Source organism: Syngnathoides biaculeatus, chromosome 17 (assembly GCF_019802595.1).
Source record: "Syngnathoides biaculeatus isolate LvHL_M chromosome 17, ASM1980259v1, whole genome shotgun sequence".
Taxonomy (NCBI): domain Eukaryota; kingdom Metazoa; phylum Chordata; class Actinopteri; order Syngnathiformes; family Syngnathidae; genus Syngnathoides; species Syngnathoides biaculeatus.
This window is the reverse complement of record NC_084656.1, coordinates 2,070,116-2,181,092: the sequence shown is the minus strand read 5'-3', so window position 1 is coordinate 2,181,092 and position 110,977 is coordinate 2,070,116. Positions and strand designations below refer to the sequence as shown.

The 110,977-nt window shown below is 41.5% G+C and overlaps 2 protein-coding genes and 1 long non-coding RNA gene across 6 annotated transcripts; 1 reads left to right on the top strand and 2 right to left on the bottom strand.

The window, feature by feature from the left end:
• Positions 1–5,002: 5,002 nt before the first annotated feature.
• On the bottom strand, positions 5,003–87,892 carry auh (AU RNA binding protein/enoyl-CoA hydratase). 2 transcript variants are annotated; one of them, XM_061800780.1, is made up of 11 exons: positions 87,634–87,892; positions 85,041–85,108; positions 74,357–74,422; positions 60,847–60,934; positions 48,763–48,849; positions 37,710–37,802; positions 35,396–35,452; positions 31,032–31,219; positions 30,886–30,936; positions 13,032–13,079; positions 5,003–5,994 (listed from the first exon to the last, which is right to left on the bottom strand). In XM_061800780.1, the coding sequence occupies exons 1-11, from the start codon at positions 87,848–87,850 to the stop codon at positions 5,917–5,919; spliced, it is 1,041 nt and encodes a 346-aa protein (XP_061656764.1). In that variant the 5' UTR covers positions 87,851–87,892; the 3' UTR covers positions 5,003–5,916. The 2 variants fall into 2 exon arrangements, with proteins under 2 accessions (XP_061656764.1, XP_061656765.1); XM_061800781.1 differs by lacking the exon at positions 74,357–74,422.
• Positions 37,920–47,152, top strand: LOC133491059 (uncharacterized). 2 transcript variants are annotated; one of them, XR_009792342.1, is made up of 2 exons: positions 37,920–39,366; positions 41,331–47,152. It is a non-coding gene; the product is annotated as an uncharacterized LOC133491059 (long non-coding RNA). The 2 variants fall into 2 exon arrangements; XR_009792341.1 differs by having other exon boundaries at positions 40,844–47,152.
• Positions 87,893–97,324: 9,432 nt separating the features above from the next.
• nfil3 (nuclear factor, interleukin 3 regulated) lies at positions 97,325–102,632 on the bottom strand. Of its 2 annotated transcripts, none has more exons than XM_061801821.1 (2): positions 102,291–102,632; positions 97,325–98,885 (listed from the first exon to the last, which is right to left on the bottom strand). In XM_061801821.1, the coding sequence occupies exon 2, from the start codon at positions 98,783–98,785 to the stop codon at positions 97,586–97,588; it is 1,200 nt and encodes a 399-aa protein (XP_061657805.1). In that variant the 5' UTR covers positions 98,786–98,885; positions 102,291–102,632; the 3' UTR covers positions 97,325–97,585. The 2 variants fall into 2 exon arrangements, with proteins under 2 accessions (XP_061657805.1, XP_061657804.1); XM_061801820.1 differs by having other exon boundaries at positions 102,278–102,631.
• Positions 102,633–110,977: the final 8,345 nt, after the last annotated feature.

The window sequence follows — 110,977 nt, the reverse complement described above, 5'->3', positions numbered from 1 at the left end:
TAGCAACCCTGATTTATGGATTAGGCCCCCCCCCCCACCAACTATTATTATTATTATTATTTTTAGTAGCTGTATACACACCTACCTGTTATTTGAAACCCACGAAGCTTGTCATGATCCTGCCGCTTCAGCACGAGCTGCGCGGGTGCCCGTGCGGCTGCGCTAATTGGGAGGCACACACCTGTGCCTCATGCGGGCTGATCATCCCCCGTATATATCGGACCCGGTGACGACTGGTCCTCGGCCAGTTCGTTGAGCTTTATGTCCCGTTCCAGCACTCTCGTATTCCTGACTGAACCTGTGTGTACCGACCTCCGTCCGTTCTCTGACCAACGCCGTAAGCCTGACTCCTTGTACTTCTGCCCTGCGTTGATTGTTTTCCCGTGTACTGACTTCTGCCTGCCCACGCATCTGCTCTCTTCGCCCGACGCCCCAACAACCGCTGCTGCACCGGACTGCCTGCTCGATCCCCGACCTCGGCATACAATAAACGAGTCTCTTCTTGAACTACCTTGCGTCTTCCGAGTTCCTGCATTTGGGTCCTACCTCTCTTTCCGATGGGACGTGACAAAGCTCTCGTCTTTTGCAACCGTGCAATCCATTTTTCATGACGAACCAGGTCTCTGACAAACTTATAAAGGGTAAAATCCATCCTCCCGAGTGTTCAAGCAATGTCCAGCAATGCAACGAGCCGGCATTTTGGCTAACACGAAGGAACGGCGAGCTAGCTTCCCGGAAGTACAACTAATAGAAAGAAACGAATCCACTTGAGGGCGGTCCTGGCATATATGTCACTTCCTGCTTCTTCTCAAAAACAAATCCCTCGAGAGGATTTTCATGGCGGGAGTTACAAAAAGATATATATGTCAAAATCATGTTTTGTGGTGAAAAAATTCATGGGTCCATGTCGGCTTTTGTTTTTTCATTAATAACATATTAAAAATCATTCATCCATTTCATGACAGTGGCACTTTAGGCACATTCTGGAAAAGAACTGCGTAAAATAATTGTTTTACATCGTTATTCATTATCAGTAATCTCATATTATTAAAACCAGGAAGTGGCAACAGTATCATTTTCTGTCAACCTACTTGAAATAACTTACCTGAAGAAGGGTAACGGATGGTGAAAGGCGTGCTGTTGCTTTGATTAACACAGCTGTGAACAATTCATATAGCTTCTGTGCTAAGACTGGTTCTGAATTCACAGATGATTAAATTCTTTGTGACTGTACTTTGAGAGGCAGCACAGTTGAACAGCTGCTAAAGCATTCGCCTCACAGTTTTAAGCACCCAGGTTCAATCCCAGCCCCGCCTGTGTGGAGTTTGCATATTCTCCCCGTGCCTGTGTGGGTTTTCTCCGGGCACTCCCGATTTCCTCCCACATCCCAAAATCATGCTACATTAATTGGACACTCTAAATTGCCCCTAGGTGTGATTGTAAGTTTGGCTGTTTGTCTCTATGTGCCATGCAATTGGCTTGCAACTAGTTCAGGGTGGACCACGCCTCAGGCCCAATGATAGCTGAGATAGGCTCCAGGACGACGAGCTAACGCCAGCGAGACCGACATTGGACCACAAAGAAGAAGACTACAACTAGGACTGTGAGGATTGAGAGGACCCTGGACAAGTGGACACAACCCTCAACTTTAACTTGCTTCACTCCTTCCGGGCGAAACACTGCAGGGACATTGTGCTTTGAAACTCTTTTATCTCTCTTTGTCTTCTATTTTCATATGGGTTAGGACCCTGACTTTAACTTAGCCTAGGTAGTGTGTGAATTGTGTACTTGTGTGTTGACTTTGTTTATTTGATTGTCTTTATTTGATTACCTGCAGCCCTATGGGGAGCACAAGCTAGTGCAATTTGTAGGCTGGTCCCAAGCCCAGATAAATGCAGAGAGTTGCATCAGGATGGGCATCCGGCGTAAAAGTGTGCCAAACACATATGAGCGTTCATCAAACGAATCCCATACCGGCTCGGTCGTGGCCCGGGTTAACAACGCCCGCCCCTGGTACCGTTAACCTGCAAGACAACGGTGGGAATTCAGCTACTGTAGGTCAAAGACAAAGAATAGGAGGAAAGGGGCTTGAACGGCATAAGAAGAAGATGAAGGCACAGAACCTACAACTGAATGTAGGGACGATGACAGGAAAAGGTCAGGACTTGGTTTACAAGATGATTAGAAGAAAGATTGATATACTGTGCGTCCAAGAGACCAGGTGGAAAGGTAGAAAGGCTAGAAATCTAGGGGAAAGGTTTAAATTCTTTTACCATGGAGTAGATGGGAAGAGAAATGGAGTAGTAGTCATTTTAAAAGGAAGAGCTGGCTAAGAACATGTTGGCGGCGAAGAGTATCAGATAGAGTAATGAGGCTGAAACTTGAAATTGAGGGTGTTATGTATCATGTGATTAGTGGCTATGCCCCACAGGTAGGATGTGACCAAGAGTTGAAAGACAAATTCTGGAAGGAACCTAGATGAAGTAGTTCTGAGCATCCTAGACAGAGAGAGAGTTGTTATTGGTGCAGATTGTAATGGACATGTTGGTGAAGGAAACAGGGGTGATGAAGAAGTGATGGGTAAGTACGTGATCCAGGAAATGAACTTTGAGGGATAGATGGTGGTGGACTTTGCAAATTGGAAATGGCAGTAGTGAACACTTTTTTTCCCCCCAGAAGAGGCAGGAACATAGTAACCTACAAGAGCGGCGGTAGAAGCACACAGGTGGATTATATTCTGTGTAGATGATGTAATCTGAAGGAGGTTACTGACTGTGAAGAAGTGGTTGGAGAGAGTATAGCTCAACAACACACAATAGTGGTGTGTAGGACGACTCTGGTGGTGGGTAGGAAAATCAAGAAGACAAAGGTAGAGCAGAGAACCAGATGGTGGAAGTTGAGAAACGAAGAATGTCGTGTGACCTTTCGGAAAGAAGTGAGACAGGCTCTATATGAACAGGAGGAGCTCACTGAAGACTGGACTACTTCAGCCAACGTGATCAGAGAGACAGGCAGGAAACTACTTGGTGTGTTGTCTGGTAGGAAAGGGGAGAAGGAGACCTGGTGGTGGAACCGCAAAATACAGGAACTCATACAAGGAAAGACAGAAGAATTTAAGGTGGAGGTGGGACTGCATCAGGTATCAGCTCTGAATCCCTTCCTGTTTGCTGTGGTAATGGATAGGCTGACAGATGAGGTTAGACTGGAATCCCCTTGGACCATGATATTTGCAGATGATATTGTGATATGCAGTGTAAGGAGGGAGCAGGTGGAGGAACAATTAGAAAGATGGAGGCATGCACTGGAAAGGAGAGGAATGAAGATTAGCCAAAGTGAATGAATGTGTGAATGAGAGGGGTGGAAGGAGAAGTGTGAGACTTAAACTGTTGGACCAATGTACTTGCTCATCCAATTTACAAAGTGGCGGACCTTGCCCCATCCTTGTTTGCAAACAACGGAGTCTTTTGGGGATGGTCCTTTTGTACCCAATCATCACATGACCTGTTTCCAACTAACCTGCCTGTGGAATTTTATTTAAGTGTTTTTTGAGCATTCTTCAACTCAACATTTTACCCTTTTGGGGCCCCTGTCTAGGGTTTTTTGGAATGTGCTGCAATCATCAAATTCAAAACAAGCGTTAGCTTGGATAGACTCCAGCACTCCCGTGACCTTTGTGAGGATAAGCGACTTGAAAATTGTCCACACATTTCTGAGTTCCTGGAATGTGTGGGATGGAATGATCCAGGAATGTATTGTTTTTTGCAAAGAAGCCTAATTATCAGGTCATTTCAATTTCTTGAGCTTATCTAAATCACTAGCGGAGATTTCTGTCTACCTCTAAGAGGTGTTCACTCAGAGCAAAAATATGGACAAAGTGGATACAAAGCTGGGTTAAACAGAACTAAATGGCCTTATTGAGATAAAAGTCTTCTAACAGGCCATAATCAAGGAAATAACATCTCTTTTTCATTTAACGCATAAAACAAAGGGCAAAAAAGATGAACCCTCCCGCGGGCAGTGTCCCAAAACTGGGACAGGTATGTTATCAGTTCTGTGAAGTGGTACATACCAGAGATGTTTATTAATCAATTCTTATTCTAGAACGATATTTACGCATTAATAATACTGATTGATTAGCATTTTGAAGACAAACTTGGTTGCTTACTGACCTTTCTCCCTTTCTTCTCTTGGAAAACGCTCCATGAGTACTTGAGGCAGTCATGATGGATCAGGAAAGAAAGGGAAATAACTCCGTGCGATGAGATGAGATCGGTCAAAGTTACAACTGAGTTATTTCCCTTTTTCTCCTGATATCAAATTATGGCTACAGATTAAAACACTTAAATATTTTGATATACTGAAGGATATAATGCATGAAAATCATGATGTCCCAAATATGGGACGGCGCCCACGAATGGGTTAATTACACTTTGATTATACTTAACTTTTTAAGTCCATGTTGGAGTCACTGAGGTCTAAAAAGCCTAAATATGGGACATTTAAATGTCTTGTCTTTGTAGTGTTTTCAAATATGAAGATAAGCAAATTATTGATATCCATTTTCTCATTTTATACAAAATCCCAACTTCATTGGAATTGTGGTTTGTGACTTAACATTTTATTATTTTTTTTGGAGGGGGGTGAGGGGGCATTTTAGAAGAGCCTTACCCTAAACAATTTGGTGCTGTAATTTTTGTATTATATAGAAATGAATACATTCAGTTAGAAAATTAAGAGCCATGTGTTATGACCCAAATTAACGCACTCAAATATTTAAGACTACCTAAATATTACTATATTTAAAATTGATTTTCTTTAACAGTTTGAGAAAAAACACTTTCATAATCAATGACATCCTGGGGATTTAGCATCATTTGTCCAGAAAAGTTATCAACAACCCTTATTCTTCAACAAGCTTGCTGCAGACTGGTTAGCTGCTAGCAACGATCAAGAGGTGAAATGTGTCGTGTTTCTTGTCATGAGTGGATGAATTCATCACAAATGCAAGCACAAGACCTTTTATTTTGACAACTGTGTCAAACAAATATGAATGTTCATCTGAGATGACACGGACAAACCGAAAGAAAGTGTGTGGGCTGTGTCACACTATGGGAGGATTACAAGATTTACTATGACTAATACAATCAAGAGTTCAGATGAGTTTGAGACTTTGTATGAGTTATGAACAAAAAACATCTACCTACATACAGTAATCATGATACAGATGGTAAAATCATCATACATGGTACAGAATAAAAGCCAGGGAAAATGTATGTGTTGTGTTTTAAACCAAGACTGTGTGAGGGTCAGTAGAACAGAAAAGGTTTTCTTTCACTTGCACAAACTGAACCTAAACTGTGCCTGGTATGAGTTTCATGAGGGTTAAATGCATCCCGGACTACTCATTTCACTCCAATGCTCTCTGTAATGTGTTTGAGAAGGAATAAAGAGGGAGTTAAATGGTCAAACAAAAAAAATGACTGACACCATAGCCCTTTAGCAATTATCGTGAATACAGTACTTAAGGCTGGTTTGCAAAATGGCGATGGCTACTCAAGTCACAGTGTGTCGTAGTTGACAGAAATGAAAGTCAAAACAAACTGTTAACGTATAATTCAAGAAGCAATATCATACAAATGTATGGCTTTTTGGATTGGGAAGTGTGGTAGTTGCAAATCGTGATTAGAATGCTTAAAACATGAAATCATTGGAGATTGCTTGGTCAGTAAAGTGCATGGTAGCCTATATGATGAAATACTTCTCCAACCAGTATCAAACATTATGCTGTCACCTTCAGGTATTGTACCATGCAGGCTTATCCACTGAACTATGCAAAATCACCTCTAAAGATGTTGGAAGCAGTTGTACAAGAGAACTAGAGGCAAAATTTATGAAGGTTTTTCAGAGAAGTGATGATCACTCCCCCTTGTAGTGAGGCCGCCTCTTTTCCTTGAATGCAGCCAAACCCTCCAGTCGATCTGCAGTTGGTATCACCTTTGAAATGAAAGGGATGTCAGTATTTAGCACAACATAGGGTTATTATTGGCAGCGTCAAAATTTGTCTGAAAACTCCTACATACTGAAAGATAATATAGCGAACGTGAAACATGAAGATGAAACTCCGCAGTTTGAAGCACTCACCCCATGTTCCCACGGGAAAGGGAGGACAAGGAAACGGCACATTTGTTGTAGCACTCAAGACGTTAAGTGAATTGCTAATAAGGACATTGGAGAAAAGAGTGGAGAGCCATTGCTAGCATGGTGGTGCTAAACTAATTTGGTGCCGCCCCATCCAGACCTCACAACCCGGGGGGTCTCTTTCCCACTTGAAAGGGACACCAATTGACCCCTCCGTAAAAATTGCGTCATCCGCGTCGCTGACCAATCAGAGGCCAGGGATCTGCATAAACCACGCCCCTTTTTGGACCCGCAGGTTTCTCAGACAACGTTGTATGGTCCAGTATAGCTTTTGTTAGCGTTTTATTGCGTATTTGGGTTCTTTAACAATAGATATGGTTAAGAGGTGTAGTCACGGACTTTATAATAGTGACGACAGGTATCCTGAATGGCTAGTTGGTGGAGTTCAATTCGTACCCTTTCCAAAACCGAAGACCCAGTACGAAAAATGTCTTTGATGGATCAAACTTTGTGGAAGAACGCATCATCAACTGAATCCATCTAAAATCAACCGGAACAGAAGACCGAGTATGAAAAATGTCTTTGATGGATAAAACTTTGTGGAAGATCGCATGATCAACTGAATCCATCAACCGGAACAGATATGTTTGCATGAAGGTAAGCCCTATATTTGATTTTCAATACATGTCTCATATAAATGAATTAGCAGTTCTTCGCTTGCACAACATAGCTAAGTGTGAATGATTGACACACTTGATCTGTGTTGAGCGATATTTTGCGATGATCTGACTGCACAAACGTGTCCCTTTGTTTGCGGCTACGGTAAACCGGACTGTGTTTACACGAAGGTATGCCCTATATTTGATTTTCAATACATGTTTCATATAAATGAATTAGCAGTTCTTCGCTTGCATAACATAGCTAAGTGTGAATGATTGACACACTTGATCTGTGTTGAGCGATATTTTGCGATGATCTGACTGCACAAACGTGTCCCTTTGTTCGCGGCTAATGAGCTAAGCTAAACCGGACTAGCAGTCCTAAAAGCCTTCGACGTGCACCGAGACACCAAGACTGAAGGAAGGATGTTTGAGAACACTAAAGTAGTGATTGTCGTACTCGGTCGGGACTTACGTAGGTTCGGCACTAATTATTATTATAATTATTATAATTATTGAGGGGAGCGCGTGACGTTACACAAAGAAAACGAGAGAAACAACTCGTAAATCAAGCCTCACCTTCTTTTTTTCCTTCATACGGCGGTTCACAAACGGCTATACAGATACATATACAGATTATGCACACAAGTGTGATATGTAACACGAAAATAGGAAACTGTCAATGACGAATTCGTCTTTGGGTTATAATATATTATATTATGTGGCTTCTCGGTCTTCCTCTGACTCTGGAAAGATCTCGCGCTAATATCAATGGTTTCTCCGTCGATATGCATGTAAATACCATTGAAATACCCCTCGCTGATATACTTGAAGCCCTGCTGTCTGCTTTTCAACGATATTTCACTGTTAGCTAAGAATGCGAGTGAGAAATCAGCCGGTAAATCGGACAGTTTCGCTCTATTCTTTTCTTGCTGCGCCGCCCTTTTTGCTAATTGTTTCTCTGACGTAGGCGCATGTGGCGTGACGTCACTTCAGGAGGCGTGGTTAAGTGCCCTGTACGGAGGGGTCAATTGGGCTGCCAGATCGAAAAAATAAATGGATCAAAGCAACGCCTACAGGCGAAGGAGCGTCCGGCAGAGGCAGTTTTTTTTCACTCACACAGGTAGAACATGACTAAATTATATTTTGAACAATAGAATGAACACCAATAGTAAATGGTGACTGCAAACTTGAAAGTCTATTGTTGAATCTGTGTTAATTGTGGCAACAAAGGAAAGCAAAGAAACAAATGTTACTGCAAACAGTGTGATAATTGCGACAACCCATAGCCACATAATATGTCTGAGTCTTTCAAACCTCGTCTCCAAAACATCCAACTTTGGCTGTCCCTCTAATGAGCTCATTTCTCATCCTATCCCACCTGTTGACTCCAAGCGAGAACCTCAACATCTTCATTTCTGCTACCTCAAATTCTGCTTCTTGTTGTTTCTTCAGAGCGACTGTCTCTAATCCGTACATCATGGCCGGCCTCACCATTGTTTTATAAACTTTGCCCTTTATCCTAGCGGAGACTCTTCTGTCATATAGAACACCAGAAACCTTCCGCCAACTGTTCCATTCCGCTTGTACCCGTTTCCTCACTTCCTTACCACACCTACCATGGCTCTGTATTGTTGACCCCAAGTATTTGAAGTCATCAACCCTCGGTATCTCTTCTCCTTGGAACTTCACTCTTCCTCCTCCGCCCCGCTCATTCACGCACATATATTCCGTTTTACTACAGCAAATTTTAATTCCTCTCCTTTCCAGTGCATGCCTCCATCTTTCTAATTGTTCCTCTGCCTGCTCCCTGCTTTTACCGCAGATCACAATATCATCTGCGAACATTATGGTCCAAGGGGATTCCAGTCTAACCTCGTCTGTGAGCCTATCCATTACTACGGCACATCTCACCGCTGTTCTGCTGCCCTCATACATGTCCTGTACTATTGTAATATATTTCTCCGCCACACCAGACTTGCGCATGCAGTACCACAGTTCCTCTCTTGGTACTCTGCCATAGGCTTTCTCTACGTCTTCAAAAACAAACAAAAAAAATGTAGCTCCTTCTGACCTTCTCTGTACTTTTCTACGAGCATCCTCAAGGAAAATAATGCATCTGTGGTACTCTTTCTAGGCATGAAACCATACTGTTGCTTGCAGATACTTAGTTCTGTCCTGAGTCTAGCCTCTACTGCTCTTTCCCATAACTTTGTGTGGCTCATCATCTTTATTCCTCTGTAGTTTCCACAGTTCTGAATATAACCTTTGCTCTTAAAATAGGGGACGAGCACACTTTTCCACCATTCTTCTGGCATCTTCTCTCCCGCCAGTATTCTATTGAATAAGTTGGTCAAAAACTCCACAGCCACCACACCAAATTGCTTCCATATCTCCTCTGGTGTCATCAGGACCAACAGCCTTTCCATTTTTCATTGTGTTCAGTGCCTTTCTAACTTCCCCCTTACTAATCATTGCCACTTCCCGGTCATTAACGCTTGCCTCTTCTACTCTACCTTCTCTCCCATTTTCTTCATTCATTAACTTCTCAATGTACTCTGTCCATCTACTTAGCACACTACTGGTACCAATCAACATATTTCCATCGCTATCCTGAATCACCTTTACTTGTTGCACATCCTTCCCAACTCTATCCCTCTGTCTGGCTTACCTGTAGAGATCCTTTTCTCCTTCTTTCGTATCTAACCTGGTGTACATGTCGTCATATGCTTCTTGTTTAGCCTTCGCCACCTCTACCTTTGCCCTACGACATATCAATGTATTCCTTTCGCCTCTCCTCAGTTCTCTCCGTGTCCCACTTCTTCTCTAATTTCTTTCCTTGGATGACTTCCTGTGATTTGGGGCTCCACAACCAATAATGGGTGCTAATTTACTGTAATTAAATTACTTCACCCACACCTAAACTATAGAGCATGATTAGACGGAACACACCATTGGTAGTGCTGGCACTATCTTGCAAGGCTATATTACATTTTGTTGCCTGATTACAAGGCCTATTAAAAGTTCGTGAACGTGAATTATGATATTATAATTATACTTTTGATAAATCCACCCAGTGTGACTTGTCACCCACATTAATCTTGACAAGGCCGGTGAGGGAGGCTGCCTTTTCTTTAAGGACTTCAGGCTTGATGAACTTTTCCATCAGAGTCTTGATGAAGGTGCCCATGTCCTTTGCGATGAAGGGAAGCGCATAGGCTTGTCATTCTGGTACAATTTCAGGAATGGTTCCACCAGCCTGGTGGACATAAGAAAGAAGTGAAGCTTGGCAACAAAGATGGGGTCCTGTGCTGCTTTTTGAACAACAGTGAAGGACCTGTTGGTTGGGCAGGTAACCTTCTTCGTCCTTGCTGTCTCGCAATAATCTTGTATGTGTGGCATCAGGGTGATGGCTCTCTCTGCCACATTAATGTTTTCAAGCCATCTGTGCTTGCAGAACATGAGAGGGAGAGTGTTGGATCCAGTGACTTGTTTAAAGTCCTTGCGCCTGGCAGGTGCATCGTGAAACAAGTTGTAGAGGCTGGACATAAAATCTACCCCCCCCCCCCCCAATCTAGCTGCCTCACAACCGATTCCAATTCAATATGTAGGATTTGCAGACCGCAGCTTCCAGTCTGCAGCATGGGGCGGGTGATTATCTTTTCTATTTTTTCTTGAATTGATTTGTACAGCTTCCAATTAACATTGGGGCCATCCATCGAGAGCTGCAGCAGCTTTTGGTGACCGAAGTCACAAACGATAGGGTCCAGACGCTCCTGAAGATCAGTTGCTGCTGGATGTCCCAGGAATTCAGAGGTGAGGTAGCAAGTGCGGACCCGGTCATCCATCCACAATCGCACATGAATGTCTAGCTGAGGAATCCATGCATGTTAAGAGTTGGATTTTACAAATCTATTAACATTTTCAGTTCAATGTAAACATGAGTTGCCATAAATTCAAACCTCTGTGCAGGTACCTTTTTTTCGCTGTCCTGCACTATGCATCTGGCTTGTGTGTGTGTGTGCGTGTGTGTGTGTGTTGGGGTGATGTAACGCAATAGTTACTTTTGCTGGTAACTAGTTACTTTTACAGTGGAGTAACTCAATTTGTAACAGTTGCTTTTTGGGAGAAGTAACTAGTAACTATAATTACTTTTGGAAAGTAACGTGCCCAACACTGGTTAATGAAGTGGCTCAGCGTAACAGGGCTTTTCGGACTCCATAAATTTTCAGTTTTGTCACAGCCAAAACACGGCTCACGACACTGCACGCTGTTGTTGGAACGGCTTTAACTCCATAGACGCAAATAAATGGTACATTTGGGGGAAAGCTTATGTTCATACACCCACAAGCTAAATAGATAGTGTGCAAAGGCTCACTATGGCGACATCATTTAAAACAGAGTTTACTAACTTGTGGTCATTGTGCAGACCCAGAAGTAGTCCCAAACAGACCCACACTACAGCCAAAAATGGTTATGATTTAAGACATATGTGGAGCTTCTATATTAAGTGGTGGAAGATATTAAAGGCTGCATGGTAGTGATGAACTTTACCGACCAATTACACGAGACTTCTGCCACCCTTTAAGCCAATCAAATTTGAATCGCAGGCGGTAATCACTGATTGTACACAGACTAGATCAGTGCTTCTCAAAGTGGGGGCGCGGTGCTTTTTTTGCCGTACTAGAATAAAGTGTAATTGCACATCCACTTCAGTGGCAGTGGCGCTCTCAATGTCAGAGCGTGCGCAGGGAGTATTTGGTCTATGGTGTAGGGATTCTTTACTGCACCGAGTAGGTGATCTGAAGTACAGTAAACAAACCCATAAGAGACGACATCACTTTTTTTTTTTAACAGGGATGAAAAGAAACGCAGAGAGAGAAAGAGAATGAGACAAAAGAAGGTCAGTTGAAAGCTATGATGAGGAAATATGACGAAGTGTATGTAGCGCTTGGCTTCATTGTGACAACAGTGGGAAACAAGAAAAGACCGGTATGATTTATTGTGTTTAAAAATGTTTGTAGCGGACAGCACAAAGCCAAATAAATTAATGCGCGATAGACATTACACCCCAGTCATAATGATCAGACGCTCAATCTTTTTTTTTTTTTTTTTTTTTTTTTTTTTTTTGCAAAAACATGCCTAATATTGCCAGCAATCATCCCGTTTTATGAAAGCTACTTCAGTAGCTCAATGAGCACTGTTTGCATTATAAAAGGTTGGGTACCAAATTGCTCAATGCAACCCCCCCAGCACCATATTAGATTTATTCATTTTTATTTATTCAAGTTTGTTTTGTATATTGTGCTCCTGAGTTAATGTTGCTAAACTGCATTTTTCACTATCAAATGGTGCAATAAGTCGATCAAAAATGTTTACAGTTCAAACAAGGATTTTTTTCTATTTCAGGCAAATTGATACGCCTAAAATCTTTTCAGTTGCAGACTAAAAAACAACGTTAGTAAAGTTATTCTTTGTTGTAAGTTGAACTATATTTCCAATTATTTTTTTATGTTTTCTTAAACATTAATAAGGATACAATGTGAAGCGGAGCTGTACTTATAACAATTTTATAGACAAGACCAAAGAAAAGGTTGATAGATGTTGTGAGGGAAGACATGAGCCTCTCAGGGGAGTGGGTGTTAGAGAGGAAAAATGTAGGAGATAGTGTTAAGACGGAAAAAGACGACACGCTGTGGTGACCCTTAACGGGACAAGCCAAAAGGAAAAGAAGAAGATAGACAAATGATAATATTCATAGTTGCAGCGGAGAGTGTGTGGGGCGGGGGCGCAAATTGTATTCTTCTTTCTAGGGGGGCGTAACAGAAAATAATTGAGAAGCACCGGACGAGACAGTGAGAAAGAGTGAGAGGGAAAGAGATTTGTTACACACATTATTAATGTTGACTTGCGATGAAATGCAGCTCTACTTGTATTTAGTAAACGAGAAAATGTGACAAATTTGTGCTCATATGTTTGATAACCAGGGGTGAATTTGTAAAAGTGTACAATTCTTTATTTTTATATTGTAGGACTGAAAACGTAACCTTGAAAGTTTTGGGTAGACTATATGCCTCCAAAATATTTGCTATTCTGGCAGGCCTTAATTTATTGAGCGAGAGCAAGAGCACTGAGTATAAAAATATAGTACAAACTATATAAAGACTTTAACAACTTAAAAAAAAGCTGCAATATAGCAGGACAATGAAGCAAATAAAATATGCTTGTACTCACTTGTCCATAGCATGCCTCTTCAATAGCCAAGCCTGTAGAAAGATCCACCTGAAAGATATTTAGAAAGATTTATTTGTTTTTATGAATCTGTTTTATTTCACACACTTTCAGGGACCTAAGGGCTTTTTATACTCTTTTATACTCTTTATACTAAGGAAATCAACACCCTTGGAGTGGACTCAATTTCTGTCTTTGAGAATTATGAATACTGTTATTATTACTACAGACTTATATCCTATTCTGCAGTGCTCTTTCCCCCGACAGCGACAGCTATAAATAAAATCAAAAGAAAGCAGACTCAATGAGTCTGATTTCAAACAGTGAATTTGTGAGTTTGAAACTGATTTCATTTTGGAGATGTGTGTATGAGATTGACTACCTATTTTTTTTCTGCTGGTATCCCTCGCAACCCATATTAACCTTGGTAGACTGGTTTGAAGCAGTTTACTTTCTTAATGATCTCACATCAACTTATAAACAAAATTAATCAACTGAGTGACACAATGCCTGCAGATGTCGGATTGTAGAATCGCATACAGATACACAAAATTACAATGATGTAAACTCAGCCTTTCCAAGACCTCATACTGAACAAACAAACAGTTTCTAAATAACTGAAAAACACCTTTTTAAAAGAAATTCCCATTTTTTCATCTCCTTTTTCAACATCTGACATTAGTGAGCTAATTGTGAAAATTGTGACTGGTGACTGACCCTTATTTCTGATACCTAACTCTCTAAATGTGGTGGTCATGGTCTTAAATATTATTTTAAAATGCTTGAAATATTGAAAGGCAAATAGTTTTCATGATTGCCTATCAAAAGCAACTGATTTTTTTTAAAAAAATCCAGCTGCTCCTGAAGGTTTAAGTCGAAATTTGGATATGTCTCACTTTGCCAAGAATAGAATGTTTGGATATGTCTCATTTTGGAGAAAAAATGAAATTTGTCATCAAAAAAACTCAGTGAATATTAAAGCCAATATTTTTTTGTAGTATGGTGTTTACTTTTTAGCATCTCTTTCCATCCCCCAATAGTTAAAAACATAAATTGAGTTTGTTTTCACTTCAATACCAAGCCCTTTCTCAAAATGAAAAAAATGGATACGTCTCATTTTGAAAACAAACTCTTCATATGTGCCCTGTGATTCACTGACTACCAGATCAGCGTGTAGTCCGCGTTTCACCAAACTCAGCTGGGATAGACGCCAGCTCTTCTGTGACCCTTGTGAAGATAAGTGGCTTGAAAAATAGATGAATGGATTTTTAAAACTAAGATACGGCTGTTTCACCAGATAATTTTTTTCAATTTGTGACATTCGTGAACGTACAGTGGTGTTAAAAATAATAGCAGTCCAATCCAACCAGATATAATCCATGTTTTCTCAGAAAACCAACAAGACCCAGCATTCATGATATACACATTCATAATGCTGTGCTTTTGGCCAATTTGTTGAAAAGGGGTGTGTGAAAGGGTGGCATTCATTAAGAGAGGCCATAGGTTTTGTGAAAAATAGGTTTCAATCAGGTGGCTCCGTTTTAATGATGAAGCAAGCACGTGTTGAACATGCATATCTCCTTGAAAACCTGAGGAAAATGGGTCATTCAACAATATTCAAAACAGGATACTTTGATTAAAGAGGGGAAACCTTATAAAGAGGTGAAAAAAACTACAGGCCGTCCAGCTAAAATGATCCGTCATGCTTTAAAATGGAGAGTAAAACCAGAGACATGGCAAAAAACAGAAGACAACCATCAAAACGGATCGCAAAATAACCAGAATGGCAAAGGTTGAGCCAATGATCAGCAAGATAGTCTAGTTTTACCTGTAAGTACTGTGACAGCGAGAAGACGTCTGTGTGAAGCTAATCTATGAACAAGAATCCCCCACAAAGTCTGCCTAAAATTTAAAAAAAAAAAAACATCTGCAGAAGAGGCTACAATTTGCCAAAGAACCCATCAACTCGCCTAAAGAGAAATATAGGAACATTTTGTCCTGTTGGGACATAAGGTCACGTTGCGTTATGCCGGGGGTCGGCACCCCGCGGCTCTAGAGCCGCATGCGGTGCTTTAGCGCCCCCCTAGTGGCTCCCTGGAGCTTTTTCAAAAATGTTTGAAAATGGAAAAAAATTGGGGAAGATAAATATTTTTTGTTTCTAATATAGTTTCTGTGGAAGGACAAACATGACGAAAATTCTCAATGTTTTCCACTGCTGTAAGAATGTGTAGAATAAATATTAAATTTCAACATTTGTATCAACGAAGATTCGCGTCATAGCCTACGACACACGTTTCTATCAGCAGGGCGGGATGCTAAGGTGGCTGTTTTAAACAAACTGGCAGCTGTGTGATGGGCTATTGATCCCAAGGGGGAAAAGAGAAAAATAACTGAGGAGAACAGAGGATTCAACGTTTCTTGGACAAAATCATTTGCATTCATTGCCTATGTGGAAGGACTGCCTGAATGTTTGCTTTGTAGCGAGACGTTGTCAAATAAAGAGCAATGTAGAAAGACATTTCCAGGGAAGCCATGCTACATTTGCAGCCAAGTACCCAGTTGGGAAAGAAAAAAAATGTACGATTGAATTACTTCTAGAGAAATTAGAGAGCGCAAAAATAAATTTAAGTGGATTGCATCTCCAAACTCCACTACTGTTGCATGTTTTGTTGCAACCTGAGAGTTAATAAAGCATGGAAAACCGTTCACAGATGGAAGGAGCTGATTAGTGATGTCAGAAAACATAAGTCACATTTAAATGGGTAAGAACACAATCCTGTCAGGGGCATATATTCAGTCACAAAGTAGCTGTTTTCAAAAGGCTGGTGTTTTATTTTTATAAACGCCTGCTCTGTTTAGTGCCCAGATAAGAGGCACGTTTTTTTGTTTTTCGAATCCTCAAAATAAAAATGACATCAAAAATCTGACTTTTTTACTGTTTTCTTTAATTTCATCAAAGCAATTAGACATAATTCATTAATATTGTAATGAAGTTAAACTTGAGGTGGCATCGTACAACAGCGCAGTCATGTGGTGTGTTGTTCTCTACAGAATGCACTGCAGGGAAAATAAACATTTAATCATGAATGTTTGTGTATTTGTAGCCAACTTAGTCATTTTGTTAGTAGGTTAATATAGCTAATATAGATACACCATGTATTTCCTTCATTACAAGGCTTATATAGTATAAGGCTTTTACATTTTTTGCAGCTCCAGACATTTGTTTTTTTTGGTCCAATACGGCTCTTTCAACATTTTGGGTGACCATATGCTGAAGAGGACATTCTCTTCAAATGGGTGTTTCAACAAGACAATGACCCCAAACAGACTAGTAAACTTGCAAAGTTAATGTCATGGAGTGGCCAGACCAATCCCCGGACCTTAATCCAATTGAGAATTTGTGGGGTGACATTAAAAAAAATGCTGTTTCTGAAGCAAAACAAAGAAATGTAAATGACCTGTGGAACGTCGTTAAGGAATCTTGGAGTGGAATAACAGCTGAAAGGCTCCACAAGTTAGTTGACTTCATGCCACACAGACACAGATGTGAATCAGTTATAAAAAACTGTGGTCATAAAACTAAGTATTTAACTTACTGACTCGAAGAATTGGTAAATCCTAGAAACAACAAAAGTTTGTACAAAATAGTTTTGAGTTTGTTGAGTTAATGAGAGACTGCTATCTTTTTTAACACAACCCTTTCAGAAATTACATCATGAATGCTGAGTCTTGTTGGTTTTCTGAGAATCTATTGCACCTACTGGTAACTTGTTTGACATCTGGCAATTCAAAATATACTGTAAATGTGGATTAATCTGGTTAGTCGCATTGGACTGCTATTATTTTGAACACTACTGTACAATGCATACAAAACACACACACACACACACACACACACACACACACACACACAACACACACACACCACACACACACACACACACACACCACACACACACACCACACACACACACACCACACGCACACGCACACACACACAAATACCACTTGCTATACAAGCATACAGGAGTTGTCATGCTGTAAAAATTACTGTTCACGAAGGAACAATGTTACTAACGGCAGGTTTGTTTAACCATTTTGGGTCATGAGTGGTGGAAAGGAGAATTGCAATACTGGAAGGCTAAAATGTAGCATGAAGTGCCTTGAAAATGTCTTTCCCGCCTCCCCGATTTACATTTTTTATGCATAAATATCACACAAAGGTTTCAAATCATCAAACCAAATTTAAGATCATTCAGACAACTTAAGGAAATACTAAATGGGGTTTTTAAATGAAAAATATATTTATTAAGGTCAAAGAAAAATTCAAACCTTTCTGACGCTTTGTCAAAAAGTGTACCCTGAACCTAATATCGGATTGTGCCACCCTTGGCAGCAATAACTGAAATCAAGCATTTATGATAATTGAGTGATGAGTCTTGAAATTGAAAAAAATTGAAAGAAATTGAAGAAATTAAATTAGTTAGTAAATACTAGAAATTGAAAATGAGTCTTTCACATCGGTCTGGAGGAATTTTGTCCTACTCTTCTTTAAAGAATTGTTTCAATTCCATCATATTGGAGGGTTTTCTAGCATGAAATGCCCATTTAAAGTGTATGGCAGGTCCTCAATGAACCTTTTTGCTGATATTATAGTTTTTTATGCATTTATTTGAATCTGAAATCCGTTACGAAGTAAACGTTTTTTTGTTGTTTTTTTAAAGACGAAAACAGAGTGGAAAACGCCAAGAAGGGATGTGACGTCAGAACTGAAATTCAACATCATGGTGCCCTTTCGACTCCAATGCGAAAACGATGATGAAATTCTCAGTAATTCGAGCAACGAACGTGATTCTGAAGGATCCCACAAAGATGGTGAAGAATATGAGCTTTATAAAGGCGTTAAAAGTTATCAATTTGAGGCAGTTAGACAGCACACATGTTCGGAATATCTGGCGATGAAGGTGGAGACCCATCTAGGAGGACATGCTCGTTTTGGAAACACGGGACTGGTAAGTATTTGTGAAGTTGTTGTTTTGTTTATTTAGCCATAAACTGATAAATAGTAATGTCTTCAATATCCTGAAATGTATACAAGAGGTTTTAGGTCTTGTTTTGAAATTATGCAACCGGCGAGTATTTAGTGAATTGGTAAGGGACAACCCAACAACTGCGACAACTATTTTGTGTGTACAAGGCTTGTTTATTATTGCGCCAAAACACACAGAAGCTGATAACGTAGTCCACAGTCTAAGTTGGTATATTTTCACAAATAAGGATTTTAATGAACGAAATCCGTTTAAAATGTTCCATGTTAATTTGAGAGCAATAGCTGGTGATATCTTGCTTCACCATAAATATAATTTCATGTTCCATAACCAGACAGTACCCAGACCCGTCAAGCAGAAGGAACTGGAGATCCCGGAGAAAATGCACGCATGCACAGGGAAAACATGCAAACTCCACACAGGTGGGGCCGGGATTGAACCCGAGCCTTCATAATTCTGAGGCCAACGCTTTACAGCTGTGCCTCCGTGCTGCCCCATTTACATTAAGATTTTTCAAAATAAAGATATATATTATTATTGTTCCTGCAAAAAGCAGCTTTTGTCCAAATCAATGCTTGTTCAAACAAAGTCCCATTCTGGGAAATTGTCATATTTTCAGGTTAATGCGACATACTGCTGATAGGCAGCTTTGAGATGATGGGGAATTTTTGGCAGAAATAACTGCATGCCACTTCCATCCTGCTTGTGTCAATGATTCGTGACACCTTTCCTAATCCAGAGGGCTAGGGATAGTAATGGTGATGATAGTGTGATGATGATGGTAATGCTCTACATACCAATTTTTTTTTTTTGTGTAAATGTTGACGTATATGTTTGGATCTGAAGTAAACATCCATCACAGAACTAGAACCATAGCATTTTTATTGGACTGTATGCTTATATTTTGTATAAATATGTTACGTAACATTTGCACAGAATTAATTTTTGGTCTCTCAATAAGAGTTTTTGAGAACACCTGAGGTTGAAATACATGTTGCAGTATTCTCTCTACTGTCGGAAAGATATGTGTTCCTATCTTATAAATAGGCACTTCCCCAGTCTGGCAACTTTTGGAATGGACCAGAGATGGAGATTCGGCATCTGCTGGTTCGATGTCAACCTCTTGCGGAGAAGATGCTTCCTGCAACATCTATAATTACTATAGAAAAATAAGGTTAAAAGTTTCTAAAAAAAAGAAAAAAAACCTGTACCAAAAGCACAGGTTCATTTCAATCTATTTCATGGTGCACAAATTACAGTGAAGAAAATATGAGTAAGTATTTGAACACCCTGCTATATTGCAAGTTCTCCCACTTAGAAATTATGGAGGTGTCGGAAATTTTGATCGTAGGTGCATGTCCACTGTGAGAGAGGTAATCTAATAAGAAAAATCCAGAAATCACAATGTATGATGCTTTTAAAGATTGATTTGTGTGATACAACTGCAAATAAGTATTTGAACAACTGTCTATCAGCTAGAATTCTGACCCTCAAAGACCAGTTAGTCCGTCTTTAAAAGTCCACCTCCACTCCATGTATTATCATGAATCAGATGCACCTGTGTGAGGTCGTTAACTGCATAAAGACACCTGTCCAACCCATACAATCAGTAAGACTCAAACTTATAACATGGCCAAAGAGCTGTCCAAAGACACCAGAGACAAATGAAAAAAAATCATTGAAATAAGATGATGTACTTACAGTGAAGAAAATAAGTCTTTGAACACCCTGCTAGATTCCAAATTCTCCCACTTAGAAATCAGGGAGGGGTCTGAAATTGTCATTGTAGGTGCATGGCCACTGTGAGAGAGATAATCTAAAAAGAAAAATCTAGAAATTACAAAGTATGATTTTTTTAACAATTAATTTGTGTGATACAGCTGCAAATAAATATTTCGACACCTGTCTATCAGCTAGAATTCTGACCCTCAAAGACCTGTTAGTCCGTCTTTAAAAGTCCACCTCCACTCCATGTATTATCCTGAATCAGATGCACCTGTGTGAGGTCGTTAACTGCATAAAGACACCTGTCCAACCCATACAATCGGTAAGACTCAAACTTATAACATGGCCAAAGAGCTGTCCAAAGACACCAGAGACAAATTAAAAAAATCATTGAAATAAGATGAACTTACAGTGAAGAAAATAGGTCTTTGAACACCCTGCTAGATTCCAAATTCTCCCACTTAGAAATCAGGGAGGGGTCTGAAATTGTTATCGTAGGTGCATGGCCACTGTGAGAGAGATAATCTAAAAAGAAAAATCTAGAAATTACAAAGTATGATTTTTTTAACAATTAATTTGTGTGACACAGCTGCAAATAAATATTTCGACACCTGTCTATCAGCTAGAATTCTGACCCTCAAAGACCTGTTTGTCCACCCTTAGAAGTCCACCTCCACTGCATGTATTATCCTGAATCAGATGCACCTGTATGAGGTCGTTAACTGCAAAAAGACACCTGTCCACACCATACAATCAGTAAGACTCAAACTTATAATATGGCCAAGACCAAAGAGCTGTCCAAAGACACCAGAGACAAAATTGTACAACTCCACATAGCTGGAAAGGGCTACGGAGAAATTGCCAAGCAGCTTGGTGAAAAAAGGTCCACTGTTGGAGCAATCTATAGAAAATGGGAGAAGCTAAACGTGACTGTCAATTTCAATAGGAGTGGAGCCCATTGCAAGATATCAACTCATGGGGTAACAATGATCCTTAGAAAAGTGAGGAATCAGCCCAGGACTACATGACTTGAAAAGAGCTGGGACCACCGTTTTCAAGGTGACTATTGGTAATACACTAAGATGTCACGGTTTGAAGTCATGCATGGCACAGTAGGTTCCCCTGCTTAAATCAGCACGTCAAGGTCCGTCTTAAGTTTGCCAATCACCATTTAGATGATACAGACGAGTCATGGGAGAAAGTTTTGTGGTCAGATGAGACCAAAATGGAACTTTTTGGTGTTAATTCCACTAACCATGTTTGGAGGAAGATGAATGATAAGTTCCATCCCAAGAACACCATCCGACTGTGAAGCGTGGGGGTGGGAGCATCATGCTTTGGGGGTGTTTTTCTGCACATGGGACGTGACGGCTGCACTGTATTAAGGAGTGGATAACCGCGGCCATGTATTGTCAGATTTGGGGGAACAACCTTGTAGGAATAATTGTGATCATAATTATCATACATCTGCTTCCAATAAAGAAATGCTTTGCTCTGCTCTAACGTGGAAGCCTCCTAGCAGGAGATAGCAAGAACAAAAATGTCTAATCATCAGAACTGCTGCCTGTTAAAGAAATGATGACCACACATGTATTCAGCAATCTTTCACACATGCACACGCACATGAACAAACATGTACACCGTTTCCAACTGTTTTGCTTGCTGTCTCCTTTTTGTAACATCCATGTGAATAAGAGGTGTCTTAAAACTAAATAAATAGAGGTGCTGAGGAGAGGATAATCAGAGAGTGCAGTGGTGAATTGTACGAGACAGTTCCTCTCCTCTCTCCTCGCGAGACTTGAACTGGTGTCGTTGCTTCCTTTTTTGTCCTGTTTAATGAATGTCTGATTGGTAAACCTGACATTTACTTGGTCCTTCGAGCCAGATCTCAAGATACCTGAGGTTTCCAGGGGCTGAGTTGACGTCCAGGCAAAGACCGTGGCCACGGCACTTAAGACCCTTTCCAGGACTGGGCCTCGACTTTGCATCTGGAGGCTGAGGGTTGACGAGAAGCCGAAGGAAGTAAAGGCATCTCTGGTGAGTAGGAAACTCCCACACTCATTAGGAATGAGTGAATGCGCGTCTGGGTGACTGCGGCAGAACCAAACCTCGAGAATGCTAGTCCCTATCGAGGAGACTAATTAGTCTATAAAACTGAGAAAAGGTCAAGGTGTGTCCTGTACGTGAGCTCCGTGAAACGTGTGCATGTGTAAAAGTGTGAGTGGAGGTTCGCTACCTCATTTGAACAGGAAATTGAGTGACAACTGTTTGAGGATGCAGAGGTAAGAATTCGCCGCTACTTGTGGTAGAAGCTTGAGAATTACCTCAAACAGTACGTAATTGTCACCCTGTTCAGGGGGACGTCAATATAGTCACCCTAGGTGAACCACTGACTCCAACAGGGGAAAAACAAATAGCAAAATAGTTGATAAATAGCAAAATAGTTGAAACAGAACATCTGAAAAAAAAATAATTATGTGTAAGGACTAGAAGTTTGTAGAAAGCCAATGTCCAACTAATATAAAACATCTAAATTTGTGGATAACACAATATGACTTTGCTGGCCAGCTCAACATACACATAAAAAATATATATAGTTAACCTGCAGGATAAAATCAGAAACACACACACAAAAAAACAAAAACAAAACAACAACAAAAGCTGGACTCTAGATGATGTGAAAATGGCCATAAAAGGTATCACATCTCATAAAATTGATGTGATATAATTCGTCCAGGGAACGGAAGACTTGAGAAAATCTTACCACTTAAAATGGTGTGGAAGTACAACAAATTTGGCTGACAGCAAAGTACTTTCTCACAGCAGCAGGGAGTTCAAGGGTTAATATCGCGCATTTCTGCTAGATTTAGACAAAAACGAAAATTTTCTGCCGTTGGAAGAGCAAAATAAAACAACAATGAACCATTTGAAGAATATAGAATTGCAATGACTGCATGTTTTAAAGGAGGATTTAGAAATAAAGCAACTTTTTCTGCCATTGAAAGAGCAAAATAAAACAACAATGAAGCATTTGAAGAATATAGAATTGGAATTGTTTTAAAGCAAACAGTGGCATTCCTGCTGATCACACTCCAGGGAGTGTGTATCAAGGGCAATTAAAAAATTCTCTTCATGTGAATTCAAATAATCCTATCAAACAATGGATTGAAAAACATTGGGTTGACAAACCGACTGGCAGCCTGTAACAATACGTTAACCAAGCACGACACGCAGAAAGAGTGCTACAAAATAAGAAAGAAAATTGACACTTTTCTGACAGAGAAAGGAGAAATTTATGTAGCTTTATGCGAAACATCTAATAATTGTGGCCGCAGATGAGGAAAAGAGCAGCCATCTCCCCATCAAAAATGTCACAATTAATGCTCCCAAAATGTAACTTTTTAATTTGTCCCATACATTTGTTGGGAAGAGATGGCTTGCTGAAAACTAGGACTGGGCTTAATTCCCTCTCTGACAGGAAATATCGAAGTAAAAATAAATAAAGGAGTTACTGGGAGGACAGTTAAATATTTTACAAAATAGGAATCGAGCACTCTAATATTATACCTTAGATATTCCAAACAAACCTCCCACAAGAACAGATTTCTTGCTGCAAACGGCTCGAGACATGATTGCACAACCACAAAATGACGTAGGAAGTGACTCATTGCATGTGACTATGTAGTGTATGATACTGTAAACTTATAACAGCCCACACCAGACAAAATCATGATTGATAATCTGTACTCAGATGGTACATCAGTCGTGGTGGCAGGAACAAGACTGACTGACAAACTAAATGCACTACATAAGGAATGGACACCACCACACACGTCATTACAACGGGAGTGGAAGAGTTTGGGACAATTTGTTTTGGTAGTATGAAATGTTCCTGATTGGACAGAAAAACAACCAGATTTGGATTGGGACGACTGAACTGTACAGACAATATATTATTGGACAGTCTTAAACAATCTGAGACCAGATACTGCTGTATTCACGGTGGTATCACAATCTACACAGACAATACTGGAAAAATAGAGGAACAGCGACAACTACAGGGAACACAGTGACACATGCAGAGCGACTACAAAATTTGCTCATAGCAGTTCAATTACCAAAAGAAATAGCCATATGTAAATGTGCAGTACACACATCAAATACAGACAAGAATCATTAGGAAATGGATTTACAGATAAAACAGCAAAAGAAGCAGCAGCCAAAACCTTTATGGGATTAGCTGACCATGTAACAAATGAAGACATACTTTGAGAAGTGTTAAACAAAATGCAACAACAAAGCTTACCAGCAGAACTAAAAATGTGGAAAAAATAAGGTACGACATTACAAAATGGGAATTATGTCAGCACAGATACAAAAAAAAAAAAAAATTCTACCAAAAACATTTTTTAAGTGGGCGGCAATCTTGAGCCATGGGAAGTCTCAGGTCTCAACATGGAGAATGGTAGCCATGGTACAAAGGCATTACATGATTCATGGATTTAACTTGTATGCAAAAAACTTTTTTTGTAGGGCTTGTTTGATCTGTGTGCAACATGATCCACAAGGGAATATGCATCCAAAACGTGGTCAGTTTCCTCAAGCTACACATCCATTCATCCCTCCATCCATTTTCTTAGCTGCTTATCCTCACAAGGGTCGCGGGGAGGGCTGGAGCCTATCCGAGCTGTCAACGAGCAGGAGGCAAGGTACACCCTGACCTGGTTGCCAGCCAATTGCAGGTCACATGGAGACAAACAGCCGCACTCACAATCACACGTAGGGCAATTTGGACACAATGATAGATTTAGTCTAACTATACATATATTACAAGCACGTAATGGTCTCATTCCATTCAAAACACTGTTTGGGAGACCATACAAATTACCAATATTTTCCACACAATGAGAGATAGACGAATGATGAAGGAAAAAAACAAAACAAAACAAAAAAACACACAAGTGGGTCCCTTTCAGGAGTTATTAACAACCCCAAACAGCTTAAAAATTGCAAAAAGGGTTACCTGAGTTCATTTGTTGATTGTAGGAAAGTTATTGCTTTTGAAGCCATTGTTAACACAAACAAAACTAATTTGTTTTTATTGGCCACTTGTAAGATAGCTGTTCTCATTCCCACTGCCAAGGTCGCTGTAGTCCGGTTACACATGGGAGTGAGACTGCTGTCATAATGGTGACGAAACAGTTAAATTTTGCTGTCGGGTGTTGGATGAAAACGCGACCCGTGATTTTCATTTTTCTGTTCGAATGGTACCTGTGGGAACCACTCAAGGTCCCACCCTCAAAAAATAAATAAAATAAAATAAAAACAAAACAAATTGGATAACTACATACAAAAAACCTGTCCAAAAGATTGTGTTGTTTGCACAGATCCAGATATAATACCAATGCAATTAATTGATAATGAATGCAAAAAAAAAAAAAAAAAAGTTGGGGGATTCTGTGTATCCATTCACTTCTTTTGAAAAACAAAAAAACATTGTTTTCTCATGGCATGTCACCTGGATATTTCACATGCATCAATTTGATAGGACTAGAAACTAATTGGGAATTTTATCAGCATTGATATGTAAAGCCATTTTTGTGCCATTGTCATAGTGGTGCGGCAGTAACTGTCTTTTTGATTTTTTTACGCCGGATGCCTTTCCTGACGCAACCCTTCTGCATTTATTCAGAGAGAGAGCTGGAGCCAATCCCAGCTAACTTCAGGCAGCGGCAGACTACACCCCGAACTGGTCGCCAGCCAGTTGCAGTGCAGATGTCGACACCATCACAGAGCGGGAGTCGATCCCACGCTGCCTTCACTCGAAATGTCCCTCTGAGGGAAACCCGAACTACAACGTGGCCTGCGAGAGAAATGAGTTTGACATCCCTGCACTACACCATCAGAAAAAAAAGTAACAAGTTACTGTGCTTTAATAACCTTATTACTGCCATTTGTCTATTCATCCTATGTTCGTTTATGAATTAACATCTACAGTACATGCAGTTTTACCCGAAAACTGGCATAGACTGAGCAAGAGCTGAATGACATGGACAAAATAGCAGAAAGAAACACGTGGATACACCTTACACACTGTAAAAGGTCATCTCAGCTGAGTCACCCAAGGGGAAATGTGAGCAAATTCCAGCATACGGTGGGTGCAGATTTATAGTATCTGAAAATACCCGAAGGCTGGTGAAGATTTAAAAGACACTTGACTCATTTAGGGGTGACTTGGTCGACATGACTTCAAAATGGCTAAATAATATGATAGCATGTTGGGCTGTAACATTGACAGCCGTAATGATATTTTTGTTCATATGCTACTTTTGGACACCTGTAAAGCTGACAAAAATACACAACAACAGAACCAATAATTATACTCAGTCAACTATGCCTACCACACATAAGATAAAGAGGCACAACCTCATTTCAAATAACATTGGTAAACAACTATGCGGGAGTCACCGAGGCATGAGAGGAGGACTCCATGTGTGCCTCCCAGTGAATCAGTTCACTCCTTTTTCAATTCCTTGGCAGAGTCTAATTGGTGGGTATTCCATCTTTGGGCTTATGCTAAAGGAAACCTCCACTTTCTTCTCACCATTTGCCAATTTAATGCTACCTTAAACCCGAATGCCATACAAAAGAGTACGTATACTGTGGAGGGAGTATTTTAACCGAAAAAGCCAGAGGAACATTTTTTCATTATTATGAATTATTATTACTGGTTGTTATTAATGTAGAATGCAGCTAATAAGGTAAACTATAGTTACATCACATGCATGGGCCCTGGGGCACTAATGAGTGTCATTCCAACAGAAATCCCAACACAATGTACCTTGGAGGTAATGACTAAAACAACTAACACCACTTGTCAGAAATGGAAAAGTGTTTATCCAACAACTAAGGCAGTAAATGATAAACTGATATTTTCTACTAATGTTGCATTGAATAATTTCTCTTGTGTTAGCTTTACAGGGACAGATTTTAAGGTGGGAAGTCTCAACAAAACATGGTGTCATGATATCCATCTGCAAACTGCCCCACTGCTCCCATGCAGCGATTTGTTGTGGTGGTGTGTTGGTCAAAAGTTGTATGACACACTGGTAAATGCAGCAGGAACGTGTACACTGGTATCACTGCTCTTATCTGTGACTGTGTTTCCATCCAAAGCAGAGGATATACAATTGGCCGCATCCATCTTTGGACCTCCCCTTGGGTTCTCCCAAAAGCGAAGGTCCTCTTGGAAAGATGGAGATCTGACATACATTGATGCAAATGGCATCCCAACTGGATACCAGATGAGTATAAGTCGGTTCACGAGATTGCTGCAGGATGGGAATCCATCTTGTTATGGATAACTCTGAATAAAAACGTTGACAGAATCAACTACATACATTACAATGTACAGAAACTAGGTAATTATACGGAAGCAGGCTTTATTGCCATAAGGGAAAAACCACCTGCAAACTCTCTCATGACATTCCAGAACCGCATAGCGGTCGACATGCTCCTGGCCGAGAAGGGTGGCGACTGCTCAATGTTCGGTGACCAGTGTTGTTTATTCCAAATATCACAGGACCTGATGGGTCGCGCACAAGGGCCATTCAAGGCCTCCGCACCCTGAACCGCAAGATGAAGGAGCACTCTGGTGTCAACACATCAGCCAGGTCTGAGTGGTGGGGAAAAAAAAAAAAGTTTGGCAAATCTAAAAATTTGGTGTTCTGTCCAGGTTTCTATAGCTGTTTGCAGCTATTTTTGCATTGTGTGGATGTTGTTGTATTCCCTGCATAAAGGCATCACTTAACCTACTTATAACCACTGCTATTGCCCCGACAAATTCAAAATTGGCAGAAATATATCCACTATTGGCACAACAGAGTAATGACAGTGATATTATTGACCACTATGATGGCGTTATGACTTCTCTTCCAGACCTGTTCTTTGATCCAGAAGATTACAAGTAATTAGTGCTATATTTTCCTCTGAGTGTAAGCCGAAAGGGTGATCTATTAGATAATTTAAGGATTTGAGCAAATGTAGGATAAATAGGAGGATAATGTAGAAATAATTGTAAATAGAATTAAGTAACTGCTTCTGACTGCAATGAAGAAATGCTTTGCTCTGCTCTAGAAAACGTGGTCGCAAATGTAGGATAAACGGGGGAAATGTAAGAATAATTGTGATCATAATTATCATACATCTGCTTCCAATAAAGAAATGCTTTGCTCTGCTCTAGATAACGTGGCAGCCTCCTAGCAGGAGATAGCAAGAATAAAAACGTCTAATCATCAGAACTGTTAGAACTGCTGCTTGTTAAAGAAATGATGACCACACGTGTATTCAGCAATCTTCCACACATGCACACGCACATGAACAAACATGTACACTTTGTTTCCAACTCTTTTGCTTGCCGTCTCCTTTTTGTAACATCCATGTAAATAAGAGGCGTCTTAAAACTAAATAAATAGAGGTGCTGAGGAGAGAATAATCAGAGAGCACAGTGGTGAATTGTACGAGACAGTTCCTTTCCTCTCTCCTCGCAAGACTTGAACTGGTGTCTTTGCTTCCTTTTTTGTCCTGTTTAATAAATGTCTGATTGGTGAACCTCACAAACCTCTTTCCTTCAGTCAGAGCATTAAGATGGGTCGTGGCTAGGTCTTTCAACATGACAATGACCCGAAGCACACAGCCAGGAAAACCAAGGAGTGGCTCCGTTAGAAGCATATTAAGGTTCTGGCATGGCCTAGCCAGTCTTCAGACCTAAATCCAATAGAAAATCTTTGGAGGGAGCTGAAACTCCGTGTTTCTCAGTGACTGCCCAGAAACCTGTCTGATCTAGAGAAGATCTGTGTGGAGGAGTGGGCCAAAATCCCTCCTGCAGTGTGTGCAAACCTGGTGAAAAACTACTGGAAACCTTTGACCGTTGTAATAGCAAACAAAGGCTACTGTAGCAAATATTAACATTAGTTTTCTCAGGTGTTGAAATAGTTATTTGCAGCTGTATCCCACCAATAAATTGTAAAAAAAAAAAAAAAAAAAAAAAAAAAAAAAAAAATCATACATTGTGATTTTTGGATTTTTGTTTTTAGATTATCTCTCTCACAGTGGACACGCACCTACGATGAAAATTTCAGAACCCTCCATGATTTCTAAGTGGGAGAACTTGCAATATACCAGGGTGTTCAAATACTTATTTTCTTCACCGTATTTTTGATAAATTGCAACCAGGGATCCTATTCTGTGAGTGACTAGTATGTAATACTGGTTGTATACTATGCAGTATTTTATTAAAATTAAAAACCCTGCACAAATAAAAGGTTTGTGTACATCCAGCCATTTTCTTTGCCGCTTATCCTCACAGTGTCGCGGGAGTGCTGGAGCCTATCCCAGCTGTCAACGGGAACTGGTTGCCAGCCAATTGCAGGGCACAGAGAGACAAAGACCTGCACTCACAATCACACCTTGGGGCAATTTAGAGTGTCCACACAATGAAGTTATGGGAAAGAGTAGTGGAGGCTAGACTCAGGACAGAAGTAATATCGTACCACAGATGCATTATTTGCCTTGAGGATGCTAATGGAAAAGTACAGAGAAGGTCAGAAGGAGCTACATTGTGTCTTTGTGGATCTAGAGAAAGCCTATGACAGAGTACCAAGAGAGGAACTGTGGTACTGCATGCGTAAGTCTGGTGTGGCAGAGAAGTATGTTAAAATAGTACAGGACATGTATGATGGCAGCAGAACAATGGTGAGGTGTGCCTTAGGTGTGACAGAAGAATTTAAAGTGGAGGTCGGACTGCATCAGGGATCAGCTCTGAGCCCCTTCCTGTTTGCGGTGGTAATGGATAGGCTGACAGATGAAGTTAGACTGGAATCCCCTTGGACCATGATGTCTGCAGATGATATTGTCATATGCAGTGAAAGCAGGGAGCACGCAGAGGAACAATTGGAAAGATGGAGACATGCACTGGAAAGGAGAGGAATGAAGATTAGCCAAAGTAAAACAGGGTATATGTGCATGAATGAGAGGGGCTTAGGAGGAAGTGTGAAGCTCCAGGGAGAAGCGATAGCAATGGTGGATGACTTCAAATACTTGGGGTCAACAATCCAGAGCAATGGTGAGTGTGGTAAGGAAGTGAAGAAACGGGTCCAAGCAGGTTGGAACAGCTGGCGAAAGGTGTCTGGTGTGTTATGTGACAGAAGAGTCTCTGCTAGGATGAAGGGCAAAGTTTACAAAACAGTGGTGAGGCCGGCCATGATGTACGGACTAGAGACGGTGGCACTGAAGAAACAACAAGAAGCAGAACTGGAGGTGGCAGAAATGAAGATGTTGAGGTTCTTGCTCGCTCACTTGGTGCTGAGCTTGTCGAAGCATGTCCATGTTCACCGGCTATTTTTCCTGTCAGCAGGGTTTTTTTTTTTTTTTGCCTGTGGACTCTCCCATGGATGGCATTTTTCGCCAGTGTCTTTCTTATGGAAGAGTCATGAGGCTAGCGAGCCCTACCAGTCTTTAGATTTTGTTTGAGGTTTTGTGGCCTCCTGGCTGAGTTATGGTCGTACTCTTGGAGTAATTTTAATTGGTCGTCCACTCCTGGGAAGTTTTGCCACTGTTCCCAGTTTTCCCCATTTGTGGATAATGGCTCTGACAGTGGTTTGCTGAAGTCCCAAAGCTTTCTAAATTGCTTTTCAACCTTTTCCAGATTGATTCATTTTACTCACTTTTTTCCCCCCACTTTTCTCATTTCTTCTTGAATTTCTTTGGATCGTGGCATAATGCATTGGTTCTTCAGATCTTGTAGCCTACTTCATGTTCTCTGACAAATTCTGCTTAAGTGATTTTTTTGATTCAAAAAGTATGGTGGTAATCAGGTTTGTGGCTTGTGAAATTCAACTCACCTTTCCCAAATTTGTGGTTAGTCACAGGAGTTTTACTTTTTCACAGAAGGTCAGAAAGAAGTACCAGAATTCCATACATAATTATGGTCCTTTTTTTGCACACGTACTGGAAAACTAACCATATTGTGCATGTTAAGGTTAGGGTTAAAATAAAAATAAACCACTCCCACATTGCAGACTTACCTCTATACCCTGATTCATGGCAAGTTTTGCCATCCTGACTGCAATTGGACCCTGCAGGAACAAAAATGTAAGAATTAAAAGGTCCATAAACCACATGACAAAATTGACTGAAAAAGGCATAAGGCTTTCCTCGAATGCTTTCTCACCTGAGGGTTAATCTCACGTGCAAGCTCCAAAGCACGCAGGTAGGCAGCATCTCCCCTCTGATTCTGCTCCACAGAATGACTGACCAGACCCAGGCGACAGGCTTCTGCACCATCTACTATGCGGGCAGTATAGATCAACTCTTTAGCACGAGACACACCAATCACCCTGGGGAGACGCTGAGTACCACCTGCACAGAAATAGGGCAACATGACCTCATTGACATTAATATGTGCTGTATCAATCTTTGTGGCTTAGGCTACTTCAATTTTTTTTTTTGTCGCTAAAAAATATTTGATGACTTTAAAAATAAGAAAAAGGTGGGCTGAAAGGAAAATTTAAAAATTGCAGTGAGCATATACATGTACACTATGAAGAAAACATACTGTACAAGTATATAAAACACACTGGGAACCATACCTGAGCCACCTTTCTACTAGTACAAAATAGCTGTTGTGGATTTGGACTCTAAATTGCCCCTAGGTGTGATTGTTGAGTGCAGCTGTTTGTCTCAGTGTGCCCTGCAATTGGCTGGTAACAAATTCAGGGTGTACCCTGCCTCCTGCCCAATGACAGCTGGGATTGGCTCCAGCACTCCCGCGAGCCTCGTGAAGATAAGTGGCTCAGAAAATGGATGGAAGATCATTCAATACTTGAAAGCTTTATTTTTTGTGACAGTTTATCATAAAAAGTAAAATAACTGTTGTAAAAACTTTTTCATTGAGGCTAAGGGTGTTAAACAGCTAGCTTTTCACAATGGTGTTGAATAGCTAACCAAAGGGTCAAAGATTGAGGAAGGGTCAAGACTCGGTTTTTATAGTCGGTTGAACATTTAGCCCAGGAGTTGGCAACCTTTAACACTCAAAGAACCATTTCAACCCGGTTTCCACGGAAAACACACCACTGGGAGCCGCAAACCCTTTCTGATATTTAAAATCAAGATGTTAGCCTAAAATACCCTTAGGATTCAGCGCGGTTACTTTCCTCCTGTGAATCTGGAAAATACACAAATTATTGACAGTTTTAAAACCTCTTTGTATGGTATCATATATGCCGTATACTTAATATATTTGCTGGAGAAGAATATTGCCTGTAGTTTTAAAGGATGGAGGATGCAGCATGACACAAACGCAAAATGTAATTAATTTAAAAATCTTTGACAAAAAGTAGCCGCATGCGAAGCTCTTCCAGTCCATTTTAAACGTGTGGAATATGTAGAGTGAAAAAAATAAAAATGCTGTTGCTTATGAAATCCATACATTCCATTCATGTTTCAGAAAATTGCAGTACATTTTATTTACTAGATGAACACATTTTGAACTCTTGAACTCAAAAAAAAAAAAAAAAAAAAAAAAAAAAAAAAAAAAAAAAGAGTTGGTCTCTTTCAAATGTATTGAAAAGCTGAACTTATCCATCTCGCAAACAAAAATGTCGTGAGCCATCATCCTTTGGGCTTCTGGAGCGTGTAACAGAGCCAAGATATGAATTTAAAAATATAATGGAAAAAAAAGCATTATTTCAGTGAACAATGGAAATAAATAACTGTCAAGAATATATATTTTACCTGGTTAATGGGATTTCTGCTACTGAACCTCCACACAGTGTCTGGAAATCGGAGCTGTAAGAAGTCACTTTCATTTTTTCGCAGGACTGTAAGATGCAGTCTGTGAGCGTGAGCAATGTTTTTTTTTTTTTAACATAGTTCATGGTGGAGAATAGCTGCTCACATGCATATGTGGATCCGAAAATATCTCAGTATCACTCCATTTGTGATTATGAGTAAGAGCGCCCTTCTGTCAAGAAACATCTTCAAGATCATTTCTCAGACTTTTAGACTTAAGACACTCATATAGCTGTGTTGGCTACAGTATGTTAGCCAGGTCCAGCTTAAGATCAGGTTGACTTATACCTGCAAATGCAGTCTCATTTAACAGGGAGGGGCCAATGGTTATGGGAAGGTACAGGTAACAGGGAAGGACAATGTGGCTTTTTTCTCTCTGAACGTCATCCTCCAAGCATTCTCCCAGCATGCTTTTCGCCACTAAGGAGGTCGTTAATTAAATTTTGCTGGTGTTACATCATTTAAAATGCGACTACAGCTACATTCAGTTAACCACATTTCATTTAATGAAAAAAAGTCCAGATCATAGGTTGTAATGATGTCATTAATCAACATCGATCTTTTACCAAGTGACCTGAAATTAAAAAGAGCTAGTCTTGCAGACATAACAAGAGACAATGGTTTGATATACAGCAGGGGTGCCCAGACTTCATGACCTCAAGGTCTACTTTTCAAGCAGCCAGCCTCTCACGAGCTGCTGATGGAGGGCGGGGGGATGATGATGCTTTCAAACTGTTTTAAGGTTGTTACATTGCCTCCTATATTTAAAATAGTATACTTATACTACTTTTATACTTATACTATACTATACTATACTATACTTATAATATAGTTTTTACCCAGTGACCTGAAATTAAAAAGAGCTAGTCTTGCAGACATAACAAGAGTCAATGGTTTGATATACAGCAGGGGTACCCAGACTTTATTACCTCAAGATCTACTTTTCAAGCAGCCAGCCTCTTGCGAGCTGCAGATGGGGGGTGGGGGTGGATGATGATGTTTTCAAACCGATTAAAGGTTGCTACATTACAAATACAGAATTTGCTTTTTGTGCACTGTATTGTCTGTGCTTTCATCCTGGATCAGGCTGTGCCAAGGTGGAATTTAAAAATTACACACCATCTCATCCTGCACTTTTTATGTTGGCTTCAGACAAGACCTTTCCCACTTGGACAAGAGAAAATCTCGTCTAGTTTAACCAGTTTTTCTTCGATTATTCACATACTTCGACAGTCATTGCATCTTAAAACAACAGCATTTATTTTTTAACTTTCCCCATTAATATCGAAAGTAACCAAAGCAGCATGTCTAGCACATCTTTGCTCAACGTGGTGCTAAATAAAGCAGCGGTGGGAGATGCTGTCATTATAAAACACATTGATGGGCTGCTTAAGTACTTCTCATGATCCTGCCGCTCCAGCCCAGGCTCTGCGGGTGCCCGCGCAAATTGGGAGGCACATACCTGCGCCTCATGCGGGCTGATTATCCCCTGTATATATAGGACCTGGTGACGACTGGTCCCTCGCCAGATCGTTGAGGTTCATGCCCCGTTCGAGCATTCCCGTATCCCTGATCGTCAACCCGCGTGTACCGGCCTTCGCCTGTTCTCCGACCGACCCCGTAAGCCTGACTCCTTTGACACTTCTGCCTGCTTTGATCGTTCTCCCGTGTACCGACTCCTGCCTGCCCGTTGACCTACTCTCTACGCCCGACGTCCCAACTACCGCTGCTGCACCTGACTGCCTGCCTGATCCCCGACCATTGAATAATAAATGTTTTTCCTGAATTACCTCTGCGTCTCCCGAGTCCTGCATATGGGTCCTACCTCCGTTCCGATGGGTCGTGACAGAACGATCTGGCCAAAACAAGACCCAGCAGGAAAGACCTGGCGGCGCCGGGAACAACGCAAGGTGGACCGACTGCCGGAGGACCAAGCCTGTCCGATCCGGGTAGGCTCCATGGCGTCCTCCGCTTCCGTGTCATACGATCCGGCGGCGAGCTATGAATACGTCCCGACCACGACCCGTCCAGCACCGCATATTCTTTTGGACTTGGATTTTTCGGACTATGAGGAAGACCTCGATTTATATGACCAGCTGCCTGACGACGACTCAGATTACTTCAACTATCAGTCTCTTTTCTGCGAGAATACGTGAATTTCATTTGGGGTTAATCAGAGGAACTTGAAACAGTGGCATGTGTGTTTGAATGTAATTGGTTACCTCACAGCCATATCCTCAGTTTTCAGAGGGTGAGCTAACCTGTGCCACCACACAAATGCTTATCTTTACTTCAGCACTTCTCCTAATGAGGTTTGATAGGTTATTGGTCACATTAAAAGGTGGAAAATGTTCAGATATTTATCCCAGTTACATTTTTTCTTTTTAATATCTAGCTTCTGAACAGTGGTGTGTAGATTTTTATAGGCATTGCACTTTGCTTTTTTGCTTTTCTGAGGCTACAAACCTGAACCAATCACAAATTCCTGAAAAAAAATGTGTTCGCTGTTATTTCCTCAGTTGTAAACAATGCAGATCGGAGGGTAGGTGCTTGTAACTTAAGAAGGTGGCGCTCAGAATAAATTGGAAAAAAAAAAAAAAAAAAAAAAAAAAAAAAAAAAATCGGCCCAAATGTATTTAATCTCCTAGCCTTAATCATGTTTTTTTTTTGGGGGGGGGGAGGGAGGGGGGATAAATTATCAATAAGTATATTTCCTTAAAAGTTTGAGTTGAAAGAGAGTCTTACCTGCCCCAGGAATAATAGCAAGTTTGGTCTCAACAAGTCCCATTTTTGCAGCATTCGCTAGAGGGACAAATAGTATCACAATCAATGAATCTTTTGAAGGTACTGCATTAAAACAGAACAAAGAAGAAAAATAAATGTGCATCAGCATACATGTAATGGATAAAAGCATTTGCGTACATTATTTTTTAAAAAGGAGACTGATTTTCGCATCTAACCAAAACGACTGACAGTATTTTAGTTATTTAAATAATTTCAATGAAATTTGTTTTTCTATCCATCCGTTTTCCAGATACACAAATTAAATGTTTCGACCAGTCTCTCTCATGCTTTCCAACAATTTGCTTTGCATTAGTATGTAACCCGGGGGTGCCAACCCCCCATCCACAAGAAAGACCAGAAACCTGCATAGAGTGTGTCAGCATCTGACCCAGAGACCGTCTCACCATACCTGGTGCCAGTCCAGGCACCCCCACCGAAAACCAACTGTAGGCCAGTGGCTACAGCAAGGCCAAACATCTAAAATTTTCGAGAACAATACATTGGTATTGTTTTTAATAGTAGAGAGTGCCCTTCGACATTAGCAGTTCACTGTTCACGCTCCCACATATTCTTAACTGTAATTTCACAATCGTTAAGGTCTTATGTGCACACTGAGTTCCAACATTTGCAAATGTTGTGTGACTTGTCTCACAAAGTACACTTAAACACAGTTACCCTATCAGCATGTATGCCAAGCAACGTGTTTAAGAGTGTATAAGCTACAATATGATGGCAGTCACAATGTAGTGAGCAAAGCAAAGCAAATTTATTTGTATAGTGCATTTGAAACACAAGGTATGCACAATGTGCTTTACATGATTAAGAGGATTTGGAAAAAAAAGATGAAACATTTAAAACGGGAAAAAAAACAAAAATAAAAGCATGAGAATAAAAGAGTTTTCAAGCTTTAACTTAAACAAAATTAAAAGCATGAGAATAAAAGTTTTCAAGCTTTAACTTTAGAATTTGAGCTATATGCTCTGACGTCTTCGGTCTGGTCAGAACTTGAGCTGCTGAATTCTAAATGTGTTGCAACTGTTTGATGCTCTTTTGGGGGAGTCTCGCCAGAAGACCATTACAGTAGTTAAGTCTACTTTAGATAAAAGCATGGATGAGATTTTCCTGGTCTGCTTGACACATTCAAAGCCTTGATTCTAGCTATGTTCTACAGATGGTAAATAGCAGTTTTTGTGAGTTATTTGTTGTGACTGTTGAAAGGTCAGAATCAATCAAAACGCCAAGATTTTGGACTCAGGAACAATTGCAAGCATAAGAAGCTTACATTCCCTCACACCCTGCCTGTGTAGGCAGGTCATTACTGATGATGTTGTACACACTCATGGTGTCACATAGAAATTAAAATCACACCACAGCAAAAAGAATAGCAAAACTAGCAAATAATAAATCTGATAAAAGACTCAATTATTTTGTGAGTAATTATCTTATTAGTTGCTAGTGTGATCATATTAGTTTCGATGTGACACCGTATGTACAACATCAGTAATGATCTGCCTACATAGGCAGTGTGTACGGTAATGTAAGGGTCTTCTGGTTACAGATGTCAAATCCAGTTCTTCCTCACTGCCTCGTGACTGCCATCATATGTTGTCTTACATACACACTAAAATGTGCTGGCATGCACACTGATAGTGTATTAATACTGGGTCCATTATTTGCAGATTTTCATTATTCGCCAGTTAAAGGAATGTAACCCCTGCATGAATAACGGGGGAACACTGGAGTTTTTAAAATGTTATTTTCGAAAAAATAATGTACATTTTAAGTGAATCACATTTTTCTTCTTGTATTCAACTACTGTACAATGTTAATCTTCAAACTGCATGTTACAGTAGCTTACAATAGTAAATGTACTCTTTGGAAAACGTTTTGGGGAATACCAATTCAGAATACATACAACATACATAAATACAGAACCAATGCCTTACTGCACTACAAGTATTTTAACAAAAGGTAGCACTTGGTGAGCTAACTATTTCTTAAATGGTACTTGGTCTAAAAAGTTTAAGAACCACTGCTGTAGACAAAGAAAATATAATTGATATAGAATATATAAGTAGCCCTACGATTTACTGGTGAACACTCCAGGATGAAGTGGTATGTAAATGGAAACATGAAGACACAGTCGCTATAACAGATCTAAAAAATAATTAAAAAAAATCCAGATGTAAGATGTGCTGAAAGATGTAGGGTTAACAGCAATAAAAATACAAAACAACATCTTTTGTCATTTCAAAATCATACTAAAGAACCTTACAGGCAACTCTGATGTCACACGCAAGGGCCATTTCCAAGCCTCCACCCAAGGCAGCTCCATCGAGTGCAGCTATTGTTGGCATTGGTAGTTTACCTATTGTGAAAGATGAAAAATTCATCAATTCCTACATATGAAACAGAATTGATTTACAAGATACTGTACAAAAAAGACAACAAAAGCATTTAATGACCATTTCAACTTAGTGCTGCAACAGAAACCTCATTCAATTTGTCCACATAAATCATCAGGACAATTTCATCTCCTCCTTTGTGATGGTGGGGTTTGTGTGTCCAAGAAACTTGTCAGGGGCTTTATACTTCGGGTAGGGCCAACTAGGGCAAGCACATCCAAAATAAAAGACAACACAAAGTACAACTTTCAAACCCTTATGATAAAGAACTTTTGAACACTATTTCCCTCACACGAACATAAGACTTTTGACTTATGCATGTGTTACATGTCAATTTCGACTAACGTCCGCTTTGCTCACACCAGTAAAATGCGACAAGGCAGTTGTATTGAGTTTAATACAATTTAATCACACACAAAAATAGAACACAAACACGAAAAATACCGAACACAAAATAGTTCAAAAATAGATTTGTCGAGCTAAAACGGTGAATAGTCAACAATGTTGAACGAATGTTCCCAAACAGACAAATGTTCTTTCCAGTGAATATTCCAATTTAGCGAATGTTCCAGAAATGTCCAAAGACGAAAGGCAGCAGGCGTCCGTGTAGTTCGTCACAAACAGTATACTTTGTCCCAAAGCAGTGGTGCAGTGTGCAGAAGCCTCGTTAATGTTCTCTCTCGTCCAGATATAGGCACTCCTCAGAACATTCCAGAATTCGGCATCACAAAGGATCCGCATCATAAAGACACAAGAGCATGAAAGGAAACTGCATCACAAAGTTATAATGACTTAAAAGAATGAAAGGAAAGAGCGTCACAAAGACCCGCGTCATAACAACCTAAAAGCATCAAAGGAAAATAAAGAGGATAAAGAATGAAAATACACACACACACACACACACACACACATAACATATTGAAGACTATTTTACTTTTATTGCACTTTCATTATTTGCTTAAATATGACGTTATACATTTAATCAACAGATAAAGTGTTGCCCATTTGCTAATCAGACAAGGATGTGTTGTGGAGTCGGTGGTTGTACTTGATCTTTGTATGCAGAAAACCGGCTGGTGTCATCCTCCTATCCCAGGCGTTGCCATGGAGACAAAAGACACCAGATAAGGAGCGGAAAGTTACCATCCCAGTCCAGGACCAGACTGGGGCAGCCACTTCTACCATGGACCCATACATATAAAAACCTCGTGTTACTGGGCAGCTCTTGTCTCCTTCTTTGGCTATCCTGCCAGAAGACACACGTCTCGTGTGCGGCAGATACCTACATAAGACCTGGACGTTTGGACTGCACATTTCTTTGTAATAAATCCATTTGGTGTAACTTTTTCTAATCATTGGTCATATCTTCCTCGATTCTTGAACACGCGTTGGGTCCAAACTCGCAAATCCCTACAATTTGGTGACCCCGACCGTAAGTCGTAAGTTTAACACAGGAGTGTTATACGGACAAGTCAAGGGTGGTCGTCTGTGCTTCTGACTTCTCCAGGTTGCGGCCAAAACCAAAAGGTAAGCAGGAGCCTGTTTACTTTCGAATTCTGCATGTTGAACTGCCTAAATTTGAGAAGTCATTGGTATCAGATTGTTCATGCCTCATATGAGTTATTGAGAATAAGAGATAAAGAGAATAAGAGAAGTTGTATATCCTGTCGTAGCTGACGTATATTATTGTAGACGTAAAATTGCACTGTGAGGTTTACCTGTTACACCTAAGGGGGATGGGATCCCTTAAAAACAGAGGGTTTGCCATCGGTTTGAGCCTGGGACGTCACAAGGTGGCCTACAAAAAAACCGAATAGTATAGGCTAATTTGTTGCGCGATAGGAATTCGGCTGGGTTTAGTCGAAGAAGAGTGACCACTAAATTAAATAATCATGGATGTTGAATTTGATCATGAATGTGCTGAATATAATCCAACTAAAGATTAAATGTACATTGAAATTGAGCAGCAAATGATGCTTAATGTTGACAAAAAGAAACAAGATGAAGAAAGGAAGTGCGCATTAAAATAATGGCAAAAGCACAACTTGGGTAAAATTCGCGATTCAGACAAACTGACGATGACGGTATAGGACATTGACAGAGACTATGTAAATATAATATAAATATAATTGTAAAAGACTATGAAAGATGTAAGCGAGATATTAGATAAGGACTCATGGAACTTAAAGAGGCGAACAGAGAAAGGTGCACTGCGCATTTAATGATGGTGACGGTGACGGATGTTGGAAAGGGACCAGGAAACTACCCGGTGCTGGTAAGGTGGCATGTGACGTTGAGGGCATCAAGGAGCCCATGAGGAAAAGAAGATGGAGCTGAGAAAAATTGTATTTGATATGTAGACGCGAGTGAAGGACTGCAAAAATGAGAAAGGATGCACGTCGAATACGCACACACGGACGTGCCCTGAATCACACTTAAGTACACCACACACACACACGCATACTTGCCGATGTGCACTATAAGGACATTCAGCTCATGACCTGCAATATGGTGTATTAGAGGGACACCCCTTTCCGCTAGTCGTACAAAGACGTCGTATAGATCAAAAATTTGTTTTGAATTCTTCTTTAAGAATCTGGCTTCAGAAGTTCAATACATGCAACACAAACAAAGATATAAACACCTGCACACACACAGGGGAAGCAAGAGGCGCTGAAGGGGGGTTGGTGAAAACGGTCTTGCTGATTTGATGTGAAGCATCCTCTCACATGGGAAATAACACGATGACTATTACATTATTATTATTATATTATGGCAGCATGGTGGCGCAGCTGGGAAAGCTTTGGCCTTACAGTTCTGATGTCCCGGGTTCAATCCTGGACCGCCTGTGTGGAGTTTGCATGTTCTCCCCGTGCCTGCGTGGGTTTTCTCCCACATCCCAAAAACACGCAACATTAGTTGGACACTCAAGGTTGCCCGTAGGTGTGATTGTGAGTGCGACTGTTGTCTGTCTCTATGTGCCCTGCGATTGGCTGGCAACCAGTTCAGGGTGTACCCCGTCTCCTGCCCGTTGACAGCTGGGATTGGCTCAAAGCACTCTCCACAACCCTTGTGAGGATAAGTAGGAAAGAAAATGGATGGATATTACATTCTTATATTATATAACAAGCAAACAAAACACTACAACGTTGAAAACTTCTTTTTTCTCAGGCTTTTTAGAATATATCCACTTTTTGATCATATTACTTGCACTGTATGCAGGTTTAATTGTCTTTTTTAAATTGTTTTTGTCATTTTTATTGTTTTTATCCGATTTTAAATGTTTTCTTTGTTTTCAAATGCCTTTAATCATGTAAAGTTACCTCGTGTATGAAATGCGCTATACAAATAAATTTGCTTTGCTTTACAACGATGCCCATGACAGAAGCTCTAGCAGGTCGAATATACAAGCAGTTTGATCTTAAAGATGTTGATTGTCTTACTGCTAACTTGTCTCGTCTCTCTTCTGGTGGTAATGCATGGCTGTCTAGTTTTGTGGAAACTTTACAGGGGTATACAGTGCATGGGAGACTGGAGACAAGCAGCATCAAGATCATACACTAGTATTGAACACCGAGAAATCGAGACAATTGCAGGTATGCTTAACGTACCCAATGGAACCATATTGAGAGCAAACTTCGAGCGTCTGGCCGCAGCTATCAGAGAGAGGTTCCCCACTCCTGTTACAGACGCACCCGCTTCTTTCCCCAATTTTGAACGACCCACTTGAGCACTTGACTAACTGTACTAAACTTTGGACTGAATCGACTGGACAGTCTGGTTAGGAAGAGGATATGTTCAGGACTGGGATCCTGGCAGGTCTCCCTGAACCAGTACATACCACTCTTAAAGCTGACCCTGACCTCCTGTCCGGAGATGAGTCTCGATTTAGACAATACTTAGTGCATCACCTCAAAATTTATTCAAGCCAACAACAGGGTGAGGATAATGAAATTACTAAACTCCAAAAACAACTTCTTAACTTGAAAGTAGCACAGCCAAGATGTAAAGGTCCAAAACCACACCAGATGTAATTTTTTGGCAGACACAACCACCGAGGTTCTAGGGTAATAGCCCGGGGGGGTGGATACGCAGGAAGGCGTGGAGGGGGAGAGTGCAACATCAACGTGATCAAGGGTGTTTTGGTTGTGGTTCTCTCGATCACTGGATTAAAGACTGTCTTCCAGCTCCTCCACCTCAAGCTCCAATGCAAGGGCGTGGTGGCAAACAAATGAGGGGGCCAAGGCTGAGACAGAAATGACAGCTTTGGCAGCCCACCCTGACAGCAGAATGGACAGCAGCAGGTTAGACAGTACCACTAGCGGTGCCCAGGAAGCCAGGGGTCCGGCGATGGAGGCTTCATGATCCCCATCTCTGTTGCAGGGCGAAATGTGAACACTCTCGTTGACACAGGGGCAACGCACTCCTCACTCAACATTTCGCTCCTGGACACTTTATTGTCACAACACACTGTGCAATTGATGGGCTTCTCAGGGACTCAACAGGCCTTGCAATGGACTCAACACTTACCGACAATCTTGGCTGGACAGACCTTCCACCGTTTGTTTATAATGCCAGCAGCTGACACCGTCTGCCAGTCTGGACAATGGCTTATGACACATGCGAGTGAACCAACTCCAACTGTGGACATTTATTGGGCCCGACTTGAACCAGAAACACCGCTCAAACCTGGTCTCACACATCAATTTCTGTTGTGGAAGCTCTGGTTAAACACTCTTAGGGCTTACCTGCCTCCACTTGTTCCATATCGTTGCACACTATATTGCGACCTCAACCATGATCTAGTACACATGGAAAACTTTGCATGCATACAAGGTGATTCTTGGGACATTACATCCGCACATACATACATAGCAAGAGAGAGTGTAGCAGCATCCTGCTCTCTTACACCAGATCAAATGACATGGTTCAAAATGCAAGAAGAGTCAGTACCCCACATTTCACTCGCTCTGTCTCCAGGACATGAGGCCCGGCAGCAGGGACCTATGGCGAAACGACAGACAACTGACTGACTGGGAGGACACACCACTCCCTAACGTACAGATCTCCAAATCTACAGATGCATACTGCATAATTTTACCTGACGCACCTCCGACAACTAATATCACCATATTAGAACACGAGACCATAACTAGAAAACACGGACGTGACTACGCTGACCATTACGACGCCAAGTCAATGTTAAACAAACTGCCTAAATTAGTTTGGTCCTCTGGACTCTTTGATGTTGGACATTGTACAAAGACACCAGACATTAAAACTCTATTTTTCTAGGATCTTATTTTTACAGACCTCAATATCCTTGACCCGCACCTGCTAACCAGGCGATAGAGGACACTCTCACTGGCCTGTGGAATTCTGGAGTCTTGGAAACATCCACCTCTTCGTGGTGTACACCACTCAGGCCAGTTTTAAAAGCAGATGGTAACACTTAGCATATTAGCTAATCGGTGACCTTCTTGGGCAGAGTGGTGTCCTCTGAAGGATCCACTATGTCCTCGGAGCATCGTTCTTTTATTCCACAGATTCTCCTCATCCACGTGCTGATCTCTCTGTCCAACCTCTAACTAAAGGCAGGATTCTGTTCACTGATGGTTGCTGTTACCGTACGCCAAATGGCTCTTTGGCTGCGGCGGCCGCCGTAGTGGAGCAGCAGCCCTAAGGTGAATTTGGAACTTCCTCTTCCGTACTAACATCTGCTCCCTCAGCCTAGGCAGCGGAAGTGCTTGAACTCTGTCTTGCACTGGAACTGGTGGTCGGACAATCTGTCACTGTCTATACTGACTCAGCTTACGCTGTCTCTGCTGCTGTGTTGGACCTGTCTCCCTGGAAACTGAATTATTTTAAAACAGCTAAAGGTACTCCTATTGCACATTTGACAGTGATCCAACGATTAGATAAAGCCCTGGCCAAACCTTCGGCGGTGGCTATTGTCAAGGTCCCTGGCCACTCAAAATCCACTTCAACCACAGCCCTCGGCAATAATGCTGCCGACTTTGCTGCCAACAGGCTGCGGGCTATGTCCCACAGATGCTTGTCCAATTATTTGACAAAGCCTCTCCTGACCTGCCTGAACCTCTGTCTCATAGTGAATTGGTTAAAATACAGCACAACACCTCTCCTGAACAAAAGATATTTTGACTGAAACTCACTCTTTGGCTCATATTGGCCCCAGAGCCATGCTAACCAAACTTTGCATGTGGTGGCATCCTAAAATATCTGACTTGTGTCATGCCCACTGTCGTGACTGTAATATTTGCCAGCTACACAATGTTCGCCCCACACTTAGACCGTTGCCAGGTTCATTTGACCCACCTACCTGGCCTGGCGCGGAACTGTTCATGGATTTCCCAGACATGATTACTCCTGTTCAAGGTAAGCGCGACCTTGTTGTCTTTGTTGACACCTCTTCAGGATGGCCTGAAGCCTATCCCTGCGCTCGCAAAGATGCCATGTTGGTAATGAAAGCTTTGGTGAACCACTGGATTCCAACGTACGGTTTCCCTGCTCTCATCCGCTTAGACAACGGTGCACATTTTACATCCACACACCTAGCTACTGTAGACAAGTGTTTAGGGTTAACTCACAAGTTTGGTTGTGTTTATCACCCCACCAGTCAAGGCTCAGTTGAACATATGAAATCGCACGTGGAAGGAAAAACTGGCTAAAATATGTAACTCTTCCAGCATGAATTGGGTTCAGGCTCTTCCCCTTGCTCTAATGTCTGTGAGACAAACTGTGTCTCGCCTTACTGGTTTCTCTCCTTATGAACTTCTTACAGGTCGTCTGATGCCTGGCCCTTCCTCCTCACTCCAACCGCTGGAGGAGGGTGTTGTGTCTCCCAAGTTTTCTCATAAAATGTTTTGGACACAACTGCATTCTTTTGCTTCTAATTTCTCTTTACAGATCCAGGACTCTCTTCCATCACCACCTCCTACACTTGATCTTCCTGAATGGTCATCTGTCTCCCTTAAACGACTCTCTCGTAAGTGGTCAGAACCTGTTGGTCTGGCCCCCACAAGGTGACTGCTCGGACCTCCAAAGCCGTCCGCTTGGAGGGAAAAGGAACTAAGTGGTTTCATTATTTTATACTTCGCCCCGCTACAGACACTTAATTGCACTTATTTTATTGTTTGTTGTTTTTTTTTTTTTTATTGCTAACCATGGTTCCGAGAGATGGTCCAATTGCTTTTCGGACCAAGAGAGGGAGAGCAGGAATCTATTATTATTGGCGTTATTGTTTTTCTTGGTATTTTGATCTGGGAAATTGCTCAAAAATACCCCATACCCACACCTACATCAGTGCCAGCTGTGAGCATAACCCACCCGGAAAATATTTATCACGGAGAAGAGTTGTATTATAAACAAAGCCCTATCTGTTGATGAGTGGTTTACGGTTTTGACAGGTGTTAGCGCAGTAAACAATAATTGGTTACGATTAGCAGAACATGCGGCGAATAAAACCCCGAGTGACTGTGTTGTATGCATGGGACCTAGACCTTTGTTCCGTGTTTTCTTCTTCTGTCAACTCCACCTGTGTTCTAGATCTTACGAAAAATCATATGCCAACTAAAAATGAATGCAAAATTTGGGATACTGCTCACCCGGTAACACGAGCCCATAACAACAAACCTGTTTAATCGTGGTGTGGCGCGCCAAAACTTCAACTGTATTTTCCTTAAAGATAATGGTGCCCCAATTGACAATATCGCTGCTGATCAGTGATCAGTCACCCAGGAAACACCTTTCTTCCAACCTGTGAGCTGTACTGATGTGTGGTGGTGGTGCGGAGGGAACCGTCTCTTTGACCACCTCCCGCGCAACAGTACGGGCAGATGTGCATTAGTAACTTTACTTAAGCCCTATTTTCGTTGTTCCTATCACCCTAGATGATCTGGCGGTTGCTCCTGAACACTTCAAAGAAGCTCTTAGCCTATTACACCATTCACGTAGGTCCAAGTCTACCTGGCATGGTGCTGACGACCCCACCTAAATTGACGCTTTTGGCGTCCCCCGTGGTGTCCCAGCTAAATAAACTGGCTGATCAGGTAGTTGCTGGTTTTGAAAATACACCTGTAATTTCCGCTCTTTTCCCCGTTACTCCTAACGAAAATGTTGACCGTATCAATTACATACATTGTAATGTGCATGGGCAATTCCACCCTTGAAGCACTTGAAGCTGTACATTAGCAACTTAAGGCCACATCTATTATGACTTTCCAAAATAGAATCGCATTAGATGCACTGTTGTCCGAGAAAGGAGGTGTTTGCCGAATAACACCCAGCCGACGGATGCCGCACTAAGGCCGCAGATGGACTTAGAACCCTTACTAAGAATATGAAGGAACACTCTGGTGTTGACACGTCTATGTGGAATAACTGGATGAATGTGTTTGGTAAATGGAAGGGTGTCATTTCATCAATCTTCATCTCTCTGGCTGTTTTCACCTCTATTTTCACTCTCTGTGGATGCTGTTGCATTCCTTGTATTTGTTCTCTTTTAACCCGTCTCATTGAGAAGACGACTGGTGCCACAGCTGATGGCCACGATAATTATGTCCTCATTAGACCCTCGCCCCAACACACTCAAGATGATTTTATTGTTGCTATCCCTCCCCCTGAAAATACTAAACTTCCACCGCTTCCTGATTGTCATAATGTCACCATGCCCCGTGATTGCATTGTCCTTCTGTTCTACTGATACTTTTTACGTGATATTACTTTTTTAGAAATGTTTTGCTGTTTTTGAGTTGTCTAGTTCTGTCCTGCAGGTTTAAAGCAAGTGTTCTGAATCTTGTTAAAAGGTATGCTTGGACGATTAGAGAGGGTTTTATGTTTTCCATATCTCTTGAAGTGTTAGTTTTGGGATTTTTGTATTTGTTTTTGTGATCTATTTCATAGATCAAGAGAGGGAATTAAGATTTTACTTTTATTGCACTTTCATTATTTGCTTAAATATGGCGTTATACATTTAATCAACAGATAAAGTGTTGCCCATTTGCTAATCAGACAAGGATGCGTTGTGGAGCCGGTAGTTGTCCTTGATCTTTGTATGCAGAAAACCGACTGGTGTCATCCTCCTATCCCAGGTGTTGCCGTGGAGACGAACAACACCAGATAAGGAGCGGAAAGTTACCATCCCAGCCCAGGACCAGACTGGGGCAGCCACTTCTACCATGGACCCAAACATATAGAAACTTCGTGTTACTGGGCAGCTCTTGTCTCCTTCTTTGGCTATCCTGCCAGAAGACATTCCTTTGTAATAAATCCATTTGGTGTTAACTTTTTCTAATCATTGGTCATATCTTCCTCGATTCGTGAACACGCGTAAGGTCCAAACTCGCAAATCCCTACAATATGAAATACCCTTTTCCTGGAGATGGGGCTCGAAGGCCAGTTCCCAGGTCTGCAACCTTGGGCACGGGCCTTTTACAACCCAGAGACAAAACGCACACACGCACACACATTTATACATATGTATATAAATAAAACAGTTGAAGCCAGAGGTTTACATACACTGCGCAAAAACATTTTTTTTGTCTCACTGTCTGAAGTCAAATCAGACTAAATCTCTCATGACTTTTACATTAGTTAGGATCAAAATTATTTGTTAAATGCCACAATAATGGGAGAGAATTTCTTAGAGAATTCCATATTTTCTTTGAGGTCAAAAGTTTACATACAATTTCCCCGAGTATTGAGTAGCATTTACTTTGAACTCCATGTCATGGTTCAAACATTTTGGATAACCTTCACCAGCTTCTGAGAGTACTCTGCTGGAATCCTGGCCCATTCCTCCTCACAGAACTGGTATAACAGTCAGGTTTGTTGGTTGCCTTGCTTGCATAGAACTTTTCAGATCTCCCCACAAATTTTCACTGTGGTTCAGATCAAGGTTTTGTGATGGCCACTTCAAGATATTGACTTTGTTACCAGAAGTATAGTGCCAAAATAGTCATAAAGTAGCATTGTAACTAAAACTACTTAAGTTATAGTCCATTTGGAATAATCAAGTTTAAGCTTCCTGGCTAATGTCTTAATATCTCCAAGTAATTTTCTTTCATCATGACTCCATCTATTTTATGAAGAGCTCCAGTTCCTACTGCAGCAAAACAGTCCCACAACATGATGCTGGTCCCCATTGACCGTGAAAAACGGATTACTGTATACACTCTTAAGGCTGTGCAATTGGGTAATTTGTTCAAATGGGTGTGGGATTGAATCAGTTTTGTGAAAAGCAGGTGTGAATCAGGTTGCCCCTATTTAAGGATGAAGCCAGCACTTCACGGACATGCATTACTCCTTGAAAGCCAAAGTAAAATGAGTTGCTCAACACATTGTTCAGAAGAACAGCGTACATTGATTAAACGTTTGATTAGAGAGGGGAACCCTTATACAGAGGTGCAAAATTTATAGGCTGTTCAGCGAAAATGGATCATTAATGCCTTAAAATGGAGAGTAAAACCAGAGACATGTGGCAAAAAAATGGAAGACAACCATTAAAATGGATCGTGAAATAACCAGAATGGCGAAGGCTCAATGATCAGCTTCATGATAATCAAAGACAGACTGTAAGAACTGTGACAATGAGGTCTGTGTGAAGCTAATCTATTTACAAGAATTCCCTGCAAAGTTCCTCTGTTGAAAAAAAAAAAGGCATGTGCAGAAAATGCTACAATTTGCCAAAGAACACATCAACTGGCCTAAAGAGAAATCTTAGAGATTTTTTTCAAGCATGAATGCATCCATCATCAAAAAGAGTCTTTTTAAACACGACATTGGTCAATAATTAGTTAAAAAAAAAAAAAAAAGACCTGTACCAATACCAAATTTGGACATACGTTTTTACTTGACAGTGACAAAATATCCATTCAAAAATAAATAAATTGTACAAATGTTTACCAAGTTCTGTTATTAGTGCTCTTGCTTTGGACACAAATGGTCCCACTTCACTTTGATGCATCTTGGCCCGCTCTTTAAGGTCTGCTCCTGCAAAAAGGACGACACATTATCATCAAGCTAGATTTTTTTTAAATTCACAAAATGTGGTGTACTGTATCAAAAGTGGGACTGTTAACCAAAAGGCTTGTGAATACACTTAGAAAAGTAGAGGAATGAGTTTTGAAAATTTTGAACTTAATATGCGTTACCTGTTCAGGATGTTTTATTTATTTTTTATGGTTTTAGTGTGTCCCCCTTAAGTGCACTGCTTGCACCAATAACACAGTATACCAGTCATTCACATTTGAAAAATGTACGAGTGTGGTCAGTCATGCTCGCAGATAAAGTTGCAGGTGTGAGTAGGGATGGCATCTCAAGACCTTAAAGTAACTTACTGCATTAATATAACATAACTGTAAATTAAAAATAAAATAAACAAATACATAACTAAAACAGAATACAAAAATTTAAAACTCAGAAATGATCATTTCCACTTTCAACTGATATTAGTAGAACATGATATAAAACGGTATTTAAAATTTTTCATCAATAAAAATTCTTGATCTGACAAAAGAAGAAGAAAAAAATGCACTGGCCTGTCAATGAATAAACATGAACGGTCAACACCCGCAATGTTTTGAAAATGCTGAAAGTTTAGTTCAACATAATTGGCGTGAGAGGCAACAAGCTAGCGATATATTGTAACAAACATTCCTGTCGGCAATTGTGATGTACAATTCTGGGGAGGGGGGGTGCACACATCGCTGCAACTGCCGTAAATAGGAGGCCAGCTTTATGCGCCTTTATGTGTGTGCGTTTGACAATGCAGCCCTATGGGGGCACAAACCAGTGCAATCTGTAGGCCGGTCCCAAGCCCGGATAAATGCAGAGGGTTGCGTCAGGAAGGGCATCCGGCGTAAAAACTGTGCCAAACAAATATGAGCGTTCATCTAAAGAATCCCATACCGGATCGGTCGTGGCCGGGGTTAACAACGCCCGCCCCCGGCACTGCTAACCTGCAGGGCGTCGGTGGAAATTCAGCTACTGTGGGTCGAAGACAAAGAAGAGGAGGAAACCGGATCCAGCGTCAGAAGAATAAGAGGAATGCACAGAGCCTACAACTGAGTGTAGGGACTTTGAATGTTGGGACTATGACAGGAAAAGCACAGGAGTTGGTTGACATGATGATTAGGAGAAAGGTTGATATTCTGTGCATCCAAGAGAGCAGGTGGAAAGGTAGTAAGGCTAGAAGTTTGGGAGCAGGGTTTAAATTATTCTACCACGGAGTAGATGGGAAGAGAAATGGAGTAGGGGTTATTTTAAAGGAAGAGCTGGCTAAGAATGTCTTGGAGGTGAAAAGAGTATCAGATCGAGTGATGAGACTAAAATTTGAAATTGAGGGTGTTATGTATAATGTGGTTAGCGGCTATGCACCACAGGTAGGATGTGACCTAGAGTTGAAAGAGAAATTGTGGAAGGAACTAGATGAAGTAGTTCTGAGCATCCCAGACAGCGAGAGAGTTGTGATTGGTGCAGATTGTAATGGACATATTGGTAAAGGAAAGAGGGGCGATGAAGAAGTGATGGGTAAGTACGGCATCCAGGAAAGGAACCTTGAAGGGCAGATGGTGGTGGACTTTGCAAAAAGGATGGAGATGGCTGTAGTGAACACTTATTTCCAGAAGAGGGAGGAACATATAGTGACCTACAAGAGCGGAGGTAGAACCACGCAGGTAGATTATATTTTGTGCAGACGATGTAATCTGAAGGAGGTTACTGACTGTAAAGTAGTGGTAGGGGAGAGTGTAGCTCGACAGCATAGGATGGTAGTATGTAGAATGATTCTGGTGGTGGGTAGGAAGATTAAGAAGACAAAGGTAGAGCAGAGAACCATGTGGTGGAAGCTGAAAAAGGAAGAATGTTGTGCGGCCTTCCGGAAAGAGGTGAGACAGGCTCTCGATGGACAACCGAAACTCCCGGAAGACTGGACGACGACAGCCAAGGTGATCAGAGAGACAGGCAGGAGAGTACTTGGTGTGTCATCTGGTAGGAAAGGGGAGAAGGAGACTTGGTGGTGGAACCCCAAAATACAGGGAGTCATACAAGGAAAGAGATTAGCGAAGAAGAAGTGGGATACTGAGAGGACTGAGGAGAGGCGAAAGGAGTACATCGAGATGCGACGTAGGGAAAAGGTAGAGGTGGCAAAGGCTAAACAAGAGGCATATGAAGACATGTACACCAGGTTGGGCATGAAAGAAGGAGAAAAGGATCTCTACAGGTTGGCCAGACAGAGGGATAGAGATGGGAAGGATGTGCAGCAGGTCAGGGTGATTAAGGATAGAGATGGAAATGTGTTGACTGGTGCCGGTAGTGTACTAAATAGATGGAAAGAATACTTTGAGAAGTTGATGAATGAAGAAAATGAGAGAGAAGGAAGAGTTGAAGAGGCAAGAGTGAAGGACCAGGAAGTAGAAATGATTACTAAGGGGGAAGTCAGAAAGGCACTACAAAGGAGGAAAAATGGAAAGGCAGTTGGTCCTGATGACATACCGGTAGAGGTATGGAAGCAATTTGGAGAGATGGCTGTGGAGTTTTTGACCAACTTATTCAACAGAATACTAGCGGGCGAAAAGATGCCTGAAGAATGGAGGAAAAGTGTTCTAGTTCCCATTTTTAAGAACAAAGGGGATGTTCAGAGCTGTGGGAACTATAGAGGAATAAAGTTGATGAGCCACACAATGAAGTTATGGGAAAGAGTAGTGGAGGCTAGACTCAGGACAGAAGTAAGTATCTGCGAGCAACAGTATGGTTTCATGCCTAGAAAGAGTACCACAGATGCATTATTTGCCTTGAGGATGCTCGTGGAAAAGTACAGAGAAGGTCAGAAGGAGCTACATTGTGTCTTTGTGGATCTAGAGAAAGCCTATGACAGAGTGCCAAGAGAGGAACTGTGGTACTGTATGCGTAAGTCTGGTGTGGCAGAGAAGTATGTTAAAATAGTACAGGACATGTATGATGGTAGCAGAACAATGGTGAGGTGTGCCTTAGGTGTGACAGAGGAATTTAAGGTGGAGGTGGGACTGCATCAGGGATCAGCTCTGAGCCCCTTCCTGTTTGCAGTGGTAATGGATAGGCTGACAGATGAGGTTAGACTGGAATCCCCTTGGACCATGATGTTCGCAGATGATATTGTCATATGCAGTGAAAGCAGGGAGCATGCAGAGGAACAATTGGAAAGATGGAGACATGCACTGGAAAGGAGAGGAATGAAGATTAGCAGAAGTAAAACAGAATATATGTGCGTGAATGAGAAAAGTAGAGGGGGAAGAGTGAGGCTACAGGGAGAAGAGAAAGCGAGGGTGGACGACTTCAAATACTTGGGGTCAACAATACAGAGCAATGGAGAGTGTGGTCAGGAAGTGAAGAAACGGGTCCAAGCAGGTTGGAACAGCTGGCGAAAGGTGTCTGGTGTGTTATGTGACAGAAGAGTGTCTGCTAGGATGAAGGGCAAAGTTTACAAAACAGTGGTGAGGCCGGCCATGATGTACGGATTAGAGACGGTGGCACTGAAGAAACAACAGGAAGCTGAACTGGAGGTGGCAGAAATGAAGATGTTGAGGTTCTCGCTCGGAGTGACCAGGTTGGATAGGATTAGAAATGAGCTCATTAGAGGGACAGCCAAAGCTGGATGTTTTGGAGACAAGATTCGAGAGAGCAGACTTCGATGGTTTGGACATGTTCAGAGGCGAGAGAGTGAGTATATTGGTAGAAGGATGCTGAGGATGGAGCTCCCAGGCAAAAGAGCGAGAGGAAGACCAAAGAGAAGGTTTATGGATGTGGTGAGGGAAGACATGAGGGCAGTTGGGGTGTTAAGAGAGGAAGATGCAGGAGATAGGCTAAGATGGCAAAAGATGACACGCTGTGGCGACCCCTAACGGGACAAGCCGAAAGGAAAAGAAGAAGAAGAAGATGTGTGTGCGTTTGACGTATTGGCCACACCTGAATCAAGCGAAAAAGTGGATGATAGTCTAACATCTTTTTTTTTTTTGGCCACGCCGTCACACTGCCTCGTGATCGACGCATTGAGCAACTGAACTGAACTGTAACTGAATATTCTTTGACATGGATCATTATAATGATGACTTTCGACGTAAATACGCTCGCAGTACGTGAAGCAGGTCAGAACATGTGCTTTTGGCATCACTCCCGTACATGCTCAGTACAGTTAACTTGCATTTCCTGTTTCCGGGTGAATACTGATTGTTTAGGAGCAGTCTTGTTTAGTTTACGTTTATGAAACAAACACGTAAATTAATGTCAAGACTACACGAAATAAGCGACGTCTTCCAATATCTATTTTTTTCTACTCGTAACAAATTTTACACGTTTTTCGTGCTCGCAAATCTGTACAGTCTAGCACGAAAAAGGAGCGGGGTCGCGCTCGTCAAATGTGAGTGACTGGTATACAGTGAAAAAAATGAGTATTTGAACTCCCTGCTATATTGCAAGTTCTCGCACTTAGAAATCATGGAGGGGTCTGAAATTTTCATCGTAGGTGCATGTCCACTGTGAGAGAGATAATCTAAAAAGAAAATCCTGAAATCACAATGTATGATTTTTTTAATGATTTATTTGTGTGATACAGCTGCAAATAAGTATTTGAACACCTGAGAAAACCAATGTTATATTTGGTACAGTAGCCTTTTTTTGCAATTACAGAGGTCAAAGGTTTCCCGTAATTGTTCACCAGATTTGCACACACTACAGGAGGGATTTTGGCCCACTACTCCACACAGATCTTCTCTAGATCAGACAGGTTTCCGGGGTGTCGCCGAGAAACACAGAGTTTCAGCTCCCTCTAAAGATTTTCTATTGGGTTTCGGTCAGGAGACTGGCTCGGCCACGCCAGAACCTTGATATGCTTCTTATGGAGCCACTCCTTGGTTTTCCTGGCTGTGTGCTTCGGGTCATTGTCATGTTGGAAGACCCAGCCACGACCCATCTTCAACTCTGACTGAGGGAAAGAGGTTGTTCCCAAAATCTCACAATACATGGCCGCAGTAATCCTCTCCTTAATACAGTGCAGCCGTTCTGTCCCATGTGCAGAAAAACACCACCAAAGCATAATGCTCCCACCACCATGCTTGGTGTTTTTGGGATGGAACTCATCATTCATCTTCTTCCAAACACTGTTAGGAATTATGACCAAAAAGTTCCATTCTGGTCTCATCTGACCACAAAACATTCTCCCATGACTCCTCTGTATCACCCAAATGGTCATTGACAAACGTAAGTCTTGGCTCAGTGCTTTGTTAATCTTTTGCTGTTTGAAGATGCATCCGACGTCCTGTTCGTGGAAAGTCAAAACAGAAGTCAGAGATGTTGAAGTGGTCGTTAATGCTGGTAGGTGGGTGTGGGGTGTGAAAGTGTCCTTTTCAAATCTGTAGAAAGAGCTTTTCAGGTTGTCAGCTAGCCTACTATTGTTCTCCACTTGAGGGAATGTCCCTTGTACAGTTATCCCTCTTTACTTTGGGCTTTACTTATTGCAGCTTCAGTGCATGGCAGCCCTCCGGGGTAGCACATGAACAGGTACATATTTGACATGTTTCAAACATTAGCAGGGATGTTGTGTGAGACATTCTCCCAGCTGGTGCATGATCACCTGTCTTTCCAATTAAAAGAGTTTGTGCGCTACTTCCCGATCAAAAAGGACCCACGAACTGCCTGGCGATAGATCCGCAACTCATTAAATCAACAAACCAGGTGAATCCAGCATGTCTGTTCAAGATCATCAACTGCTGGAGATCGCAAACAAAGTATTTTCGAGACGACTCTGCTGATGTTCTGGTGTAAAGTCATGGCAGAATATCTGGAGATCACCACCAAAGCACTGAAAACCTTGTTGTCACTTCCAACATCCTATCTGTGTGAAGGAGGTTTTATTCTGTAGTGACAGCAACAAAAACAAAACAACGTAATAAGACTGGACAAAAGCAACACACTTCGAGTGTCATTGTCTCCCATTACCTGTAGATGGGACCATCTCGTTGCAGAGAAACAAGGTCAGGGCTCCCATTGATTTAGTGTTATAGTGAGTTGAAATTTTCATGCACTTTAAATAAATTTTCGTGGCATATCTTATTTAGGAGCCATGTTTAAACTTTACTATAGCGACCAGTCAGAGAGCTTTAGGGCTGTGGTCGCCAACAGAGGGACGTGAGGCAGAGGGGAGAGATGATTCAAACTTAATGAAATTTTTCAGCCGTTGAAAAATAACATTCATGGAGTGTTTAATCATAAAAATAAATTGAAGTGTTGTCTGGGTATATTTAGATAAAAGAGAAGGAAATACAGAATTGCTGGTTCTTGGTCTTTGTTTTTCCACATGTATTTTTTTTAATTTTATTTATTTCATTATTATATTATTCAGGGGCTAAGAACATGGATGGATGGACTATGTTATTTATTAAAGTGCCACTGACACAAAAATCTAATTTTAAAATAGGTATTGTTATCGAAACTACAAATAATATCACTTTGATGACAACACCAGTCGGAAAAAGTGAGCTGCGAGCATTTTATAAAACCGCACTCAACAATGCGCATCGCAGTGGCAGCCATATTTGTCTGTGACGTCATTTGGAGGCATCACACTGGAGCCCTGGCATTGAAAACATTCTCTGTCGAATGCAATTGCAGATGAGCAAGACCAATTTTCAGATTTTTTTTAAAGCCCCTTTTGACATTGAAGCTCCTTTTGAGGAAGAAAACATCTCAGAAACGAGTGAAGCGACCAGGTTTCGAGCCATATTTAGAGGATATGAGGATCACTTCACCACGAACAACAGACTCCACGACACAGACAACGAAGACGAGGGACCCGATGAAATATTCAAAATGACTGTCTCATAATTGTTCGATTTCCTTACCCTTTTACACGTCTTGTGTATGTAGCGTACTCAGGAGGACCCACGCCACGTTATCGAAATTAATCTAGAGCTATGTGTTATGCGTGTCTATATTGTTATTGTAGTTAATTTTTATTCTTCTTTATTTTCCTCTCTCCCGGGGGCTCCTTTCTCCTACAATGTGCCTCCTCGCCCGACTCACTTTTGCATCGGGGGAAACGGAGGCCCACGCCGCCGCTTACGGCAGCCCGACACATTGAGCACCTCTGACTTACATATTTTATCAAGTTATTATGATGCACATCCTTTGTTACGTTTTGAGAGAAGGACTCCATCAAGTCATTGGACACTGATGTCTGGAATGTTTGGGAGGAGGGCTGTTGATGGAGCTTATTTGAGTACCACTCCTGCTTTTGGACAAGTACACAAGTACACAGACGCCACACTGTTTTCTGACTTTCGTCTTTTGGACATATTCAGAACAGTGGAAATAACATTCGCTTATTTGTAACATTTGTTCAAATTTGGTCACTATCGGTTGTTTGGCTAGTTAGGTCGTGTTACACGCTACTAAACTGTCTTTGTACTTCTAGTTTGTGTTAGGTATTGTTTTGTGTGTGATTGAATGATCTTAAACGCAACACAACTGCTTTGTTATATTTTGCTGGTTTGACCGAAGGGATTCTAAATTCACATGTAACATGCTATAAACTGAGACAAATTAGTCCCCCCCACCCTAAATATATATTTTTTTTACTAGCTCTGTACTCAAAGCTCGTGTCCTTTGTACTTGTGCAATCTATTTTTCACGACGAATTGGGCCTTTTGGAAACGTAAAGTGTGAATCCATCCTCCAGAGTATTAGAGCAAAATCCAGCAACACCAGCATTTTGGCAAAAACGCAGAAGAAAACAGCTAATTTCTCGGCTGTACAAGCAGTAAATACACTCGATCCTGCAGCAGAAGTCTGGAAAAATACGTCACTTCCAGCTTTTTCTTCAACCCCACACAGTCGACAGTTTTGTCATGGCATGAGAGTTAAAAAAAAAAAAAATATATATATATATATATATATATATATATATATATATAGTAGTAATATAGTATAATAATAGGTTCACTAATAAAGAATAGTAAGTACATTTATTTCAGGCTGTCCGGTTAGGGGTCACCACAGCGTGTCATCTCAGATGAACGGACATATTTGTTTGGCACAATTTTTATGCCCGATGCCCTTCCTGACGCAACCCTTCTCAGGGAGTGGAGGCCCCAGTGGGAGACGAATCCACAACCCCTGGTTTACCAAACCAATATTCTAACCACTGACCTCCGGGGTCTCTGTTCACTGATCAAGACTATAATTACTTAATTGCCAGAGGGAATAAACTTTTCGAATGCCTGCTACTTTTTACTTTAATTGATTGGTAGCGCCTAACCGACGGGAGAAGCTAGGGTGTGGAGGATCCGAAAGACTCCTGCCTGCTCTGGACAGAGTTCGAGCGGCGTGCAAGCAAGTCTTCAATAGTAGGTAGAGTGGTGCCGACAATCCGTTCAGCGGTTTTGAATGTCCATTGCATTCGGAGTTTGTTCTTTTTTGTGGCAGCCCCAAACCAGACTGTGATGAAGGTATACAATACTGATTGGATGACTGCTGTGTGGAACTGTCTCAGCAGCTGTTGTGACAGGCCGCGCTTCCTCAGAAGCTGCAAGAAGTACATCCTTTGCTGGGGATTTTTGAGGATAGAGTTGATATTCGACTCCCACTTTAGGTCCTGTGAGAGTGGAATTCCCAAGAACTTGAAGGTCTCGATAGCTGACAAGACAGTTGGATTGACAATATGATGAAACAGAGACACATTTCAATGACTCCTGTTTGCTTTGTTTGCCATGGTTGCTTTGTTTGTCACGTTTGCTGTGTTTGTTACGTTTTGGACCACTGTAAGTAAATAAAAAAGAGGATTCGTGGAGATGTGGTCAGAACGGGCTGGAGATGGAGAGAGACACATCCTATCTTCTCCTGCGGGAAAAAGTTCTTCTTGCGAGAGGTTGGGATGCCGCAATGTGAAATGACGATGTAATAGAAAGCGTCGTCACAAGGGTATGTTGGGAACATTATGCATTCTACAGGAGAATACATCATGCATTTGCTTTGGTTGTCACTTTCTATACTGCAATAAAAATGTTACTTTATTCTTAACTAGACACTTGTACTGTTTTGATTTTTGTCTCAAGTGTGGAAAGTCTAAATGCTGTTTAGTTGATTAAACATCCTAGTACCCACACAGCACCTTCAGCAGAAGTCTCCGAGTGATGAATGGTAACTATACAGTAATATAATACGGTGTGTGTAACAATTTACACGAGAAAGTTTTAATACATATATTGTAAGGTTTAACAATTAAATATTCAACTAAATACCTCTTTTCTCTCAAATACGCAAATACAAATATTGTTTACGTACAGAGAACCTAAGACGTTTCATCTTTACATTGCCCGACCCTCGTTCGCCATTTTGTCTGGCTAATGCTTGTCTGTGTTTGTATGCTGGGAGTATCTTCGCATTTTTTACCCTCCTTTTTAGACATTATCGCCCCAAAGAAGAAAGCTGTATCTTTTAGCAATGCTTCTGCAGCCAAAACAAAAACAATTACCATGGAATCAAAGATCAAGATCATAAAAAGATACGAGAAAGGAGAGACACCAACACCACTGAGGCTTCAGTCCGTCGACCGTGGTGACAGTTATGAAATACAAAGCCTGTATTTTAGTGCAGGTGAATGGTTCCGTTCCTATGTAGAATACAATGATCACAAAACAAGTTTCTTTGATACTTGTCGAGATAGAGAGAATTGAGGACCAAGTTCCTTCGCAATAGCCAAGCACAGCCTCCCCTTTTACTTCTCCATCCACCTCCCAGCAGTAATGCTATAGTGAAGAAAATAAGTATTTGAACACCCTGCTATAATGCAAGTTCTCCCACTTAGGAATCATGGAGGGGTCTGAAATTTTCATCATAAGTGCATGTCCGCTGTGAGAGAGATAATCTAAAAAGAAAAATCTAGAAATCACAATATATGACTTTTTAATGATTTATTTCTGTGATACAGCTGGAAATAAGTATTTGAACACCTGAGAAAACCAATGTTAATATTTGGTACAGTAGCCTTTGTTTGCAATTACAGAGGTCAAATGTTTCCTTTAGTTGTTCACCAGGTTTGAAGACACTGCAGGAGCGATTTTGGCCCACTTCTCAACACAGATCTTCACAGGTTTCTGGGCTGTCGCTGAAAAACACAATAGTTTAGCCTCCCCCCAAAAAATTTTCTTCTTATAGGTCTGGAGACTGGCTAGCCCACGCCGGAACCTTGATATGCTTCTTACGGAGCCACTCCTTGGTTTTCCTGGCTGTGTGCTTTGGGTTATTGTCATGTTGAAAGATCCAGCCACGACCAATCTTCAATGCTCTGACCGAGGGAAAGAGGTTGGTTCCCCAAAATCTCACAATACATGGCCGCGGTCATCCTCTCCTAACTACAGTGGAGTCGTCCTGTCCCAGGTGCAGAAAAACACCCCCAAAGCATCACGCTCCCACCCCCGTACTTCACAGTGGGGATGGTGTTCTTGGGATGGAACTCATCATTCGTCTTCCTCCAAATACGGTTTGTGGAATTATGACCAAAAAGTTCCACTTTGGTCTCATCTGACCACAAAACTTTCTCCCATTGACTTCTCTGTATCATCCAAATGGTCATTGACAAACTTAAGACGGGCCTTGACACATACTGGCATAAGCAGGGGAACCTTCAGTGCCATTCATAATTTCAAAGCATGGCGTCTTAGTGTATTACCAACAGTCACCTTAGAAACGGTGGTCCCAGCTCTTTTCAGGTCATTGACCAAGTCCTGTCGTGTAGTCCTGGGCTGATTCCTCACCTTTCTAAGGATCATTGAGACCCAGCAAGGTGATATCTTGCAATGGGCTCCCCTCCGATTGAGGTTGACCGTCATGTTTAGCTTCTTCCATTTTCTAATGATTGCTCCAACAGTGGACCTTTTTTCACCAAGGTGCTTGCCAATTTCTACGTAGCACTTTCCAGCCATGTGGAGTTGTACAATTTTGTCTCTGGTGTCTTTGGACAGCTCTTTGGTCTTGGCCATGTTACAAGTTCGAGTCTTACTGATTGTATGGGGTGGGCAGGTATCTTTATGCAGCTAACGACCTCACACAGGTGCATCTGATTCAGGATAATACATGGAGTGGAGGTGGACTTTTAAAGGTGGGCTAACAGGTCTTTGAGGGTCACAATTCTGGCTGAGAGACAGATGTTGAAATACTTATTTGCAGCTGTGTTACAAATAAATCGTTAAAAAAAAATCAAAGTGTCATTTCTAAATTTTTCTAGATTAGATCTCTCTCAGTGGACATCCACATACGATGACAATTTCAGAACCCTCCCTGATTTCTAAGTCGGAGAACTTGGAATCTAGCAGGGTGTTCAAAGACTTATTGTCTTCACTGTAAGTACATCTTGTTTATTTCAATGTATTTGTTTTTTTATACAAAGTATTTAGATGTAAATCCAACTTTAATGGTGGAATCCGACATGAATCAAAATTCAAGTTAAGTCGCTATTGTAGGGTTAGGATCTAAGTTGTGGACCGAGGAATTCCTGTATTTTATTTATTCATTTTATTTTCCTGTATTTCTGGGACCCACATAATTACTTGTGCCGCTACATTGGCGTTTTTCAATTTTCGCGGGTGGTTCTGGTCCCAATTGACAGCAAAAAACGAGGGATTACCATTAATGGTTCACAATTGTAATGCATGCCAGACTGATTTGGAGTCATTTCCAGCTTTGCTACATAATTATACCAACACTGTTATGAACTTCAATGCTGCACGTGTGCTTCCCAATTGTACTGCTGCTTCATTTGTGTATCCGTAAGCTTCTACATAAAAGAAATACAAATGTACACGCTGCACATATGGCTCTGTTTGTACCTGTATTTGTATCATGTATAGATAAGTGTGTCCAGCTCAAGCACTAAACAGAATTCAACATTGTATAAATTCATCTTAGAAAAGGACAAAAGAAAAAAAAAAAAAAATCAATACCCCCACCAAGACTTCTTACCTGCACAGAAGATCCCTGGAACTAAACTACAAAAAATTACACTTCGTACTTTGCAATTCCTTTTTATGTCCTCCACCGCTTCTGACATCTGAAAGGAAAATGGAGAATCTGAATGGAACACATACCACATGACCAACATGAAATTCACATACAGTGAACCCCAGATAGGATAGAGACTGAGACCGCTTGGGAACAGTTTACATCACAGATGTTGGTGCTAATTAATATAATATAAACAAAACTAATATCTTCTTTTCCTTTTAGCTTGTCCCGTTAGAGGTCGCCACAGCATGTCATCTTTTTCCATCCAAGCCTATCTCGTGCATCCTCTTCTCCAACACCCACTGTCCTCAGGTCCTCCCTCACAACATCCATCAACCTTTTCTTTGGTCTTCCTCTTGCTCTTTTGCCTGGGAGCTCCATCCTCAGCACTCGACCACTTCTACCAACATACTCACTCTCTTGCCTCTGAACATGTCCAAACCATCAAAGTCTGCTCTATCTAACCTTGTCTCCAAAACATCCAACTTTGGCTGTCTCTAAATGTGCTCATTTCTAATCCTATCCAACCAGTTCACACCAAGCGAGAGCCTCAGCATCTTCATTTCTGCTACCTTAAGTTCTGCTTCCTGTTGTTTCTTCAGAGCCAACGTCTCGAATCCGTACATCATGGCCAGCGTCACCACTGTTTTATAAACTTTGCCCTTTATCCTAGCGGATACTCTTCTGTCACATAGAACACCAGACACCTTCCGCTAACTGTTCCACCCCGCTTGGACCCTTTTTTTCACTTCCTCATCACACTCTCCATTGCTCTGTATTGTTGACCCCAAGTATTTGAAGTCGTCCACCTTCGCTATCTCTTCTCCCTGGAGCTTCACTCTTCCTCCTCCGCCCCTCTCATTCACGCACATATATTTTATTTTACTTCGGCTAATCTTCATTCCGCTCCTTTCCAGTGCATGCCTCAATCTTTCCAACTGTTCCTCCACCTGTTCTTTGCTTTCACTACAGATCACAATATAAATCTGCGAACATCATGGTCCAAGGGGAATCCAGTCGAACCTCATCTGTAAGCCGATCCGTTACTACCGCAAACAGGAAGGGCTCAGCGCGGAACCCTTAAATTCATCTGACACACCAACGGCAACTCTCACTGCTGTTCTGCTACCCTCATACATGTCCTGGACTATTCTAGCATATTTCTCTGCCACACCAGACTTGCGCATGCAGTACCATAATTCTTCTCTTGGTACTCTGTCATAGGCTTTCTCTCGGTCTACAAAGATACAATGTAGCTCCTTCTGACCTACTCTGTACTTTTCCACGAGCATCCTCAAGGCAAATAGTGCATCTGTGGTACTCTTTCGAGGCATGAAACCATACTGTTGCTCGCAGATACTTACTCCTGTCCCGAGTCTAGCTTCCACTACTCTTTCCTATAACTTCATTGTGTGGCTCATCATCTTTATTCATCTGTAGTTTCCTCAGTTCTGAACATCGCCTTTGTTCTTAAAGATGGGGACTAACACACTTTTCCTCCATTCTTCTGGCATCTTCTCTCCCATGAGTATTTTATTGAATAAGTTGCTCAAAAACGCCACAGCTACCTCACCAAATTGCTTCCAGACCTCCACTGGTATGTCATCGGGACCAACTGTCTTTCCATTTTTCTTTCTGTTCACTGCCATTCTAACTTCTCCCTTACTCATCAAAACCACTTGCCGGTCATTCACGCTTGCCTGTTCTACTCTACTTTCTCACCCATTTTCTTCATTCATGAACTTCTCAAAGTACTCTTTCCATCTACTTATTACACTTGTCAACATATTTCCATCGCTATCCTTAATCACCTTTACTTGCTGCACATCCTTCCCATCTCTATCCCTCTGTCTATCTCACATGTAGAGCTCCTTTTCTCTTTCTTTCCTATTCAACCTGGAGTACATTTCGTCATATGCCTCTTGTTTGGCCTTCGGCCCCTCTACCTTTGCCCTATGACGCATCTCAATGTATTCCTTATGCCTCTCCTCAGTCCTCTCCGTGCCCCACTTCTTCTTCTTCGCTAATCTCTTACTTTGGATGACGTCTTGTATTTTGGGGTTCCACCACCAAGTCTCCCTCTCCCCTTTCCGACCAGAAGACACCCCAAGTACTATCCTGCCTGCCTCTCTAAATACCTTGGCAGTAGTATTGCAGTCTTCTCGGAGCACTTCCTGTCCATCTAGAGCCTGTCTCACCACTTTCCGGAAGGCCACACAACATTTTTCTTTTCTCAACATCCACCACCTGATACTCTGCTCTATCTTTATCTTCTTTGTCTTCCTACCCACAACCAGTCATCCTACACCCCACCATCCTATGCTGTCGAGCAACACTCTCCCCCAGCACAACTTTACAGTCGGTAACCTTCAGATTACACCATCTGCACAAAATATAATTGTCAGGTTCACCAAGGGACAAAAAAAGAAGCAAAGACACCAGTTCAAGTCTCGCGAGGAGAGAGGAGAGGAACTGTCTCGTACAATTTACCACTGCACTCTCTGATTATCTTCTCCTCAGCACCTCTATTTATTTAGTTTTAAGACGGCCCTTATTTACATGGATGTTACAAAAAGGAGACGACAAGCAAAAAAACTTGAAACAAGGTGTACATGTATGTTCATGTGTATGTGTGGAAGACTGCTGAATAAATGTGTGGTCATCATTTCTTTAACAGGCAGCAGTTCTAACAGTTCTGATTATTAGATGTTTTTGTTCTTGCTATCTCCTGCTAGGAGGCTGCCACGTTATCTAGAGCAGAGCAAAGCATTTCTTTATTGGAAGCAGATGTATGATAATTATGATCACAATTAGTCCTCCATTTCCCCCCTGTTTATCCTACATTTGCTACCACATTTTCTAGAGCAGAGCAAAGCATTCTTCATTGCAGGCAGAAGCAGTTACTTAATACTATTTACAATTATTTCTACATTATCCTCCTGTTTATCCTTCATTTGCTCAAATCCTTAAATCATCTAATAGATCACCCTTTTGGCTTACATTCGGAGGAAAATATAGCACTAATTACTTGTAATCTTCTGGATCAGAGAACAGATCTGGAAGAGAAGTCATAATGTCATCATCGTGGTCAACAATATCACTGTTATTACTCTGTTGTGCCAATAGTGGATATATTTCTGCCAATTTTGAATTTGTCGGGGCAATAGCAGTGGTTATAAGTTGGTTAAGTTATGCCTTTATACAGGGAATACAACAACATCCACACAATGCAAGAATAGCTACAAAGAGCTATAGAAACTTGGACAGAGAACACCAAATTTTTAGATTTGCCAAACTTTTTTTTTTTTTTTCTTCCCACCACTCAGACCTGGCTGATGTGTTTACACCAGAGTGCTCCTTCGTCTTGTGGCTCAGGATGTGGAGGCCTTGAATGGCCCTTGTGGGTGACCCATCAGGTGCTGTGATATTTGGAATAAACAACACTGGTCACCGGACATTGAGCAGTCACCACCCTTCTCAGCCAGGAGCATGTGGACCGCTATGCGGTGCTGGAACGTCATGAGTGAGGTTGCAGCTGGTTGTTCCCTCATGGCAATAAAGCACGCTTCCGTTTAATTACCTAGTTTCTGTACATTATAATGTATGTAGCTGATTCTGTCAACGTTTTTATTCAGTTATCCATAACAAGATGGATTCCCATCCTGCAGCAATCTCGTTAACCAACTTATACTCATCTGGTAAGCCGTTGGGATGCCATTTGCATCAATATATGGCAGATCTCCATCTTTCCCAGAGGACCTTCGTCTTCGGGAGAACCCAAGGGGAGGTCCAAAGATGGATGCAGCCAATTGTATATCCTCTGCTTTGGATGGAAACACAGTCACAGATAAGAGCAGTGATACCAGTGTACACGTTCCTGCTGCATTTATCAGTGTGTCATACAACATTTGACCAACACACCAGCACAACAAATCGCTGCATGGGATCAGTGGGGCAGTTTGCAGATGGATATCATGACACCATGTTTTGTTGAGACTTCCCACCATAAAAATATGTCCGTGTAAAGCTAACATAGGTGAAATTAGCCAATGGAACATTAGTAGAAAATATCAGTTTATCATTTACTGCCTTAGTTGTTGGATAAACACTTTTCCATTTCTGACAAGTGGTGTTAGGAGTTCTTTTAGTCATTACCTCTCGGGTACAATGTGTTGGAATTTCTGTTGGAATGACACGCATTAGTGGCCAAGGGCCCATGCATGTGATGTAACTATAGTTTATCTTGTTAGCTGGATTCTACATAAATAACAACCAGTTTCCTATTTGTAAAAAAGATAATCATAATAATGAAAAAATGTTCCTCAGGCTTTTCCGGTTAAAATACTCCCTCCATAGTATACATACACTTTTGTATGGCATTTGGGTTTAAGGTAGCATTAAATTGGCAAATAGTGAGAAGAAAGTGGGGGTTTCATTTACCATAAGCCCAAAGATGGAATCGCCAGTAATTAGACTCTGCCAAGGAATTGAAAAAATGCTGAACTGATTCACTGGGAGGCACACATGGAGTCCTCCTCTCATGCCTCGGTGACTCCCGCATCGTTGTTTACCAATGTTATTTGAAATGAGGTTGCGCCTCTATCTTATGTGTGGTAGGCATAGTTGACTGAGTATAATTATTGGTTGTGTTATGTATTTTTGTCAGATTGACAGGTGTCCAAAAGTAGCATATGAACAAAAATATCATTACGGCTGTCAATGTTGCAGCCCAACATGCTATCATATTATTTAGCCATTTTGAAGTCATGTCGACCAAGTCACCCCTAAATGAGTCAAGTGTCTTTTAAATCTTCACCAGCCTTCAGGTATTTTCAGATACTACAAATCTGCACCCACCGTATGCTGGACTTTGCTCACCTTTCCCCTTGGGTGACTCAACTGAGATGACCTTTTACAATGTGTAAGGTGTATCGACGTGTTTCTTTCTGCTATTTTGTCCATGTCATTCAGCTCTTGCTGACCAGTTCAGGGTGTAGTCTGCCGCTGCCCGAAGTTAGCTGGGATTGGCTCCAGCTCTCTCTCCGAATAAATGCAGAAAGGTTGCGTCAGAAAAGGCATCCGGCGTAAAAAAAAAAAAAAAAAAAAAAAAAAAATCAAAAAGACAGTTACTGCCGCACCACCATGACAATGCCACAAAAATGGCTTTACACATTAATGCTGATAAAATTCCCAATTTGTTTCTAGTCCTATCAAATTGATGCAAGTGAAATTTCCGAGTGACACGCCATTATAAAACAATGTTTTTTTGTTTTTCAAAAGAAGTAAATGGATACACAGAAACGCAACTTTTTTTTTGCATTCGTTATCAATTAATAGCATTGGTATTATCTCTGGATCTGTGCAAACAACACAATCTTTTGGACACGTTTTTTGTATGTAGTTATCCAATTTTTTTTTTTTTTTTTTCATCATTTATCCAAGACCCAACAGCAAAATTTAACTGTTTAGTCACCATTATGACAGCAGTCTCACTCCCATGTGTAACCGGACTACAGCGATCTTGGCAGTGGGAATGAGAACAGCTATCTTACAAGTGGCCAATAAAAACAAATTAGTTTTGTGTTAACAATGGTTTCAAAGGCAATAACTTTCTTACAATCAACAATTGAACTCAAGTACCCCTTTTTGCAATTTTTTAAGCTGTTTGGGGTTGTTCATAACTCCTGAAAGGGACCCACTTGTGAGTTTTTTTTTCCCCTTCATCATTCGTCTATCTCTCATTGTGTGGAAAATATTGGAAATTTGTATGGTCTCCCAAACAGTGTTTTGAATGGAATGAAACCCTTACGTGCTTGTAATATATGTATAGTTGGACTAAATCTATCATTGTGTCCAAATTGCCCCTACGTGTGATTGTGAGTGCGGCTGTTTGTCTCCATGAGCCCTGCGAATGGCTGGCAACCAGGTCAGGGTGTACCTTGCCTCCTGCCCATTGACAGCTGGGATAGGCTCCAGCCCTCCCCGCGACCCTTGTGAGGATAAGCGGCAAAGAAAATGGATGGAGGGATGGATGGAAGTGTAGCTTGTGGAAACTGACCACGTTTTGGATGCACATTTCCTTGTGGATTATGTCGCGCACAGGTCAAACAAGCCCTCCAAAATGTTTTTGCATACAAGTTAAAACCATGGATCATGTAATGCCTTTGTACCAGGGCTCCCATTCCCCCTGTTGAGACCTGAGACTTCCCATGGCTCAAGATTGCCGCCCACTTAAAAAATGTTTTTGGTAGAATTTTTTTTGTATCTGTGCTGACATAATTCCCATTTTGTAATGTAGCACCTTATTTTTTCCACATTTTTAGTTCTGCTGGTTAGCTTTGTTGTTGCATTTTGTTTAACACATCATCTGAAAGTATGTCTTCATATGTTGCATGGTCAACTAATTCCATAAAGGTTTTGGCTGCTGCTTCTTTTGCCGTTTTATCTGTAAATCCATTTCCTAATGATACTTTGTCTGTATTTGATGTGTGTACTGCACATTTACATATGGCTATTTCATTTGGTAATTGAACTGCTATGAGCAAGTTTTCTAGTAGCTCTGCATGTGTCACTGTGTTCCCTGTAGTTGTCACTATTCCTCTATTTTTCCAGTATTGTCTGTGTAGATTGTGATACCACCGTGAATACAGCAGCATCTGGTCTCAGATTGTTTAAGACTGTCCAATAAGATATTGTCTGTACAGTTCAGTCGTCCCAATCCAAATCTGGTTGTTTTTCTGTCCAATCAGGAACATTTCGTACTACCAAAACAAATTGTCCCAAACTCTTCCACTCCCGTTGTAATGACGTGTGTGGTGGTGTCCATTCCTTATGTAGTGCATTTAGTTCGTCAGTCAGTCTTGTTCCTGCCACCACGACTGATGTACCATCTGAGTATAGATTATCAATCATGATTTTGTCTGGTGTGGGCTGTTATAAGTTTACAGTATCTTATACTATGTAGTCACATGAAATGAGTCACTTCCTACGTTATTTTGTCGTTGTTCAATCATGCCTCGAGCTGTTTGCAGCAAGAAATCTCCTGTTCTTGTGGGAGGTTTGTTTAGAATATCTAAGGTGTAAAAATACAGTGCTGGATTCCTATTTTGTAAGATATTTAACTGTCCTCCCAGTAATTCCTTTTTTTCTTTTTACTTCTATATTTCTTGTCAGAGAGGAAATTAAGCCCAGTCCGAGTTTCATCAAGCCATCTCTTCCCAACAAATGTATGGGGCAAATTAAAAGGTTGTATTTTGGGAGCATTAGTTTTGATGGGGAGATGGCTGCTCTCTTCCTCATCTGCGGCCACAATTATTAAATGTTTCGCATAAAGCGCCATAAATGTCTCCTTCCTCTGTCAGAAATGTGTCAACTTTCTTTTTCTTATTTTGTAGCACTCTGTGTGTAGTGCTTGGTTAACGTATTGTTACACGCTGCCAGTCGGTTTGTGAACTAAATGTTTTTCAACCCATTGTTTTGTAGGATTATTTGAATTCGCATGAAGAGCATTTTTTATTGCCCTTGATACACACTCCCTGGAGTGTGATCTTCAGGAATGCCACTGTTTCCTTTAAAACATGCAGTCATTGCAATTCTATATTCTTCAAAGGGTTCATTGTTGTTTTATTTTGCTCTTCCAACGGCAGAAAATTTTCGTTTTTGTCTAAATCTAGCAGAAGTGCGCGATATTAACCCTTGAACTCCCTGCTGCTGTGAGAAAGTACTTTGCTGTCATCCAAATTTGTTGTACTTCCACACCATTTAATTAAGATTTTCTTAAGGCTTCCGTTCCCTGGACGAATTATGTTACATCAACTTTATGAGATGTGATACCTTTTACGGCCGTTTTCACATCATCTTGAGTCCAGTTTTTTTGTGTTGTTTTTTTTTGTGTGTGTGTTTCTCTTATTTTATCCTGCAGGTTAACTATATATATTTTTTTTTGTGTATGTTGAGCTGGCCAGCAAAGTCATATTGTGTTATCCACGAATTTAGATGTTTTATTTTAGGAGGACATTGGCTTTCTACAAACTTCTAGTCCTTGCACATTCATTTATTTTTTTTTCCAGATATTGTTTCAACTATTTTGCTATTTGTCAACTATTTTGCTATTTGTTTTTCCCCTGTTGGAGTCAGTGGTTCACCTCAGGTGACTATACTGACTTCCCCCTGAACAGGGTGACAATTACGTTCCGTTTGAGATAATTCTCAAGCTTCTACCACAAGTGGCGGCGAATTCTTACCTCTGCATCCTCAAGCAGTTGTCACTCAATTTCCTGTTCAAATGAGGTAGCGAACCTCCACTCACACTTTTACACATGCACACATTTCACGGAGCTCACGTACAGGACACACCTTGCCCTTTTCTCAGTTTTATAGACTAATTAGTCTCCTCGATAGGGACTAGTATTCTCGAGGTTTGGTTCTGCCGCAGTCACCCAGACGCGCATTCACTCATTCCTCATGAGTGTGGGAGTTTCCTACTCACCAGAGATGCCTTTACTTCCTTCGGCTTCTCGTCAACCCTTAGCCTCCAGATGCAAAGTCGAGGCCCAGTCCCGGAAAGGGTCTCAAGTGCCGTGGCCACGGTCTTTGCCTGGACGTCGACTCAGCCCCTGGAAACCTCAGGTATCTTGAGATCCGGCTCGAAAGACCAAGTAAATGTCAGGTTTACCAATCAGACATTCATTAAACAGGACAAAAAAGGAAGCAAAGACACCAGTTCAAGTCTCGCAAGGAGAGAGGAGAGGAACTGTCTCGTACAATTCACCACTGCACTCTCTGATTATCTTCTCCTCAGCACCTCCATTTATTTAGTTTTAAGACTCCCCTTATTTACATGGATGTTCCAAAAAGGAGACGACAAGCAAAACAGTTTGAAACAAGGTGTACATATTTGTTCATGTGCGGAAGATTGCTGAATACATGTGTGGTCATCATTTCTTTAACAGGCAGCAGTTCTAACAGTTCTGATGATTTGACATTTTTGTTCTTGCTATCTCCTGCTAGGAGGCTTCCACGTTAGAGCAGAGCAAAGCATTTCTTTATTGGAAGCAGATGTATGATATTTATGATCACAATTCTTCCTACAATAATCCACCTGCGTGCTTCTACCTCCGCTCTTGTAGGTCACTCCATGTTCCACTTCTAGAAATACATGTTCACCACTGCCAATTCCATCTGTTTTGCTAAGTCCACCACCCTCGGCACCTCGAAGTTCCTTTGCTGAATGCCATACTTACGTATCACTTCTTTATCGTTTTCTTCGCCAACATTGAAATCTGCTCCAATCACAACTCATTCTCTGTCTGGGATGTTCAGGACTACTTCATCTAGTTCCTTCCAGAATTTCTCTTTCAATTCAAGGTCACATCCTACCTGTGGGGCATAGCCGCTAATCACAATATACACACTACCTTTAAGTTCAAATTTCAGCCTCATCACTCGATCTGATACTCTTTTCACCTTCAGACATTCTTAGCCAGGTCTTCTTTTAAAATGACCCCTACTCCATTTCTCTTCCCATCTACTCCATGATAAAATAATTTAAACCCTGCACCTAAACTTCTGGCCTTACTCCCTTTCCACTTGCTCTCTTGGATGCACAATATATCGACCTTTCTCCTCATCATCATGTCAACTAACTCTTTAGCTTTTCCTGTCATGGTCCCAACATTCAAAGTCCTTACACACAGCTGTAGAATTTGTGTATTCCTCTTCTTCATCCAACTCAGCCGCTATCCTCCTCTTTTTTGGCTTTGACCTAAGTTATCTTAATTTCTACCTATGCCTTCTAGATTAACATTTCCGGGTGCTGCAAGTCCGGGCCATGACCTAACTGTTGCACAATTCTTATGATAGAGTGGGGCAACAAATTCACCAGCCACTAATTGTTCTCCCATAAGAGGCCTGTAATTTTCACCATAGGTATAACTCACCTATGAGAAACAAAAAAAAAAAAAAGGGGGGGGGGGCGAGATTAACTATTCGGTAGACTTCACGCCAATCGGATAGGTGTGATCGGGATTGTCTGATAATGGGCATTTTATGCTTACAGCTTTTGTGTCATAATTCGCCAATTCAATTAATGACGTCGTAGATTGGCTGCGCACAAGACATTTAATGCCATGTCACAATCGTGTATGAATCCAAAGGAGAGTTTATTTTTAGTTTTTTTAAGTGTGCTGTGATGGGGTTTTGTCACCATCAATCACCACCAATTAAGTTGTTTTCAATCTTGTTAGTGAAAAAACATCACTCTGGGATTATTGTGGGGCATCTCAGGCAAACAAATTATTTGCACAAGTGGAGTATGTCTTGGGGAACTTCATCTAAATGCCTCAACAACAATTTGTTGTTTAGCCCCCCAAATCTTGATCATATAAAGTCTAGTATTTGGATAGTGACAAAAGTTTCTCTCAATACTCTTTGTTGGCAATGACAGAGGTCAAACGTTTCTGTTAGTCTTGACACATTTTTGGCTCATTCCTCCATGCAGATCTCCTCTAGAACAGTGATGTATTGGGGCTGTCGCTGGGTAATGCAATTTTCAACACTCTTCAAAGATTTTCTGTGGGTTGAGATTAGACTCTCCCAATCTGATCAGTGAGATCGGTGTTAGCCATGATGACGATTTTGTGCTGATCAGCAGCTTTAAAAGTATAATTTGTTGATTCGATCAGCAAAAGACATTTATATCGTAGCAGGATGGCCAATCTGCAGCTCTCGAGCTGCATACAGCTCTTGTCAAGGCATAAAAGCGTATCGAAGTTCCCTTTTTGCCCAATGTGCATGCACACGCGCTTTGTTTGAACTCATTATGGTAGTTGCGAGTGCCTCATTGCTTGTATTTTATTTATGGTATTTGTGTGCACGTTTTGATTGTATTTTTTTTTTCCCCCCCAATGGTATTTGTGTGCACGTTTTGCTTGAGTTTATTACTGGTACAACAACCTCAGTGGGTGTGGGTATCAGATCTGCAACTGTCCCACCACATTGAATAAAAAATAATCAGACATTAGGATGGCTACTGATTCAAAGTTGCACTCAGACCTTCAGTCATGTGAATATTTTAGTGTTGCATTAGATGAGAGTTGTGACATACAAGCCAAGACTTGGTTGAACTGGTAGTTTGTGTGAGAAAGTGCACACAATCGACTTTTTTTTTTTTTTTTTTTTTTTTTTTTAAATCGGGTTGTGGTCTCGGTACTCTGTCAGAGCTGATTTTTCACGTTATGTTGTTATGTGACATTCACAATAAATCTGGCTGAGCAAAGGTATATGAGTCAGGAGGGAATGATGTTCATGTGTATGATGTGGTTCATTAGGCCCTGCCCATGTGGGTCAGGGTTTATTTCACCGCTCTTGTGATAAATTTTGACCTCGCGGAGTGAAAGAGAGCTATAGATATATTTTGTATGTCATACAAATTTCCAACTGCTCAGAGTGGTAATTTCATCACACCAAGTTGCTTACCTAGTGCAGATTCAGTCTTCCCTGCCTGGTGCAGCACTTCTATCTTGTTTCTGGTGTCCTTTAAAAGCTCTTTGATCTTGGCCATGTTGGACTTCAGAGAGACCGAAGTTGTGGACAGGTATCTTTTATACTTATAACGAGTTCAAACAGGTCCCATTAATTGAGGTAACGATTATGGACAGAGGAGACTCAAATAAGTTACAGGTCTGATAGCCAGAAATCTTGTCTGTAGGTGACAAGGTAAGGTGAAAAATACAGGCCTCATATTCTTAAGTGGGAGAACTTGCACAATTGGTTGATGAATACTTTTTCCCCCACCGTACAAGTATAGCATTTAGTAAGAATCAAACTGGAAGTTGAGTGTGATTACACAAGGCAGAGAAATTCAATTTTTTTCTTTAATAGATGTTTAGCTGTCTATCAAACTTCTTCCATTACTGACGGGGTGGGGGGAGGGGGTCGTTGACAAAGACTTGTGTGGATTTCCCACTTAAACCTAGCATAAGCTCAAATCCAGAACTGTTATATGCACACAAAAAATCCCAATATATATAATCTGTGCCTATACATGAATCTAAACATGTTTCCGTCGTACATCCCCATCAACGTAGAATTGAGCGCAAATTGAGCAGCCAACCACTTGCACGTTGAAATATTAAAATCGTACTTAAATTTACCCCAGAACTGAGACACCAATCTCCTTATGATCAAGGAAGAAAAGGACATGTACAAAATAATTAAGAAAAATATTTTTTTCTGAATGTGAAGTTGATCAATGAAGTGAAGGCCCACAAGAAAATCCTCTTTGACACACTGTCTTCTGGTCTCCACAACAAGCGAAAGCAAAGTGAATGGGACAGTGTGTGTGTGTGTGTGTGTGTGTGTGTGTGTGTGTGTGAGTGGCTGTCAATGCTGTGGAATCAGAATTGCACACACAGAATGAACTAAAAAAAGTGGCAAGAGATTAAGGTGGAAATGAAGAGGAAGATAGCTGCCCACTGCCAAAGTGTGCCCAAAACAGAAGAACAGACTAAGATCTCACTCCGTTCAAGGAGAGAATTGCTGCAATCAAGGGTGACGAACATGTGCTCACTCTGATCACACCACAAAGTAAATACAATAGATTTGAATAACCCACACACAAAAAAATTGTCCATACAGTTACCTACACACAACCCGATGAGATTAAATTTCATGCATAAATGTCAAATTGTAATTACAAAATATTTTGAATTTAAATAGCACATCAGCATATCAGTGAGGTCATAAAAGAGTGACTCCTTGTTGATTACACTATTATTTTAACATACAGGAGAGGACACGCAGTCACAGCCACGGACTATATCTTCTTCTTCTTCTTTTCCTTTCATCTTATCCCATTAGGGGTTGCCACAGCGTGTCATCTTTTTCCATCGTACCCCATCTCATGCATCTTCCTCTCTATCACCCTCTGTCCTCCCTCACAACATCCATCAACCTTTTCTTTGGTCTTCCTCTCACTCTTTTGCCTGGCAGTTGCATCCTCAGCACCTTTCTCCCAATATACTCACTGTCTCGCCTCTCGACATGTCCAAACCATCGAAGTCTGCTCTCTCGAACCTCGTCTCCAAAACATCCAACTTGGGCTGTCCCTCTAATGAGCTCATTTCTAATCCTATCCAACCTGCTCACTCCGAGTGAGAACCTCACCATCTACATTTCTGCCACCTCGAGTTCTGCTTCCTGTTGTCTCTTCAGTGCCACCGTCTCTAATCATGGCTGGCCTCACCACTGTATTATACACTTGGCCCTTCATTCGAGCAGAGACTCTTCTGTCAAGCCACGTGCTATATGGTTGGGAGATTCATTCACCATGCGCAATGTCTCTACTGCAGTGATTAACAACCAGTGTATCTGGGGACATTAGTGTGGCATGAGGTACCTTCAGGTATGCTAGGGGGCGTTATTTTCTTAAATCCATACATCTGTCCATTTTTGAGCTGCTTATACTCACAAGGGTTGCGGGAGTGCTGGAGCCTATCCAAACTATCTTCGAGCAGGAAGCAGGGTACACAGTGAACTGGGTGCCAGTCAATCACAGGACACCCAAAAAAAAAAAAAAAATTCCCCAGTCACATTCAAACCTATGGAGAATTGGCAAAGAATTGTCATTGGTGCCCCAAGCAGGCAAAGAGAATACACTGATTTGCAAATTATGTTCAGATGATATTTCATTGAATACACTACAAAGGCAAGATATTTAATGGGGAAATCTAGTGCTTTCCATGAACAGTGTATCCAATAAGTCATGTAATATGTACGCTATTTTGACAATGTGATGTTAAATCCTCTGTCATTTAATTGTGTTTTGAGAAGATTTTTATGGACAATTCCGAATTTTCAAGGGCGATGCCATTTGCGCGAGTCACATGACCTACGTGCGCGAATGTGACGCGTACCGTGCCGCAACCAAGGCTCAATTACATGGGACACCATTTATGCCCGGAAACGATTTATTTATCCTCATCTGATGAAGAAATAGCACTATCGGTTCATCGGGAAGACAGACAAATACTTCCATACAGATTTGAACTTGTGGCTGTAATTAATGTTGAACATTCGGATGGTTCTTCGGGTGGAATGACGCAGAGTCTGACTACTCGGAGGACTACACGCGACATAAGTGATTAAACAAAGGCCCCTGGGAGCTCTGGATGATATTTATAAGCCGCGGATGGTTCTTCACATGGACGGAATGACGCGGAGTCTGACGAGCGAGCTCCGGCCGCCGCCGAAGCTCGGCTAAAGGCCTCCGCCGAAGCTCGGCTAAAGGCCTCCGCCGAAGCTCGGCTAAAGGCCTCCGCCGAAGCTCGGCTAAAGGCCTCCGCCGAAGCTCGGCTAAAGGCCTCCGCCGAAGCTCGGCTAAAGGCCTCCGCCGAAGCTCGGCTAAAAGGCCTCCGCCGAAGCTCGGCTAAAAGGCCTCCGCCGAAGCTCGGCTAAAGGCCTCCGCCGAAGCTCGGCTAAAAGGCCTCCGCCGAAGCTCGGCTAAAAGGCCTCCGCCGAAGCTCGGCTAAAAGGCCTCCGCCGAAGCTCGGCTAAAAGGCCTCCGCCGAAGCTCGGCTAAAAGGCCTCCGCCGAAGCTCGGCTAAAAGGCCTCCGCCGAAGCTCGGCTAAAAGGCCTCCGCCGAAGCTCGGCTAAAAGGCCTCCGCCGAAGCTCGGCTAAAGGCCTCCGCCGAAGGCAGGCCACGAGCTCTGCGGTGGGCCGATTAACTAAATAGCTGTTTTTTCCTCAAATACGCAAAGTACAAATGCTGTTTACATATTTTAAACGTTCTAGTACCGACATAAACATACATCCCCCGCTAGTTTGCGGTTTTTTACTTTTGGCAGGTGGTTCTGATCCTAATTAACCCCAAAAAATGAGGTATTACTGTAACTGGAGACTCTAAATTGCCCCTTGGTATGATTGTGAGTGTGACTGTCTGTCTCCACGTAGCAAAGCAAATTTATTTGTACGGCGCATTTCATACACAAGGTAACTCAATGTGCTTTACATGATAAAAAGCATTTAAAAACAAAGAAAATATTTAAAATGGGATGAAAACAAAAATGAAAATATTTTTTAAAAAAAGACAGTAAAAACCGCATACAGTGCAAGTAATATGATCAAAAAGTGGATATATTCAAAAAGCATGAGGAAAAAAACCAAGAGTTTTCAACCTGGATTTAAAAACATTCACACTCATGCTGACCCAACCTCTGTTGGCAATTTATTCCCTTTGTGTGCAGCATATTAGCTAAATGCTGCTTCACCATGTTTGCTTTGGAATCTGCGCTCCACTATTTGACCTGACTCAGTCGATCTCAGAGCTCCACTGGGTTTGTATTCCGAAAACATTTCTTTCATGTATTCAGGACCTAAATCATTTAGTGATTTATAGACCAGTAGCAGAACTTAAAAAAAATCTATTCTAAAGCTGACTAGAAGCCAGTCCAAGGACTTTAGGATTGGAGTTGTATGCTCTGACCGCTTTGTTTTGGTCAGAACGCAAGCTGCAGCATTCTGAAAGAGCTGCAGCTGTTCAAAACTGGGGGAGTCCAGTCAGAAGACCATTACAGTAGTCAAGTCTACTTGAGATAAAAGCATGGATGAGCTTTTCCTGGTCTGCTTGACACGTATAAGACTTCACTCTAGATATGTTCTTCAGATGGCAGGAGGCATTTTTTTTTTTTATTGATTTGATATGATTGTTGAAAGTCAGGTGTCTCAGTTTTTTGATTTAGATGAAGAAAATGTTGGCTCATCCAGTAATTTATCTCATTTAGACAGTGGCACAGCACCTCAATTGAACTGTAGTCATCTGGAGACACTGCTAAATATAACTGTGTGTCATCTACATAGCTATGGTTGTCAAAATTAAAGTTTTGAAAAATTTGACCCAAGGGTAGCATATACAGGTTGAACAGGAGAGGTCCAAGAACTGACCCTTAGAAGGACATCATAGGTCATTGCCATTCGCTGAGGCCGAGCACCTCCAATGGTCACAAAATAGCTCCTTTCCTCCAGGTAGGACCGAAACCATTTAAGGACTGTTCATTTTAGTCCTACCCATGTTTCCAACCTCTTTAGCAGTATATTGTGATCTACCGTATCAAAAGCCACGTTCAGATCTAACAAGACCAAAATTGACACCTTTCCCGAGTCAGTATTAAACCTTATAATTTAGCACTTTGTTAAGAGTGGATTTCTGTACTATGATGAGTTTGGAAACCTGATTGGAATTTGTCAAAAAAGTCCATTTAAATTCAAGAAATTGCTGAGTTGATTAAAAATAACTTTCTCAAGAATCTTATCTATGAACGGGAGATTTTAGATGGGTCTATAGCTTGCTAACATGGAATCGTCCAGGCGTCTGTTTTTTAGAAGAGGCTTAACAGCAGCTACTTTAAGAGCTTTGGGAAACTCACCAGACTGAAGTGACTAATTGATTATTTGCGCTTGTTCTTTTTTCAGCTTGTCCCGTTAGGGGTCGCCACAGCATGTCAATCTTTTTCCATCTGAGCCTATCTTGTGCATCTTCGTCTCTAACACCCACTGTCCTCATGTCTTCCCTCACAATAAACATTAACCTTTTCTTTGGTCTTGTTTGAAAAACTGAGCTGAGATTCAACACTCCTAAATTGCCACCTTTTCCGAGTCAGTATTCAACGTCATAGCAATTACCACGTTGGCAAGAGCAGATTCTGTAGTGTGATAAGTTTGGAAACCTAATTTAAATTTGTCAAAAAGTCCATTCAACTTCAGCAAAGTGCTCAGTGGATTAACCCTCGAGAACCCAAGACATCCAAATGCTCTTTGAAAATATTTCATGTACTCACTAAATTAAATGAAACATCACATTTGGAAAAATTTACAAGTTTACTTCCGGTTTAGATAATGGGTCACATATAATCCAGTGGGCCTTAACTACCAAAAAACAATGCATTAAATTTAGACACATGTAAGACGTTGGGCTTTACGGTTAAAAAGAGTAACTATGGTGCGTTGGGTTTATACAGTGGGTCCTTCATTACACTCGGTCATATGTGACCCCATGTGTTCTCTAGGGTTAAAAATAGCTCCACAATGTTAGCTATGAAACGGAAATTCAAGACTGGTCTATGGCTTGCGAACATGGAAGGATACAGCAGTATTTTTTTATTTTTAGATGAGGTGAAATGGCAGCTAGTTTAGGAGTCTCCCCAAGATTGAAGCAAGCAAATAAAGGTTAAAGAGTAACAATTAATAAAAATCTGAAATAGAGTGGGACTGTGACGCACGATCTGCACTGTAGTGGATGATGACTGTATTCCGTGATAAGTGGCAGAGATTCATTGTTGTAGGGTTGGGACTCATTGGTTAGATGAGGTGAATCTATTCACTTGAAACTCACACGGTTTCAAGTGATATACAGAGAAGAAAATAAGTATGAGTTCTCCCACTTAGAAATTATGGAGGGGTCTGAAATTTTCATCATAGGTGCATGCCCACTGTGAGAGAGAATCTAAAAAGAAAAATCCAGAAATCACAATGTATGATTTTTTTCAACGATTTATTTGTGTGATACAGCTGCAAATAAATATTTAAACACCTGTCTATCAGCTAGAATTCTGACCCTCAAAGACCTGTTTGTCCACCCTTAGAGGTCCACCTGCTGCATGTATTCTCGTGAATCAGATGCACCTGTATGAGGTCGTTAACTGCAAAAAGACACCTGTCCAACCCATACAATCAGTAAGACTCAAACTTATAACATGGCCGAGACCAAAGAGCTGTCCAAAGACAGAGACAAAATTGTACAACTCCACACGGTTAGAAAGGGCTACGGAGAAATTGCCAAGCAGCTTCGTGAAAAAAGGTTCACTGTTGGAACAATCATGAGAAAATGGAAGAAGCTAAACGTGACCGTCAATCTCAATCGGAGTGGAGCCCCATGCATGATATCACCTCGTGGGGTCTCAATGATCCTTAGAAAGGTGATGAATCAGCCCAGGACTACACGATAGGACTTGTCAATGACCTGAAAAGAGCTGGTACCACTGTTTCCAAGGTGACTGTTGAAGATGGGTCGTGGCTGGGTCTTCCAACATGACAATGACCCGAAGCACACAGCCAGGAAAACCAAGGAGTGGCTCCATAAGAAGCATATCAAGGTTCTGGCGTGGCCGAGCCAGTCTCCAGACTTAAACCCAATAGAAAATCTCTGGAGGGAGCTGAAACTCCGTATTTCTCAGCGTCAGCCCAGAAACCTGTCTGATATGGAGATTATCTGTGTGGAGGAGTGGGCCAAAACCCCTCCTGCAGTGTGTGCAAACCTGGTGAACAACTACAGGAAACATTTGACTCTAATTGCAAACAAAGGCGACTGTACCAAATATTAACATTGGTTTTCTGAGGTGTTCAAATACTTATTTGCAGCTGTATCACACAAATAATTGGAAAAAAAAATCATACATTGTGATTTCTGGATTTTATTTTTAGATTATCTCACTCACAGTGGACACGCACCTACGATGAAAATTTCAGACCCCTCTACAATTTCCAAGTGGGAGAACTTGCAATATAGTGTTCAAATACTTATTTTCTTCATTGTATACACACACATTCAGACCAGTTAAAATTTTCACTGTTATATTGCAGCCATTTGATAAAATCATTTAAGTTCATACCCCCAAATTCACACACAGCGCCACATAATGACAGAAAAAAATTGTTGAAATGTTTGCAAATTTAAGAAAAAGAAACAAATACACAGCTACAAGTATTCAGATCCTTTGCTGTGACACTTCACTCTGGTGCTGTGCATTTCTTCTGAGCATTCTTGACCGATTGCTGCACCTTTAATGGAGCCCAGCTGTGTTTGATCATACTGAGGGGATTTAATGTTGATACACAAACTTGCCTATTTAAGACTTTACAGCTCACAGTGGATGTCAGAGCAAATGAGAATAATGAGGTCAAAGGAACTGCCTGAAGAGCTCAGAGACAGAATTTGGCAAGGCACAGACATGGCCAAGGTAAAAACAGAAAACAAAAAAAACCCGCTACATTTAAGTTTCCTAAGAGGACAGTGGTCTCCATAATCCTTAAATGGAAGACATCTGGGATGACCAGAACCCTTACTAGAGCTGGTTGTCAGGCCAAACTGGGCAATTAGGGGAGAAGAGCCTTAGTGCGAGAGGTCAATAAGAACCCAAAGATCACTGTGGCTGAGCTCCAGAGATGCATTAGGGAGATGGGAGAAAGTCAAACGTCACTGCAGTCCTCGAGGGGCTTGTTAGCAGAGTGGCCCAATGGAAGCCTCTCTCTAGTGCAAGACTCTTGAAAGCTTCCAGGGAGTTTCCTCAAAAACACCAGGAGGACTCCAAAAATGGTGAGGAATGAGATTCTCTGGTCCGATGAGAGCAACATATAACTTCTCGGCCTTAATTCTGAGTGGTATGTGTGGAGAAAACCAGCCACTGTCCGTCATCTGTCAATCCAGTTGCAACAATGAAGCATGATGGCAGCAGCATCATGCTGTGGGGGTGTTTTTAAGTTGCAGGTACAGGATGAATGGTTGCAATTGAAGGATGGCTGTGGTGCATTCTGGCGATATCTGTGAACAAAATTCTGACAAAAGTTTAAAGTAAAATTTCTAAGTCCTGACCAAAAAAAAAAAGGGCAGAAGTTCCCCAAGGGCCAAGCCCAGATTTTTTTGCCCTCCATCCCCCTATCACTGGATAGCACAAAATCACATTTGTCATTAAAAAAAGCCATCTTATCAAGACAAATTAATTCAGTGAACTATTCAGTAAAAAGAAATCTAAAATTGTCCTTTTCCCCACATTATACAAATTATAATATAGAATACACACGAAAATATATCCTCGAATTTCTACACCGTACAGCAAAACATGTTATAGAAGTTGATCTGCAGTAATTACTATTGTTTAAGTCTCATTGTACTGATACACTCAACTAGATTGCTCCCTATCTTAGATATCGATCTAGTAATACTCAGTATAATGAGTTACCTTTAATATTTTGAGATATTTTATATATATCTATGATTTTAACTGAATTACCAGGTTTGTCAACTTTTCTAATGTAGTCGGACAAAAAAAAAAAAATCTCTGTTCAAGTCCTTTTCCTCAAGCCATGACCACTTGAACATGTTCCCAACACTTGCGTCTATTGCACGTATGTCAGCTTGCCTGTCTACCTGTTTGAACATTGCGCTGGGGCCGTACCTGGCCGATCACACATGAATTAGTTTACACTAAATCCTATTCAAATACTCAACGTTAAATGATTAATCTTCCTTTTGTGTGCATACATGCACCCTTGGTGGCTTCTGTTCTCGCCGAAATTTCAAAATCTCCGAGATATGGCAAGGTCATGAGTCATGAATGCGAGGGGAGGGGCGTTACTGTTACCAGTGTTAGTGTCTCAATATGGCTACGCTCGTGAAAGCAAAACAACAAACTCAAATGCGTGTTCATTCAATGTTGTTAACTAATATCCGGATTAATCTTCGGCAATCTTTCCTCAATTTTCCAGAGGAATTTTCATGAAAATTTGAAAATCTGGAATTCCAGGAAAGTCCAGAGGACTTTCATCACTGTTAAATGGCCCAGCAGGAGCCCTGACTTAAACACAAATGAGCATCTTTGGAGAGACCCGAAAACGGGTTTCCACCAATTTTCACCATCCAACCTGACAGTACTGGAGAACATCTGCGAGAAGGAAGGGCAGAGGAAACCCAAATGCAGATATGAAAACCTTGATGCATCATTTTTGTTCTTCTTTTTCTTTTGGCTTGTCCCATTAGGGGTCGCCAAAGCATCTTTTGCTATGGAAGCCTATCTCCAGGATCTTCCTCTTGAACACCAACTGCCCTCATATGCCTTCCCTCACAACATCGATCAACCTTGTCTTTGGTCTTCCTTTTGCCTGGCAGCTCCATCCTCAGCATCCTTCGACCAATATATTCTCTGGACATGTCCAAACCATCGATGTCTGCTCTCTTGTTCCTTGTCTCCAAAACATCTAACTTTGGGTATCCCTCAAATAAACTCATTTCTAATCCTATCCAACATGCTCACTCCTAGAGAGAACCTCAACATCTTTATTTTTGGCACCTCCAGCTCTGGTTCCTGTTGTCTCTTCAGTGCCACCGTCTCTTCAGTCACATAACACACCAGACACCTTCCGCCGGCTGTTCCAACCTGCTTGGATCTGTTTCTTCATTTCCTTAACCATATTCACCATTGCTCTGGATTGTTGACCCCAAGTATTTGAAGTCATCCACCCTTGCTATCTCCATGAAGCCTCACTCTTTCCCCTCCACCCCTCTCATTCACATGTATATTTTGATTTACTTTGGCTATTCTTCGTACGTCTCCTTCCTCGTGCATGCCTCCATCTTTCTAATTGTTCCTCCACATGCTCCCTGCATCATCATCATCATCATCATCATTTGAGAACATCATGGTCCAAGGGGATTCCAGTCTTACCTGTCAGCCCATCTGTCCTGAGTCTAGCCTACACTGCTCGTTCCCATAACTTCATTGTGTGGCTCATAAACTTTATTCTTCTATAGTTCCCACAGTTCAGCAAATCGCCTTTGTTCTTAAAAAAATGGGAACAAGCACACTTTTGGACCATTCTTCAGGAATCTTCTCACCCGCTAGTATTCCGTTGAATAAGTTGGTCAAAAACTCCACAGCCACTTCTCTAAATTGCTTCTATACCTCAACAGGTTTGTCACAAGGTCCAACTGCCTTTCCATTTTCACCCTGTGACTTTTTAACTTTCCCCTGACTAATCATTATCACTTCATGGTCCATCACACTTGCCTCTTCCACTCTTCCTTCTCTCTCTCATTTTCTTCATTCATGAACTTCTCAAAGTATTCTTTCCATCGATTTAGCACACTACTAGCACCAGACAGCATTTCCATCTCGGTCCTTATTCACCCTTACCTGCTGCACAACCTTTTCATGTCTATCTCTCTGTCTGGCCAATCTGGAGAGATCCTTTTCCAATTTTTTCATGTCTGACCGGGTGTACATGTCGTCATAAGCCTCTTGTTTAGCCTTTGCCACCTTAGTCAGTTACCTTCAGATGACATCATCTGCGCAAAATGTAATCCAACTGTGTGCTTCCACCTCTTCTTCTGGGAAAAAAAAGTATTCAATGTTGCCATTTCCATCCTTTTTGCAAAGTCCACCACCAACTGTCACTCAAAGTTCGTTTCCTGGATGCTATACTTACACATCACTTCTTCGTCGCCCCTGTTTCCTTCACAACATGCCCATTACAATCTGCACCAATCACAACTCTCTATCTGTCTGGGATGCTCAGAACCACTTCATCCAGTTGGCTTCCTTCCAGAATTTCTTTTTCAACTCTAAGTCACATCCTATGGATCCTGTGGAGCATAGCCGCTAATCACATTATACATAACACCCTCAATTTCAAGTTTCAGCATCATCACTCGATCTTATACTCTTTTCATCTCCAGGACATTCTTAGCCAGCTCTTCCTTTAAAATAACCCCTACTCCTTTTCATTTCCCATCTTCTCTATGATAAAATAATTAAATCATGCCCCTAGACTTCTTGCCTCACGACATTTCCAGCTGGTATCTTGGATGCACAATACTGTATATCAACCTTTTTCATCATGTCAACCAAATCCTGGCTGCTGACGAATCCGCTTTCCTACTCTTTATCTTCGACCCACAGTAGCAGAATTTTCACAGATTCCCTGCAGGTTAACGGTGCTGGCGGCGAGCATTGTTAACCCGGGCCACAACCAATCCAGTATGGGATTCTTTCGATCAGGGGTCGGGAACATATGGCTCACAACCCATATCAGGCTCTTTTGATGGTTGCATTTGGCTCACAGAGCCCTCATAACAAAATACTGTACATGTCATTTATGTCATGCAGGCAACGCAAATGATGAAGACAGTTTTTCCTAGTTTGCTGTGGAAGTCGATGTGCAAAGGTGCAGAAGGGTCGAATGCAGATTGGGTCGGAACAACTAATTCTGGAAGGTGATGGAAAAAGATGAGTACTAAATTTTTCCATCAAGAATGGACAATCTTTGTAGAGAGGGTTCTGCTGTGTGTCTGAATTCTAATGATAAAATTGCAATTATGAAATGCTGAAATATAAAGCGCCACTTCGACACATGCCTTATTGTGGAACCGGAAAGAACATATCAAACAGCTACTTTCCAGAGTCCAAGTTAGTCAGCAGCAACCAACTTGATGTTGCCAATAAACATTGATAATTTCACATAAAGACAACATAATCAAACAAATAAAAGAGACACTTTTGTCAGCAAGATCTGTTCATGGAAAACTCAAATTGAATTACATTCACGATTAACGGATGGCATTCTCAACACCTATATGAAGTTTAATCTAACGACATATGAAACAGACTATAAAGCTATCAGCAAAACCATGCAGCACCAGAGGTCGCATTAATAGTAAGGAGTAGTTTTGTCATCATTGGTTCGCAACAGCGTAACAATGTTATTTAAAGGAATTCAGAAACTTATTGTCCTCTAAACATAAATGCCCAAATACACCTGTATTTAGTTTTTAAAATATTGTATGGCTGTTTTGAAATTACATTTCAAAATATTTTGCATTTATGACTCAGTTGAAAAGGTTCCTGACCCCTGCTTTAGATGAACCCTCATATTTGTTTGGCAAACTTTTAAGATGGATGCCCTTCCTGACGCAACCCTTTGCATTTATTCAGGCTTGGGACCGGCCAGCAGATTGAATTGGCTTGTGCCCCTACAGGGCTGCATTGAAAAATAAAATCAATAAAAAACAGAATGAATCATTCCCCAAAAAGGCTCATAGTTGCCCGAGCTCATAAGGGAGCTTCTCCTCAATACTTACGACTGTGTAATATTTTAGTTTTTCTTCTAATCTGCAAAAATTCCAACAAACCTTTTTTTCTGCCAATTTGGGATGCTGTGTCCATTACATTGAGGAAAAAAATTTACTTAAATTATTTTAGCAAATTGTTGCAAAGACTAGAATACTTTAGGGGGTCTGAATACTTTCCCCATCTACTGTTGTTAGGTTTAAAAGAAAAATGTATACACATTTGATAAATACAAACAGTTTAATTAAAAATTACATACCATTTTTACCAGATTTTTGCTGATAGCATTTTTGGCCTTTGGTCGGTTTATCCCAACAACCACTATCCCTGAAACACAAGATTAAGTCATAGTTGAATGTGTTACCAACTTTAAGAACATTGTAATTTCATCACGAAAAAAAAACATATAAAGTACAACTGGAAAATAAATTCAAGAATTATGGTAACCAAATAAAGTGGTACCACTACCTACGATAATCCGTTCCCGTTGTCATTTTGTAACGTGAAATTTTTGTTAGTAGAAATGCATTTTACATGTAAACGGCCTAATCCATTCCAACCCCCTGCCGCCAAAAATAAGCATTCTAAGTGTACATAATATAAAGAATAATTAAAAAAAAATTGAATTTACCTTTGGCGTTGAGCAATGATGCGAAGAAGTGAGTGACAAGACATCATGGGGAGGAGCCACGTACACAACTTAATTCCACTAAAATTAATAACTTCCACAAACTATGAATTCAAAACAAACATTAACTTTCAATGTTTTGTGAAGCACCAATCCAAGGATGTTTGCCTTTGACAGCTTTTAATAATCTTGGGGAAATGTACAAGGCAAACGTCATCAAAGTGAGCGGTAGCCCGACTAGTCAACAAATTTTCCGGATGATTCAAATTCTGAAATGTCATGGAATTTCATCAACATTTATTTTATTATAGCTGACGGAATAGTAACTGCCTCCTCCTACGGTGCAAACTGCTCCTGCATTGTCATGTGTTGCATCGCCTCCAGCTTTTCACTTCTCCATCGAAAGACCCTCGTGATGCTCCTGAACGTCGAAATATCCTCGTGGCCTCGTGACCAACTCATCCATGTCCTCCTCAGCCTTTCCCAGCGAAACAATTTCTTCAACTTCAGGTTCAACCTCCACTTCAAACCTCTCAAAATCCAGTCAAGCAGCAGCATGAGGCCACATGCACGCGTGTCATTTTCATATTTCTCAACGAATACTTGTTTTACTTTGGACAAAACAACCCATCTTCTTCTCACTGGCACTGACCATCAATTTCTTGGGGCCCATGGCCAAAAAAAATGAATAAATCTGTGAAGTTGTACTATATGAGGTCGCGCCTTGCGAATGGAGGTATGTGATGCCAGGAAGATGCTACGTGATAGCCAATAGTGAGAGCCGCTCTATTGGCCCACACAAACCAAGTGACAGGATGGCTATAGATTGACATGCCTCCTCGCCAATGTGATGCCAGGAAGATGCTCCGGTGATGGCCAATGGGAGATTAGCTCTAATTGCGCCACTTTTAAACCAAGATACAGTACAGGATGTTTATGTTTAGTAGAATCCAGCGCAGCAGCACGGTGGAGCAGCTGGAAAGAGTTGCCTCACAGTTCTGAGGACCCCGGTTAAAACCCGGCTCCGCCTGTATGGAGTTTGCATGTTCTCCCCGTGCCTGCGTGGGTTTTCTCCAGGCACTCAGGTTTCCTCCCACATCCCAAAAACATGCAACTGTAATTGGACACTCTAAATTGACCCTAGGTGTGATTATAAGTGCAACTGTTGTCTGTCACTGTGTGCCCTGCGATTGGCTGCAAACCAGTACAGGGTGTACCGGGAACAAATATGGTGTGTGCGGTGTACCCCGCCTCCTGCCCAATGACTGCAGGGATAGCCTCCAGCACTCCCATGATTTTTGTGAAGCGGCTAAAAAAATGGATGGATGAATGGATAGATGGAATCCAGCACCATTTTTTCCTTTTGTGTCCTGAACTTCTTTGTAACTAGGGACAAACATTTTCCAGGGATGCTTTTCGTAACCTGAATCTTGAGACTTTCGAATGTAGAGGTACCACTGGACCAATGTAAAAAGATTCCATCTCAAACATGGCTTTGGTGCTACATCTCCTTAAGAACTTCTCTAGCAACAAAAAAGTTCAGGTTACAAACGCCCCCTTGGAAAATATTGGCCCTTGTTACTATGGAAAATTCAGGATACTAAATGAAAAAATTAGCGCTGGATTCACAGGCCCCAAATTCCACCGAAAGGAAACATCCTGTATCATGGTTTGTAGTGGCACGATAGAGCTACTCTCCCATTGGCATCGCGTTGTCGGAGAGGGACCTCAATCTCTACACACGATGCTTTTCGACCATCACCGAATAACATTCTCGCGCTTTCACATGTTGTCACGTGGTTGCGCATAAAGTACAACTTTGGCGTTTTTTTTTTCCATTTGGATTTTTTGCAACTTTACTCACCTCTCTTCACCATGGGCCCCAAGAAACTTTAGTTGAATTAAGTTGTGTGCGTGCGTACATTTGTAATCTGTTTTCTCTCAGCTGTCAAACATTTGCATCCTCCGCCGCCTCCCATCAAGCGTTTCACTTCTCACTCACCTTTCTCTTCACATGATTGCCCAACGCCAAGGGTAAATGAACATAATTTTTATTATTTTTTACATTATGTACTTTGAATGCAGTGTCTTGGCTGGGCAGTGGGTGCAGTTCTATAGTTGAAGGACTTTATGCGCGTGGTTATACAAGCATCGCGTACCGGATATTTGCTTCGCATATTGGTCAGGTTGAGAAAAATAAATAAAAATAAAACATGCCACCCACCGTTATCTTCTCCGTCAAGATACCGAACTAGCAGCTCCTCCTTTGTCTCTGAGCTGTACTGTCTTGACAATGCGCCAAGGCCAACCGGAGAAATAAAGGACTTCACGGAGCAAACATACCGTCTTGAAGACGAGCCTAGCTTGCGCGGGTTACTAATGTCGATAAACAGCAAACGGCAGGCTTGCAAAAATGCCATCCGTCCAAACAGGGCCGCCATATTTACCCAACCTACCGTGCAACTTTCAAGTCTGACCCTAGTCACATGACGCCACCACGTGACACCACCCACAGTGTGAGGTATACAGCTCGTTCACGTGACGTCACAATTTCCACGGCACCATATTGCCGGTCAAAAACAGCTGTCGAGAGTGTGGGGGAGATTGAACCGGAGCAGATTATTCACAATGCCCAAGACTTGTTGTGTTGTTGGTTGTTACAACAGACGAGACAGATATTCAAAGAGGTCATTCTATAGAATACCAGCTGAAAAGACGAGAAAAGATTGATGGATTTCGGCAATTAAACATGATGGATGGTGCCTAACCAAATACACACGACTGTGTAGTGATCACTTCATTTCAGGTAGGAATTATTCTTCTCAATCTCAAACTACCAAGAAGTATTTACAATGCCACCTTGGCTCATTTAAGAACAATGCATATTTAAAACGCAAAAAATATGAGGGATTCGTTGCTAATGCACACGGAAGTGTGTTGTGGCCACACGTTTAACTTCAGTAAACCTCTCCCTGACAGACTTTTTTTTTAATATGCTTTGTTCTGATATTAGTCCAATGCGTTTTTTAAAAAAGAAAATAAACTGTCTGTCACAGAGAGCTTTACGTAGGTTAACGTGGACCGCAACACGCTTCCGTGTATGGGGCCTGAAGCCCATCCCCGCGGTTTATTTTCTTTTTTTAAATACACATTGGACTCATTTGAGAGCAATGCATATTTAAAAAAAAAAAAAAAAAAACGTCAGTCACGGAGAGGTTTAACGTGTGGTCGCAGCACGCTTCTGTGTACGAGGCGCCGACTCGCTGTCATTTTTTACCCAATCATAGTTAATGAATGCGAGTTTGTGTAAAACCAGGGGTCATTTATTTAAATATTGGTATTTGTATTGAAAAAAATCTGAGTGACTCCATCGCTATGTGGGATTTATTCTTGATTGAGAACAGATCCAGCAACTAAGTATCTGTATGCATCCAGACTCGTATACGCTTTCAAACTCTTCGGTGTAAATCTTGATGACTTACTCACCAGATACATGTGTAGATCTGGTTGTCCAAGACAAGCGGAAGTCCACTCTCTAATCGGCGAAAACATCGACTTCTGCATTAAATATGGGTCCTCTATGCCAAGTGTCTCTAATTTTTCCACATACCTTCATTTATTATCACCTTCTAAATGTTTAACGGTATCGGACAAAACTGGGCGTTGTGCTACAAGACATATTTTCGTGTCATCTCCAACCAACTTAGTATTGAAGAATGCTTTGCTAAACCATCTTTATGACTAGTCACGTGACTTCGGTGACGTAGGTGCACGAGCGCAATAGCGCTAAAATGACGTGATTTTTGTTTACCTCGCCATATTGCTGGTCAAACAAAGCATTGTTTAGACGAAACGAAAATTTATATTATAGCATGACACTCAGTTTTGTCCGATACCATTTAACATATAGGAGGTCATAATAATTGAATGTATGTGGAAAAATTAGAGACACTTGGCATAGAGGATCCATATTTAATGTCGAAGTCAATGTTTTCGCTGATAAGAAATTTCACAGTGAATTCGCTTCCGTCTTGGATAACAGGATATACACATGTATCAGGTGAATTAGTTGGCGAGATTTACACAAGATTTTGAAAGCGTACAAAAGTCTGGACGCATACAAATACTTTGCTGCTGGATCTGTTCTCAATCAGGAATAAATCCCACATAAGGATGGACCCACTCAGATTTTTTCAATACAAATATCAATATTTAAATAAATGATCCCTGGTTTTACACAAACTCTCATTCATTAACTATGATTGGGAAAAAAATTAGGACAGGGAGTCGTCTCCTCCGTATGTTACCGGCCTCAGACCCTAGGGGAATCTGAGTCGGCACAAGCGATACACAGGTGGTAGGCACTGTGGATCTGTGAACTGTGAGGAACAGACAAATTAGTCCGTGTCTTGTTCTGCCACTCGAGTTTTTATTAACTTCGCATGTGCAGAAGCTCACTCTTCCTCTTACTTCAATTCACAGGGAGCGGTGCGGGAGTGCCATCTACTGACTACTTAGCCAAATAACTGAAACCACAATGAAAGTGTCAGTCACTGTCAGAAAGTAGTTATCTTTAGAAAAATGGGGGCGGGGGTCTGTTCATTATAAAGTTTTGACAAGAGGCAGTTTTTGAACCCTCTACACGTACACGGAAACATATCGCTGCCACACGTTAAGCTCTGTAAAACTCTCTGTGACAGACTTTTTTTTTTTTAATACAGATCATTCTCAAAAGATTCAATTTGGCGTAATAAATACTTCTTGACAATTTGAGATTGAGAAGAATAATTCCCACATGAAATGAAATGATCACTACACAGGCGTGTGTATTTCGTTGGTCATCCATCCATCCCGTTTAATTGCTGAAATCCATCGATCTTTTCAACTGGTATTCTATAGAATGATATCTTTGAAGAACTGTCACGTCTATTGTGACAACAAACAGCACAACAGGTCTTGGACAATGTGAAAAATCTCCTCCGGTTCAACGACTCTGGAACTGCCGAGCAGCTTTGTTTGACCGGCAATCCATCGATCTTTTCTGGTCTTTTCAGTTGGTATTCTATAGAATGATATCTTTGAAGAACTGTCCCGTCTATTGTGACAACCAACAGCAAGATAGGTCTCGGGGAACTTGAAAATTCTGCTTCTCACGTCTCGTGTGTGGCAGATACCTAGATAAGACCCAGATGTCTGTATTGCACATTCCTTTGTAATAAATCCATTTACTCGTGTAATCTTTGGTCATCTCTTCCTCGACCTGTGAACACGCGTAGGGTCCAAAACTTGTAAATCCCTACACTACACAATCATGGACAGCGCTGATTTCTCGGATTAATCTTCATCTGATGAAGAACGCGAGTTGGCCGGCGCGCAGGACACACCATTCATCCATCCTATCGATTTTGGAGTGCGTTTAGGTGAGCCAGTGGAGGACTGCACTGAGGACTGTAGTCGTGGCAGGGTGGCTGGGGTCCATGTGATAATGAAATGATCGTTGGCTTGGTGAAAGTTAATACTGCCTCCACAACAGCGGCATGGTAGCTCAGCTGGTAAAGCGTTGGCTTTATAGTTCTGAGGACACGGGATTGATTTTTGTGGAGTTGTGAGTGTGTGTGGAGAATTGTGGAGTTTGGATGTCCTCCCCGTGCCTGCGTAGGTTTTCTCAGGGCACACCGATTTCCAGTCCTTAAATGATTCTTTTTCTGAACTGAACATTTTGCAGATTATTTCTATCCGAATTATGGAAACATTTTGCGATGGAGTAAGGCATTTTACCGTGCCCAATCCTGGTGGTAACGCATGTGAAGATGCCACAAACCAGCGAGGATTTCTTTGTTTGTGCACCTATTACGTCACATAATCGCACATAAGTCACGTGACTCGCCAAAATGGCGGCGTCCGTGAAAATTCGTAGTTGCTGATAAAAATCTTCTGTAAACACCATTAAATGGGAGAGGATTAACATCATATTGTCAAGGTACAGTACATGACATGAACTATTATACATTGTTAATCCAAATCCCCGGAATTTCCCTTTAAAGTGCCCCTGACACCTAAAACATGAGATTTAGTATATTGTTAACAAAAAAAAAAAAGAAAAACAGCCTGAATGGAATCATGTGTTTGTTCACAGCACATCAGAATGTTCCCGTACATTGATTTTTTTCGTATCCCGCCATGAAAAATCTGTGGATGTTTTGAGTTGAAGAAGTAACGGGAACTGACGTATTTTGCAGAGACCTCTTGTACAGGCGCGAAATTAGCTTTTTTTTCTGCATGTTAGCCAAAATGTCGGCTAGATTTTGCTTAATACTCGGGAGGATGGATTCACCTTTCACACGTTTCCAAAAGACCTGATTCGTCATGAAAAATGTATTGTACAGGTGCAAAGGAGAAGAGCTTTGTAGGTTCCAAATGACAGGTAGGTGTGTATAGAGCTATTAAAAAAAATAAGTGGCGGGGGGACTAATTTGTCTCACAGTGTATAGCGTGTATGTGTGAATTTAGAATAAATCACCTTGATCAAATCAGCAAAATATAACAAAGCACTTGTATTGCGTTTAAGACAATTTAATCACACACAATACAATAACAAAATACAAGTCCAAAGACAGTTTAGTATCATAAAACACGAGCTAACGTGCCAAACGACGTAGTCATCACAGTCGATCAAATGTTCCAAATAGGCGAATGTTATTTCCAGCTGATGGTCCGGACATGTCAAAAAGACAGAATGGGAGTGTGGCATCAGTGTACTTGTCCGAAATCAGCGGTATTAATAAAAGCTCAGTCGACAGCCATCCTCGTCCTTATAGAAACATTCCAGAAATCCACGTCGGATGATGTAATACAGTCCTTCTCTCAGAACGTAACAAAAGATCCACATCATAATAACTTGATAAAGTACGGAAGTCAGGGGTCCTCAATGTATTGATGTGCGCGGGCTGCCGTCAGCAGTGGCACTGGCTGTCGTTGGCAGTGCCGCGGACTACCTTTTCCCCCGACGTAGAAGTGGGTCAAGCAGGCAGGCGGGCAGGCAGGCATTTGCAATCGCACCGGGAGGCGGGGAGGAGAAATGAGCTCTCCCCGCCACTGGTGTCTAGGCACCCCTGACGTAAGTAATAAAGTACGTAAGAAAGTAAAATGTAGAGAAAAATTAACAATAAATAAATACAATAACAATAAACATAACACATAGCTCTAGATTAACTTCAGTCACATCCATATTTACTTCACCCAGCATGGGTACTCCTGAGTACACTTCATGCACAGGACTTGTAAAAGGGTTAGGAAATCGAACAATTATGGGCCAATCATTTAGAATATTTCATCGGGTCCCTCATCCTCCTCGTGTGCTCACTCGTCTGTGTCTGTTGGGGAGTCTGTTGTTAGTGGAGAAGTAATCCGCTTATTGTCTAAATATGGCTCAAAACGATTTGGTAAAATAGCCCCCGGTCGCTTCACTCACTTCTGAGAGATTTTCTTCCTCAAAAAGAGCTTCAGTCTCAGAAGGGGTGTCAAAAAAAAAAAAAAAAAAAAGAGAAAATCGCTCATTCATCTGCCATTGCATTCGCCACAGCGTGTTTTCAATGTCTGGTTTGACATTACAGACAAATATGGCCGCCACTTTGATGGGCATTGTGTCAAGTCAGATTTATGCAACTTTACACTTTAATAAAAAACTCCCAACTCACTTTTTCAGACTGGTATTATCATAAAAGTGATTAATATTATTTGTAGTTTTGATAACAATACCTATTTTCAATGTGTTTTTTGGTGTCAGTGGCACTTAAATGTTTGGGAACCGGTATAATGTATGCCTTTTGTTAAAAAATACTTTAAAAATGTGCAAGTTTGTCTTCAATTTTATCCATCCATCCATTTTCTTAGCCACTTATCCTCACAAGGTCGCGAGAGTGCTGGAGCCTATCCCAGCTGTCAACGGGCATTAGGCAGGCTACAATCACAGGGCATATGGAGACAGACATCTCACACTCACAATCACACCGAGGGGCAATTTTGGGTGTGTCCAATTAATGCATGTTTTGGGGTTTGGGAGGAAACCAGGAAACCCATGCAGGCACGGGGAGAACATGCAAACTCCACACAGGCAGGGCGGGGATTGAACCCTGGTCCTCCGAACTGTGGCACTTCCACTGTGTCGCCTGTTCAATTTCAATGCATGTTATTCAAAGCTCCACTGTCATGAAATGCATGATTTTTAGTCTTTTATTAATAATAAAGAAAAAAAAAACCCAGCTTGAATGGACCCATATGTTTTTTTCCACCACAAAACTTGATTTTAAGGTTCAAGGCTTTTTGTAACTCCCGCCATGAAAATCCTCTCGAGGGAATTATTTTGGAGAAAAAGCAGGAAGCGAGGTTAACAGCAGCAGCGCACTCAGGCAGGGTTGTATGTTTCTACAAGTTTTACCTGTTGGAAGGTAGCTCTTTGTTCCTTCATGCTAGCCAAAATGGCGGCTCGTTGTATTGCTGGATATTGTTCGAACACTCAGAAGGATGGATTTACTCTTCATACTTTTCAAAAAGACCCGGTTTGTCATGAAAAATTGATTGCACAGGTGCAAAGGACAGGAGCTTTGTGGGTTCCAAATGACAGGTAGATGTGTATAGAGCTCACGCACCTACGTCACCAAAGTCACATGACTGGCCGTATTGCCGGTCAAACAGCATTGTTCAATGCTAAATCCATTGAGACGAAGCAAAAATATGTCTTATAGCACAACACGCAGTTTAGAAGATGATAATAAACGAAGGTACGTAGAAAAATTAGAGAGTCTGTCAGTCACTTAGAGACTGTCTGTACAACCATCATTAATAATAATCATTGTGCATGTGCTGATGTAGCGGTAATATAGTCTCGGGACACGGCACAGGACACGTTTGTCCTGGTCCCCGTAATTGTCAGAACAGAATCCACCAACCAACTAAAATAAATTCTCAATGATGGCATACCATTTTATTCATACTGATAACACATTTTACAGTCTTCGATGAACTATTCAACACTGTATGACTTGAAAAAAAAATTACATTACTTATTTGTGCATAGTGCAGTTCATCCTCTACATGACACATCCCTGGCCAAGACTTCAAAAGAAACATTTGACTCATCTCCAATCTGAAAAATATCCATCAAAGCTACCTTTGTGTATCACTGTTGAACTCATCATTGATGACTTGGTCCAGTTCCGATGCCTCCTGGATTCATGAACAGTGATCCCATCTTGCTCCCACAGCATGCCACCCTCTGTGCCATCCATGGCATTTGTGAGGAAACATTTTTTTAATTCCAAGAGTTTTGGTTCCGCAGCACAGTGTCTCGCCCTCCATAAGGCTCCAATCTGGAGCAGCTTTCACTATGTAGAAACGAGCGTCATGGGCACATTAAAAAAAAAAAGTGTGCCCACGACACTCATACTACGTAGTTTGAGGTCATGTTGTTTTGATACCCACCTGATGACACTGAGGCGAGCTAACGATGTTTCGGACTACCGCCCTGCTTCCGGGTTGGTGGAGTCATCGGCACGAGTGATGACATTTCTTTGAAAAGCAGCTGCACAACTAGCCGTTGTAGTCGACATTATTTGTCTTAGTTCAAGTTAAATAACAATAGTAAAATGCAAGCTCCCCGAGGAGGTCAGAGAGTTCAAGTTGGTGGTGCACATTACCATAATAAATATAAATGTGAAACAAAGGACATTGAATATCATATCAAATGATGACCGTGCTTCCCACCGTATTGCTAAGGGAGAGCCCAGACACCCTGCGGAGGAAACTCATTTTGGCCCCTTGTATCCGGAATCTTGTTCTTTTGCTCACAACCTGCATCTCATGCCCATAGGTGAAGGTAGGAATGTAGATAGACTGGAAAATTGAGGGCTTCACCTTTCAACTTAGCTCCGTCTTTACCACAACAGACCAATACAAGGTCTGCATCACTGCAGATGCTGCATCAATCTACCTGTCGATCTCCCACTCCATTCAGATACTTGAACTCCTCCACTTGTGGCAGGATCTCATCCTTGACCCAGAGAACCCTTTTTTTACCCTTTTGGCCTGTGCCCGGCCAAGCTTCATGGGCCCAGTCAACAGGCTCTCACCTTCGACCCCCACATCCATGCCTGGCTCCAGAGGTTCGCCCCAGTGACCTGCATCCGGGTAAGGGAATCCTGAATCCATTATTTTTTCTCATCATAGGGGTTTAAGGACCTGTAGTTTGTCTGGTCCCTCACCTAGAACCTCTTTGCCAAGAGAGACCCTACCAGGGATGTGAAGCGCCATTTAACTTAGCTACTTGAGTTATTAGGACATATAAACTCCTCCACCATGATAAGGTGACTGCCCGAGGAAGGGCTTATTGAACTTTTTTTTTTTTTATGCTTGTCCACCCACTTTTTTTTTTTTTTTTTTTTAAACACAGGATGTCTCAGAGAAGTGTTTCATCAAAGTACTGTACTTATGTTAGAAAGTATTTAATAACTGATTAAAACATATGTAGCTGGTAACGAGTGAATCAAAACAGTGAAAGATAAAAGGTCCAATGAGGAATCTGAAATTGTATATTTTACTTTTATTTCTGTCCAAAGACTACATCATGTAATCATTAAAGGGCTACTGCCATGAAATAGATTATTTTTAGTATGTTATTAATGAAAAAACATCGGCCAATATGGGCCCATGAGTTTTTTTTCCACCACAAAACATGATTTTGACATATAAAGCTTTTTGTAACTCCCACCATGAAAATCCTCTCGGGATTTGTTTTCGAGAAAAAGCAGGAAGTGAAGTGAAGGACAGCGACGCCCCCAAGTGGACTCGTTTGTTTCCATTAGTTTTACCTCCTGGAAGGTAGCTCGTTGTTCCTTAGTGTTGGCCAAAATGCCGGCTCATTGCATTGCTGGACATTCCTTGAACACTCGGGAGAATGGACTTATCCTTCATAAGTTTGCAAGAGACCTGGGTTCCAAATAACAGGTAGGTGTATATACAGCTACTAATAAAAATAGTTTGGGGCAGACTACATAATCAGTCTCTCATAACGTAACAAAAGATCCGTGTACAAAATATGTCGATGTGCGCGTCGGTCGGCATTGGGCTGCTGCGCAGACGGCGGCGAATCTTAAGAACCCAGCCAAGAATGCCTCACTAAGCCGTGTGCGCACATTAATGCGCCCCGGCTTGACAGTGTTCATTGAGTACTGCGACGATGAACATCCCCCTAAAAGCAGCATACCTCGGCTCCATTATAATGCCACCACGGCGCCGAAAATCAGCCACACCGGCTGAGGCGCCGCGTTTGGCGTTCACGGCTTCTGCGAAGGCTGCGCATCGGGCTTTCCAGACAGGGGCGGCTCTGAAGAACCCAGCCAAGAATGCCTCACTCAGATGAGTGCGCGCAGTAAAGCGCCTCGGCTCGACTGTGTTGTTCATCGCGTACTCCGCCGTCTATGAACAACCCCCTAAAGCAGCACCGCTCGGCTCAGTCATAAGCCACACCGGCCGGCTCCGATGGCTCATCTCCGCCGCGGAAGTGGATCGGATGGGGATGTGGTTTGGCCGCGATCACATATCATTTGAATATGGCTCGAAACAATAGTGTAATATTGCCCCTGGTAACTTCACTGTGTTGTTTGGTGTTCTCCTTTTCGAAAAGAGCTTCCGTGTCAGAAGGGGCGCGTTTGTCTCCCATAGTTAGGGTGCACCGCGTGTTTTGGATATCTTAGAATGACACTTCTGCAACTTTGCGCATGGATGACGCGCTCTCCGCTCACATTTATTTTTTCGTATAGACATTGAAACGAATAATGTTATATGTAATTTTCATTACAATATCTATTTTAGAATGTTTATAGGGATGACACTTGGGGATTAAGTGGGTTTTGTGGGCCAACGACAATGCCACTTTTTACTAGAATTTCATACACAATCTTTTATTTGAAAATGTACAGCAACCAAAAGGTTGCTCAAAGCCTTATAATAATCACAGTGCAATAGCAAATAAGTGTAGATGCAAAATAAGAGGGAGGCCAAGGCAGGCAATCTATTAATCAGGACTCATTGTGATAAGTGGATGTTTCACTTGACTCCATTCCAGCCACTTGCTGTGGTGGGATTTGTTTTTTTTCAGAAATGTCACCTTGACAGTACTCTCAATCTGAGTGTGCATAGGATGGCCGTTTTATATGTACAGTTGGTTTGTCCATGAATCTATGGCTTTGCCTGTATTTCATGCAGCTATCCTGAAGTGTTTTGTTGCTGCTTCTATGCCACTGCTCAGAACACTGGGTCCAGTCCTGCATGGTAGTGACCTGTTCTGACAAAGGGAACAGCAGGGACTGAGAGTAGTCTGAAGTGTCGAAAGATGCCAGGAAGCATCCACTGGCAGGAGAGGAGAGCTTTCCTGACAGTTCACACTCTGGGTCGATGGCTTCTATTTTGATCTGGGTGGTCTTGGCTTTGAGTCGCAGTTTATGAGGCAGGGCAGACGAACTTGCCTCAGGCACTTTGTGTGTGGGTACAATAACACTTCTAGGGTCAGTAACATATGGAATCAGCCCTTTCGGGACCTGCTGCTCATCTTCACCATCAGAGGATTTACTCAGAGCGCTGTCATCTGAACTTCTGGGAGAGTTACTGGACGACCTGGTGATCTGCAAGAATGAAGCAGATTGGGTGTAGACTCTTGAAAAGGGGCTGGCCATGTAGTTCCTTACGAGGTCATGGGGACTACTTCTCTGATGTGGAGATCTGCCATTCTCCACTAATTCCTGTTTGACCTTGGCGGTCCTGCACTTACTTAAACTAGCCTGTGTTGGAGAACATGCCTTGGATATAGTTGAATGTTTGATGACTGAAATGTAGCTACTGCGCATGTGATGAGGGTATGATTCCTTGCTGGAGGAACCTTGTTCGGCATGGGCTGTGACTAATTGCTGATATAGATGCGTACTCTTATGGGACGATAACTTCTCAAATTCCTGGGTGTATGCTGCTGAGCTCAAAAGGCCAAACTTTAGTTTAAGGGACAACAGTTCAGCTTTGAGGGAAACATTTTCCTCTCCCAAGGCCATCAGCTTTTTCTCAAGCACAATGTCATTTATACGCCGCTTCTCCCTTGAGCGTTTAGCCGCCTCATTATTCTTGCGCCGTCTCTCCCAATAAACAGTGTCTTTCTTCTCCTCTGGGATAAATTCCCTTTTCCTGCGACAGGAAGTTTTTGCAATGAATGACATAGCACCGATGTTACCCATCAGGTCCCGGTTAGCCCCTTGTAAGGCCACAGCCAGTAGCAGGGAATCAGCTCCACTACAAGGCTCACTGGAGTCAATTTCTTGCTTGACTGTTTGCATAATTGTGTCAGTATCTTCAGAAGTATTTAACCCTCCACCATAATGCTTTTATTTAAGAAAGATAGCTTCCATAGGGAGAATCCACTGCTCTTCACAAAACCTGCGTGAAAAAGAGTCAGACATTAATTTCCAATAATTAATTTCAAGAAAAAAAATTAGATTTTTTTTTTTTCCCCACACAGAACCTCTGCCAGGGCTCTAACCCCTGGCACAGTGAACACATGCACAAGACGCAGTAGTGTTTTTTTTCGTTTTTTTTTAAACTGCCCAATGTAAGCATGGAGAAGAGCATGGTTATGTGAATCTTCCACAAAAAAGATTCCTCATCCCAATAGAAAGTTATAGAAAGATTTGATGTGAGTTTAGAACCACATCAGAATCAAACTTTCAGCTGTCATGTGATTTGAGTTCAATTTAAATGCAGTATTCAATATCCGATCCATTCTGCACAATTCACCAACACCACTGGCAACGCCAGAGTATAGGTTTCCTTATACTTGGGCGAGTGTGACCATGCAGATGTCACTGCAACAACCTCGGGCACAGTTTGCCTTTATTCTCAAGCGCAACCCATGCACAGTTTTGAGAATGTATTCCAGTTCTCCTCCAATTTGGGGGTGATGCTACAACTGATATTTCCGCTGCATTTCCGGTAGCTGTTTTTGCTTTCCCTTCCATTACAAAGCAACATATATGGAGACGATGTAACTGTTTGCGAGAATAAATGGACCTTGATGACTGGATGATACGTTTAATGCTGCATAATCGATCAAAACAGCAGTGGCGTAGTTGCTATATCCGGCTGAGAAGGTCATGACCGCATGTGACTAAAACAGACAAATCAGCAGAGATCATCTACGCGGAATTGTACGTGCAGCAACAATTTTTGTAATGTGCGGTTAGGTGATGCACGGGGGCCGTGCGGCCCAATGAGTCGGTCACATGATGTAATGCGGATGTTGTCGGACGCACAAGCATAGGTGTATCATCTTCTTTTCCTTTCGGCTTGTCCCGTTAGGTGTCACCACAGCATATCCTTTTTTTCCCATGGAAGCCCATCTCCTACATCTTCCTCTCCAACAACCAACTGCCCTCATGTCTTCCAGCACAACATCCATCAACCGTCTCTTAGGTCTTCCTCTCGGTCTTTTGCCTGGCAGCTCCATCCTCAGCACCCTTCTACCAATATACTCACTCTCTCGCATCTGGACATGTCCAAACCATCAAAGTCTACTCTCTCAAACCTTGTCTCCAAATCATACAACTTTGGCTGTCCTTCTAATGAGCTCTTTTCTAATCTACAAAACCTGCTCACTCCTAGAGAGTACCTCAAAATCTTCATTTCTGTCGCCTGCAGTTCTGCTTCCTGTTGTTTCCTTCAAGGCCCCCCCATCTCTAATCCGTACATCATGGCCGGCCTCACCAATGTTTTATAAACTTTGCCCTTCATCCTAGCAGAGACTCTTCTGTCTCATAACACACCAGAGACGTTCCGCCAGCTGTTCCAACCTGCTTGGACCAATTTCTTCACTTTTTTACCACACACACCATCGCTCTGGATTGTTGACCCCAAGTATTTGAAGCCGTCCACCCTCGGTATTTCTTCTCCCTGTGGCCTCACACTTCGCTTTCCACCCCTCTGATTCACGCACATGTATTTTGTTTTACTTCGTCTAATCTTCATTCCTTTCCTTTCCAGTGCATGCCTCCATCTTTCCAATTGTTCCTCCACCTCCTCCATGCAAATATCACAATATCACCTACAAACATCATGGTCCAAGGGGATTCCAGTCTAACCTCATCTGTCAGCCCATCCATTACCACAGTAAACAGGAAGGGGCTCAGAGCTGATCCCTGATGCAGTCCCACCTCCACCTTAAATTCTTCTGTCACACCTACAGCACACCTTACCACTCTTCTTCTGCCCTAATACATGTCCTGTACTATTCTAACATATTTCTCCGCCACACCAGACTCCCGCATGCAATACCACATTTCCTTCCCCTTTTGACCTTCTCTGTACTTTTCAATTAGCATCCTCAAGGCAAATAATGCATCAGCAGTACTCTTTCTAGGCATGAAACTATACTATAGCTCGCAGATACTGACTTCTGACCTGAGTCTAGCCTCTAGGACTCTTTCCCATAATTTGATTGTGCGGCTCATCAACTTTATTCCTCTATAGTTCCCACAGCTCTGCAAATCGCCTTTGTTCTTAAAAATAGGAACCAGCACACTTTTCCTCCATTCTTCAGGCATCTTCTCGCCCTGTACTATTCTGTTGAATAAGTTTGTCAAAAACTCCACAGCCACCTCTCCAAATTGCTTCCATAGCTCCACAGGTATGTCATTAGGACCAACTGCCTTTCCATTTTTCATCCTCTTTAGTGTCTAACTTCCCCTTCTAATCATTGCTACGTTCTTGCCCATGACAAATTTTGTGTGATTGTAAACATAAACATATATACTTTTAACACTGTTACACACACACACACACACACACACACACACACACTTTTAATATAGAAGGCATGGCAACCCAAGCTTTGTTCGCAACAGCAGAGTCACGTTGATTCATGGCCATGATGAGGTAAGCAGGGAATGGATTTGGACAGACTGGACCAAGGCAAGTTGGGCTTTATCAAACTCGATCGTCCCACAATTTCTTCATTGTGTCCAAATTACACCACCATCCCCTCACTTTGCTCAGCACGTGACTGCCAGAAATTTCAGTTGGTCCAGACTTTATGGAATGTACAGCAGTGTGGCAAAAAAAACAAAAAACAAAACAAAAACAGCCGCACGTCTGTTCTGCTTTGTTTCTGTGTAAATATATAATTGGTTAAACCCTGCGTCTTTAGAAACGCTAAATTATTAACGTAACAGGCTAGAAACACAATTTGGGAATTGATTCCGGTACATGACATCATTGCCTCACTTCCTCAGAGCGAGAGTGAGATGAGACTTTGACAGACCCCGTAAAAAGTCCCCTTTTACCAGTGTGGCACACAGCCGTCAATACATAATGCCGTTGAAAATACAAGACAATAATAATAATTGCAATATGTGCCACTCAGCTAGCTAACTCGTTAGCATGCGGCTGTGAGCCCAAAGCAGTTTTTAAGGGTGCGACACCATGTCCCAATCCCTCAGCTTTTGTCAACAGTCATGAGGCCTGCGTGACTTTCCAGAGCGAACACGCCAACCAAACGCCTTCTACTACCACCCATTCTAAAGCACTGCATAATTACTACTCTAAATTCCTTCTTCATCCAAATGATTGATAGAAGGTACTTGGATGAGCTTGCTCACTGGCTAAACCTTTACCTTTGATTTTGAGTAACAATGAAGTTGAGTTGAAAAAGTGTCCACCAGAAACTGAATCATGGAGTAAACAGCGCCCTTTTGGCATCCATCGAAGCCCGTAAAGCAAAAAATTCGCATAAACGCTCGGTAGTTGAGATAGTGTAAATTCCACAATACTGTACTCACATTTTTGCCGTACCTTGTCGCTAGTTGAAAAGAGGTGGGGAGATTGGAGCCGCTGTCCTTAGCGCACAAGTCATAAATCACAGACACATTGGTCCTCTCAAACATTGGAAAATATCTAGGTGGACTCAATTTCACAAAGTGCAAAGAAGTATATTTTCCTCTAACTTTTCCCCCGTTTTCTACACTAATGCACTTACTGACTCATGGATGTGTGTTAGTCGGTCAGGAATTAAGTGCATTGGCAGTCTGCATTTGATTGACGGTCACTTTAACCAATAACTTGGCTGTATTTTAAAGTTCCAACCAATGACTTTGGCGAAGAATCGATGCTCTCAATTAGGATATGATGTCATCACAATGCCCTCACGGGAGGCGAGTTTTCTTTTCCTCGGATGATCAGGGGGAAAACCGCGCCCCCAAGCCATTTGATTGGTCCTTCGCTTTTACCTCGAGTGCGCCTCCTTCGGTGGCTGAAAGAAAATCATATTGATTATTCGCGCTATTCCAAAACGATGGATAATATGATTATCACAGCCCTAAACGCATTAATGCTGCTGCACTTTGAGTTGTGTTTGCTGTCATGCAAGGTTCTATACTACCACTGCTGCTGCTACTATTACTACTGCTAATACTAATAATAAAATTCGCCAGAATACATACATATATATATATATATATATATATATATATATATATATATATATATATATATATATATATATATTTGGCTTATTTTATAGTAATAGTATAGTAATAGTAGCTAACCCCTAAAATAAATATATTTTCTGGCAAATTTTATTATGATTATTATTCGTAATAGTAGTGGCAGCAGTAGAATAGCACCTTTCATGAGAGTAAAAACATCAAAGTGCATCATTGCGTTTAGAATGATTATAATCAGTGTAAACCCCAAAATGCACTTTGATGTGTTTCTGTCATGAAAGGTACACTGCTGCTACTGCAATTACTTTAAGAACAAAAATCGCTGGATAATAGGCTAGAATCACTCACAGCACAAAACCTAATAATGCACTCTTTGTTGTCTTTCATATCATGAATGTATCAGCCCATAACAAATTCTGCTTAATCATTGTACTGTTTCCTTATAACACTCTGAAATGTACTTTTAACCGTTTAATCAAATTCCAACACAAATAATTTTTACATTTTCCTAGATCTCATAGGCCACATCTTTTGTAATCATGCAATCATGTAAATTAATTGGCCATACTTACAACATATGCACAGTGCATGAGTGATGTCTTTGAGGTTAATGGAATCTAGACTACAACCACACCACGTAATATACACACTGCATGCACTGCTAGTTTAAATACTGTAGATCTCATTTCATTATCATCGTCATCACCACCACCACCACAATTATCGCCAGAATGCAGTTTTCACAATACAAGATGTTTATTATCAAATGATTTTGAGCGTTCGTTTCAAAACAGGGCCTCCAAACAGGACCTGAGCTGGTTCAAAAGTTAGGACCACCTCTTCTTTCAGGTAATCATGTGCTTTTAGGCAACTTTATGAACAAATACAAAAGCTCAAGAGATGGGCCCTAAATTGTCATCAGCAATGTTTTGATATGTGCAGACTAAATGTTCATACCCCTCAGGTAGCATTTTCTGGAAGGAAAAAAAAAAGAATAGCTTATTAGATTTGGATCCACGTTCCCAGAATGTGATATCTAGTCGTCCACTACGCTACCTGTTCCATTATATGTACACAGACAAATAAATTGTTAAAAAAAAATCATATATTGTCATTTCTGGATTTTCATTTTAGATTATCTCTCTCACAGTAGACCTACGATGAAAATTTCAGACCCCTCCATGATTTCTAAGTGGGAGAACTTGCATTATAGCAGGGTGTTCAAATACTTATTTTTTTTCACTGTATCTGGGCACAGTTGCTCGCAGATACTTCTGAGTGAGTCTAGCCTCCGCTACTCTTTCCCATAACTTCGTTGTGTGGCTCATCAACTTTATTCCTCTATAGTTGCCACAGCTCTGCAAGTCCCTTTTGTTCTTAAAAATGGGAACTAGCACACTTTTCCTCCACTCTTCATGCATCTTCTCTCCTGCTAGTACTGTTGAATAAGTTGGTCAAAAACTCCACAGCCACCTCTCCAAATTGCTTCCATACCTCCACCAGTATGTCATCCAGAACAACTGCCTTTCTATTTTTCATCCTTTGTAGTGCCTTTCGAACTTCCCCCTTGCTAATCATTGCCAGGATGGACAGGAGGAGCTCCGGGGGACTGGACTATGACAGCCAAGGTGATCAGAGAGACAGGCAGGTGAGTACTTGGTGTGTCGTCTGGTAGGAAAGGGGAGAAGGAGACCTGGTAGTGGAACCCCAAAATACAGGAAGGCATACATGGAAAGAGATTAGCGAAGAAGTGGGAAAGTGAGAGGACTGAGGACTGAGGAGAGGCGAAAGGAATACATTGAAATGCGACGTAGGGCAAAGGTATTGGTGGCGAAGGCTAAACAAGAGTCATATGACAACATGTACACTAGGTTGGAGAAAAGGATCTCTCCAGGTTAGCCAGACTGAGGGATAGAGATGGGAAGGATGTGTAGCAGGTAAGGGTGATTAAGGATCGAGATGAAAATGTGTTGACTGGTGCCAGTAGTGTGCTGAATAGATGGAAAGAATACTTTGAGAAGTGTATGAATGAAGAAAATGAGCGAGAAGGAAAAGTAGAAGAGGCAAGTGTGTATTATATGTTCCCTGCTATTAGCTGGCGACCAGTTCAGGGTGAACCTGTCCTGTACTTCCCTCACAGAGTGTACCACTACTGCCCCATACACCATTCATATATAATGCCATTGTTTTAGATATATAATGATTTACATTTCTCATCTTGTTTACATTTAGTTCTTATGGAAGCATATTAGTTATTTTCACACCCCCCTCTAAAATCTTTCTGTTCGACTGATTGACTCGGATTCTCAATAAATATCCATTATAAAACCAAAAGCCACAGTGGCAGCTCAAAAGCTCCAATGTGATGCAGTTAAACAGTACCATCATAAAAAGGACAGAGATCCACCTTCCTTCATGATTTAACAGCTGAACAGGCTGAAAAAAATGGAAGATAAATGGATGGATGTCATGTTTGAGACTACAGATGAGAGCAGAAGAGTCAGCTTTAGAAGCAGGAAGTTACATGTGAAAAAAATAGCATGTTCTGCAGCTATTTTTAAAAAAGTAACTTAAGCCATAATTATCTTAATTTCCAAAAGCAGATCTTAATAACTCCACATTTTCTTCCAGTATTGTTATGGATTACTGTTACATACATTTTGTAATTAAGTGCCTCAAGAGTGCCATAAACCTGAAAGTGTTTCCATAGTTTAACATTCAATTACAATACAGTAGTTAGTCTTCAATTGACATTCCATTGGTTCACATGTCCATCCATCCAGCCATTCATTTTTTGAGCCGATTATCCTCACAAGGGTCACGGGAGTGCCGGAGCCTATCCCAACTATATTTGGGCAGGAGGCGGGGTGCACCCTGAACTGGTTGCCAGCCAATCGGAGGGGACATAGAAACAAACAACGATTTGTACTCACAATCACACCTGAGGGCATTTTAGAGTCTCAAGTTAATGCATGTTTTGTGGATGTGAGAGGAAACCTGAGTGTCGGGGAAATCCCACACAGGCACTGGGAGAACATGCAAAAAATTCCACACAGCCGTAGCTAGGATTTGAGCTCGGGTCCTCAGAACTGTGAAGGGAATGCTCTCACCAGTTGCATCCCCGTGCTACCCTGGTTCACATGTATATTAATAAATGTTATAAAATGTATAGACTCGGTTGACTACCTTATTCATTCTCGCTCCGCCATCTGATAGTCCTGCATGGAAAAAAATGGCCTTAACATGCTATAGTTGATATTGCAGTAAAGTTAATAATCGTGTCAAAATGTAGTCTCCTCCTTACTGTTTTACTCCTCCTTATGTTTACCTCCTCTATTACACACAGTAACTCTTTTTCAAACCAACAAAAATCTACAACCATAAAAATTTTCATAGTAAAGAAAAATCAATTTGAAAAAAGAGCAGTATTTACTATGTAAAGATGTTTCCTGATAGCATGAATCATGTACACAGATTAAAGACGTAGTAAATATTAAATTGATAAAACAGAACTACAATGTATTACACCTAACTGGCGTTGTAGCTTTCATTGTATGTAAGGTGTGACTTACACATTCTCCTTGACATATAACAATACTAGTCCAATATATTAAGAATTCCAATTCATTAATATTTAAATATTGTACTTTTTAAGCATTATAAGCATTCCATCTTCTGGAATTCAAACAAAATTGCTGTTTAAGAACTGTACACAGTACTGATAAAAAAGTAAGTTTCTTTCGGCTTGTCCCTTTCGGGGTCACCACAGCGTGTCATCTCAGATGAACGCATATATATGTTTGGCACAATTTTTACGCCGGATGCCCTTCCTGACGCAACCCTTCTCAGGGAGTGGAGGCCCCAGTGGGATACGAACCCACAACCCCTGGTTTACCAAACCAGTGCTCTTACCGCTGAGCTGCAGGGACTCGTACACAGTACTGATAGGATTTCGAATTTTTGAGATTCTTCATTTAGTGGTCGGTAGAGGTCACTGTTGTATAACTCGTGAGGAGTACTTCATTTCCCCCCCCCAACCCCCGCATTCGGGGGGATTTAGAAATGGATGGCTGAATAATCACGAGAGCTGTTTAAACACTGGAGTCCCTGTTCTTTTATTAATTAAGAATTCCATCGTTTACTTCTCCACAATGCAGTCTCAAAGAGGGACACACACACAAAACAAGGCAAGAGATCGTATATATGTTTTATAAATGTATTGACATTATTTTGTAAACATTTAAGATCATGTTGATTAAAATTGAATTTATACTGGCTACTTGTTTTACACGTCGATGTTAATACTGTAATGTAATAATGTTAATTGACCTCCTCACAGCACAGTGGTAGTCAATCATAAATCTAACGTTCAAGAGACTGTTTCAGTCTGGGTTTGCAGAATGTAATTCTCTAAAACCCAGCCGATCAATCACAGATCTTGAATGCAAACTGGTTTGTACGACCAGTTTGTGATCCCAGTTTCACGCTGTTGAAAGGATGTACACATTCAAATGGAGGAGAAAAAAAAAGCAATCCATTCATGTTGTTTCTGAGTAATGAAACAGATACATGTTAATAACTGCAGGTGAATCTAAGTGTTGGGGTTCATATATCCATCCATTGGCTGGCTATCGTCACAAAGTAACAGTACTTGGACTTGAGTACAGTTTTTGGCTAATCTCCTTCGCTGTACTTAAACAGGCATGTAGGTAGCTTGAGCACAATTCGTGTGTCATTGCACTTTGGGTCCATCAGGCACGACGGGATAATTCTACTTGAAATCCAAACATCCATCCATCCATCGTTCATGCATTTTCTGAATCACTTATTTTTACAGGGGTCACTGGAGAAATCCATCCATCCATCGATCCATCCATCCATCGATCCATCCATCCATCCATCCATCCATCCATCCATCCATCCATCCATCCATCCATCCATCCATCCATCCATCCATCCATTTTCTTTGTCGCTTATCCTCACAAAGGTTGAGGGAGTGCTGGAGCCTATCCCAGCTATCTTTGGGCAGGAGGTGGGGTACACCCTAAACTAGTTGCCAGCCAATTACAGGGTACATAAACATATACAACCATTCGCATTCACAATCACAACTGCGAGAGCAATTTAGAGTATCCAATTAATGCAAGTTTTTGGGATGTGGGAGGAAATTGGAGTGCCCGGAGAAAACCCACGAAGGCATGGGAAGAAGATGCAAACTCCATGCAGGCAGGCCTGGGATTTGAACCCTGGTCCTCTGAAATGTGAGGGAGATGGTCTCACCAGTCGATCCACTCTGCTGCCCTGTTGAGGTTCAATATTACTAATCACATTACACATACATATTACATGCCTATTACAATTAGGGGGTGGCGGCTGACTACCTAAAACATCTGCATCACAGTTCTTAGGACAGGGGTTTGAATCCAGCCTCGCCTGCATAGAATTTGCATGCTTTCATTGTGCCTGCCTTATTTTGGGGCACTCAGGTTTCCTCACACATCCCCAAAATATGCATGGTAGGTTACATAATTGAAAAACTCTAAATTGCCCATAGCTGTGAATGTGAGTCTGAATGGTTGTTTGTTTGCGATTGGGTGGCGACCAGTTCAGAGTGTACACTGCCCCTTGCCTGAATATAGTCACAATAGGATCCAGCCCTCCATGACCCTTGTGAAGACAAGCAGTACAGAAAACAGAAATGGAAATAGTAATTGATCATGTCTGCCCAATGAGCCTATTTCACTTGAAAACAAAGAATGGTTAGTTACAGTAAGAAGACCATTTCGCCTAGTTGAATGTTTGTTTATTAAAAATATTGTTTTAAGGTGACATTCATGAGAAATATTTTAATTTGTATATTCCTATTTTATAATTTTATCTATCTGACAATCATGGCAATTCCAAAAAACAATCAAATCAGAAGTTACCACTCTTTCAGTGCTTATCTGTATTTTTTTTTGTCTGTGAATAGTTGGACTTATTCAAATAATTATTTGGAAGGGATTAATTTTTACTTTGAGTTGAGTCATTTTAGTCTAAAGTAACAGTACTTGTACTTGAGTACAGTTTTTGGCTAATCTCCCTACCGCTGTACTTAAACAATCATGTAGGTAGCTTGAGCACAATTAGTGTGTCATTGCACTTTGAGTCCATCAGGCACGGGATAATTGTACTTGAAATCCAAACATCCATCCATCCATTCGTCTATGCATTTTCTGAATCACTTATTTTTCCAGGGGTCACGGGAGAAATCCATCCATCCATTTTCTTTGTCGCTTATCCTCACAAGGGTTGTGGGAGTGCTGGAGCCTATCCCACCTGTCAACAGGCAGGAGGCAGGGTTCACCCTGAACTGGTTGCCAGCCAATCACAGGGCACAGAGAGACAAACAACAGTCGCACTCACACTCACACCTAAGGTCAATTTAGAGTCTCAAATCAATACATGTTTTTAGGATGTGGGAGGAAACCGGAGTGCCTGGAAAAAAACCCACACAGGCACGGGGAGAACATTCAAACTCCTCACAGGAGGAGACTGCTACGTTCTTGCTGAATACTGGTGAGAGGTCATGATATTCAGGCGGGACTTGTGAGAGGTCCACAGGGGCACCAGAATGTGGTGGGTCTCTAGTGGGTTTAACGGCTGATCGGAGACAGTGAGAATGGCAATGAGGACTCCATTTGGTGATAGACCAATGTGTCCCGTCAATGATGGGGTTGTGTACCTGGACCCATTTTAGGGGAAGGAATGGCAAAGAGAGATAAGGTTACACAGTGATTTCCAGCGATGCGGAGTGTGATAGGCACTGTTTGGTGGGTGACAAAGGAGATTAGTCAGTCATCCAGGGCTGTAATGATTTTTGGAGATGGGAGTGGTTGGAGCAGGATTTGGAATTTGTGTATTAATCCATCATGAATGAAACTGTCATTGGCACCGGAATCAATGAAGACAATAGTGGCCATTGACGATTGTGCCGTCTTGCCACGGAAGAGGTTCGTGACAAATGCTACTTTGGAACGTTCGACAGCATAACTGTATGGTTCAAGGTCAAATACGAGCGAACATTTTAACAAAAACTGTCTACATAACCCAAGGTCCCTGGAGAAAGGTGGGGCTTGGAGACTACGGGCTCAGGTGGAGTGCAGAGCGGAGTTGAGATGTGTTCCGATTGGGAAAAAAGAATAGATGCCTGTTGCCTAAGGGAATGGAATGATTCTACGAGCTCCCGGAGGGTCCGTTCTTGCTTATTGATAGGGGCTCTGTGGGCGGTGAGTTGTCGTCGTCGTGTTGCCTCTGGGGTTGGTGGGTCAATGGTGGCCAAAGTATTCTGTCATAAACAGAGAGGAGCTGTACCCAAATGAAGGCAGAGGCACATGGGAGATGGTGAACAGTTTATTGATTGAAAGTTAACGGAGGTAACCCTGGATGTGTTGGCAGGCGCCATCATGGATACTTGGCAGATTGAGTACTGAATCAAGTGGTTGGCTTGGTGGCAGAAATGATGTGGGTCAGTGAAATGAACACAGGATAGGACTAAGAGCAAAGGAAACAGGAGTATTTCCAGGGGAATGAGACTTACGAGTGACGTGGTCTTGGTATCACTGTGAGGATCTGGTATGCTTTGCCATCGAACTCGGGGAACAGGCATGCTTAAATAGCGACGGTGCTGACGATCGCTGATTGAGACAGGTGCTGGAGGAGAGAGAGGAAGGGGGAGAGAGCGAGCACAAGCATGCTGCGGGGCAGTACATAACATATTTTGTTGATTACTACTAGCGCCTCATGTGCTTCAGAACTCTGCTCAATTTACACAATTATCACTGTACCAGATCATCACACTATTGGTCAGTTTTAAATTGTTCTAAATTGTTTGAGGACTCTGCATCATTTGGACATTGCCATTATATCGGCATCACCACATTTGTGGTACACCTTCATTGCTCAGTGAGTCAGTGAATTGAAAAAAAAAAACACAAATACAATTGTCAGATTGTGCGAATCAACTCCTGCTGGGGGCACAGTGTGTGTCCATGAAGA

Bases quoted from the DNA above. Each gene is read 5' to 3' on its own strand.
- auh (XM_061800780.1), bottom strand. From the start codon at position 87,850: ATGGCGGCCCTGTTTGGACGGATGGCATTTTTGCAAGCCTGCCGTTTG. The intron at 60,935-74,356 runs GTGAGTATAAGC...TTTTCCTTTCAG, and splicing joins CCAGCACTCCCGCAACCCTT to ATGTCAGAAGCGGTGGAGGA. The intron at 13,080-30,885 runs GTAAGTCTGCAA...AATATCTTTCAG, and splicing joins CCATGAATCAGGGTATAGAG to GTGGATCTTTCTACAGGCTT.
- nfil3 (XM_061801821.1), bottom strand. From the start codon at position 98,785: ATGCAAACAGTCAAGCAAGAAATTGACTCCAGTGAGCCTTGTAGTGGA.